The sequence below is a fragment of the Pongo pygmaeus genome, chromosome 20, assembly GCF_028885625.2.
Source record: "Pongo pygmaeus isolate AG05252 chromosome 20, NHGRI_mPonPyg2-v2.0_pri, whole genome shotgun sequence".
NCBI classification, from domain to species: Eukaryota; Metazoa; Chordata; class Mammalia; order Primates; family Hominidae; genus Pongo; species Pongo pygmaeus.
This window is the reverse complement of record NC_072393.2, coordinates 18,730,401-18,844,123: the sequence shown is the minus strand read 5'-3', so window position 1 is coordinate 18,844,123 and position 113,723 is coordinate 18,730,401. Positions and strand designations below refer to the sequence as shown.

Below are 113,723 nucleotides of genomic sequence, written 5' to 3'. Positions count from 1 at the left end.
AAAAACAAAAAAAAAAAGAATGGCCACTCCATAGGCAGATCAGCACCACAGCACTATTACTGCCTAATCTCCTTTATAATTTGCTGATTTAGGCCAGGCATGTTGGCTCATGCCTGTAATCCCAGCACTTTGGGAGGGCAAGACGGGAGGATCGTTTGAGGCCAGGAGTTTGAGACCAGCCTGTGCAACATAGCAAGACCCTCATCTCTACAAAAAATAAAAAAATTAGCGAAGTGTGGTGGCCCACACCTATGGTCCCCACTACATGGGAGGCTGAGCCAGGAGGATCGCTTGAGCCCAGGAGGTGGAGGTTGCAGTGAGTGAGATCACGCCACTGCACTCCAGCCTGGGTGACCGAGTGAGACCTTGTCTCAAAAAAACAAAACAAAAAGAACTGTCTTAATTTGGTGGCTTGGGCCGTGCGCGGTGGCTCACGACTGTAATCCCAGCACTTTGGGAGGCCAAGGCAGGCGGATCACCTGAGATCAGGTTTGAGACCAGCCTGGCCAACATGGCGAAACCCCGTCTCTACTAAAAATACAAAAATTAGCCGGGTGTGATGGCGGGCGCCTATAATCCCAGCTACTCAGGAGGCTGAGGCAGGAGAAGCACTTGAACTTGGGGGGGCGGAGGTTGCAGTGAGCTGTGATGGTGCCACTGCACACCAGCCTGGGAGATAGAGCGGTACTCTGTCTCAAAAAAAAAAAAAAAAAAAATTGGTGGCTTGGTGAAGGAGACTCTAAGACTCAATTCAGGGGCATAATTATCTGAGAGGTGATCCCAGAAGCCCTCCTTGGGGGTAAAGAGGCAGGAAGGGAAGGGGAGCCCTGCAGGGGGCGCCAGTGAGCAGGTTCAACGTGGGCAACCAGGAATGGGTCCTTTCTCAGGGAGACAGCACGGAAGAGGTGCTTCTGTTGTCCTACCTGAGGGTGGAGGGAGCGGAGGCATTTACAGCCAACTCTCCTTCCGTCTGTGGTTGAAGACTGCTCTCAAGAGAGCCATGTGGCCATGACGTGGCCTCCCGTGGTCAGCGTCACTGTCAGCCAAGAAATGCAAGCCTCGCAGGTGGGACATGCTTGGTGGACCATGGCTGCCTTCATGCCACGTTTTATTTCCGCACGAGTCTCCCAAAGGTATTCAGTGGCTTTTAAAATTTTACTAGAACCAGCGGGGCGGGCGCAGTGGCTCATGCCTGTAGTCCCAGCACTCTGGGAGGCCAAGGCAGGAGGGTTGCTTGAGCCCAGGAGTTTGAGACCAGTCTGGGCAACGTGGTGAAACCCTGTCTCTACCAGAAAAATAGAAAAATTAGGCAAATGTGGTGGCGTGCACCTGTAATCCCAGCTACTTGGGAGGCTGAGGTAGGAGGATCACTTGAGCCAAGGAGGTGCAGGCTACAGTGAGCCATGATTGTGCCACTGCACCCCAGGCTGGGTGACTGAGCCAGACTCTGTGTCAAAAATCAAAACAAAACAAAACAAAAAAAAGACATTACTAAGGCCGGGTACAGTGGCTTACGCCTCTAATCCCAGCTCTTTGGGAGGCCGAGGTGGGCGGATCATGAGGTCAGGAGATCGAGACCATCCTGGCTAACGGGGTGAAACCCCGTCTCTACTAAAAATACAAAAAATTAACCGGGCGTGGTGGCGGGTGCCTGTAGTCCCAGCTACTCCGGGAGGTTGAGGCAGGAGAATGGCGTGAACCCGGGAGGCGGAGCTTGCAGTGAGCCCAGGTCGCGCCACTGCACTCCAGCCTGGGGGACAGAGCGAGACTCCGTCTCAAAAACAAAAACAAAAACAAAAACATTACTATAACCAACAAGGCCATGTGACCTTAAACAAGGTCTTCTCATGTTATTAAAAAGTCATGCTGTGGGCTGGGTGCTGTGTCTTATGCCTGTAATCCCAGCACTTTGGGAGGCCGAGGTGGGAGGATCACCTGAGGTCAGGAGTTTGAGACCAGCCTGGCCAACAAGGTGAAACCCCGTCTCTACTAAAAATACAAAAATTAGCCAGGCGTGGTGGTGTGCGTCTGTAATCCCAGCTATTTGGGAAGTTGAGTCGAGAATCGCTTGAACCCGGGAGGCAGAGGTCGCAGTGAGCCAAGTTCATGCCACTACACTCCAGCCTAGGCGACAGAGCGGGACTCCATCTCAAAAATAATAATAAAATAAAATAAAAAATATAAAAATACAGAGGAGGCAGCTAAGGCACAGAGAGGTTGAGGTGCAGGTCCTAGGTGGCACAGCTTTGAAGCGTCTGAGCCAGCCTCAATCATCATTTGATGAATGAATGCATACAGGTCCATGATGTCCATGTCAGTCCACGTTCCAGCTGTGCCCTTAAGTCCTCCCTGGCCCAGACTCGTGGTCATTACACCTACTTCTGGTCCTGACCGCTGGCTCCAGAGCCCCTCAGACCCCTCCAGTCTCCCAAGCCTTGTTGAGGGTCTCTGGTGCTTGGCTCAGCCCTCCCCATCCCCCTGGGGGAGACTGGATTCCACCAGCAGGGGACCTGCGGGCAGACTTTGTATTTCTTTTTAATTTATATTTTTTAGACATAGGGTCTCACTCTGTGGCCCAGGCTGGAGTGCAGTGGCACGATCATGGCTCACTGCAGCCTTGACCTCCTGGGCCCAACGGATCCTCCCACCTCAGCCTCCCGAGTAGCTGGGACTACAGGCGCACACCACCAGGCCTGGCTAGTTTAAAAAAATTTTTTTAGGCAGCACGCGGTGGCTCACACCTGTAATCCCAGTACTTTGAGAGGCTGGGGTGGGAAGATCATTTGAGGCCAGGAGTTTGAGACCAGCCTGGCTAACATTGCAAAACCCCATCTCTACAAAATAATAATAATAGTAATAATAATAATAGCTGGGCATGGTGGCGCACACCTATAATCTCAGCTTCTCGGGAGGCTGAGGCATGAGAATCCCTTGAACCCGAGAAAGGAAGGTTGCAGTGAACCAAGATTTTGCCACTGCACTCCAGCCTGGGCGACAGAGCCAGATCCTGTCTCATAAAAATAAATAAATAAAGTTTTTGGCTTGGTACAGTGGCTCAAGCCTGTAATCCCGACACTTTGGGAGGCTGAGGCAGGAGGATCATTTGAGCCCAGGAGTTTGAGACCTGCCTGGGCAACATGGCAAAAACCCCATCTCTCTTCTCTATCTTTTTTTTTTTCTCTTTTTTAGATGGAGTCTTGCTCTGTCACACAGGCTGGAGTGCAGTGGCGCAATCTCAGCTCACTGCAAGCTCCGCCTCCCAGGTGCACACCATTCTCCTGCCTCAGCCTCCAGAGTAGCTGGGACTACAGGCGCCCGCCACCACGCCCAGCTAATTTTTTGTATTTTTAGTAGAGACAGGGTTTCACTGTGTTTGTTAGCCAGGATGGTCTCGATCTCCTGACCTCGTGATCTGCCTGCTCTCAGCCTCCCAAAGTGCTGGGATTACAAGCATGAGCCACTGCGCTTGGCCAACCCCATCTCTTAAAATAATACAAATAATTAGCCGGGCATGGTGACGTGTGCCTGCAGACCCAGCTACTCCGGAGGCTGAGGTAGGAGGATCACCCAAATCCCAGAGGCTGAGGATGCAGTGCAGTGAGCAATGATTTTGGCATCGCACTCCAGCCTGGGTGTCGGACAAGGACCTTGTCTCAAAAAGAATTTTATTTTTTTTTTTGTAGAGACGGAGTCTCACTATGTTGCCCAGGCTGGTCTTGAACTCCTGGGCTCAAGAGATCCTCCCAACTCGGCCTCCCAAGGTGCTGGGATTACAGGCATGAGCCATCACGCCTGGCATGGGGGCGGGTTTTTAAACTCCCCTGCTCTGCCTCATGGCTGTCACAGAGAGGATGGAGGTGGCAGAAAACCGGGAAGGAGGAGGCTGAGGTGGGAGATTTGGGGTCTGTGCAGGTGGCTGGGGAAGGGGGAGGGCAGCCCTTGACCCTGTTGCAGCCTGATCTGACCCCACAGGGCTGGGCATCCATGGCTGCCCCACTCCCTAGACTGAGGGTTCTTGGGGCAGCACCCAGGCTGAGGCCTGGAGGGACTCTGGCATCACCCACCTCAGGGTGGGCTCTGAGGACCTGAGGGTGTTGGGTGAATGTGGTGATGGGGTTGAATTGAGGCGGGGCCACCCCAGGGAGCTTCTTGCCTGGCTCTCCATGTCTGTTTCTTTCGGCGGGGCGGGGGGCTCTGGGCTTTCCAGGGCATCTCTAGGGTCTGTGAGGATCTCTGGGTGGTCTCGATGTCTCTGAATGTTTATCTTTTTTTTTTTTTTTTTTGAGATGGAGTCTCGCTTTGTCATCTGCGCTGGAGTGCAGTGGCATGGTCTTGGCTCATTGCAAGCTCTGCCTCCCGGGTTCATGCCATTCTCCTGCCTCAGCCTCCCCGGTAGCTGGGACTACAGGCACCCACTACTACGCCCGGCTAATTTTTTGTATTTTTAGTAGAGACGGGGTTTCACCGTGTTAGCCAGGATGGTCTCAATCTCCTGACCTTGTGATCCACCCACCTCGGCCTCCCTAAGTGCTGGGATTACAGGCATGAGCCATCCCGCCCAGCCTTTTTTTTTGAGACAGAGTCTCACTCTGTCACCCAGGCTGGAGTGCAGTGGCACAATCTCAGCTCATTACAACCTCTGCCTCTCGGGTTCAAGTGATTCTCCTGCCTCAGCCTCCCGAGTAGCTGGGATTACAGGCATGCACCATCATTCCTGGCTAATTTTTGTATTTTTAGTAGAGGCGGGGTTTCACCATGTTGGCCAGGCTGGTCGTGAACTCCTGACCTCAGGTGATCAACCCTCCTCAGCCTCCTAAAGTGCTAGGATTACAGGCGAGAGCCACCGTGCCCAGCCTGGATGTCTCTGAATGTCTCTGAAAGTCTCTGGGATTTCTGAGGGTCTCTGGGGATCTCTGAGGGTCTCTGAGGGTCTCTGGGAATCTCTGAGGGTCTCTGGGGATCTCTGGGGACCTCTGAGGGTCTCTAAGGGTCTCTGGGGATCTCTGAGGGTCTCTGGGGATCTCTGAGGGTCTCTGAGGATCTCTGGGGATCTCTGAGGGTCTCTCAGGGTCTCCAGGGATCTCTGAGCATCTCTGAGGGTCTCTGAGGGTCTCTGGGGATCTCTATGGATCTCTGAGGGTCTCTGAGGATCTCTGAGGGTCTCTGAGGGTCTCTGAGGGTCTCTGGGGATCTCTGAGGGTCTCTGAGGGTCTTTGGGAGTCTCTGAAGGTCTCTAAATGTCTCTGAGGGTCTTGGGGGTCTGTGGGGTTTTCTGAGCATCCCTGGGTGTTTCTGAGTGTCCCTAGGTGTCTCTGCATGCCTATGGTGGCCCCCAAGTGTTTCTGAGGGTCTCTTGGCATCTCTGAGTATCCCTGGGGGGCGGGCTGGTGTCTCTCTGTCTGGGGCCATCTCTGGCGGCCGCCTGGAGGTTTGTGCAGACTGGCTGGCCCTGCCTGGGAGTCAAGCCTGGGACGGCTTCAGGTACATCAGGGGGCAGCAGAGGGACCACAGGGAGGTGGCGTCTGAAAGTTCCAGGCTCCCTTCAGCCAGGGATGAGGCCAGTGGAGCCTTGAGTTGTCCCCTTTCCCAGAAACCTGGGAGTAGCCAGCTGGGGCTGTGTCAGGAAGGCCCAGACCCCAGCGGCCCCAGACCCCAAGACTCCCAGACCTCTGGATCCCTACACCCCAGCACCCCCAGACCCCAAGAATCCCAGACCTTAGGACCCCAAGACCCCAGGACCCCCAGACTTCTGGATCCCCAGACCCCAGGATCCCCAGACCCCAGGCCCCTCAGGCCCCAGGACCCCCAAACCGCAAGACTCCCAGACCTCTGGATCCCCATACCCCAGAACCCACAGACCTCAGAACCCTCACATCCTAAGACCTGCATGAAGGGGTGGCCTGCCCCTCCACACCTGTGGGATATCTCATCAGGTGGGATGAGAGACTGAGAAAAGACATAAGACACAGAGACAGACTATAGAGAAAGAACAGTGGGCCCAGGGGACCCGCGCTCAGCACACCAAGGACCTGCACCGGCACCCGTCTCTGAGTTCTCTCAGTATTTATTGATTACTATTTTCATTATCTCAGCAAGAGGAATGCATCAAGAGAGCAGGGTGATAGTGGGGAGGCGGTCAGCAAGAAAACATGTGAGCAAAGGAATCTGTGTCACAAGTTCAAGAGAAGGTACTGCACCTGGATGTGCACGTAGGCCAGATTTATACTTCTCTCCACCCAAACATCTCAGTGGAGTAAAGAGTAACAGAGCAGCATTGCTGCCAATACGTCTTGCCTCCCGCCATAGGGCGGTTTTTCTCCTATCTCAGAATTGAACAAATGTACAATCGGGTTTTATACCAAGACATTCAGTTCCCAGGGGCAGGCAGGAGACAGAGGCCTTCCTCTTAGCTCAACTGCAAGAGGCCTTCCTCTTTTACTAATCCTCCTCAGCACAGACCCTTCATAGGTGTCGGGCTGGGGGGACGATCAGATCTTTCCCATCCCATGAGGCCATGTTTCAGACTATCACATGGGGAGAAATCTTGGACAGTACCTGACTTTCCAGAGCAGAGGTCCCTGCGGCTTTCTGCAGTGGATTGTGTCCCCGGTTACTTGAGAATGGAGAATGGCGACGACTTTTATCAAGCATATTGCCTGTAAACATTTTATTAGCAAAGCACATCCTGCACAGCCCTAAATCCCTTAAACCTTGATTCAATACAACACATATTTCTGTGAGCTCAAGGTTGGGGCCAAAGTTACAGATTAACAGCATCTCAGGGCAAAGCAGTTGTTCAGGGTACGGGTCAAAATGAAGTTTCTTATGTCTTCCTTTTCTACATAGACACAGTAACAGTCTGATCTCTTTTTCTTTTCCCTACACCCCAGACCCCAGGACTACCAAACTCCAGGGCCCCCAGACTGCAGGACCCCCAGATCCCAAGACTCCCAGACCTCTGGATCCCCAGACTTCAGAACCACCAGACCCCTGGACCCCCAGACCCCAAGACTCTCAGACCTCTGGATCCCCAGACCCCTAGACCTCCCCCCACCAAACCCCCATATCCCAAGACCCCTAGATCCTAGGACTCCCAAACCTCTGGATCCTCAGACTTTAGGACCCCCAGACCCCAGGATCCTTAGATTCCAGGACTCTCCGACCCCTGGATCCCCAGACCTCAGAGTCCCCAGATCTCAGGACCCCACAGACCTCAGACTCCAAGGCCCCCAGCTCCCCCAGACCCACCTCCAAAACTCACTATCCCAGATCCCAGGCCTGCCTGTCCCCCACCACCTGCAGCCTCGGGTCTGGCACTTCCTCATTTCTTTATTTCCTTTTTTTCTAAGAGGCCTCAGAACTGGGCGTGGAGGACGTGCAGCTGCATGAGGCTCACTGCTGGCTGGGCTCCTCCATCCCTCTGCTGCTTATAAAAGAGGCCCCAAGAGCTCCCCTGCTCCCTCTGCTGTCTACTGAGGACACAGTGAGAAGACAGTCATCTGCAAACTAGGAAGTGAATCTGCTGGTGCCTTGATCTTGGACTTCCCAGCTTCCAGAACTGTTGTTCATAAGCTACCCCAGTTTACGGCGTATTTGTTAGAGCAGCCTGAACAAACATTTGGAGACATCTGCTCTCCACCCAGGTCTGCTCCCACCATGGGGCCTTTGCACATGCTGTTCCCACTCCTGGATGCTGTTCCCCACATCCCTTCCTCCTTACTCCCTAAGGGGTTCCTTGATCATCCCATTGAAGAGTTGCTTCTGCAGCCAGGCTTAGTGGCTCACGCCCGTAATCCCAACACTCTGGGAGGCCGAGGAGGGTGGATCACCTGAGGTCAGGAGTTCACGACCAGCCTGGCCAACATGGTGAAACCCCGTCTCTACTAAAAATACAAAAAGTTAGCTGGGCGTGGTCCCATGCGCCTGTAATCCCAGCTACTTGGGAGGCTGAGGCAGGAGAATCGCTTGAACCCGGGAGGTGGAGGTTGCAGTGAGCCGAGATCACGCCACTGCACTCCAGCCTGGGCAACAAGAGCAAAACTCCTTCTCAAATAAATAAATAAATAAATAAATAAATAAATAAATAAAAGTTTCCCCATCTCATTTCCTGCCCCTATTTTTCTTTGCAGCATTCCCACCACCTGCACTTGATATATTTTCCTGATGGATTCTGCCTGTTGTCTGTTTCCCCAACTACAGTGAGAGGTGGGGGGAGCGGGGGCTGGGATTTTTGTCTGTTTTATTCACTGCTGTGTCTGTGGTTTGTAGTACCTGGTATACAACAGGAACTTCATAAAGGCTTGCAGAGGAAATGAATGAGTCTTTCCTTATAGGTTCATAGATATTTATAATTTCATTTTCAGAACTCTGTGGCATGCTAGGATGGATGAATTGAACTGTTACTGATGTAACCAATCCTTTAAGTTATTTCCGTTTTGTTTTTTTTTTCCTTCTTCTTGAGGCAGAGTATCACTCTGCACTCTGTCACCCCAGGCTGGAGTGCAGTGGCACGATTTCGGCTCACTTCAGCCTCTGCCTCCCAGACCCAAGCGATCCTCCTGCCTTAGCTTCCCGAGTAGCTGGAAGTACGAGGATGTGCCACCACTCCCAGCTAATTCTTTTTTTTTTTTTTTTTTTTTTTTTTTTTTTTTTTGTAGACATGGGGTTTCACCATGTTGCCCAGGCTAGTCTTGAACTCCTGGGCTCAAGCGATCCTCCTATCTTGGCCTCCCAAAGTGCTGGGATTACAGGCATGACTCACTGTGCCTGGCCCATTTTATTTTTTTCATGTAACAAACAATGCTGCAATGAATCACTTTGAGCCTGGAGCATCTTTTTGCCTTCTCTCTCTCTCTTTTTTTTTTTTTAGATGAAGTCTCACTCTGTCACTAGGCTGGAATGCTGTGGCGCGATCTGGGCTTACTGCAACCTCCAACTCCCTGGTTCAAGTGATTCTCCTGCCTCAGCCTCCCGAGTAGCTGGGATTACAGGTACATGCCACCACGCCCAGCTAATTTTTCGTATTTTTGGTAGAGACAGGGTTTCACAATGTTGGCCAGGTTGGTCTCAATCTCCTGACCTTGTGATCCACCCACCTTAGCCTCCCAAAGTGCTGCGATTACAGGTGTGAGCCACCACGCCCGACTTTGCCTTCTCAAACAAACAAACAAACAAACCTGCAACATACACATAACATAAAACTGAACATTTTAGCCGATTGATTGATTGATTGATTGATTGATTGATTTATTATTATTATTTTGAGATGGAGTTTTGCTCTTGTTGCCCAGGCTGGAGTGCAGTGCCGTGATCTTGGCTCAAGTGCAACCTCTACCTCCCGGGCTCAAGCGATTCTCCTGCCTCAGCCTCCCAAGTAGCTGGGATTACAGGCATGCACCACCACGCCCGGCTAATTTTGTGTATTTGGTCTAATAGAGACGGGGTTTATCCACGTTGGTCAGGCTGGTCTCAAACTCTGGACCTCAGATGATCCGCCCGCCTCAGCCTCCCAAAGTGCTGGGATTACAGGCATGAGCCACCGCGCCCGGCCCCGCCATTTATTTTATATTATTTTTTAGAGATAGGGTCTTGCTCTGCTGCATAGGCTGGAGTGGAGTGGCACAATCACGGCTCACTGCAGTCACAACCTTCTGGGCTCAAGGGATCCTCCCACCTCAGCCTCTGAAGTAGCTGGAACTACAGGCTGAAGCCACCATGCCTGGCTAATTTTTAAATTATTATTATTATTGAGATGGAGTCTCGCTCTAACACCCAAACTGGAGTGCAGTGGCATGATCTCAGCTCACCTCAACCTCCGCCTCCTGGGTTCAAGCGATTCTCCTGCCTCAGCCTCCCTAGTAGCTGGGATTATAGGCACGTGCCACCATGCCCAGCTAATTTTTGTATTTTTAGTGGAGACGGGGTTTCACCATGTCCGCCAGGCTGGTCTCGTACTCCTGACCTCGTGATCCGCCCACCTTGGTCCCCCAAAGTGCTGGGATTACAGGCATGAGCCACCACACCCAGGCTGAGCCACATTTTTTTATTCGTTAGTCAGTTCACACTGTAAACATGCAAATATTCAGGCAGAGATTCCCAGAAGTGGACTTGCTGTGTCAGCAGGCACATGAGTTTATCATTCCGGTGGCCTGTGCCAGGGTGCCCTCCACCAACGCTACACCATGGACACACCCCACAGCCTGGCTGGCACGGAATGTCATTGCACTGTTGGATTTTTGCCAATTTGATTGGTGAAGACAGTTTGTGATTTGCAGTTTTCTTATTAAGTGTGAACTTTTTTTTTTTTTTTGAGACAGGTCTCACTCTGTTGCCCAGGCTGGAATGCAGTGGAGTGATCTTGGCTCACTGCAGCCTCTGCCTCCTGGGTTCAAACAATTCTCCTGCCTCAGCCTCCCGAGTAGCTGGGACTATAGGCACATACCACCACACCTGGCTAATTTTTGTATTTTTTGAAGTAGAGACGGGGTTTCACCATGATGGCCAGGCTGGTCTCGAACTCCTGGGCTCAAGCGATCTGCTCACTTCAGCCTCCCAAAGTGTTGGGATTACAGGCGTGAGCCACTGCACCTGGCAAGAATGAGCATCTCTGGACATGTTGAAGAGCAGTTTCCTGCTTTTTCTTCAAGGTCTCCGTTCAAAGCCTTTGACCATTTCTCGGAGTTTGGCGATGCGAAGGACAGAGGCTGAGGAGAGGGGAAAACGTGGGGGAGTGGACTCCCAGACTCCCAGATCCCGGAGAAGCCTCTGTGCATTTGACAGCTGTGGACATGGTGGCACACACAGTTAAGGTGGCACAGTGAGTCAGGGGCTGGCATAGGTTGGAACCTGGTTCACCTGACACCAGGTTCAGGTGAGGCCTTCTCCCAGCCCACCCCTCCTCAGTATCACTTTTGTCGCTACTACCCCTCCAGTCTGCCTCAGGCCCCCATCTGCTTCTGGGACCTCAGCCTCCTCCCCACGTTGCCCACCCCAGACACCAGGCTCACTCCAGAGGGACTTCTTGAGCCAGTGCCCCTCTGCCCATGCACCTGCCTTGGCTCCACATGGACCTCTTCCCCCACCACCAATTCCTTCTATCCTCTCCACTCCTAACCATGCTATCCCAGCCAGCTACATTTTCTCAAGCTGCTGGGAGCCCTCCTCACTGTCCCCTCCAGCATAGAGGTGCCATTGTGCAAGAACTCAGTGGGAGAGGTTTGAAGGAGCTTGGAGAGCCAATGATAGGTTTGGGGAATCTTGGTGAACTCCTACTCATGCGTTGAAGCCCCAACTGTAATGCCTCCTCCTCCAGGAAGCCTTCCAGGACCCTGTCTTTTCCTCTGGACCTTCCTTGACTGCATGGGACTAGGAGTGTCTATGTCCAGCTCTGTCCTCTCTTAAGATAGCTCCTTGAGGACCTGGTCAGGGCTGAGGCCTCTTGGGGGCCCAGCGTGGGTGATGCTTGTTGAATGAATAAATGACTGCATGAGCTGGGAACCAACCAAGCTGAGATCGAGAAGCGAGTTGATGAGGTGGCAGTCAGTTGGGGTGCTAATAGAGGACATGAAGTCACTGGGTTCTAGCAAGAGGGAAGCGGGACCCTGGGCCACCCCTCCCCCTTGCTTTCCATCCACCTCTGGTGAGAACCTTGAGGCCCTGCAAGGGGGCGGATCTCTGTCTTCATTCTTCCCCTCTGCACTCCACCCAGACACCAGTTCCTCTTCCCCCTGAGTCGCTGGGTGCAGAGCCAGAGGAACGCCAGCGACCCCAGCAGCGCTGCGGAGGGTGCTGGCCGTGGCCGCTGCGGCCCCCGTGTCCAGGTGGGCCAGGACGCAGCCTCTGGGCGCCGTAGCTTTTCCAGCATCGCAGAGGCAAAAGCGTGGCAGTGGGACCCAAAAGGTAGGATTGAGGCTCTAGAACTTGAACCTGTGCAGGGACTGCAAACCAGACCTGGGAAGACCCTTTCAGCAGCCCCCACTCCACCCTATCCCAGGACTTCCCAGCGACCCGCGGTTCTGGGAGATACCGGGAGCGGGATCAGGGGGCGGGGCCGTTTCCAAGGCAACCGCTTATTTGCACAGGGCCCCATCCTGGCCAACGAGGGCGCCACAAATGTTCAGGACATAGAAGAAGGGGTTAACTGGGCCGGGTCTCCTCCTCGGCTTCCAAGCCCGCTAGGCACTGGGGTTACCTACCCATTCCCCAGAAGGGGAGACTGAGGCAACCCACCAGCCAAAGGAGGCGACCAGACTGGGGCTGCGTTTTACCATTTCAGAAGTGGCTTGAGCTGGTCTGAGCTATAATAATAAACACTAGCGGTGGAGGCGAGGGCTACCACAGGGCTGAGCTCAGGGCTAGGATTCCGGTGTCTCTACATAGGTTGCTTGAATGGGGGGCACCCTGGCATGGACGCTGCTGTTGCCGCTGCTGCTGCCGGAGTCAGACAGCCTGGAACTGTCGTGCACCGTGTCCTCCGCGGATGTGGACTGGAACGCGGAGTTCAGTGCCTCGTGCCTGAATTTCAGTGGCCTCAGCCTGAGCCTGCCCCACAACCAGTCTCTGCGGGCCAGCAACGTGATTCTCCTTGACCTGTCTGGGAACGGCCTGCGAGAGCTTCCAGTGACCTTCTTTGCCCACCTGCAGAAGCTTGAGGTCCTGAACGTGCTACGCAACCCGCTGTCCCGTGTGGATGGGGCGCTGGCCGCCCGCTGTGACCTTGACTTGCAGGCTGACTGCAGCTGTGCCCTGGAGTCCTGGCACGACGTCCGCCGAGACAACTGCTCTGGCCAGAAGCCTCTGCTCTGCTGGGACACAACCAGCTCCCAGCACAACCTCTCTGCCTTCCTGGAGGTCAGCTGCGCCCCTGGCCTGGCCCCTGCAACTATCGGGGCAGTGGTGGTCAGCGGGTGCCTGCTTCTTGGACTTGCCATCGCTGGTCCCGTGCTGGCCTGGAGACTCTGGCGATGCCGAGTGGTCAGAAGCCGGGAGCTGGACAAGCCCTGGGCTGCTCAGGATGGGCCCAAGCCCGGTTTAGGCTTGCAGCCACGGTACGGCAGCCGGAGTGCCCCCAAGCCCCAAGTGGCCATGCCATCCTGCCCCTCCACTCCCGACTACGAGAACATGTTTGTGGGCCAGCCAGCAACCGAGCACCAGTGGGCTGAACAAGGGTAAGTAAGCCACTGAGACACCTGCCAAAGTGGTAAATACTAAGCCTCCACACCCAGATGGCCGGGGTTCAAATCCCAGCTCTGCCACTTGAAGGCTGTGGGATCTTAGGTGAATAGCTTTACTTCTCTGAGCCTCAGTCTCCTCATCTATAAAATGGGGAGAGGACTGGACGTGGTGGCTCACACCTGTAATCCTAGCACTTTGGGAGGCCAAGGCAGGCAGATCACTTGAAGTCAGGAGTTCGAGACCAGCCTGGCCAACACGGTGAAACCCAGTCAGTACTAAAAATACAAAAATTAGCCAGGTGTGGTGGCGGGCGCCTGTGGTCCCAGCTACTCGGGAGGCTGAGGCAAGAGAATTGCTTGAACCTGGGAGTCAGAGGTTGCAGTGAGCCAAGTTTATGCCATTGCACTCCAGCCTGGGTGACAGAGTGAGACTCCATCTCAAAAATAAAATCAATAAAATAAAGTAAAATGAGGGAGAATTACAGCCCCCATCATAGTGTGTTGGGGTAAGAATTAAGTGAGTTCCCATATATGGGACAAACTTCCCCCTTATGACCTGTAAACCCAGTTTCTGGCGGCCAAGGATGGGGAGACAGGAGGCAACTGCTTGAGCGGAGTTGGGGCTCTGCGGTGGCGGTCAGCAGCATAGGCCCAGGTCCCATGTGACCCAAGGCTGTCTCTGAACCTCCATTTTTGTCTCCATAGAATGGGGACAGCCCCCCATTTCCCCATGACACACATGAGATGCTAAAGAGGTGCCCTACAAAGTCCCATCACCACTAGATGACCTTTTTTTTTTTTTTTTTGAGACAGATTCTGGCTCTGTCACCCAGGCTAGAGTGCAGTGACGTGATCTTGGCTCATTGCCAGCTCCGCCTCTCCGGTTCACGCCATTCTCCTGCCTCAGCCTCCCGAGTAGCTGGGACTACAGGCGCCCGCCACCATGCCAGGCTAATTTTTTGTATTTTTAGTAGAGGCAGGGTTTCACTGTGTTAGCCAGGATGGTCTCGATCTCCTGACCTCATGAGCCGCCCACCTGGGCCTCCTTAAGTGCTGGGATTACAGGTGTGAGCCACCGCGCCCAGCCGACATTTTTTTTTTTTTTTTTTTTTTTTGAGAAAGTCTCATTCTGTCGCCCAGGCTGGAGTGCAGTGGCGCCATCACAGATCACTGCAGCCTCAAGCTCCTGGCCTCAAGTGATCCTCCTGCCTCAGTCTCCAGAGTAGTTGGGACCACAGGCACATGCCGCCGCACCCAACTAATTTCTGTATTTTTCATAGAGATGGGGATCTTGCTATGTTTCTCAGGCTGGTCTCAAACTCTCGGCCTCAAGTGACCCTCATGTCTTAGCCTCCCAAAGTGCTGGGATTATGGGTGTGAGCCACTGCCACTGGCTTCTAGATGATTTTGCTGGGCTTAGACAAATGAGGTGAACTTTTCTAGATTGGTGTGGGGTGCGGTAGCTCATGCCTATAATCCCAGCACTTTTCGAGGCCAAGGCGGTCAGATCACCTGTGGTCAGGACCTCAAGACCAGCCTGACCAACATGGTGAAACCCTGTCTCTACTAAAAAATACAAAAATTAGGCCGGGCACGGTGGCTCATGCCTGTAATCCCAACACTTTGGGAGGCCGAGGCAGGAGGATCACGAGGTCAGGAGTTCGAGACCAGCCTGGCCAATATGGTGAAACCCTGTCTCTACTAAAAATACAAAAATTAGCCGGGCATGGTGGTGGGTGCATGTAATCCCAGCTACTTGGGAGGCTGAGGCAGGAAGAATCACTTGAACCCAGGAGGTGGAGGTTGCAGTGGGCCCAGATCGCACCACTGCACCCCAGCCTGGGTGACAGAGCGAGACTCCGTCTCAAAAAAAAAAAAAAAAAAAAGAAAGAAAAAAAAAAAGAAAAGAAAAGCTTTTCTAGGTTGGAAAAGGGAATGGAGGGAATTTCAAGGGGTGGGACCCTCAGGGGCAGAGACCCAGAGGTGGGAAAGAACAGAGAATTTGCTGTGAATGGTTTTTGAGAAGGGATGACTTGAAAGCTGAGGCCTGAGAGGAACAGGGAGGACCAAGCAGGAAGGGGCCACGGCCATGGCTGTGTTTGGGCAGCAGAGTCCGTGCCAGGAGGTGGGGAGGCTATCGGAAGGCTGTTGGTGAGAAAGGAGAAAATATGCAAAGCAGATGTAAACATGGCTCAAAAGCAGAAATGGTCTGAGGCAGGGTGTTGAAGACACTGGACTCACAAAAGCAGCCTGTGCTCTGATGTCCATCTTGGCCTCCCTGTCCCCGAGGCTTCCGGATCAGCCTCCTTTATGTACTGGCCTCCAGAAACACTGTGTTTAGAATTGACTGTGTCATTTCCACCCTGCATCTTACAGTTACAGACATGGAGGCTCTGGGAGGCAGGAAAATGACTTGTCCAAGGTCACATAACCAGTCAAAAAAGACAGGACACAAACCCTGCGTCCCAGTCCTGTTCGTCCCCCTACAACCACTTAGGGGTTGGTGGGCAATTCATACTAGAGTATAACCCAAAGTAGCCCTTTTGTCTTTTTTTTTTCCTGCTCTGTCACCCAGGCTAGAGTGCAATGGCATGATCTCGGCTCACTACAACCTTCACCTCCCAGGTTCAAGTGATTCTCCTGCCTCCTGCCTCAGCCTCCCGAGTAGCTGGGATTACAGGTGCCCACCATCACACCCGGCTAATTTTAGTAGAGACGGGGTGTTGCCATGTTGGCCAGGCTGGTCTTGAACTCCTGACCTCAGGTGATCTGCCCACCTTGGCCTCCCAAAGTGCTTGGATTATAGGCATGAGCCACCGCACCTGGCCCGGTGGCCCTTTTTACAAGAGGAGCTGGGTCGGAATTAGAATGTTCAGGAGGCAGGAAAGTTCTCTGGAGGTCTTGCTGACCATAACAAATATTCCTAAGTAGCTCCCTGCTCCTTGACCAATTCTATAGATGCAGAAACTGAGGCTCAGAGACTTGCTTTTATATATGAGGGCCACAAAGTCAGTTGCTTCTGTGGTGAAAGCATTTCCCATCGGAAGGAGCACAGAGTGTGGGTGCAGCCACTTGTGTGCACATGACTGACGTGGCCAGAGCTTCCGATTTTTCAAGAGGAAACAAAAATTTAGATTTTAATGTAATAATGAACAGCTACCTCAATTTCTGTTTTTTTTGAGACGGGGTCTCCCTCTGTCATCCAGGCTGCAGTGCAGGGGTGTGATAACGGCTCACTGTAGGCTCGACCTCCTGGGCTCAAGCGATCCTCCCACCTCAGCCTCCCGAGTAGATGGGACTCCAGGCACACGTCACCACGCCTGAATAATTTTTTAATTTTTCATAGAGATGGGGTCTCACCATGTTGCCCAGGATGGTCTCAAACTCCTGGCCTCAGGCAGACCTTCTGCCTTGGCCTCCCAAAGTGCTGGGATTACAGGCGTGAGTCACCACGCCTGGCCACTATCTCATTTTTAAGGAAGGAAAAAGGGTTCAGGGTCCTCAAACCGCAGCGTTACACCCACAGAACCTTCCCTAAATCACTGCCCTCCCCCAGCCTCCTCAGAGAGAGGTGGGGCTGGCTGGGAGTCAGAACACTAGCCCGTGCCACAGTTTCCCCATATGTAAATATTCGCAGTGGACTGAGCCACTCTGAAGCTTTCTTTTTTTTTTTCCTTCTGAGATGGTCTTGCTGTCTCCCAGGCTGGAGTGCAATGGCACGATCTCGGCTCACTACAACCTCTACCTCCTGGGTTCAAGTGATTCTCCTGCCTCAGCCTCCCGAGTAGCTGGGACTACAGGCATGTGCCACCATGCCTGGCTAATTTTTGTATTTTTAATAGAGACGAGGTTTCATCATGTTGTCCAGGCTGGTCTTGAACTCCTGATCTCAGGTGATCCACCCACCTCAGCCTCCCAAAGTGCTGGATTACAGGCGTGAACCAGAGCACCTGGCCCACTCTGAACTTTCTCAAAGCTCATGCGCCTGTCCCCTGAGTCCTCCCCCTCCCACACTTACCCTGGTCTGTCTGTTCCCCCAGGGCTCACCCTTCAGAGGACAATGACTTTTACATGAACTACAAGGACATCGACCTGGCTTCCCAGCCTGTCTACTGTAACCTGCAGTCACTGGGCCAGGCCCCGATGGATGAAGAGGAGTACGTGATCCCCGGGCACTGAGCCTAAGATGTCGCAACCTCCACCCAGAACCCCTTCAGTCCCTGCTGGGTCACTCAGGGCACCCTAACTCCTGCCTGGCCTCAGTTTCCCCATCTGAAGAATGGGGACAGGAAAGTATTGTCCTTGAGGCCCCAGGAAGCTCTGCTGCTCCCTCCCTATCCCCCGTGCCGCTCCTCAGCCCCCTCAGCTCCTAGAGGGGGAAGAGGAGAGACCCCCAACAAGGGGACAGGAGGGTCACTGTGTCAATCCTGTCGTCACCCTCCTGTGGATGTACAGGCAGTGCTCAATAAATGCTTTGAGGCTGATGAGGCTTCTGGCTCAGGGTGAGTGGGTTCCTCAAGGTGGGGATTTCTGAGTTCTAAGACCAAGTCTCCATCTGAGACTCCCAAATTGCTCCCCACCTCCAATCCCTGTTTTTTTTTTTTTTTTGTCGTTTTTTTGTTTGTTTTTGAAACCAAGTCTCACTCTGTCACCCAGGCTGGAGTGCAGTGGTGCAATCTCAGCTCACTGCAACACCTGCCTCCCGGGTTCAAGCGATTCTCCTGCCTCAGCCTCCCGAGTAGCTGGGATTACAGCACCTGCCACCACGCCCAGCTAATTTTTGTATTTGTAATAGAGACAGGGTTTCACCATGTTGGCCAGGCTGGTCTTGAACTAATGACCTCAAGCGATCTGCCTGCCTCGGCCTCCTGAAGTGCTGGGATTACAGGCTTGGCCACCGTGCCCGGCCACATTCCTCCCTTCTGCCCCTCTCAGGGCCCCTTCCCAGGTCCCTGATCTCCAGGCTCGGCCTCCAGAGCAGCCCACACCACCCCCAAAATAAAAATATATATATTGCTTTAGCTCTAATATTCTGAGAAAATCCTTCAAGACCCTTGTGCAATGCCACCTCCTCTGAGAAGCTGTCCCTGGTTTCTCTCAGGCAGAGTTCATGACTCACAGATGTCTGTATTTCAAGAGTTTTTTCAGGCTCATGCCTCAGCTGGGTTTCCTATCAGCTGGTCCCAGCCCAGTCCTCCAATCTGGGGGAGATAGAACTAGAGACAAGTACCCTCAGTCCTGGGAGATCAAGCCTGGGCCAAAGGGAAGAATGGGAGCACAGTCCCCACATGGAGACAATTGAATGAGTTTGAATAAGGCTGCATGTAAGAGGGGTATCTGCAGTGGGTTTTGAAGGATGCGTAGGAGTTTGAGAATTGGAGAGGAAAGGGCATGCTGGCTGGGTGGACCAACTTGTGCAAGAGCTTGGAGAAGCACAGAGAAGGCACAGGCCCAGCCCTATACCTTGCAAAGGCAACAGCTGTTGTTTGGGGAAAGACTCAGTGACGCCATCTGCTGCCTTTTGGTATTGAGTTTAATTTTGAAGCCTCCTAGGTGCCCATTTTCAACAGCTTTGCTGTGACTGAAGTAAGCCTGCTCCCGTCTCAGGGCCTTTGCACTTGCTGTTTGTATTTACTTGCAATGTCCACCCTCAACTACCCGCTCCCTGACTCCTTTTCTTCCTCCAGGTCTCAGCTCAAATGTGACCTCCCCAGGGAGGCCTCCCCATCCAGCTATCTAGATCGCCTCTGCCTCTGTTCACTAATGAACTGATGGGTTGAATCCCCAGCACAAATCTTACTGCAATCAACTACTTTCTTAGGATTTACTCATTTGTCCCCTTCACTCAACCAAGCTCTGCAAAGTGGGGTGGTTCTTGTGTGTCTTCTTACAGCTGTGTCTGGGGCCTGGCATAAAGTGGGCACTCACTGAATACATTAAGGGGAACCTGCAGTCATTCAGGTTGGCCTGTGGGCGGTGGCATTCCCAGCAGATACACCTCACTGCTGGAAGTGGGTACTCTGTCCCCCAAGACACCCATCGCCATTCCTCTCAGAGATTCAGGGTGGGCAGGCAGTTTGGTGTGGGGAGGGGGCTGGACTCAGCACACCTGGGAATTCCAAGATCCTAAACAGGAAGTATATACAACCTGGGAGACATGGTGTGCATGAAAATATTCTTCACAACTTATTTGTTTCTCCCTGCTCTTTACATATGAAAGAATGAGGTGTCACTAACGTGGAAGTGCCACAAACAGGAGGGATGATGGGACTCACCCCTCAGGTTGGGGACAGTGCCACAAAACAAGGCACTTGGTTGCAGATAGACTTGGCTCTGAGCTGCCTGTGTTCGGAAAGGTGACTCCCAAGTGGGGAGAGACAACAGGATGGTGATAGAGACAAAGATAGAGACAGATCCTCTGCCTCAGCCCCCAAAGAGAGAAGTTCTGAGGAATGAGGAAAGATGGAGAGAAGCTGAGACTTAACAGGGTGTGAGGTCTCAGCTGTTTCCAAAACAGAAATACCAGCCTGGACAACATGGCGAAACTGATTCTCTAAAAAAAATACAAAAATTAGCTGGGCATGATGGCATGCGCTTGTAGTCCCAGCTACTCAGGTGGCTGAGGTGGAAGGATCAATTGAGCCCGGGTGGTTGAGGCTGCAGTGAGCTGTGAGTGTGCCACTGCACTCCGGCCTGGGCAACAGAGTGAGACTCCGTCTAAAAAAAAGAAAAAGAAAAAAGAAACAGAAATAGGGAGATAGAGAAATAGAGACAGAGAGTCAGGAATGGCCAAGGCTGCCTTTGGAGCTCACAGGTGTCATAAGCACCTTCCAATGGCTTGGCATCTCCGAGAACACCTTGCCACTCATTCCTTGAGCCTTTCCACTTACCCTCTCCCAGGTCTCCTAGAGAAACTGAGGTCAGGGAGAGGAGGATCTTCTCAAGGTCACCTTCCCTTATCCTGGACACCACAGGGGGCACTTCAGACAGCTTTATTTTTATCACCAGAGTTTTAAATAAATACATAGTTCCATCAGACAAGCCCCCCAGTTCCCAAGAAGGTCACCCCAATAAATTAATAATAAATAACAGACATATAAATACAGCTGTTTGGGCAGGAATCGGGTGTCTCAGGACCCTTGAGCCCATTCCACAGGCCAGGACAACTGAGGTCGCGTCCCCCGCGCAGGTGCACAGTGGAAGGACCAGGGCTGCTCATATGCAGTGACAGTCTTTGGCTAACAAGTCGTCATAGGTCTGGAGCGACACCCCGGTGTCGGTCTTTTGAATGAGCACCATGGGATTGTAGCTGGCGGGCACGCAGCAGGGCGCTGGCACCGTGTCGGGCTTCAGGCGGTGCAGGCTCGTCTTGATCTGCGCGTGCATGTTTGCCGCCCGGAACTGGCTCGGGCACGCGCCGATGCACATGGTCACTTGCACCTCCCGTGGCGAAAGCACCCAATCGGCCCAGCCCAGGTCTTCCAGCGACGCGCGGACCGTGTGCAGACGGCAGCAGCGCCCGGGCCCGAGCGGACAGTGGTCCCCGTTGCGCGCACGCGCTCTGCGGCGCCCCCTGGCGGCTCGCGGCCGCAAGTGCAACTCCAGCTGGGGCCGTGCTGACGAAGATTCTGCCAGCAGTTGGTCCGACTGCGACGGCGGCGGCGACAGTCGCAGGTGCAGCGCGGGCGCCTGGGGTCTTGCAAGGCTGAGCTGACGCCGCAGCAGTCGTGTCACGTCCCACGACCTTGAGGCCGTCGGAGACAGCCGGAACAGAGCCCGGTGAAGGCGGGAGGCCTCGGGGAGCCCCTCGGGAAGGGCGGCCCGAGAGATACGCAGGTGCAGGTGGCCGCCAGATCCCAGCCGCACTGTGGGAAGACAGATAGGGAAGCTGGTCACCCACAGGCCTACCGTTTTCCAGGAACGGGGGTGCCCATTTCCCCTAACACGCCAAGCTGGATCTCAGCACGGCGCCGGCGCCTTTGCACAAGTTATTTCCCCTACCAAGAGCATTTCTCCGTGCGGGCGCGGTGGCTCACGCCTGTAATCCCAGCACTTTGGGAGGCCGATGCAGGCGGATCACTTGAGGTCTGGAGTTCAAGACCAGCCAGGCCAATATGTGGCCAATATGGTGAAACGCCCGCTTCTACTAAAAATACCAAAAAATTAGCTGGGCGTGGTGGCTGGCGCCTGTGATCCCAGCTACTCGGGAGGCTGAGGCAGAAGAAAGGCTTGAATCGGGGCGGTGGAGGTTGCAGTGAGCCAAGATCGTGCCACTGCACTCCAGCCTGGGCAACAGAGGAAGACTCCCTCTCATGGCTGGCTCCTCCTCTTCCTTCCAGCCTGCCTAAAATAGGAAGCACCCTATTTTATTTCCTTGTGTATCATTCATATTCCCTACTTAGAATCTTAGCTTGGTTGACACTGTGCCTGACACACAATAGGTGCTTAGTAAATACTTGAAGGAATTAATGTATATCTGATATTCAGACAGCCTGAGATTCCAACCATGACTCTGCTTTTCTTCTGGCAGTCAAAAACTTACTTGCTTCACTTATTTATTTATTATAGTCTTGCTGTTACCCAGGCTGGAGCGCAGTGGGGCACTCACGGCTCAGTGCAGCCTCAATCTCCTGGATTCAAGTGATCCTCCCGCCTCAGCCTCCTGAATAACTGAGACTACAGGCACACACTATCATGGCTGGCTATTTTTTTTTTTAAACATTTTTGGTAGAGATGGGTTCTCGCTATATTGCCCAGGCTGCAATGTTCTGGCCTCAAGCGATGCTCCCATCTTAGCCTCCCAAAGTGCTGGGATTACAGGTGTAATCCCGAGAAATGAAGAGTGCCAAACCCATCACATTCCAGACTACTGAGCCTCTAGGAATCACAGCCCCTCAGGCTGGTACAAGTGTTAGGGAGACTGGGGAGACTGGGGTTTGAGGGTGCCTTAACCTAGTTGCTAGGCTCAGCAAGGGTGAGAGGTTTGCCTGGAGTCACACGGCACAGATGGGTTTAGGGCGGGCTAAGAGTGTGCCCCTCTGCCTGCCCCCTCCTGGGTCCCACCGCAGCCCAGACCTCATCCGGTGCCCTGCACCCTTGGAGCCTCCATGGAGGGCACAGAGATGGAGAAAATACTCTCCTCCTCCCCTAACAAGTCGCTTGTTGCATGTGACTTTAGCAGTGCCTTGACAAGCGATTTCATCAGATTCAGAACCAGCTCCAGCTGGCTCTGCCCATCACAAACCTCTATCCATGCACCACACCCCCACTGTTTCTCTTGAATCCTGGCCCCAGCCCAGGTCAGGGACCATGCCCACACCGCATGCCCGACCCCGTCCCTGGTTTTCCCAGGTGCTGTGCACATTCAGGAGGGTTCCTGGCAGCCCTGTACCTCAGTTTCCCCATTTGCAATTTGGGGACGGGTTATAACCTCCCACGTTGTGGGTGCAAATCAGGCATCAGCTACCCCATCAGACCCAAGGGGATCCAGGATGTTCCTACCCAGGATGTTCCTACCCAGGGCACAGATGGGGCAACTGAGGCTCAAAGGTAGGTCTGGGCTTTTCAAGACAAGAGGAATCCCTGGTTAGATATGGGGGCTGCTTGGCGGGTGGGAGGGGATCTCTAAGATTCACTTACCTTCTGGAGTGAGTATCCGGACTGCAGGGGCCGGGACGAGGTTGGTGTTCGAATCTTCCCAGCTCTGGTTGGCCCGCAGCCTGGTCAGCAGGTCCTCGTAGCGTTTCCGCAACTCTCGGAATCTGGAGTCTTCGGAGTGCAAATCTGAGGGTCCCGGGAAACTTGCGCGGCTCGCCTCGGCCAGAGACAGGGCGCCCCCATGCGGCGGCCACGAGAGCACCAGCAACACCAGGAGCATCTGAAAGCCATTCAGCGTCCTGAGTTCTTGCCTGGGCATGGCTGTGCTCGTTGCGGCTCTGAGCTGGGACTGACCAGATGCTGCCGGACCGGCCTTTATAGTCCCCGGACTTTGTCCGTCTCCGCCTGCTCAGTCCCGCCCTCCTCCCCCTGCCTGCAGAGTAAACACTCCAATGACCACAGCTGGGCGAGGTCTGGGGGTGTATTTAGGGGGAGGATCTTTAGGTGGGGGCGCTCTTAGTAAAGCTGGGGCACGTTTCTGGGCCTCAGTATCCTCTTCCTCGATATGAGGACACCATTCCAGCCTGGGAGTCTTTTTGGAGGAAAAAAAGACATTGTTACTATGTGAAAAATTCCAGACAGGAGTTTAAGAGGTGGCTGTCTATGCCCATGGGATTTCCTCTCTTCTCTTTTTGGTTGGGGTCAAAGGCTAAAGATGGTGAAAAACAAAGGAAGGAGAGGAGAACGGGCTAGATGGAGCCAGGAAGGGCAAACTTGATGTGTCATTCCTCTCTGCCATGCCTGTTTCCTCACTGGGAAAAAAGGGACTGAGACTCTCACCGGAGAGGTGGTCAAACGAGGGGTAAAGCACAGGGCCAGACACATAGGAGGCGCTTGATAAACTGGGTGTTATTGCAGTTACTCATCCTCCTCTGGAGAACTCCTACTCATTCTTCAAAACTCTACCCAAAAAGCCCCTCTTCCAGGAAGTCTTCTCCAACATTATCTTTCCAGTCTAAGCAGGGTGCTCCCAAACCCCATCCTTTTGTCTGGCTCAGCGCTCACCTTGAAGCCATCCTCACAGGATTCATAATTCTGGGGGCCAGGCATGGTGGCTTATGTCAATAATCTCAGCACTTTGGGAGGCTGAGGTGGGTGGATTGCTTGAGCCCAGGAGTTCGAGACAAGTCTGGGCAAGATGGCAATACCTTGTCTCTAAAAAAAAGCATTCTGCACCGGGCCCGGTGGCTCACGCCTGTAATCCCAGCACTTTGGGAGGCCGAGGCACGTGGATCACCTGACGTCAGGAGTTCTAGACTAGCCTGACCAACATGGAGAAACCCTGTCTTTACTAAATATACAAAATTAGCCGGGCTTGGTGGTGGGATTACATGCCTGTAATCCCAGCTACTCGGGAGGCTGAGGCAAGAGAATCGCTTGAACCCAGGGGGCGGAGGTTGCAGTGAGCCGAGTTTTCACCATTGCACTTCAGCCTGGGCAACAAGAGCAAAACTCTGTCTCAAAAAAAAAGAATTCTGGACAGAAATTTAGTTATAATTAAGCATTAATCAGGCTGCATTTTGACCCACTTCCTTGTGACCGCAAGTTGCTTGTAGCACCTGATACCGACCATTTGCTATAAATGTGATTTCTGACCTTAGAATCATAAGACTTTTTTAAAGAATTTCTTAAGATGTTTTTGAAATCCTTAACCAACGACACCCACCAGTGTGAAGACCCCACAGAGGAACGGAATTCGCATGAGAATACAGTTTCTTACTGTCCGTGACTTCACCTACTGCACTCTTTCACCAAGCAATGACCTCCACACTTCAGCCTACTCCAAAACCCTTAAAAACTAAAACTCTAGCCCCTGGCCAGGTGCAGTGGCTCACACCTGTAATCCCAGCACTTTGGGAGGCCAAGTCAGGTGGATCGCCTAAGGTCAGGAGTTCGAGACCAGCCTGACCAACACGATGAAACCCTGTCTCTACTAAAAAATTTCAGAAATTAACCGGTCGTGGTGGCACATGCCTGTAATCCTAGCTGCTTGGGAGCCTGAGGCAGGAGAATCGCTTGAACCCAGGAGGCGGAGGTTGCAGTGAGCTGAGATCATGCCATTGCACTCCAACCTGCAAGCTCCAGCTCCCAGGTTCATGCCATTCTCCTGCCTCAGCCTCCCGAGTAGCTGGGACTACAAGCACCCGCCACCACACCTGGCTAATTTTTTTTTTGTATTTTTAGTAGAGATGGGGTTTCACCATGTTAGCTAGGATGGTCTTGATCTCCTGACCTTGTGATCCGCCTGCCTCGGCCTCCCAAAGTGCTGGGATTACAGGTGTGAGCCACTGCGGCCGGCCGACTCCATCTTAAAAAATATATATATATGTATATATACATTTATATGGCCCCAAACTCCTCCTCCTGGAAATGGATTTGAGGTTCCCTCCTATCTCCTCATTGGGTGGCCCTAGGATTAAACCTCTTTTTTTTTTTTTTTGAGACGGCGTTTCCCTCTGTCCCCCAGGTTGGAGTGCAGTGGCACAATCTCGTCTCACTGCAACCTCCGCCTCCTGCCTCAGCCACCTGAGTAGCTGGGATTACAATCGTGCGCCACCACACCTGGCTAATTTTTGTGTTTTTAGTAGAGACGGTGATTCACCATGTTGGCCAGGCAGGTCTCGAACTCTTGACCTCAAGTCATCCATCGGCCTCTGCCTCCAAAGTGTGGGGATTACAGGCATGAGCCACTGCACCCAGCCTTTTTTTTTTTTTTTTTTCCGAGACAGTCTCTCGCTCTATCGCCCAGGCTGGAGTGCTGTGGCATGATCTTGGCTCACTGCAACCTCCGCCTCCCGGGTTCAATTGATTCTCCTGCCTCAGCCTCCTAAGTAGCTGGGATTACAGGTGTGCACCATCACGCCGGGCTAATTTTTGTATTTTTAGTAGAGATGAGGTTTCACCTGGTTGGCCAGGCTGATCTTGAACTGCTGGCCTCAGATGATCCACCCGCCTCAGCCTCCCAAAGTGCTGGGATTACAGGTGTGAGCCACCACACCGGTCGGATTAAAACTCTTTCCATGTTGCAACCTGGTTTCTCAGCTGTTGACTTGCCGAGTGCATGGAGCAACAGACCTGTAATCACAGTTACAGCCCCATGGCACTGGAAGTGTCTGCCCAGCTCTGCTGACCCAAGACTGGTGGTTCCTTTGGGGCAGGGATGAATCTGCTCTTGTCTGGGCCCAGAGAGGAGGTGGCACAGAACTGAGGAGCTGGGGTTTTAGAGCAGGGCAGGCTGGTGTGGAGTCCAGCCACCAGATGGTAGAGGGGCAGGGGATGCCCCAGGAACACCCTTCCCCCTGGGGTTCCCAGACCTTCTCCTAATGCTCAGGATTCCTGGCCTCAGGCGTCAGCCCTTGTGCCTATGTCCAACTTCCTGGCTGCGGAGAGGAAGGGCTGCTCTGTCTAGCAGATAGTGGGTGTGTGTGGGTGTCTGCATGTGACAAGCATGCGTGGGCAAGAGACACAAGGACTCACTGTGGGGGTCACACAGCAAGGCCCCCAGTGGAGTCACAGGGTCTCCAGGCCTCTCCCCACCCCAGCATGTACCCGCTGCTGTGCAAGGCCAGCCAAGCCTCCAGCCCTCAGGGTCTCAGCCACAGCCCTGTCCTAGGGGAATTTTTTTTTTTTTTTGGATTGGAGTCTCGCTCTGTTGCCCAGGCTGGAGTGCAGTTGTGCGATCTCAACTCACTACAATCTCCGCCTCCCGGGTTCAAGCAATTCTCCTGCTTCAGCCTCCCTAGTAGCTGGGATTACAGGCGTGTGCCACCATGCCCGGGTAATTTTTGTATTTGTTGTAGAGATGGGGTATCACCCTGTCATGTTGGCCAGTCTGGTCTCGAACTCCTGATCTCAGGTGATCTGCCTGCCTCGGCCTCCCAAAGTGCTGGGATTACAGGCACGAGCCACCAAGCCTGGCCCCCAAATAAGAACATCTTTAAAGAAAAAGAAAATAGACATGGGGGCTGTCCTGGGGGTGGAGGTCTCAGAGCTCACCTGTGCTTTTGGACGAGGTTGGGGCCCAGCTCCTCCTGGCTCTCCTTGTCTAACTGGTGCTCTGAAGGTCCTGGTGGCGTTTCTGCAACTCCTGGAAACTGGAGTCATCCGGATCAGAGTGCTTGTCCGAGGGTCCCAGGAACCCCAGAAGGTTCTCACTGTGCAGAGTCAGGGTGCCCCCCCAGGGTGCCCCCAACATCATCTGTAACATCAGCAGCATCTGAGAGCATCGCTGTGTCATGGGTCCTGGCCAGGGCATGGCTGTGCTAGTTGCTTTCTGAACTGCACTGACACCTGGGGTCTGGCTTTATAGCCTGCATGTTCCTTCCCAGCCGTCCCCCACTACATCAGACCCTGCAAGCAGAGTAAACACTCCAGTGACCATGGCCAGGCCAGGTCTCAGGAATGTGTTCCTGCAGAAGCTGGGGCGCCTCTCTGACCCTCTGTATCCTTTCCCAAGAAATAAGGACACCAGGCCGGGCGCGGTGGCTCGTGCCTGTAATCTCAGTACTTTGGGAGGCCGAGGCGGACAGATCACGAGGTCAGGAGATCAAGACCATCCTGGCTAACACGGTGAAACTCCCCTCTACTAAAAATACAAAAAAATTAGCCGGGCATGGTGGTGGGCGCCTGTAGTCTCAGCTACTCGGGAGGCTGAGGCAGGAGAATGGCGTGAACCCGGGAGGCGGAGCTTACAGTGAGCCGAGATTTCGCCACTGCACTCCAGCCTGGGTGACAGAGCGAGACTCCATCTCAAAAATAAAAAAACAAAACAAAACAAAACAAAAAAACTTGGTAGTCCTTTTTTTTTCTTTTTCTTTTCTTTCTTTCTTTTTTTTTTTTTTTTTTTTTTTTTGAGACAGGATCTCGCTCAGTTGCCCAGGCTGGAGTGCAGTGGCGCAATCTCAGCTCACTACAGCCTTGATCTCCTGGGCTCAAGCAATCCTCCTACCTCAGCCTCCTAGATAGCTGGGACTATAGGCATGTGCCACCACACTCAGCTATTTAAAAAAATTTTTTTTTTAGCCTGGGCACGGTGGCCCATGCCTGTAATTCCAGCACTTTGGGAGGCCAAGGCAGGCAGATCACCTGAGGTTGGAAGTTTGAGACCAGCCTGACCAACATGGAGAAACCCTGTCTCTTCTAAAAATACAAAATTAGCCGGGCATGGTGGCGCATGCCTGTAATTCCAGCTACTCGGGAGGCTGAGGCAGGAGAATTTTGCTTGAACCCGGGAGGTGGAGACTGTGGTGAGCTGAGATTGCACCATTGCACTCTAGCCTGGGCAACAAGAGCTAAACTCCATCTCAAAAAAAAAATTTTTTTAGAGATAGGGTCTCACTGTGTTGTCCAGGCTGGTCTCGAACTCCTTGGCTCAAGGAATCTTCTTGCCTCTGCCTCCCAAAGTGCTGGGATTATAGGCATGAGTCCCCACACCCAGCCAAGCTGGTAGTCTTTTTGGAGATCAAGGCTGCAGTGAGCTGTGATTACGCCTCTGCACTCCAGCCTGAGCAACTGAGCGAGACCCTGTCTCAAAAAAAAAAAAAAAAAAAAAAAAAAGGACTACCAGGCTGGAATGGTGAGAAGCAGGACAGTAAGTAGTGTACTTTTTGTTTCTGTTTTTGTTTGTTTTAGAGACACGGTTTGGCTCTGTTACCTACTTACTGCAGCCTCGACCTCCTGGGCTCAAGGGATCCTCTCACCTCAGCCTCCCGAGTAGCTGGGACTAGAGGCGCGTGCCACCACAACTGGCTAATTTTATATTTTGTAGAGATGGGGGTCTTGCTATGTTGTACAGGCTGGTCTCAAACTCCTGAGCTCAAGCATCCTCCTCCCTTGTCCTCTCACAGTGCTGGGATCCTGTGATGGCATGAGTCACCACATCCGGCCACTCGCCTGGCTCTGCTTCCCCAAATATTTAACCAATGACCTCATAGCCAGCCTCATGGCCAAGCTGAGAGGAGAGATGGGGCGGATGCAGGCAGGTGGCCAGAGTTGAACTCAGCAGGTCGGATCCTGTGTTCCTCGCCGACAGCTTCCATGGGTCCCCAGAGGTGGAGCTGGGATGGAAGTAAACAGAGCGCAGGGGCCGGAGGTCAGGCCAGTCCCTCCACCTGGCAGGGCCCCAATCTCCCAAAATCTCCCCCCTCCACTACCAGCTCTCAGCTATCAACACCTTTGTGAAACACACGGCACGCAAGAACACAAACCACTTTTATTGATTGTTTCTTGTGATATAAGGTAAACAGGGTCATAGGAGGAGATTTGGAAGAGGCACAAAAGCGGATTATTTAAAAACTTCCTGCAGGCCCCAAGGACAAGAAGAAATGCTGTCTCATGCTCGTGACTGTCCTCGAAAGCCAGGATGTGCCTGTGCCATCTAGGGGGTTCCGCAGCCAGCCCGGGTTCTTTTTGTTTTCTGTTTGTGTTTGTATTTAGACACGGGGGTCTCACTATGTTGCCCAGGCTGGTCTCAAATGACTGCGTTCAAACGATCCTTCTATCTTGGCCTCCCAAAGTGTTGGGATTATAGGCATGAGCCACTGTGCCCGGCCATGGGTCCACTCTTTTTATTTTTTTATTTTTGAGACAGAGTTTCACTCTTGTTGCCCAGGCTGGAATGCAGTGGCGCAATCTCGGCTCACCGCAGCCTCCCAGGTTCAAGTGATTCTCCTGCCTTAGCCTCCCGAGTAGCTGGGATTACAGGTGTGAACCACAATGCCTGGCTAATTTTTTTTGTATTTTTAGTAGAGACAGGGTTTCGCCATGTTGGCCAGGCTGGTTTTGAACTCCTGACCTCAGGTGATCTGCCCACCTCAGCCTCCCAGAGCGCTGGGATTACAGGTGTGAGCCACTGTGCCCAGCCACGGGTCCATTCTTAATTCAGAATGATCTCAGTACAAGATCTTTAGTTTAATTACATTTGCAAAGACCTTCTTTCCAAATAAGGTCACAGATACTGAGCGTTAGGACTTGGACATATCTTTTTTTTTTTTTTTTCCTGAGACGGAGTCTCGCTCTGTCACTCAGGCTGGAGTGCAGTGGTGCAATCTCGGCTCACTGCAGCCTCTGCCTCCCGGGTTCCAGCGATTCCCCTGCCTCAGCCTCCTGGGTAGCTGGGATTACAGGTACATGCCACCATGCCCAGCTAATTTTTGTATGTTTATTAGAGACAGGTTATCACCATTTTGGCCAGGTTGGTCTCGAACTCCTGACCTCAGGTGATCTGCCTGCCTTGGCCTCCCAAAGCGCTGGATTACAGGTGTGAGGCACCACGCCTGGCCTAATCTTTATACAGCCTGATGTGGTGGATAGATTATGTCCATTTCACAGATGACAAACTAAGGCCAGAGAGGTGGGCTTGTCATGGCCACACAGCCAGAAGACAGCAGGGCTGGGGTTAGAGCCCCAAGCAGCCAGCCACTGAGCCTGTTCCATCTCCCTCAGAGCCTCTGAAATGCTAACAGGCCAGCATGAGATGAGATTTTTGCCAGCACAGCATGGGGCCTGTGGTTCTCCTGCAATACCTGGGCAAAGTGGGAAGAATGCAGTCTCAGAAAAGGGACACCCTGGCTGAACACAGTGACTCAGGCATGTAATCCCAGCACGTTGGGAGGCCAAAGCAGGAGGATCGCTTGAGGCCAGGAGTTGGAGACCAGCCTGGGCAACACAGTGAGACCCCAAGACCCCATCTCTTTTTTTTTCTTTTGAGACAGAGTCTCGCTCTGTTGCCCAGGCTGGAGTGCACCGGCGCAATCTTGGCTCACTGCAACTTCCACCTCCTGGGTTAAAGCGATTCTCCTGCCTCAGCTTCCCGAGTAGCTGGGATTACAGGCGTGTGTCACCATGCCCAACTAATTTTTGTATTTTTAGTAGAGACAGGATTTCACCATGTTGGCCAGACTGGTTTTGAACTCCTGACCTCAAGTGATCCACCCACCTCGGCCTCCCAAAGTGCTCGGATTACAGTCGTGAGCCACCATGCCGGGCCCTCTAACAATTTTTTTTAAAAAGGCATTTCCCTCACCTGGAGACGTTTATCTGCACCTCTTCAGAGACGAGGTGAGGTTAAAAAAACCTGTGAGCATGTCAACGCACCCCCAAAAAGTGCTCCATCAATGAACACTCCATCAATGGGAGTTTCTTTCTCTTTCTTTCTTTTTTTTTTTTGAGATGGAGTCTTGCTCTGTCATCTAGGCTGTAGTGCAGTGGTGCGATCTCGGCTCATTGCAACCTCCATCTCCCAGGTTCAAGCAATTTTCCTGCCTCAGCCTCCCGAGTAGGTAGGATTACAGGCACCCACTACCATGCCTGGCTAATGTTTGTATTTTAGTAGAGACGGGGATTTCATGATGTTGGACAGGCTGGTCTCGAACTCCTGATGTCAGGTGACCTGCCCACCTCGGCCTCCCAAAGTGCTGGGATTATAGGTGTGAGGCACCGTGTCCTGCCTGTTTTGTTTCTTTTTAGACAGGGTCTGGCTGTGTAGCCCAGGCTGGAGTGCAGTGGCACAATCATAGGTCACTGCAGCCTCGACCTCCTGGGCTCAAGCAATCCTCCCCCATCACTCTCCCGAGTAGCTGGGACTATAGGCATGTGCCACCGTGCCCTGATAATTTTTTACTATTTTATAGAATGGGGTCTTCCTGTGTTGCACAGGTTGGTCTCGAATGGCTGGGCTCAAGTGATCTTCCCACCCCAGCCTGATGCCACTGTGCCTTGCTTTTTTTTTTTTTTTTGGTGAGAGGGAGATTTACTCTTGTTCTCTTGTTGCCCAGGCTGGAGTGCAATGACGCCATCTCGACTCACTGCAATCTCCACCTCCCAGGTTCAAATGATTCTCCTGCTTTAGCCTCCCAAGTAGCTGGGATTACAGGCATGCACCACCATGTCCAGCTAATTTTTGAATTTTTAGTAGAGACGGGGTTTCACCGTGTTGCCCAGGCTGATCTCGAACTCCTGACCTCAGGTGATCCACCCACCTTGGCCTCCCAAAGTGCTGGGATTACAGGCGTGAGCCACTTAGCCCAGCCATTGCCTTGCTAATTTTTAAAAAATTTTGTAAAGATGGAATCTCACTATGTTGCCCAGGCTGGTCTTCAAATCCTAACCTCCAGCAATCCTGTCACCTCGGCTTCCCAAAGTGCTGAGATTACAGGCATGAGCCTCTGCACCTGGCCTAATTTCTGCCTTTATAGATTTACCTATTCGGAACATTTCACAGAAATGGAATCTTACAATATTTGTACTGTAGTTTCGCCTTGATGGAGAATGCTGCTGTAAAAGCGGGTGTACACGTTTTTGTTTGAACACCTGTTCTCATTTCACTTTGCTCTCTACTGAGGAGTGGAATTACTGGGTCACAGAGTAAGCCTGTATTGAACTTAATGGGGAACTGCCAAACCTTTTCCTCTCAGTTTTATTTGTCATTGTGAAATCTTTCAGGCACGCACAAAAGTATTAATAATAAAATCACAAACACCCCTATCCAGCACCCACCTAAAGAAAAATCATTCCCAAGAGAGTTGAAGTGGTCCCCGCAGCCCAAGGCAGGTTCTCCCCAATCTCAAGGAAGCCTTTGTCTGTAATTAGGATTTGCTCATGACCACGTATGTTTTAATTTTATATATATATTTATTTTATTTAATTTTATTTTTTTGAGATGGAGTCTCGCTCTGTCGCCCAGGCTGGAGTGCAGTGGCGCGATGTCAGCTCACTGCAAGCTCCGCCTCCCGGGTTCATGCCATTCTCCTGCCTCAGCCTCCTGAGTAGCTGGGACTACAGGCACCCGCCACCACGCCCACTTAGTTTTTTGTATTTTTAGTATAGACGGGGTTTCACCGTTTTAGCCAGGGTGGTCTCGATCTCCTGACCTCGTGATCCAGCTGCCTCGGCCTCCCAAAGTGCTGGGATTACAGGCGTGAGCCACCAGGCCCGGCTGGAATACAGTCTTTGCAAAAAAAAAAAAAAAAAAAAAAGGGTTTGGAAAAGTATCTAAACAAAGAGATGGCTGCTGCCTTCCATAATTAAAAACAGAAACAAAAATCAGAAAACTCTCAGGAAGGTGGAGAATCTGATTTCTGGAGTTACCATAATTTAGAATATTCAAATGCTCACTTTTCAACAACAAAAACATCACAAGGCATACAGAGAAACAGCAAAGTGTGGCTCATTTTAAGGAACAAAATTAACAGACAGAAACCATCCCTAAGGAAGCACAGACATCAGACTCACTAGACGAATACTTTAAAATAACCGTCTTCGCTGGGTGCGGTGGCTCACGCCTGTAATCCTAGCACTTTGAGAGGCTGAGGCAGGTGGATCCCCTGAGGTCAGGAGCTCAAGACCGGCCTGACCAACATGGAGAAACCCTGTCTCTACTAAAAACACAAAATTAGCCAGGCATGGTGGTGCATGCCTGTAATCCCAGCTACTCGGGAGGCTGAGGCAGGAGAATCGCTTGAACCTGGAAGGCGGAAGTTGCTGTGAGCCAAGATCACACCATTGCACTCCAGCCTGGGCAACAGAGCGAGACTCCATCTCAAAAAAAAGAAGAAGAAGAAGAAGTTCGAGACCAGCCTGGGCAACACAGCGAGACCTCATCTCTACAAAAATCAAAGTAATTAGCCAGGTGTGGTGGCGCACGCCTGTAGTCCCAGCTACTTGGGAGGTTGAGGTGGGAGGATTGCTTGAGCTCAGGAGGTAGAGGCTGCAGTGAGCTATCGTTGTACCACTGCACCCCAGCCTGGGTGACAGAGCAAGACCCTGCCTCTAAAAACAAAAACCACAAAGTTTTTGCCAAGGAGCCATACTTTGGAGTATCATGTTCTGAGTCCCGACAGCCTCCAGAAGGAACCAGTCCTGCTGTGACACCTTGATTTCGGACTTCTGGCTGCCAGAACTCTGAGAGAAGTCCTGTTCTTTTAGGACACCAAGTTTGTGGTCAGTATTATGTAAACAATGTCATCTGCTGCCCATTTTTATCTCTGGTGGTTTTTTTTTCTTTTTTGAGACAGAGTTTCTGTCTGTCACCTAGGCTGGAGTGCAATGGCACGATCTCGGCTCACTGCAACCTCTGCCTCCTGGGTTCAAGCGATTCTCCTGCCTCAGCCTCCCAAGTAGCTGGGACGACAGGCACACGCCACCACACCTGACTAATTTTTGTATTTTTAGTAGAGACCGGGTTTCACCATGTTGGCCAGGCTGGTTTCGAACTCCTGACCTCAGGTGTTCCATCTCCCTTGGCCTCTCAAAGTGTTGGGATTACAGGTGTGAGCCACCGCACCTGTCCTTTTTTTTAAGACAGAGTCTCTCACTGTCATCCAGGCTGGAGTGCAATGGCATGATCTCGGCTCACTGCAACCTCTGCCTCCCAGATTCAAGTGATTCTCCTGCCTCAGCCTCCCCAGTAGCTGGGATTACAGGCGTGCACCATCACACCTGGCTAATTTTGTATTTTTAGTAGAGACGGGGTTTCACCATATTGGCCAGGCTGGTCTCAAACTCCTGACCTGAAGTGATCCACCCACCTCAGCCTCCCAAAGTGCTGGGATTACAGGCGTGAGCCACCGCGCCCGGCCCCTGTCCAGCTAATTTTTAAATTTTTTTGTAGAGACCGGGTCTCATCATGTTGCCCAGGCTGGTCTGGAACTCCTGACCTCAAGCGATCCTCCCACGTTGGTCTCCCAAAGTGCTGGGATGACAGGCATCAGCCACCATGCCAGGCCTCTTTTCAATTTCTTGATGGATATATTGACATCCAAAAATTTGAAATTGCGATTGAGTCTAATTTGTTGTACCCTCCAAATCCCCAAGTTTTCATCTTGTCCTTGTGGAGGGCAGGTTTTACGTTGCCAGCCAGTTAAGGCCAAGACCCGGTCATGGCCTGCTTCTCCCCAGCCATGACCTTCTGTCCTTTCTGAGCCTCTGGCCTCAGTCAGGTGCCCTTCCCTCCCCCTCTTCCCCCTGCCCCCCACCCCTGTGCTCAGCAGGGCAAGAAGACCGTGGCAGCTGAGTGTGAGTCAGCAGGGCTGGGACCGTGGGGGACGGAAGTGGTGGGCTCAGCCTTGGGGACCGGCTGTGCGAGTTCCTGCATAAACTAGCCAGGAAGTGGGTCAGCTGAGGCTTCCCCCACGTGCTTGCTGCCCGGAACCCATTGGCCGGGTAACCCTGGGCCTCCCCCTTCACGTTCCACATTAGCAACCCAGTTCACACGCTCGCTCCCATCATAATTTTGCTGTTCACAGTGTGTATTTATGAAGCACCTACTGCATGCCAAGCTCTAGCTGAGCTCGGATACGCAGCCCTGTGATAGGGCTATGGAGATCTGCTCCGAGTCACAGGGGTAAACTGAGGCTCGGAACAGGGCAGCTCTGTGCCTGAGTTACACAGCACAGCACCTGGGTGACCTAACATCCCAAATCGTCATCCTCGGCTGGCTAAGTCCCTCTCTGTGTCTCCGTGTCCTCACCTTACACAAAATATCTGGAGAATTTCCACCTTTTCTCTTTGTGTCTATGTCTCCCTGACTCTCCCTCCATTTCTGCCTGTCTCTCATCGTGTCTATCTCTGTCTGTCTCTGCCTCCCCACGCCCTTATCAGCACCGTACAGGGAAGGGAGAGGTGACAGCCTGACCCAACCCTCCCTGCTTCTGGGGGACTTGGACATGTCCGGGCAGGTCTGAGGCACTCCGCGTAAAAACTGGTGATTGCTTGGAGGCAGGGAGCCAAAAGCCGAAAGAGAGGGTGGGAAGGTGGAAGACGTGTGGGGGAAGGAGTCAGTTGGGATTTCTGGTGCTGGACTTTGCCCCCTCACCCCCACCCCAGGCTGTCATCACTTTGAGGATGTCTCGAGACCACTGCAGCATCTTTCCCAAACCTTGGATTTTGAGGGATGCATAGGAATCCTCCAAGCATCAATAAGGGCTTTGGGGAGGGTGGTTCTGGGAAGAGGAAGTAGGGGATATTGAGACAGCCGGGGGTCAGCAGAAACAAGGGAATGGGGCTCAAATGCCCGGTACAGAAATCCTATTTCTTGTAGGCGAAAGGGAGCCGCAGAGGGTGTGAGAGGCCCAGCAGTTGGAATGGAGTGGAAGGGCGAGAATGGAGGCCGAGATCCTCATCTTTTCATTTTTATTTTATTTTTTTAGATACAGGGTTTCACTCTGTCACCCAGGCTGGAGTGCAGTGGCGGGATCTCAGCTCACTGCAACTTCTGCTTCCCAGGTTCAAGCAATTATTCTGCCTCAGCCTCCTGAGTAGCTGGGATTACAGATGTGTACCACCACGCCTGGCTAATTTTTGTATTTTTAGTAGAGATAGGGTTTCACCATGTTGGCCAGGCTGGTCTCAACCTCCTGACCTCAGGTGATCTGCCCACCTTGGACTCCCAAAGTGCTGGGATTACAGGTGTGAGCCACTGTGCCCAGTCCACAGCTACTTTATAAGATTTATTTTTACTTTTGTAGAGATAGAATCTTGCTATGTTGCCCAGGCTGGTCTGGAACTCCTGTGCTCAAGTGATCCGCCTGCCTCGGCCTCGCAAAGCACTGGGATTGCAGGTGTGAGACAACGCACCGGGCCGACCTGCTCCTTTGAGTAAGGCTGGGAGCACCCAGGCGAGGGCGGAGGGGGCCTCTAGGGGATGGAGCCTCGTGCAGCCTCTCAGCCACATCCTGGGATGATCTTTGGACCCTTTAGCTGCCTGTGCAGCCCTCATCCCAAGGGGGGACCTCCATGCTGTACTCCCAGCTGCCTGATCCTTGCTGTGTCCCCAGTCCAGGGCCCAGCCCACAGTGGACACTTCCTGAATGACTGGGACAGCCACAGGGTGAGGGGCCTCCTTAGGTGGGGACCCCAGACTGCAGGAGGAGCCTGGTGATTCCAGCGTCTTTCACTCCTGGGAGGAGGCACTGGTGCCTTGCCGAGCCCCTGGCTGGCCTCAGGAGTGGACCCACAGCACTCACCTCTCCTCCCAGCAGTTTATTGCATCCCTACTGTGCCCCTGGCACTGTGCTGGGCACAGGAGACACAGATGGGGCCCCACACATACCCATCCACCCTCTCACAGAGGCTGTCAGTTACCACCCAGAGTGCTATAATGGGGACACCCAGGGCAGCTGTAGGAGTCAGAGGAGATGCCTAGGTAGCCAGGAAGGGTCCTGGAAAAGAAGGTGATGGTAACTGTATTTATTTTGTGGGGTTATTTTTTTGAGACGGAGTCTCATTTTATCACCCAGACTGGAGTGCAGTGGTGTGATCTCAGTTCACTGCAACCTCAGCCTCCCTGGTTCAAGCGATTCTCCTGCCTCAGCCTCCCGAGTAGCTGGGATTACAGGCATTTACCACCATGGCTGGCTAATTTTTGGATTTTTAGTAGAGACGGGGTTTCTCCATGTTGGCCAGGCTGGTCTCGAACTCCTGACCTCAAATGATCCATCTGCCTTTGCCTCCCAAAGTGCTGGGATTACAGGCATGAGCCACCGCACCCGACCGGGTTTTTGTTTTTGAGATGGGGTCTCACTCTGTCACTCAGGCTGGAGTGCAGTGGCACGATCACCACTCACTGCAGCCTTGACCTCCCCAGGCTCAGGTGATCCTCCCACCTCAACCTCCTGAGTAGCTGGGACTACAGGTGTGCGCCACTGCACCTGTCTAATTTTTGTATTTTTTGTAGAGATGGGGGGGTGGTCTTACCATGTTGCCCAGGCTGATCTCGAACTCCTGACCTCAAGTGATCCATCCGCCTCAGCCTCCCAAAGTGCTGGGATTATAAGCGAGAGCCCACACCCTGATCATTGTATTTACTGAGCAATGACAGGGCACCAGGCTCCAAGTTAAGGGCGGTAAAAGCAGAATCTCATTGAATTGCCACAAAAGCCCCATGAGGAATGGGTAAACTAAGGCTCAAGACAGCAAAGGGCCAGGTGTGGTGGCTCATGCCTGGAATCCCAGAGCTTTGGGAGGCCGAGGCAGGTAGAGAGCTTAAGCCCAGGAGTTCGAGACCAGCCTGGGCAATATGGCAAGACCCTGTCTCCACATTAAATAATAATAATAAGAGTCGATCCTACGGGAAAGACCACCCAGATATGAATACCTCCACTGGGGGTGCAAGAACCCTCAGTCCTCTGTGACTCCAAGGAAGTTCCCCCAACCCATGGGGTCCACTTGCTCCAGGACATCTTCCTTGTTGTCCAAGTCCCTTTGGTGTCAAAAGTTTAGTCTCAGAGAGCCAGAGACAAGGGTGTCTTCATTCCTGCTAAGGACAGGCATAGGGAATGAACACGTCCATTTGTGTTCTTCAAGGCCCTCCGCTCCAGAGAAGCCAGCCTGAGTTTACATTCCCACCCCTACTCTCCCTGGCCGTGACACAGGGGACAAGGGGCTTCAACTGGTGGAAACTCAGTTTCCCTGTCTGTAAAGATGGCAATGGCATGGCATCCCCTGTCAGAGTGATGGGGATTTTTTGGTTTTTTTTGAAATGGAGTCTTGCTCTGTCGCCCAGGCTGGAGTGCAGTGGCGCGATCTCAGCTCACGGAAACCTCCACCCACCGGGTTCAAGTGATTCTGCTGCCTCAGCCTCCCAAGTAGCTGGGATTACAGGTGCCCGCCACCACACCCGGCTAATTTTTGAATTTTTTTTTTTTTTTTTGAGACAGAGTCTCACTCTTTTGCCCAGGCTGGAGTGCAGTGGTGCGATCTCGGCTCACTGCAAACTCTGCCTCCTGGGTTCACCCCATTCTCCTGCCTCAGCCTCCCGAGTAGCTGGGACTACAGGCGCCCGCCACCGCACCCGGCTAATTTTTTGTATTTTTTAGTAGAGACGGGATTTCACCGTGTTAGCCAGGATGGTCTCGATCTCCTGACCTCGTGATCCGCCCGCCTCGGCCTCCCAAAGTGCTGGGATTACAGGCGTGAGCCACCGCGCCCGGCCTAATTTTTGTATTTTTAGTAGAGACAGGGTTTCACCATGTTGGTCAGGCTGGTCTTGAACTCCTGACCTCAGGTGATCCGCCCGCCTCAGCCTCCCAAAGTGCTGGGATCACAGGCATGAGCCTCCACGCCCAGCCATGGCGTGGATTTTGTATGCCCTGGAGGTTGATGCAGATCATAGCTCAAATCCCAGCGCCTGTGTTACCACAGGCAAGTTCCTCAACCTCCCTGTGTGTTGGAACAAAGGTCCGCGGTTTTTTGCTGTTGTTTTTTGAGACTGAGTCTCACACTGTTGCCCAGTGCAGTGGTGCGATCTTGGCTCACTGCGACCTCCGCCTCCCGGATTCAAGCAATTCTCCTGCCTCAGCCTCCTGAGTAGCTGGGATTACAGGCACGTGCCACCACACCTGGCTAATTTTTGTATTTTTAGTAGAGACGGGGTTTCGCCATGTTGGCCAGGCTGGTCTGGAACTCCTGACCTCAGGTGATTCATCCACCTCGGCCTCCCAAAGTGCTGGGATTCCAGGTGTGAGCCACTGCGCTCGGCCAGGCCTCTGATTTTGAGGAAGGAGACCACTCGGGGCAGAATTCCCCCGCTCTCATTCACTCAGCACACGGTCACCAGCTGCCCTGGGCCCAGCACCACCGAGAATAGAAACCCAGCGACACGGGGTCCCCTCTATCCCCGGGCACCCAGGTGAACTCCAGCCCCACACAAGGACACACGGGAAATGTATGTGTATTTCATGTGTTTTATTTGCTTTCTGTGGTGTCAACTTTGGGGTCTCCTAGAGCCCAGCCCCAGGCAGAATCCGGCATATCCTCCGCCTGGGGGGTCCGGGACACAGGAGTTTCAGAAAAGGCACTGGCAAAAGTTCTAGGTGGCGGGGGTCAGGGAGAAGCCACGCTGAGCCTGGAAGGACCGGGCCCTTCTTTGGCGGCAGAAAACACAGTCACCTTTGGCAGGGAAGGGTTTTTTCCTAGAGAGAAATTTAAGACAAGATAAAAACCTGAGATGTTAGAGGAGCCCCCCCAGAACCAAGCCGGTGCTCCCCTGGGCAGGCAGAGAGTGAACTCGGCTTCCAAAGGCTCAGGGGAGGCTTGCCCAGCCCTCAGCCAGGCTCAGATGCCACAGGCCTTGGCAAGCAGAAAGCCTAATTCAAATCCCTATGTGGGATCTCCTTGAGACAAAGTGTCAGGACACAAAAGCCCCCAGGCCCCAGACCCCACCTCTGAATGGCTTGGGCCAGACCCTGGTCTGACTCGTCAGGAGCCATGGCCACCCCCCAGTGACCAATTCCTGTCCCTTTTTGTGTGTTCTGTGAGCGCTGGAGAGGCAGGCACTTCTGTGGGTAACTGCGGGGAGGAATGGTGGGGAAAAAGAGCAGGAGGAGAAAGGGAATTTGGGGGAGGGGGAGCAGTTTGGGGTGAGACTGGGTCCCTCAAGGCCTGGGAGTCCCCCGCCACGCAGCTTGTGACAACTATCCTGGAAACCAGGGGACAGAGTCTCTCAGCAGGTATGTTCAGCATCCACCCAGGAATTAGCTTTCCAGATGTGGGCACTGGGCAGCGCCTGCCTCTCCAACAGCCATTCTACTGAGGGTCTAAGTGGAACCCCAGCCCTCAGCCTGCCTCCTCACTGCAAAAACGGGGACGCTTTCCCTCCCAACCAGCAGCCCCAGGCCCTCATGAGGCACTTGTGCCCAGGGAAGGGAAATTTAATCCGGATTATAAAAACAAAGGCCTCTCCTGCCCCCTCAAGTTAGGATGCTGAGGATGGGTGGCTGCATGGGGCAACCTGGCAAAGACCTGCCTCCTCGACCATGATCAGCACCCCACGGTGGCCGTCACGCAGCTCCCAGAGGCCTCAGGATAGAGGCTGGGGCTGCGGAGAATAGGGCTTTGTCCAGTTCGCTCCAAAAGAGATGTCTAGGTTCAGACGCCACAAGAGGCAGAGAGGTCAAAGGCCAACAGTCTAGACAGTGGCAGCCAAAAGGGGGCCGGCTGTGCGGGGCAGATTTCCATGAGCCATCCCCCTCCACCTGGTCACCTCCCCAGGGCACTGGAGTGCAGGTGTAAACATACCAGCTGGTCTTGCTTCCTGGAAGAAACTTCCAAGACTAAAAGGCATCTTGAATCTACTTTTCCAGCTCTCCCATCTGCCCCAGAGTGGATACTTTCTGTTCTAGATGTTTCTATGCCAGCAACGAGCAGAAAAGCAAAGCAGGGAATTCTTTTTTTTTTTTTTGAGACAGAGTCTTGCTATGTCACCCAGTCTGGAATGCAGTGGCGCGATCTCACACCACTGCAACCTCCGCCTCCCAGGTTCAAGGAATTCTCCTGTCTCAGCCTCCCAGGTAGCTGGGATTACAGGCACGCACCACCCACTCTTGACTAATTTGTGTATTTTTAGTAGAGATAGGGTTTTGCTATGTTGGCCACGCTGGTTCCAAACTCCTGGCCTCAAGCGATCAGCCAGCCTTGGCCTCCCAAAGTGCTGGGATAACAGGCGTAAGCCACTGTGCCTGGCCCTTTTTTTTTTTTTTTTTTCTTAATTTTGAGACAGGGTCTTGCTCTGTTGCCCAGGCTGGGGTACAGTAGAGTAATCATGGCTCATTGCAGCCTTCACCTCCCGGGATCAGATAAGCCTCCCAGCCTCCCAAGTAGCTGGGACTACAGGTGCTTGACACCACAACTGACTAATTTTTTAATTTCTGTAGAGATGGGGTCTCGCCATGTTGCCCAGGGCTGGTCTCGAACTCCCGGACTCAAGCAATCCTCCCACCTCAGCCTCCCAAAGCACTGGGATCACAGACATGAACCATCTCCAGGATTCCCCTCCTTGCCGAGAAACTAGTGCCATCTGGGACATTTCCTCCACACATCTGGCTCTGATGGGGAAGCTGTGATTTTGGCCCCCACCCCCTGTCCCTGCCCAGCCCTGCCTCTCCAAGTGGGCTCAGGCTTGTGCCAGCCCTTGATTGGAGCAGGTGGGCTAGGTGGCCCCAAGCTCAGCCCACCCACCTTGAATTCCTGCATCTTCCTTTCTTTCCTTTCCACTCCATCTTATTTCTTTTTTGAGCTACATCCCCACACACATGCCACTGACCTTCTTTGGGGTGGGGAGGGGGTGCTAGGGGCCGAATAAAGGAATAAAAGTGCACAGACTTGGACATCTTAAAAGAGATGCCATCATCAAGTTGGTCAGGCACCAGGTGCCCTGATCACTGTCCCTGCACCCCTGTTCCCTGCCTCAGCACCCTCCATGAGGACTCATCAGGGAAGCCCCCCCAATCACTTCTCACCTTTCTCCCCCAGCCTTCCCACCATACCCCTCAGCCTGTCTTTCTACCATTGAACTTGCCACCCCTATTCCTCTTCCCAACACCTGCCAAGTCCCACTCACTTTGCAGACCCTTCCTATGCCACCTGTAGCCCCTACCCCAGGCTCTGAAAATGAGGCAAGAGGGAATGGACTTGGTCCTTACCTTCTTGCATGAGGATTTTTTTTTTTTTTTTTTTTTGAGACAGAGTCTTGCTGTGTCACCGAGGCTGGACTACAGTGTTGTGATCATGGCTCACTGGGGCTTCAACCTCCCAGGCACAGGTGATCCTCCTGCCTCAGCCTCCTGAGTATCTGGGACCACAGGCATGCACCACCACGTCTGGCTAATTTTTGTATGTTTTGGTAGATATGGGGTCTCTTGCTATGTTGCCCAGGCTGGTATTGAACTCCTGGCTCAAGGGATTCTCCTGCCTCAACCTCCCAAAGTGCTAGGATTACAGGTGTGAATAACCACACCTAGCCCACATGAGGATATTTTAAGCCGAGACCCAACAAAGGTGGAAAAACACACTAGAGAGTGCATAGATGAGTTCCACCAAAAGAAAAATATTTGTAAAAAACTCGGCCAGGCGCAGTAGCTCACACCTGTAATCCCAGCACTTTGGGAGTCCAAGGCAGGTGGATCACCTGAGGTCAAGATTTCAAGACCAGCCTGGCCAACATGGTGAAACTGCATCTCTACTAAAAATACAAAAATTAGCCAGGTGTGGTGACGGGCGCCTGTAATCCCAGCTACTCGGGAGGCTGAGGCAGGAGAATTGTGTAAACCCAGGAGGTGGAGGTTGCAGTGAGCCGAGATCACGCCATTGCACTCTAGCCCGGGTGACGGTGTGAGAATCCATCTCAAAAAATAAAAATAAAAAATAACAATGAGAAAAATAAAATGAGCCAAATGTTGTGCATTATGAGGAAGGATGGGATACTGGCTTGACTGGGTAAGGAAATGTGAAACCACTGCAAGAACACAAAGATGACACACACACACTAGACAATGAGCAGACAATAGGTTATATCTCTGAGGAGCTATGTCACACAGTGCTTTAAACACAGAGGCGAAATGAAGCCAAAGAAAGAAGTGTGGAGCCCAGGGCAGGTGCTTAGCTCAGTTCAGGCCTGGCACACCCCCTTCCCCATTTTGCCCTTGTCTTGGCTAGACCTGTTTTCTTCTCAGAGGCCCACAGACCAGACCTCTGAGGAATAGAGCAAGATGAAGCCTGAAGTTGTTTTCCACCAGACCTCTGGGTGATCCCTGAGTCTTCAGTTGTTCCCCACATTCAAAAGAGGCCGCAGCTTCCCTTCACAGGAGCTGGGGGGACAGATGCAGTGATGTCTCCCACACTCTGGATTTCTCAGGACACAGAGAGCTACCAGGGGTGTGGAGGGGGCATTTCCAGCAAAAAGAAGGCTGGCATGGAGGGAACAATAGTGTCCCTACTCATTTCCACCTACCAGTCACAGTCCACACCCACTGCCAGGCGCCCACTGCAAGTCACCCACCAGCATCCACCTTCCCCTCCAGAGAAAGCCCAAAACTTGGAAAATGTGTTTCACAGAAACCCATCAACCCCGTTCCCAAACGATCTAGAAACCTAATAGAGGTAGGAACCACTGCCAGCATCGGAACTGGAGACAAGGAAGGTGAACGCTGAAGAAAACAAAACTCTCAGCTGCTTTAAGAAAGAACTGGGCTGGGTACAGTGGCTCATGCCTGTAATCCCAGCACTTTGGGAGGCCAAGAAAGGAGGATCAGTTTGAGTCCAGGAGTCCGAGACCAGCCTGGGCAACATGGCGAAACCCTGTCTGTATAAAAAATTTAAAAATTAGCCAGGTGTGGTGGTGCATGCCTGTAGTCCCAGCTACTCAGGAGGCTGAGATGGGAGGATCACTTGAGCCCAGGAGGGGGAGGCTGCAGTGACCCATGATCACACTACTGTACTCCAGCCTGGTCAACAGAACAAGATCCTATCACAAAAAAAAAAAAAAAAAACCTAGATGTTGGGAAACCAACAAGATTAGATTCCAACTGTGTCACACTCAGGGAAGCAGTATAGCCACATTCCCCCAGGCCAAAATAGAAACTGATTTCCAGAACGTGCATTTCACTCAATTAGTTTCACTGTGGGGGTCGTCCTCTCTCCCTAATGGGCAGCAAGATCTGGCTGAACTTATATCATCTGAGGAAGGTTACATCATCTTATCCCTGCCTGGTAAGTTCAAGGTTACCAGGAAGTGAGATAAAAATCGACTCCTGACTCCTGGGCGAGTGTCCAAAAGCAATCTACATAAAACCCTTTGGCCGCCCGGAATTCCTCCTGCTCAGACATGCCGGGACATGCAAAGCTCTGCCAACTCCAGCTCCCGCGCCCCCGTTTTGAGCCCCCCGCGCCACCCTGCTAAGGAGAACAACAAACTCGTCCCAGCACCAAAACCTTGAAGCTCCAGGCCAGAAGTGGGGGGTTTTTCCGCTGCTGTGGAGTTTTACATATTAAAAAAGAAAAGTCAAAAGCAGACAAAATCCGCCTTTCCACAGGTGGCCCTGGTCTCCATGGCAACAGCTCATAGCTTGGTGTTGAAAGGACCACCACCCCCATGGCCACATCTGGAGCGGCAGTCCCACCCCGTCGCCTGGCCACAGACCCCATGCCTTAAGCAAGGGGGCCTCATTTTTGGCCCTAAAACAAAGACATGCCATCTTAAGTCCAATTGTTTTGAGACAGAGTCTCACTCTGTCACCCAGGCTGGAGTGCAGCCGTGCAATCTTAGCTCACTGCAACCTCTGCTTCCCAGGTTCAAGCGATTCTCCAGCCTCAGCCTCCCGAGTAGCTAGGACTACAGGCATGCATCACCGTGCCCGGCTAATTTTTGTATTTTTAGTAGAGGTGGGGTTTCACCATGTTGGTCAGGCTGATCTTGAACTCCTGATCTCAAGTGATCCGCCCACCCTGGCCTTCCAAAGTGCTGGGATTACAGGCATGAGCCACTGCGCCCGGCCAAGACATGGCATCTTAAGTCCAATTTTCAGGGCAGGAGGTAAAAGTGGCCTCACCCCGGTGGGTGAGTGGAGGGGGGGAGACACTTTTGTAGTTGGCTAAAAAGCCTGCATTTTAACCAAAGGGAATATAAATTACTCTGTGCCCAAACTAGCACTATTGTATTTAAAAAAAAAAAAAAAGAAGAAGAAGAAGAAAGAAAGAAAAAAAGAAAAAATGCCATATCCCAGGGTGGCCCCAGAAAGGGCCAGGCTATTGAGCACAGTTCAAGGTCGAGGACTCATCGAGAGGCTTTTAAATTTGGTAAAAGCCAGTCTTGCATATAAAGTGAATTCTGAAATTCCTTCACCAATGGACAGGAAAGCAGGTGAACACGTGGCCCCAGCCATGGTATCACAGCTCATGGATCCACCAGACCAAGATTCTCCCTGGGCATCTGGACCTCCCAGGCTGGCCTCCCTGGTCACGGCAGTTGTGTCCCCAGATGCAGGGAGGAAAATGGGAGAAAAAAAAATTTACCCACTTCCCTCAAATCAACTGGAGCTTTTGTAGAGAAGGAGGAAGAGGAGGTGGGCAGATCAGAATCTTCCACATCGGATCCCCAAGCTGAAGAGCTTGTCTTTTCCTGGCCACACCCAGAGGGTGGATGTCCCCTCGTGGGGTCCCCAGCAGGATGAGGTCTTAGGAGACCTGAGCATCCCTCAGTGTTTGTGACAATAGTTGATTTTGCCCTCTGACTGCTCCAGAAGGTCCAGCATCTCCTCAATGATGGCCCTCAGTGCCCTGCCCAGCTGGTCCGCGTTGTATGGCTTCCCCAGTGGGGGCACATGGACGAAGGCTGATCGACCGTGACTCTGGTACAGAGAGGTGTAGTAGGTAAAGTCGCAGAGATATCTAAGCCGCAGGGCGTGGCGGGTAAGAGAGAGACCAAAACAGGGTCAGAGGGGCAATCCGTAGACCAAGGTGACAGCACCCATCCAAACCCAAGGGAAGACCCCAGCCTCACCAGCAACCCACAAGATGGAATAACACTCTCCTCCCTCCCCAGGTTGGCAAAGATGAAAAAAAATCACCAGGGGTGGTGGCACGTGCCTGTAGTCCCAGCTACTCAGGAGGTTGAGGCCGGAGGATCGCTTGAGCCCAGGAGGCCAAGGCTGCAGTGAGCCATGATTGCACCACTGCACTCAGCCTGGGTGAGAGAGTGAGATCCTGTCTCTTAAAAAAAAAACAAAAAAACCCAAAAAAACAAAAAAAACTTGATAACTCCCAGTGCTGTGGCACATGTGGGGATATGGGCAGAGTGAGCTGTTGCTGGTGGGAATGCACGCTGGTTGTCCCCGTGTGGAAGGCAATTTGTCAGGCTAGTAAAATTATAATCACCCAGACTTTACAACCTGGTATTTCCATTTTTTGTTTGTTTATTGAGACAGGGTCTCACTCTGTCTCCCAGTTTGGAGTGCAGTGGCGCAGTCACAGCTCCCTGTAGCCTCAAACTCCTGGCCTCCAGCGATCCTCCTACCCCACCCTCCTGAGTAGCTGGGACTACAGGTGTGCACCACCACCACCGGCTTTTTTTTTTTTTGAGACAGAGTCTGCTCTGTTGCTCAGGCTGGAGTGCAGTGGCACAATCTCAGCTCAGTGCAAATTCTGCCTCCTTGGCTCGAGGGATTCTCCTGCTTCAGCCTCCCGAGTAGCTGGGATTACAGGCGTGGGCCACACCATGTCTGGCTAATTTTTGTATTTTTAGTAGACACAGGGTTTCACCATGCTGGCCAGGCTGGTCTGAAACTCCTGACCTCTAGTGATCTGCCTGCCTCAGCCTCCCAAAGTGCTGGGATTACAGGTGTGAGCCACCGTGCCTGGCCCTATTTCCAGTTTTCATTTTTATTTATTTATTTGTTTGAGACGGAGTCATACTCTGTCACCCAGGTTGGAGTAGAGTGTTGCAATCTTGGTTCACTCCAACATCCGCCTCCCGGGTTCAAGCGATTCTCCTGCCTCAGCCTCCCGAGTAGCTGGGATTACAGGCGCCTGTCAGCACGTCTGGCTAATTTTTGTATTTTTAGTAGAGACGGGGTTTGACCATGTTGGCCAGGCTGGTCTGGAACTCCTGACCTTGAGTGATTCGCCTGCCTTGGCCTTCCAAAGTGCTGGGATTACAGGTGTGAGCCACCACGCCCGGCCTATTTCCAGTTTTTAGATCTACCCTCAGGAACCATCTGCACAAGAGTACAAGAAAGTACAAACAGGGATGCTCCCTACCATATTATGTATGAAAGCAGGAAAACAGAAAGCAACCTAAAGCCCACTGACAGGGAGTGGCTTAGTAAACTGGTTTATCCACACCATGGAACCCTATGACGCCGTTTACAAGGAATGTGGTACAGCCAGAAAAATATGGAGAACTCGCCAGATGCATGTTGAACGCTCACAAATGAAAACTGAGGAAGAGAATTCTCAGTAAAGTGTGACTTTCGCTGTGTGACTCCATCCACGTAAAAGCAAAGCAAAACAAGACAAAATTGTAAAGCAGCAGGCCAAGTGATGTATATATGTATGGAAACGTGTCAGTCAGTAGGAGCTTCATGGTTTCCGTGTCTGACTTATCAGAGGGACTGCTATGGAAAAAAAGAGGGAATGAGAATTTTTCCCAATTAGACATATGAGGATATGTTCTAGAGTTACCTATGATTAAAAATTAATTTTATAAAGAGACTGATGGAAGCTGGGTATGGTGGCTCACACCTGTAGTCCCAGCACTTTGGGAGGCTGAAGTGGGATGATCCCTTGACTCCAGGAGTTCGAGACCAGCCTGGGCAACATTGCAACATCCTGTCTCTACCAAAAATACAAAAAAATTGGGCTGGGCGGCCGGGCGCGGTGGCTCACGCCTGTAATCCCAGCACTTTGTAAGGGCAAGGTGGGTGGATCACCTGAGGAAAGGAGTTCAAGACCAGCCTGGCCAACATGGTGAAACCTCGTCTCAACTAAAAATACAAAAATTTTCTGGGCGTGGTGGCAGGCGCCTGTAGTCCGAGCTACTTGGGAGGCTGAGGCAGGAGAATCACTTGAACCTGGGAGGCAGAGGTTGCGGTGAGCTGAGATTCTGCCATTGCACTCCAGCCTGGGCAACAAGAGCAAAACTCTTGTCTTTAAAAGAAAAAAGAAAAAAAATTGAGCTGGGTGCGGAGGCTCACACCTGTAATTCTAGCACCTTGGGAGGCCAAGGTGGGCATATTGCTTGAGCTCAGAAGTTCAACACCAGCCTGGGCAACATGGTGAAACCCCATCTCTACTAAAAATACAAAAATTAGCTGGGTGTGGTGGTGGGTGCCTGCAATCCCAGCTACTCCGGAGGCTGAGGCAGGAGAATCGCTTGACCCGGGAGGTGGAGGTTGCAGTGCAACAAGATCGAGCCACTGCACTCCAGCCTGGGTGACAAAGCTAGATGCAGTCTCAAAAAATCCAAAATAAAATAAAATTAGGCCAGGCGCGGTGGCTCATGCCTGTAATCCCAGCACTTTGGGAGGCCGAGGCAGGCGAATCACCTGAGGTCAGGAGTTCGAGACCAGCCTGGCCAACATGATAAAACCCTATCTCTACTAAAAATACAAAAATTAGCTGGGTGTGGTGGCAGGCACCTGTAATCCCAGCTACTCAGGAGGCTGAGGCAGAAGAATTGCTTGAACCCGGGAGGTGGAGGTTGCAGCAAGCCAAGACTGTGCCACAATACTGCAGCCTGGCTCCAGCCTGGGTGACAGAGCAAGACTCTGTCTCAAAAAAAAATAAAAATAAAAAATAAATTAGCTGGGTTTGGTTGTGCTACCTGGGAGGCTGAGGTGGGAGGATCACCTAAGCCCAAAAAGTCACGGCTGCAGTGAGCTGTGATTTTGCCACTGCACTCTAGCCTGGGCTACAGAACAAGATCCTGTCAAAATAAATAAACAACTAAATAACAATTAGTTTTCAATTAAAAAAGAGAAAAAAAGTTAGCTTTAAAAAGAACTCAGCGGTGTGCGGTGGCTTTTGCCTGTAATCCCGGCACTTTGGGAGGCCAAGGCACAAGGATCACTTGAGCCCAGGAATTCAAGACCTGCCTGGGCAATGTAGCAAGATTCTGTCTCTACAAAAAATATAAAAATTAGCTGGATGTGGTGGTGTGCATCTGTAGTCCCAGCTACTCGGGAGGCTGAGGCGGGGGATCACTTAATCCCAGGAGGTGGAGGCTGTAGTGAGCTGTGATTATACCACTGGACTCCAGCCTAGGCAACAGAGCGAGACCCTGTCTCTAAAAACAAAAATCCTGATGGTAAATCCAGGCATTCCTTCCTTCAGCTACTCAACTGCATCGACCAATAGCCGCCTTTGAGTTGGACAAGCGCACAGATTAGGGAAAAGTGAGGAAGCTGGTGCTGGGAGGGTATAACTTGGTCTGGGGAGTTGGAGAGGCCTACAAGTTGCAAGGAGGTGACTCGTGTTGGAATTACAACTGAAAAGAGGGCCAGGCGCGGTGGCTCAGGCCTATAATCCCAGCACTTTGGGAGGCTGAGGTGGGTGGATCACTTGAGGTCGGGAGTTCAAGACCACCCTGGTGTGGCCAATATGGCAAAACCCCGCCTCTACTAAAAATACAAAAGTTAGCTGGGAATGATGGTGCACGCCTGTAATCCCAGCTACTTGGGAAGCTGAGGCAGGAGAATCACTTGAACGTCAGAGGCAGAGGTTGCAGTGAGCCAAGATCGCGCCAATGCACTCCAGCCTATGCTACAGAGCGAGACTCCATCTTAAAAAAAAAAAAGACTGGAAAGAGGTGTTCCCAGAGGAAGGTGTTTTGGGCAGAGGTCATAGGGCGTGCAAAGGCCCTGAGGCTGGAGTGAGCTTGGTGTGTTTGAGGAGCAGGAGGAAGCTGGTTTATGTGTCTGGAGTGCAATGGATGCGGGGTGAGTAGAGGCAGAGCGGGGTGGAGAGGCGGGCCAAGGGCCAGGGTTGGAATTTTATTCTATGTGCAATGGGAGCCGTAGGGAAGGCCTAGGAAAGGAACACATGCATTTATTTATTTAGAGCCAACAGGGTCTTGCTCTGTTGCCCAGACTGGAGTGCAGTGGTGCTATCACAGCTCACTGCAGCCTCGAACTCCAAGCTCAAGGAATCCTCCTGTCTCGGCCTGCTATTTTTTTATTTGTTCAGATGGGGTCTCCTTATGTTGCCCAGGCTGGTCTTGAACTCCTGGGCTCAAGCAATCCTCCTGCCTTGGCCTCCCAAAGTGCTAGGATTATAGGCGTGAGCCACTGCGCCTGGCCCTGATTTAAATTTATAAAAGACCTTTTGCAATAGGTTGAATCATCTCCCTCAACATTCGTGTTCACCTGGGACCTCAGAATGTGACCTTATTTGGGCCAGGTTTGGTGGCTCAAGCCTATAATCCCAGCACTTTGAGAGGCTGAGGAGGGTGGATCACCTGAGAGCGGGAGTTCGAGACCAACCTGACCAACACAGTGAAACCCCATCTCTACTAAAAATACAAAAAATTAGCTGGGTCTGGTGATGCATGCCTGTAATCCCAGAAGAATTGTTTGAACCCAGGAGGCGGGGGTTGCAGTGAGCCGAGATTGTGCCATTGCACTCCAGCCTGGGCAACAAGAGCAAAACTCCATCTCCAAAAAAAAAGAATGTCACCTTATTTGGAAAGAAGATCTTTGCAGATGTAATTAGTTAAATTAAGATGAGGTCGGCTGGGCGCAGTGGCTCACGCCTGTAATCCCAGCACTTTGGGAGGCAGAGGTGGGTGGATCACCTGAGGTCGGGAGTTCGAGACCAGCCTGACCAACGTGGAGAAACCCTGTCTCTAATAAAAATATAAAATTATCTGGGCGTGGTGGTGCATGCCTGTAATCCCAGCTACTTGGGAGGCTGGGGCAGGAGAACCGCTTGAACCCAAGAGGTGGAGGTTGCAGTGAGCTGAGATCACGCCATTGCACTCCAGGCTGGGCAACAAGAGCAAAATTCCGTCTCAAAAAAAAAAAAAGATGAAGTCATACTGGATTAGGATGAGTCCTAAATATAATGACTGGTGTCCTAATAAGAAGACCACACGGCCACACACAAAGGGAAGAAGGTGATGTAAGGATAGGGGCGGGGACTGGAGTGATGTGTCTACAAGCCAAGGATGGCTGGCAGCCACCAGCTGCAGGAGAGAGGCCTGGGACAGATTCACCCTCAGCACCTCCAGAAGGAACCAGCCCTGCTACCACCTTGACCTTGGACTTCTGACTTCCAAGGCTGTTAGACAATACATTTCTGTTATATGAAACCACCCAGTTTGTGGGTATTTGTTATAGCAGCTCCAGGAAATTAACACAGAAACTGACTACTTGGGTTGGGGTGGAGGCAGCAGGGAGGAAGACTGAGGTGGAGGCTGGGGCAGTGTCCAGGTGGGAGATGCTGGGGGCCTTGGTGGGGACCATGACGGTGGAGAGAAGTGGGCAGATCCATGAGTCCCAGGAGCAGAACCAACGGCACCTGCTATGTACAAATACTTGGCTCTGTGCCTAGTATACACTGAGTGCTTGGTCTTAAAAGGCCAAGGTCAACACGCTTGGCTTGTTCTACACCAGGCTCAGTGGGTGGAGGAGGGAAATCCCCACTCACCCCCACCCCACAGGGCCCTACCTGCCGGCATCCTGCGAGATGGTCACCGACACATCCAGGCCCAACGTGGTGACTCGCTTGCACACAGCATCCATGTCGATGATGGAGTCAATGCTTTCAGGCCCGTCCTCCACGCAGCACTGGGAGCCGGGGCAGAAGCGGCAGTTGTCCAGCCCCTTGTAGCCCTTGTTGTGTCCACATTTCTCCAGTGTGACTGTGGTCGCCATGCCTGACACCCCCACGTGCACCACCAGCTGCACACAGACAGGGGCAGGACTTAACATGGCCTGCCCATGGGACTCGGAGGGGTCCCCCTGAGGCCAGGGAAAAGGCAGCATCCTTAATGGGCTCTGCCTGGGGTTGTGTTGTTTCTGACCTCTTGCTGCTAGAATAGACCCTGCAGTCACTCTTGGAAAAAGGTATGCCATGTAAGACAGGCAAGAATTTGAAACATGAAAGGCTGTTCACTGCAGCTGTTCTTGTTATCGAAATCAAATACTGCAAACAAGCTAACTAGCCATCCGGCGGAGTTAGTTCAATAAATAATGAGCTACTATGCAGGTGTTAAAATGCCAATGCAGTGTTTTTGTTTCTTTGTTGAGATGGAGTCTTGCTCTGTCGCCCAGGCTGGAGTGCGGTGGCGCGATCTCAGCTCACTGCAACCTCCCCTTCCTGGGTTCAAGGGATTCTCTGGCCTCCGCCTCCCAAGTAGCTGGGATTACAGGCATGCGCCACCACACCTGGCTAATTTTGTATTTTCAGTAGAGACAGGGTTTCACCATGTTGGCCAGGCTGGTCTCAAACTCCTGACCTCCAGTGATCCGCCCGCCTCAGCATCCCAAAGTGCTCGGATTACAGGCGTGAGCCACCATGCCCAGTCTTGTTTGTTTTTTTAAGAGACAGGATCTTGTTCTGTTGCCCAGGCTGGAGTGCAGTGGCATAAAAATCTTGGCTCACTGCAGTCTTAAATTCCTGGGCTCAAGCAATCCTCCTGCCTCAGCCTTCTGAGTAGCTGGGACTATAAGCATGTACCATCATGCCTAATTTTTAAATTTTTTTGTAGAGATGGGATCTCACTATGCTGCCCAGGCTGGTCTCAAACTCCTAGACTCAAGCAATCCTCCTGCCTCAGCCTTCCAAAGTGCTGGGATTACAGGCATGAGACACTACCCTTGGCCTGGATAGCCCTTCAGGTTTTTTTTGTTTTTTTGAGACAAGAGTCTTGCACTGCTGCCCAGGCTGGAGTACACTGGCGCAATCTTGACTCACCGCAACCTCCGCCTCCCGGGTTCAAGTGATTCTCCTGCCTCAGCCTCCCAAGTAGCTGGGACTACAGGCGCCCACCATCACACCCGGCTAATTTTTTGTATTTTTAGTAGAGATAGGGTTTCGCCATGTTGCCCAGGCTGGTCGCAAACTCCTGAGTTCAGGTTATCCACCTGCCTTGGCCTCCCAACGTGCTGGGATTACAGGCATGAGCCACCGTGCCCGGCCTGAAAAGCGCTTTTGAAGACAAGGCTGTATGGCATTGGTCACGTGATCCGATCAGGAACAAGCCACCTAAGTCCTCCACATGAAGGGTGCCAACCTGTACGTCCTGATGAGGAAGTGCTGCCCCTTGGCACCACTCACCTGTGGACTGTGCTTCTCCCACAGGGCGGGGATGAGTCTCTGGACTGTTTGGTACTCAACCGGAATCTCGTACACGTGCAGGTCCACACTGTCACCAAGGCCTAGCTTTTCCAGCTCCTGGAAGAGAGGAGAGTGGGAGTGTCATGGCCCCAGATGACAGCTATGGGGATAATGCGCTCCCTGGGGGTGAAACAAATAGGCCGTTCTCCAGACTCATTCTGCAGGATGGGAAGGGCGTGTGTTGATTTAGTTCAAAGCCCCTCATTTTCTTCCCCACCCTCTTGCCTCAAAGTCTCTCTGTATCTCTATGGAAGGTGACATGATTCTATGGTCCCTGGGGTTAAATCCCAGGCTCCTTGGACTCAATCCTGCCTGTGTGACCTTGGGCAATCCACTTAACCTGAGTCTCAGTTTCCTCGTCCGTAAAATGGGAATAACAGAGTATCAGGCCAGGCATGACGGCTCAGACCTGTAATCCCAGCACTTTGGGAGGCCAAGGTGGGCAGATCACCTGAGGTCAGGAGTTCGAGACCAGTCTAGCCAACATGGTGTAACCCCATCTCTACTAAAAATACAAGAATTAGCTGGGTGTGGTGGCACACACCTGTAATTCCAGCTACTTGGGAGGCTGAGGCAGGAGAATCACTTGAACCCGGGAGGCAGAGGTTGTAGTGAGCCAAGATCACGTAACTGTACTCCAGCCTGGGCAACAAGAGCGAAACTCCATCTCAAAAAAAAAGACCAGGCGCAGTGGCTCATGCCTGTAATCCCAGCACTTTTGGAGGCCCAGGCAAGCGAATCACAAGGTCAGGAGATCGAGACCATCCTGGCTAACACAGTGAAACCCCATCTCTACTAAAAATACAAAAAAATTGGCCGGGCGTGGTGGCGTGTGCCTGTAGTCCCAGCTACTGGGGAGGCTGAAGCAGGAGAATGGCATGAATCTGGAAGGCAGAGCTTTCAATGAGCCAAGATTGTGCCACTGCACTCCAGCCTGGGTGACAGAGCAAGACTCCATCTCAAAAAAAAAAAAAGAGTATCGACTTACCTCACAGGATAGCTTTCAAAATTAAATGCGCTCACTCACGCTAACAGTTCTAAGCAGAATGTCTGGCATATTTTAAGTATTCAAATGACATCGGCTGCCATTATCCTATTACTGTTATTATTTTAGAAATGGGGCTGGGTGCAGTGGCTCATGCCTGTAATCCCAGCACTTTGAGAGGCTGAGGCTGGAGGATCGCTTGAGCCCAGGAGTTTGAGACCAGCCTGGGCAACATAGTGAGACCTGGCCTCTACAAAAACTTTAAAAATTAGCTGGGCATGATGGTGCACACCTGTGGTCCCAGCTATTCAGGAGGCTGAGATGGGAGGATTACCTAAGCCCAGGTGGTTGAGGTTGCAGTGAGCTATGATCGTGCCACTGCGCTCCAGCCTGGGCAGCAGGGTCAGACCCTGTGCCCTGCAACAGAGTCTTTTATTTATTTTATTTTATTTTATTTTATTTTATTTTGAGACAGAGTCTCGCTCTGTCACCCAGGCTGGAGTGCAGCGGCACCACCTTGGCTCACTGCAAGCTCCGCCTCCCGGGTTCACGCCATTCTCCTGCCTCAGCCTCCCGAGTAGCTGGGACTACAGGCACCCACCATCATGCCTGGCTAACTTTTTCTATCTTTAGCAGAGACGGGGTTTCACCGTGTTAGCCAGGATGGTCTCGATCTCCTGACCTCGTGATCCACCTGCCTCTGCCTCCCAAGAGTCTTTTATATTTTTGGGACAGAGTCTCATTCTGTCACCCAGGCTGGAGCACAGTGCTATGATCTCGGTTCACTGCAACCTCTGCCTCCTGGGTTCAAGTGACTCTCAAGCCTCAGCCTCCCCAGTAGCTGGGATTACAGGCATGCGGGATCACGCCCAGCTAACTTTTGTATTTTTAGTACAGATGGGGTTTCACCATGTTGGCCAGGCTGGTCTCAAACTCCTGACCTCAAGTGATTCACCTGCCTTGGCCTCCCAAAGTGCTGGGATTACAGGGGTGAGCCACCGCGTCCAATTTGTAAAAAGAAGCCTCTCCAGTATTCACAAAAGCCAAAAGGTAGAAATAGCACAAATGCCCATCAACAGATAGATAAATGAAATATGGTCCATCCATCCAATGGAATACGATTCAGTCATGAAAAGGAAAGAAGCACTGATCCCTGCTACAATGTGGATGAACTTTGAAAACATGATGCTGAGTGAGAGAAGCCAGACACAAAAGGCCACATATTGTATGATTCCATCGATATGAAATGCCCAGAGCAGGCAAATCCATAGAGACAGGAAGCAGACGAGTGGCTCCCAGGGGCTGGGGGAGGGGAATGGAGAATGGCTACTGATGGGGACGGGGTCTTCTTTTCGGGTGATGGAATGTTCTGGAACTAGATAGAGATGATGGTTGCGCAACACAGTGAGTGTACTTAATGCCGTGCAATTATATACTTTAAAATGATTAATTTGGCCAGGTACAGTGACCAAATATATACTTAAAATGATTAATTTGGCCAGTCCCAGTGCTTTAGGAGGCCAAGGCAGGAGGATTGCTTTAGCCCAGGAGTTGAAGACCAGCCTGGCCAATATGGCAAAACTCGAAAATACAAATTAGCTGGATGTGGCGGCACATGCCTGCAGTCTCAGCTAATTGGGAGGCTAAGGTGGGAGGATTGCTTGAGCCAGGGAGGTGGAGGCTGCATGCAGTGAGCAAAGATTGCACCACTGCGCTATGGCCTGGGCAACAGGGCAAGGCCTTGTCTCAAAAAAAAAAAAAGAACCAGGCCCGGTGACTCCTGCCTGTAATTCCAGTACTTTGGGAGGCTGAGGTGGGTGGATCACCTGAGGCCGGGAGTTTAAGATCAACCTGGCCAACGTGGTGAAACCCCATCTCTACTAAAAAATACAAAAATTAGCCGGACATGGTGGCAGGTGCCTGTAATCCCAGCTACTCAGGAGGCTGAGGCAGGAGTATGGCTTGAACCTGGGAGGCAGAGATTGTAGTGAGCCGAGATTGCGCCACTGCACCCCAGCCTGGGTGACAAGAGTAAAACTGTCTCAAGGAAAAAAAAAAAAAAGATTCAACCTGTTTCCAAGTAACTCAGCAGTATCCCAGAAGAAAGTTCAATAATACTGAGAGGTGGCTGAGTACGGTGGCTCACGCCTGTAATCTCAGCACTTTGGGAGGCCGAGGCGGGCGGATCACCTGAGGTCAGGAGTTCGAGACTACCCTGGTCAACATGGAAAAACCCTGTCTTTATGAAAAATACAAAAATTATCTGGGTGTGATGGTGCGCACCTGTACTCCCAGCTACTCGGGAGGCTGAGGCATGAGAATGGCTTGAATCTGGGAGGTGGAGGTTGCAGTGTGAGCCCAGATTGTGCCACTGCACTCCAGCCTGGGCAACAGAGCAAGAATCTGTCTCAAAAAAAAAAGACAATTATATTTTTCAAAGGCCCCACCATCCGTTCCATCAACAAACCTGCACTAATTCCCATCTTCACACCACAGAGGTGACAGGGCACACATCATGTAGACCTGTTTCTTTCTTTTCTTTTTTTTTTTGAGATGGATTATCAAAAATCATTCAGTGGTATGATCTTGTCTTACTGCAACCTCTGCTTCCCAGGCTCAAGAGTTCCTTCTGCCTCAGCCTCCCGAGTACTGGGATTACAGTACTCCCGAGTACTGGGAAAACACCCAACTAATTTTTGTATTTTTAGTAGAGAAGGGGTTTCGTCATGTTGGCCAGGATGGTCTTCAATTCCTGAGATCAAGTGATCAGCCCCCCTTGGCCTCCCAAAGTGCTGGGATTACAGGCATGAGCCACTGCATTCAGCCCCATGCAGACCTGTTTCTAATCTCTTATTCACACACCTGAGAAATCCCATAGTATTTTTTCTTTTAGAGATGGGGTCTTGCTACATTGCCCAGGCTGGTCTTGAACTCCTAGACTCAAGTGATCCTCCCACCTTAGCCTTAGTTGAGACTACAGGCATGTACCACCACATCTGGCTTGGTTTTACATCGATTTTATCCTCTTTTTTTTTTTTTTGAGACGGAGTTTTGCTCTTGTTGCCCAGGCTGGAGTGCAATGGTGGGTTCTCAGCTCATCGCAACCACCGCCTCCTGGGTTCAAGTGATTCTCCGGCCTCAGCCTCCCAAGTAGCTGGGATTACAGGCATGCGCCACCACGCCTGGCTAATTTTGTACTTTTAGTAGAGACAGGGTTTCTCCATGTTGGTCAGGCTGGTCTCGAACTTCCGACCTCAGGTGATCTGCCCACCTCAGCCTCCCAAAGTGCTGGGATTACAGGCATGAGCCACCATGCCTGGCCTGATTTTATCCTTTCTTAAAAATTGTATTGAGACAAAGTCCAACAGCACTTAAAAGTAAAGTTTTGTTTGGTTTTTTTGAGATGGAGTCTCGTTCTGTCGCCCAGGCTGGAGTGCAGTGGCGCAATCTGAGCTCACTGCAACCTCTACCTTCTGGGTTCAAGTGATTCTCCTGCCTCAGCCTCCCAAGTAGCTGGGATTACAGGCACATACCACCATGCCTGGCTTATTTTTGTATTTTTAGTAGAGACGGGGTTTCACCATGTTGGCCAGGATGGTCTCCATCTCCTGACCTCATGATCCACCCGCCTTGGCCTCCCAAAGTGCTGGGATTACAGACGTGAGCCACTGCGCCCGGCCAAAAGTAAAGTTTTTAAAAAGATTTACTGCTGCTTTTCCATTCATAGGCAGTAAAAAAGCAATTCTGAGACAGGGTCCAGCTCTGGTCACTGAGGCTGGAGTGCAGTGGCACCATCAGTGCTCGCTGCAGCCTTGACCTCCAGGGCTCAAGTGATCTTCCTACCTCAGCCTCCCAAAGTGCTGGGATGACAGACATGAGCCACTGTGCCCAGCCATTGATTTATCCTGCAACTCTGTTTGCTCCACTCAGCAGTCTATTTCAGAGATCTATCTACATTACTATACGGAGATCTCAGCGCACCCTTTTCTCTGCTGCATAATACTCCACCTCAGAAACTGGTCACTATGGATTTAAACATTCCCCTGCATTGGAACATCTAAGTGGCTTCTAATTTTCCTTACTGTAAAGCCATGCCGCAGTGAACATCCTCATGCAAACTTCTCATGCTGATGGGTGGGGCATAAATGCCAATTAGGGGCATTGCTGCACTGCAGATCAGTCAATACATACTTGCTATTGAGAGAGATCGTTACACTGAGGCCTGGTTTTCCCACCTCATATTCAATATGTCCCAGAGGAGAAAACTTTACCGTTTATAAATGCGTCTTCCCCTAATCTCCAAGAGGAGACCCACAGAGCTCTTTTCTCTTTTAAAAACAAATCAGCAGGCCGGGTGCAGTGGCTCATGCCTGTAATCCCAGCACTTTGGAAGGTCGAGGTGGATAGATCATTTGAGGTCAGGAGTTTGAGACCAGCCTGGCCAACATGGTGAAACCCCGTCTCTACTAAAAACACACAAAAAATTAGCCAGGCGTGGTGTCGCATGCCTGTAGTCCCAGCTACTCAGGAGGCCGAGGCAGGAGAATCGCTTGAACTTGGGAGGTGGAGGTTGCAGTGAGCCAAGATCACACCACTGCACTCCAGCCAGAGTCTCACTGTGTCTCAAAACAAACCAACAAACAAAAAACAAATCAGCAGCCAGGCACAGTGGCTCATGCCTGTAATCCCAGCTACTGGGGCGGACCACTTGAGGCCAGGAGTCTGAGGTCAGCCTGGGCAACACAGTGAGACCCCATCTCAAAAAAAGACCAAAAAGCCCCCACACACCAAATGACACGAAAAGCACAGACAATAAAAGAAAAATAATCAATAAACTGGATTTCATCAAAATTAAAAACAAAATTAAAATATTTAAAAAAATGAGTAATCTCTGTTTGGACCAACCTGGAGGGATTTCCCGGCATGACCCATGGCGAGACTGTGCCACCTTCTGGGCAAGGGAGGAATGGGAGCGGGGATGGGGACGGGAGGGAGACTTCTCTGCAAAAAACTCATCGCATGATTTTGACTTTTAAACCATGTCAGTGTTTTACAAAATAAAAAATAAAATAAAATAAAACAACCCATAGTCCCATATCAACAGACCTGCCTCTTTTCTGTCTTTTCCCTAATAGGCACAAGGTGATGTCTTCAGTCTCATGGGATGTGTTACTTTAAAAATCAACAGGGAAAGCTGTATTCAGAAAAATAGGGTCAGGGGTGGGTGGCTCACACCTGTAATCCCAGCGATTTGGGAGGCTGAGGCAGGAGGATGGCTTGAGGCCAGGAGTTCAAGATCAGCCTGGCCAACATGGCGAAACCCTGTCTCTACTAAAAATACAAAAATTAGCTGAGTGCCAGCTACCCAGGAGGCTGAGGCATGAGAATCACTTGAACCCGGGAGGTGGAGGTTGCAGTGAGCTGAGATTGCGCCACTGCACTCCAGCCTGGATGACAGAGTGAGATTCTGTCTCAAAAACAAAAACAAAAAACAACAAACAAACAAACAAAAAAACAAGAAAGAAAGAAAACCACTGTCAACATATACACATACCCCAAGGCCTGCAGTCACAAGAGAGGTGTTCACATGCATGTTTGCCAAGACCCACCTGATGGCAGGGCTCGGTGGCTCACACCTGTAATCCCAGCTTCTTTGGGAGGCCGAGATGGAAGGATCATTTGAGCCCGGGAGTTCAAGACCAGCCAGGGCAATATAGTGAGATCCCATCTCTACAAAAAATAAAATTTAAAAAATTAGCCAGGCATGGTGGTGCATGCCTGTAGTCCCAGCTACTTGGGAGGCTGAGGCAAGAGGATCACTGGAGCCCAGGAGGTCGAGGCTGCAGTGAGCTATGATTGTGCCACTGCACTCCAGCCTAGGCAACAGAGCAAGACCCCATCTCAAAACAAAAAAAAAAGTTTCTCACCAAAGTGATAGGGAAACTTAAGGTCTGTTCACATTGCCTGATGTAAATTATCATTCAATTTTAAATAGGGTAACGGCGGGAAGCCGCCTGCCGGAACAGTGTATCTGGCACTAGAAGGAAGTGCGTGGCTGGTAATCTGGCTGAAGTCTTAGCCTCTGAACATGCTCTGCTTCAACAGGGCTGGATGGTTCTCCTCCGGGAGAAGGGGGGCAGGGCACCCCAAGTCCCACATCACTTTGCCGGGAGCACACCCGGCTTCACGCACCATCAGAGCATACACCGTGAAAGGATGGGACTCGGGCAGATGCCCCATTGTCTACACCCCATCTACCTGACAGGACCCCGCCGCGCAGCCTCGTCTGACCGATTCCCCTGACCTCACGACAAAGACCCTCTTTGTTCCCTGGTAATATCCTTAGCAGGTCTGTCTAGACTCACTGTAGCAGCAATTGTCCCGTGATGTTACCAAGTTCTGTGACCCGGGTCCTCCTCACCCAGCTTTGGCAAGAGACGCCCCAGATGGCCCCGAGCCCCAGAGCTCCCCAGCCCTTAACACCCACCTGCTCCTCCTCAGAAGAGAAACACAGCCAGTGCCCCAGTCCACTCTGAGAGGTAGGGGAGATGGGACACAGGAGACACATGGTGCCTCCTGCTTGGGGTGCTGGGGGCAGCTGCCATCCCAGGAAAGACAAGGGAGGTCCCCTCTGTACCCCCGCAACTCCCACCTCCTGAACATTGCGGGTGGAAAACAGTTCCATCTATGCTGTGGGCATGACTTCACCCAGGGGATAAAGAGAAAGGATCAGAAGAGATGGAGATAGGCCGGGCGCAGTGGCTCACGCCTGTAATCCCAGCACTTTGGGAGGCCAAGGCAGGTGGATCACGAGGTCAGGAGTTCGAGACCAGCCTGACCAATATGGTGAAACTCCGTCTCTACTAAAAATACAAAAATTAGCTGGGTGTGGTGGCACGCACCTGTAGTCCCAGCTACTTGGGAGGCTGAGACGGGAGAATCACTTGAACTCGGGAGGCAGAGGTTGCAGTGAGCCAAGATGGCACCACTCACTGCACTCCAGCCTGGGTGACAGAGTGAGACCCTGTCTCAAAAAAAAAAAAAAAAAAAAAAAAAGGAGAGACAGAGACAGAGAGATGGAGTCAGAGAGAAACAGTCATGGGGAGAGAGAGAAGGGGAAAGAGACAGATTCAGAGAGAAAGAGACAAGGAGACAGAGACACACACAGGGAGAGAAACTGAGACACATAGAGATTAACAAAGAGAAAGAGAAAGGGGAAGAGATAGTAAGACCCAGAGAGAGAGAGAGACAGGGAGACAGAAAGAAACAGAGAAGGCTGGGCATGGAGGTTTACGCCTGTAATCCCAGCACTTTGGGGGGCTAAGACAGGAGGATGGCTGGAGCCCAGGAGTTTGAGACCAGCCTGGGCAACATGGCCAAATCCCATCTCTACAAAAAAAAAAGAAAAAAAGAAAAAAAAATTAGCTGGGTGTGGTGGTGCATGCCTGTGGTCCCAGCTAATTGGGAGGCTGGGGCGGGAGGATCACCTGAGCCTGGGAGGTCAAGGATGAGGTGAGCTGAGATCGCTCACCTCACTCGTTCAATCAACCACTGAACTCCACTCCAGCCTGGACGACAGAGTGAGACCCTGTCTCAAAAAAAAAAAAAGAGAGCGAGAAAGAGAGAAACAGAGAGAGAAAGAAGGGACGAGGTGGGAAGGAACAGAGAAACCCAGAGAGAGAGAGGCAGAAAGAGACGAGAGAGAGAGGCAGAAAGACACAAGAGAGAGAAACAGCCGGGCGCGGTGGCTCACACCTGTAATCCCAGCACTTTGGGAGGCCGAGGTGAGCGGATCACCTGAGGTCGGGAGTTTGAGACCAGCCTGACCAACATGGAGAAACCCTGTCTCTACTAAAAATACAAAATTAGCTGGGGGTGGTGGTGCATGCCTGTAATCCCAGCTACTCGGGAGGCTGAGGCAGGAGAATTGCTTGAACCCGGGAGGCAGAGGTTGCGGTGAGCTGAGATTGTGCCATTGCACTACAGCCTGGGCAACAAGAGCGAAACTCTGTCTCAAAAAAAAAAAAAAAAAAAAAAAAGAGAGAGAGAGAGAAAGAGAGAAACAGACACACACAGATAGAGAAGTTGAAAGTGACAGAGAGAGAGACAGAAGAGACAGAGAGATGAAGAGAGACACAGATATGAACAGAGATAGAAGAAGGGAAAGGGACAGAGAGAGACCCAGAGGGAGCAAGAGGGGAGAGACACAGAGAAGTAGGTACTTAGGAGGTCCCTGAAGGATGAGGAGCTTCTGAAAAATCGGTCACGGCAGGAAGCAATTGCCACCCACAGTGCAGAACAAAACACCCATCTTTGGGTGGAGGTGACGCCTGGCAACAGTTGCCTGCATTACACCAACAACACTCCAGGGCACATTTTTTGGAGGAATGGATTCAACTCATCCAGCAGTGACACCTTTCTAACAGGCAAATCCAGGACAGGAAGGAACCAAGGAGCAACTTCAGGGGCGGTTCTTGCAGAGGTGTGGCACCTGGAAGCCACTTGTTCCTGCCAACTTCTGGAACAGGGAAAATTCACCTAGTGGTGCAAAAAAGTCTGCAGAGGTTAACATCTGGAGGGCTTGGGAGTACTTGGGAAGAGGCTATGTGGGGCTTCTGTGAAGAATGCGAGGAAGAACCAGAGAATGTTCGAGATCTTGACCTGGCCTTGGGGGTGCACATATGTAAAATTTCTTTTTTTTTTTTTGAGACAGAGTTTCGCTTTGTCACCCAGGCTGGAGTGCAGTGGCACAATCTCGGCTTACTGCAACCTCTGACTCCTGGGTTCAAGTGATTTCTGGCTAATGTTTGTATTTTTAGTAGAGACGGGGTTTCACCATATTGGTCAGGTTGGTCTTGAACTCCTGACCTCAAGCGATCTGCCCACCTCAGCCTTCCAAAGCGCTAGGATTACAGGCGTGAGCCACTGTGCCTGGCCAAATTTCTTTTTTTTTTTTTTTTTTGAGACAGGGTCTAGCTCTGTCACCCGGGCTGGAGTGCAGTGACACTATGAGGGCTCACTGCAGCCTCTGCCTCCCCAGGCTTAGGTGATCCTCCCATATGAGCCTCCCGAGTAGCTGGGACTACAGGCGTGCGCCACCACACCCGGCTAATGTTTGTGGTTTTTTTTGTAGAGATGGGGTCTTGCTATGTTGGCCAGGCTAGTCTCGAACTCCTTGCCTCAGCCTCCCAAAGTGCTGGGATTACAGGCGTGAGCCATCATGCCAGGCCTAAAATTTCACTAATGAGTGTTCTGGGTGTATATATGTTAAACTTTGTTTTGTTTTGTTTAAGTGAAACAATCAGATCTGAGAAGGTTGGCATCTTTTTAGCAGGGGAATGGTGGGGAATCTTGTGTCCTAAACTTCGGGAAGAAAGCAAAAAGTGGGGCTGGACGCAGTGGCTCACGCCTGTAATCCCAGCACCTTGGGAGGCTGAGGCGGGCGGATCACCTGAGGTCAGGAGTTCAAGACCAGCCTGGTCAACATGGCGAAACCCCGTCTGTACTAAAAATACAAAAATTAGCCAGGCCCGGTGGTGCGCAGCTGTAATCCCAGCTACTAGGGAGGCTGAGGCAGGAGAATTGCTTGAACCCAGGAGGTGGAAGTTGAAGTGAGCTGACACGGTGACATTGCACTCCAGCCTGGACAACAAGAACGAAACTGTGTCTCCAGAAAAAAAAGAAAGCAAAAAGTGGAAACTGCAGGTCTGGAGAGAGGAGAACCAAGGAGAAGGGCTATTTCCTCTCTGGCCACAAGATAAAAACCTGCCATCCTTCACCATCCGAGAAGCTCCAAAGCTCGGAGGGATTTCCAAAGATTGTTTAATTGATTTTTCTTCTATTTAGATGCAGATCACAGTGTCTGGGGCCCAGGAATTCAGACACCCGGCTTTGTGTCCACTCAGCCCCGTGAAGGCTCCTGTCTGAAATGCGCACAAAGCCTGACACACAAGTCTTCAGAAACACGCTGTTTCTTTTTGTCTGGCTCTCCGGGGAGTGGGTGAGCAGGCAGGGCCTCGGGCACGCTCCCATCTGCAGGGTCCCGGGACCCCGTCCCTCCGTTCCATTCACCAAGTGGGCAGGAAAGAAACAGCCAAAACTTTGAGGTCTGAAGTTGGGGAGTGAGGGGGTGATTAAAAAATGGGGGGTACAGCTCGGGACTGCCACGCTGAGGTTTCAACTTAGATTTTTCTCCAAATCTAGGATTCTGGAATGGGAACAGAGGTTACTTTAAATCAGGCAGCTCATAGGCTAGGATAAACAGGGGTTTGGCTCTGGTCTCTGCCAATCTGATTTATATAACGAGAAAACACTTCTGTCTTTCTCTCTGTGCATTGCTCCCCAGCCTGTCCCTACAAAATACTCCATCTGGAAAAGAAACTAGAAAGTTTTTGCAGACTGGCATCTTGTTCAGGGCACCAGGAATGACAGCCCCCCTCGGCCCCTAATATGCCATCTTTTCCTCCCCCAGCTGCCAGGAGATGACAGCGAGGCTCACTGTACCCCCTCCTACAAGGTCAAGATATGTTCCCCTGCCACCCCACCCCACATATTCCTGCCTGGTCCTTCCTAAACCATGAATTACCTGCCTAAAACATACCAGAGAATTCTCACTTTGGCTGTTCAGAAACCAACCTGAGTCACAATTTGTCTGAGCCAATGGAAAAGATTTTTGTTAAAAAGGAGGGAGATCCTGGCCGGGGTTGGTGCCTCAGACCTGTAATCCCAGCACTTTGGGAGGCCGAGGTGGGTGGGTCACCTGAGGTCAGGAGTTTGAGACCAGTCTGGCCATCATGGTGAAACCCCATCTCTACTAAAAATACAAAAAAGTAGCCAGGCATGGTAGCGGGCGCCTGTAATCCCAGCTACTCTGGAGGCTGAGGCAGGAGAATCGCTTGAACCTGGGAGGCAAGGTTGCAGTGAGCCAAGATCGCGCCACTGCACTCCAGCCTGGGCAACAGAGTGAGATTTCGTCTCAAAAAAAAAAAAAGAGGGAGATCCTAGAGTTGGATAATTCCTAGGTAAAGTAGACGCCAGCACCACATGAACAGCTGTGTCCTGGAAACCAGCTATGTTTATATCCACACCTGGCCCTCCAGACCCAGATCTGTAGCCGCTGGCCAGGGCCTGGGGCACTTCTGAAGCAATGCCACTCCCACTTCTTGGCTGTGTGACCTCAGAGAACTCCCTTCATCTCTCCTCTGGGCCTCAGTTTCCTATTCTGTTAAGTGGGCACAAGAATAACTGCACGTACTATGCATGGGTTGTTGGGAGGATTCAGAGCGCTGGGCTACAAACAAATACTCAACAGATGTGTGCTCCGGTGGTTACTATCCAGGAAGAGATGTGGATCCTACATCGTTTTGTAAGAGCTGGCTAAGCGTAATGGCTCACGCCTGTAATTCCAGCACTTTAGGAGGCTGAGGCAGGAGGATTACTTGAGGTCAGGAGTTCGAGACCAGCCTGGCCAACATGGTGAAACCCCGTCTCTACTAAAAATACAAAAATTAGCCGGGCGTAGTGGCAGCCACCTATAATCTCTGCCACTCTGGAGGCTGAGGTGGGAGAATCGCTTAAACCCAGGAGGCGAAGGTTGCAGTGGGCTAAGATTGTGCCACTGCATTCCAGCCTGGGTGACAGAGTAAGATTTCGTCTCAAAAAAAAAAAAAAAAAAAAAAAGTTTTTGTTAAAAGGAGACTTTCTTGGATGCCATAACTTTCTGGGGGGTGCCCAGCTCCAAGCCTGACTCCCACCCTCCGGATCTAAGTTACCTGAACTGCAATCCAACTGGCGTTCACGGTGTGTTCCCCAAAAGGGCCAAATCCTGAAAAAACAGGAAAAGCAATATATTACCCAAGAGTGGCCCTTCCCAGTCTGCCCCTGGCCTGGCCGCCACTCCCACCTGGAGAAGCAAGAAAGGAGCTTCAGGGCGCAGCTGCCAGGGACAACATTGGGGGCCTGGTCCTGAGTTCTGGAAGCACTTGGAAGCCCATCAGAGCTGCCGTCCTGCACCTATCCGCTCTGAAGTCAATGAGTCCCTTCTTCCTGTCTTCACCTCCGCCTGCCCCTCATGCTCAGCCAGGGGCCAGAGGCCTCTTCTGCCTCCGAAAAGGTTGTCCTGATCCTGTCTTCATTTCCTCTGTTCCCCTTGACCCAACCTACAATTATTGTGTCACTGTCCCAAAATGCCCTGAATCGGCACCAAATGAGGAATGAGCCCTCCAGGCTGTCTAGATTTCACCTTGTCACCCTCCTCCCTGCTAGCTCAAACTCCAGGCCGCCTGTCCAAAACACGACAGTCGCCCAGGGCTGTGCTAAGTGATCTTCCTGGCATTCAGCCTGGCCACATCCCCTTTCAGGCAAGGATGTTTCCTAGGCCCAGTTTCCAGGAGCAGGGACTGAGGCACAGAGAGGTGAAGCTAGCTGCCCAAGGTCACACAGCAAGAAGGTGAAAGGGCTGGGATTCAAATCCACACCTGGGGCTGGGTGCGGTGGCTCATGCCTGTAATCCCAGCACTTTGGGAGGCCAAGGCGGGCAGATCACCTGAGGTCAGAAGTTTGAGACCAGCCTGGCCAACACGGTGAAATCTCGTTTCTACTAAAAATACAAAAAATTAGCCAGGTGGGGTGATGCGTGCCCATAATTCCAGCTACTCAGGAGGCTGAGGCAGGAGAATCGCTTGAACCCGGGAGGCAGAGGTTGCAGTGAGCCGAGATCACGCCATTGTGCTCCAGCTTGGGCAAGAAGAGCAAAACTCCGTCTCAAAAAAAAAAAAAAAAATACCATCCATCTGGGCCAGTGATCCCACAGGATATGAATGCTCTGCAGAGATGCTGTAGCCTGGGATAGCAAGTAGAGGCTGTGGCTCAGGAGGGGACCTCCTAACTCTATCCTTCTGTACAGCCGAAGTTTGAGTCTCAGCTCAGCCCCTTACAAACTGGATGACCTCTGTAAGCCTCAGTTTCCCTTTCTGCAAAATGGAGCCAGTAAAGATGTAATCAGCTCATGCAAAAAGTGCTGGAATAAATAACCAGATAAAGGAAGGCTGGAAGGGGTGGGGGCAGTGACCCTCCTCCCAATTATACACACCTGTTAAGCAGGTGCCTTGTTTCTTCCTTCTTCCCGGAATCTCCCGGATCAGCCTCAACCTCCCTTCAACAGCCACAAAACACCTGTGTGCACCTTTGCTGGATTTCCCACTCTGACCCCTCCAGACAGCAGGTCAAAATGACACCCCCACTCCCTGACTCTTAGGCCCCAGCGGAAGTTGGCGCCCCACGTGGCCCCGAGGCGGAGTCTCAGGGAGGAGAAACAGTTGGTTTGGGGGTTGGGGGGAGTCGGTGACAGCGGGGGCCCTGACTCACCAACAAACAGCCCGGGCACAAAACACAAAAAGGTTTCCGCTGAAGACAGTCCCTGGGACAGCTGGCAGAGCCCGAGGTCCCCGGACCCCCACCTGCCCCTGCCTTGGGAGAGCAGCCCCCCAGGAGCGCAGGGGGCGGCGAGCAGTGACTGGGAGGTTCATTTGTCACTGGGACACTTCCTGCCCGCAAATCGGCCTTTGTGCCCTGGGGCCGGGGGTTGGGGGAGCGGTGTGGGGACAGGCTGGACCTCGGAAGGGGCAGGGAGGAAGGGTCCAGTCCAGCCTGCAGGCCAGACAGAGCAGGCAGGTGCCAGGAGGGTCACCATCCCCACCTTAGGAGGAAAGGACGCCAGGGGGGCCTGCGCAGCGCCGGGCTTTTGCCCGGCCCTCCAACCCCCGCGCCTGACTGCCCTGACTTCCGACCCTGGGACCCCCAAGGCTCCTCATCCTCCACTTTCCAGGAAGCCTGGGCTGCGCGGGGCTCCCGCGGGCGATGACACCTTCCAAATCTGGGAGGACTTCCAGCACCTGCCCCTCCCGGCCCCACAGTCCCGGAGCCGCCCCCGCCTCTGCCCCCGGCCGCTGCCGCTACAGTCCCCATCAGCCAGCGTACCCGTCACTACCACCGCCTTCCTCGGCTGTTCCATGGCGGGATCGGGCTGTGCCTCGGACCCGCTTCTGTTCCGACTGGCGCTACAGCTGCTGCCTCTGCCGCTGAAGCCTCCCCGCCGCGCGAGGCCACGCCCCCGACCACGCCCCCGGTCAGCCGCTCGGCGTGCACGCCCCCGGGCCCGAGACGCAGCGTGCGCGCCCTGCGCCCCGCCCCCGACGGCTAGGCCCAGTCCTCCCCAGCCTCCGTGTCTCCATCTGCAAAATGGGAACATCTTATGCCGTAGGGTGTAGACGCTTACACGCACTGAGCCAGGTGCTGGGGATGAGCCGGTCCTTTATTCTGCAAGGGTTCATTGAGGGCCTGCCCTATGCATGCATACTGCCCAGAATTAGGGAGGGGAGTCCCCGCTAGCAAGGCCCGTTTTCCAGATAAGGAAACTGAGGCACAGATTGCCAGTTCCCCGAGGTCACTCGCCTCGAGGGGTCACAGGAGCGGCATTCAGGCCAGGAAGTTGGCGGGGGTGGGGGAGGACAGAGTAAAAAAGGAAAAACACGGCAACCACATTTGTGTGGTGCCAGAAGTTTCTCTGCAGGCCCCCATGGTCCTAGGAGGCTAATGGGGGAGGGCGATTGTACCTGCTGTTCCCTCTGCCGGAACACACCCCGCCTTCAGGCCTCAGCTCCAGTGTTCCAATGTCGCCTCCTCGCAGGGGCCCTCCTGTCCCTGGCTGTCACCTCCAAGGGGTGAACTGTCACTTTCTCCTTGGGGCCTTCTCTGGCTGTCACCTCCCTGCTATCCTATTACCTCCTCTGAGGGTTCCTTCTGGCCCTCCTTGGCTGAAATGACCTCACTGCTACCCCCCAAGTGGTTCCATCTCATTCCCTGGTTCCATCCTCTTCATAGCAATAAAGCTCAGAAATAATTTCCTTTCTCTCTCTTTTTTTTGGAGACAGGGTCTCACTCTGTTACCCAGGCTGGAGTGCAGTGGCAAAATCATAGTTCACTGTAACCTTGACCTCCAGGGCTCAACTGATCCTCACACCTCAGCCTCCTGAGTAGCTGGGACTACAGGTGTGTGGCACCACACCCAGCTAATTTTTGTATTTTTGTAGAGACGAGGGTTTCATAGTGTTGCACAGGCTGGTCTCAAACTCCCGAGCTCAAGCAATCCGCCCACGTTGGCCTCCCAAAAGTGCTGGGATTACAGGTGTAAACCAGCACGCCTGGCCAGAAATCATTTGCAATTTTTTTTAGCTTTTAAGTTACGGGATACATGTGCAGGTTTGTTATATAGATAAACTCGTGTCATGGGGTTTGTTGTACAGATTATTTAGTCCCCCAGGTATTATTAAGCAGAAATTATATATGTATTTATTTATTTGAGACATAGTTTCACTCTTGTTGCCCAGGCTGGAGTGCAGTGGTGTGATCTTGGCTCACTGCAACCTCTGCCTCCCGGGTTCAAGCAATTCTCCCACCTCAGCCTCCCAAGTAGCTGGGATTACAGGCGAGTGCCACCATACCCAGCTAATTTTGTATTTTTAGTAGAGAGAGAGGTTCACCATGTTGGCCAGGCTGGTCTCGAACTCCTGACTTCAGGTGATCCACCCTTCTCAGCTTCCCAAAGTGCTGGGATTACAGGCATGAACCACCGCCTCCGCCCCCCGCCCCCCCCGCCAGGTATTATTAAGCAGAAATCATCTAGTATAGTCACAGCCTCTCTGGTTGGCTTCCCATTTCCTCTGACATAGAGATGAGAACTTCCAGAGGAGGAAGTGTTGTTCTGTTAGAGCTGCGTCTCAACACCCAGCACATCCCCAGGCACATTCCGCCAACATTCATCAGAGACCAGAATTCCTCTAAAAACAGGCAGAATATGAAAGCTGAGTTTCTGGCCACATCTTCAGAAACAGGGCTGGACCTTGGACTTGGGTCACAGATTTTTTTTTTTTTTTTTTTTTTTTTTTTAGACAGGATCTTGTTATTTTGCCCAGGCTGGAGAGCAATGGAGTGATCACAGCTCACTGCAGCCTCAATCTCCAGGGCTAAAGCAATTCTTCCACCTCAGCCTCCTGAGTAGCTGGGACTACAGGCGCGTGCCGTCATGCCGGGCTAATTTTTATATTTTTTGTAGGGACGAGGTCTTGCTATGTTGCCTGTTTGGGTTGGTCTCGAAATCCTGGGCTCAAGCAATCCTCCTGCCTTAGCCTCCCAAAGTGCTGGGATAACAGGCATGAGCCAGAACTCCTGACTGTGTGGTTCACTGATAGCCCATTCCACTTTGACTTTGCCACCATTCGCCAAGACACTATGGTTTTTTGTTTGTTTGTTTGAGACAGAGTCTCACTCTGTTGCCCAGGCTGGAGTGCAATGGCACGATCTCGGCTCACTACAACCTCCGGCCCCCAGGTTCAAGTGATTCTCCTGCCTCAGGCTCCTGAATAGCTGGGACTACCAGCGCCTGCCACCATGCCCGGCTAATTTTTGCATTTTTAGTAGGGATGGGGTTTCACCATGTTGGCCAGGCTGGTCTTGAACTCCTGACCTCAGGTGATCTGCCTGCCTTGGCCTCCCAAAGTGCTGAGATTACAGACGTGAGCCACTGTGCCTGGCCGGTACTATGGTGTTTACTGGCTCCACCCCCGAATTCCTCCAACACCAAGGGCAGTTCTCTAGACTGCCCCTGAGCCTTGTTTAGAAGCCCACACCCCAGGTCACACGCTCAGTGGCTATTTTGGTCTTTAGCAGCTTCAGGTAGAATGCAGAACATCAGAGAGCTGTCTGAGCTGGCCAGGGAATGAGGTCCAAGCCAAGTGGGAGAAAAGAGCAGATCAAAACACTAACCTGGCCGGGCGCAATGGCTCACGCCTGTAATCCCAGCACTTTGGGAGGCTGAGGCAGGCAAATCACTTGAGGTCAGGAATTCGAGACCAGCCTGGCCAACATGGTGAAACCCTGTCTCTACTAAAAATGCAAAAAACTAGCAGGGAGTGGTGGTGCGTGCCTGTAGTCCCAGCTACTCGGGAGGCTGAGCCAGGAGAATCACTTGAACCCAGGAGGCGGAAGTTGCAGTGAGCTGAGATTGTGCCACCGCACTCCAGCCTAAGCGACAGAGCGAGACTCCATCTCAGAAAAAACAAAACAAAACCAAAAAAACCACTCACCCAAAGGCAGGTTTTATAACCTGAATATCATACGTGCCTGGTGTGGAGTACGTGCGTTGCTAGAAGAGGGAAGGCGACAGGGAAGTGACAGTGAATTTTAGTTTCCTCAATTGCAATGGGAGGAACGAAAACACGTAGAATCAGCAGTGATGGGGAGAAACTGAGTTATGCCCCACTGCCCTAGTGATTAGCTAAAGGCTAATGTTCACTGGTAGCCCTAATCATGTTTGGGCCATGTTTTTGTTTTTTGAGATATGATCTTGCTTTGTCTCACAGACTGGAGCGCAGTGGCACAGTCACAGCTCACTGCAGCCTCCACCCCCTGGGGTCAAGCCATCCTCCCACCCCAGCCTCCCAAGTAACTGGGACTACAGGCATGTGCCACCATGCCCAGCTTGGAGGAACTTTTTTTTTGAGACTGTCACCCAGGCCGGAGTGCAGTGGCACAATCTTGGCTCACTGCAGCCTCTGTCTCCCAGGTTCAAGTCATTCTCCTGCCTCAGCCTCCCAAATAGCTGGGACTACAGGTGCATGCCACCATGCTCAGCTAATTTTTGTATTTTTAGTAGAGATGGGGTTTTGCCATGTTGGCTAGGCTGGTCTCAAACTCCTGACCTCAAGTGATCTGCCTGCCTCGGCCGGGGGTGGGGTGGTTTGTAGTAACATGTACATAACATGAAATTTTCCATCTTAAGCATTTATAAGCATACCCTTGGGTAGCATTAAGTACATTCACACTGTTGTGGAACCATTACCACCATCCATCTCCAGAACTTGTTCTTCCCAAACAAGCTCTATACCTATTAAACGCTCCCTCCCTATTCCCCTCCCTCAGCCCCTAGCACCAGCATTCTACTTTCTGTCTCTATGAATTGGATGACTCTGGCTGGGTGTGGTGGCTCATACCTATAATCCCAGCACTTTGGGAGGCTGAGGCAGGTGGATTGCTTGAGGCCAGGAGTTCGAGACCAGCCTGGCCAACATGGGAAAACCCCGTCTGTTAAAAATACAAAAAATATTAGCCAGGCATGGTGGTGAAACGGGAAAGGTTCCCTTGTTCCCCTCGCAGGGTGGGCGACGGGGGTGTGGCTTGCTTCTGAAGTGCTCCTCTGCTCAAACCTCTAGGGGAGCATACAGATGAGCAGGCTGTGGGACTCTGACCCCACAGCAGTGTCGGGGTGAATGTTTACAGCTCCTGAAGCCCCAGGGGTTGTGTGTTACAGGGCGCTTTTTTTAGTTTGCCATCTATAGGCAGCTTACCAGCTCAATTAGATCCTCTACCTTGTCACAAGGACAGAGGGATTTCTTTTATTTTTTCTTTTATTTATTTTTATTTTTTTTTTTTTGAGACAAGAGTCTCGCTCTGTCCCCTAGGCTGGAGTGCAGTGGCACGATCTTGGTTCACTGCAACCTCCGCCTCCCAGGTTCAAGTGATTCTCCTGTCTCAGCCTCCCAGGTAGCTAGGACTACAGGTGACTGCACCCTCACCTGGCTAATTTTTTTTATTTTTAGTAGATATGGGGTTTCACCATGTTGGCCAGGCTGGTCTCAAACTCCTGACCTCGAGTGATCCACCCACCTCGGCCTCCCAAAGTCCTGGGATTACAGGCATGAGCCACTGCGCCCAGCCCAGACAGAGGGATTTTAATATCCTGGGGTTTCTTGCCTTGGTGTACCAGAAGAATCAGATCACACCTGGGCTTGGAGAATGAGTATGAAGTTTTATTGAGTGGAAGTATCCCTCAGTAGATGGGGGAGCCAGAAGGGAGATGGTCTTTCTCTGGAGTTGGGTCGCTAGGCGGCCCCAGCTCTCCTCTGACTGCCCAGGCCAAACTCTGCCTAGTTTCACTGGTCAACGACCCGCCCGCATGCCAGTGTGCTCTTCCGCGAGCGTGCTCCCTCGACGTCCTCTCGCTGTCCAGCCACTTGTTATCTTCTTCCACGGATGTGTACGTCAAGACGTCCAGCAGCTTGTGTGTCTGCCCGCTAGGGCCTCGGGTTTTTAAAGGCACAGGATGGGGGAGTGGCGGGCCAGTGTGGTCCTGGAAAATGCAATATTTGGGCACGAAGGCAGCAGTGCGGGTCTTCACCTAGGTCTCTGGGGGTGGAGCCCTAGCCAGGGACCCCGCCCTCCTTTACCCCGCAGTTCCCTTCCCTATCATTTAAAGGGACCACTCTCTTCCTCTCCCAGCACTCGCCTATCAGTGGCACATGCCTGTGATTCCCGCTACTTTGGAGGCTGAGGCAGGAGAATCGCTTGAATTCAGGCGGCAAAGATTGCAGTGAGCCAAGATCGCACCACTCCGCTCCAGCCTGGGCGACGAAGCGAGACTCTGGCTCAATAAATAAATAAATAGGCCAGGCGCGGTGGCTCACGCCTGTAATCCCAGCACTTTGGGAGGCCGAGGCGGGCGGATCACGAAATCAGGAGATGAACACCATCCTGGCTAACACGGTGAAACCCTGTCTCTACTAAAAATACAAAAAATTAGCAGGGCATGGTGGCGGGCACCTGTAGTCCCAGCTACTCAGGAGACTGAGGAAGGAGAATGGCGTGAACCCGAGAGGCGGAGCTTGCAGTGAGCCGAGATCACGCCACTGCACTCCAGCCTGGGCGACAGAGCGAGACTCCATCTCAATAACATAACATAACATAACATAACATAACATAACATAAAAATAAAATAAATGGCCGGGCACGGTGGCTCACACCTGTAATCCCACCACTTTGGGAGGCCAAGGCAGGTGGATCATTTGAAGTCAGGAGTTCGAGACCAGCCTGGCAAACATGGTGAAACCCTATCTCTACTAAAAATACAAAAATCAGCCAGACATGGTGGTGCATGCCTGTAATCCCAGCTACTCAGGAGGCTGAGGCAGGAGAATCGCTTGAATCTGGGAGGTGGAGGTTGCAGTGAGCCGAGATCGCACCACTGAACTCCAGCGTGGGCAACGCAGCGAGACTCTGTCTCAAAAACACAAACAAACAAAAAAAAACGCTGTGAAGCCTGACGCAGAGGCTCATGCCTGTAATCCAGCAGTCCCCAATCTTTTTGGCACCAAGGGCTGGTTTTGTGGAAGACAATTTTTCCATGCACTGGGGGTTGGGGGGGATGAAGATGTTTTCAGGATGAAACTGTTCCACCTCAGATCATCAGGCATTAGATTATCATAAGGAGTGCACAATCTAGATCCCTCACATGTGCAGTTCACAATAGGGTTCACACTCCTATGAGAATCTAATGCTGCCGCTGCTGGTCTGGCAGAAGGTGGAGCTCAGGAGATACTGGGGAGTGATGGGTACTGGCTGTAAATACAGATGAAGCTTCACTCGTTTGCCCGCTGCTCACCTGCTGCTGTGCGACCTGGTTCTTAACAGGCCACAGACTGGTACCAGTCCTTAGCCCAGGGGTTGGGGACCCCTGCTGTAACCCCAGTGCTTTGGGAAGGTGAGGTGGGAGGATTGCTTGAGGCCAGGAGTTTGAGACCAGCCAGAGCAACAGAGCAATACCCATCTAAAAAAAAAAACAAACAAAAAAACGTTAAGTAGAGCAAAACCTGCCCAGCTGGATGTTGGTTTGCAAAAGAAGCTGCATTTTTTAAATGTATCTCTTTTTTTTTTTCTAGACAGAATCTTGCTCAGTCACCCAGGCTGGAGTGCAGTGGCGCAATCTTGGCTCACCCCACCTCCTAGGTACAAGCAATTCTTGTGTCTCAGCCTCCGGAGTAGCTGGGGCCACAGGCGCAGGTCACCATGCCTGGCTAATTTTTTTTTTTTTTTTTTTTTGTCCTGTAGAGAGAGTTTCACCGCCTGGCTAATTATTTTTTTTTGTATTTTTGTAGAGACAGAGTTTCACCGTACTGGTCTGGAATTCCTGACCTCAAGTGATCCGCCTGCCTCAGCCTCCCAAAGTGCTGGGATTACAGGCATAAGCCACTGTGCCCAGCCTAAAATTTATCTTTTTTAGAGAGAGGGTCTCACTCTGTCGCCCAGGCTGGAGTGCAGTGGCTAGTCACAGGCATGATCCCGCTACGGATCAGCACTGGAGTTTTGACCATCTCCATTTCCAACCTAGGCTGGTTCACCCCTCCTTGGGCAACCTGGTGGTTCCCTGCTCCGGGAGGTCACCATATTGATGCCAGACTTAATGTGGACACCCAATCAGCACAGTGTGCTACAGCCCAGAACTCCTGGGCTTATGTGATCTCCCCGCCCCAGCCTCCCGAGTAGTTGGGACCATGGATGTGTATCGCTGCGCTGGGCAGAAGCTACATTTTTCTCTAGCCTTCCACCTCCACAACCCAGGGAAGTTTGGGGAGCTTCTGAGGACTAAGGCCACCCTGAACCCAAGCCCTAGGGAGCCAGGTGGGGGAAGGCAGGACTCATGGACTCTGCACCGGCGCTCAGATCCTGCCCCTGGGGGCTCCAAGCCTCTCCGGGCTTTGCCAGTTGCTAATAGGAGTGGCCTTGGAAGGGAGGGAGATTTGGAGCTCATGGGGACCACACGGCTCTGCGTTAGGGCTCTGTCCTTTTAGCTCTGTCAGAGTAAACCAAGCCCAGTTTGAGGACTGCAGGGGGCCTCATGGCCATGGTAGGGAGAGAGATGTCTGGGCAGACATGCATTCTTTGTTGTTGTTGTTGTTTTTTAAACACAGTCTCGCTCTTGTCACCCAGGCTGGAGTGCAATGGCACAATCTCGGCTCATTGCAACCTCTGCCTCCCAGGTTGAAGCAATTGTCCTGCCTCAGCCTCCCGAGTAGTTGAGATTACAGTTGTCTGCCACTACGCCTGGTTACTTTTTTGTATTTTCAGTAGAGACAGGGTTTTGCCATGTTGGCCAGGCTGGTTTCAAACTCCTGACCTCAGGTGATCCACCTGCCTTGGCCTCCCAAAGTGCTGGGATTACAGGCATGAGCCACCGTGGCGGGCCCAGACATGCATTCTTAAAGGATGAATGTGTCCTTTTTCTCCAGGTGGTGTCTGGAGATAGTGAGGCCTTTGGGGAGCTCAGGCTAGAAGACAAGGCTCATACTTGGGAGGCGGAGGCAGGAGGATCAGTTGAGTCCAGGAATTCAAGACCAGGCTGGGCAACTCTATCTCTACAAAAAATTTTAAAATCACCTGAAGGTGGTAGTGAGCTCATCAGGTCCCAGGTTCTCAGGAGGCTGAAACAGGAGGATCACTTGAGTCCAGGAGTTCAATGCTGCAGTGAGCTATGATCCTTTTATTTATTTATTTTTTTTTTGAGACAGAGTCTCACCCTGTTGCCCAGGCTGGAGTGCAGTTGTGTGATCTTGGCTCTCTACAACCTCCACCTCCCAGGTTCAAGCGATTCTCCTGCCTCAGCCTCCCGAGTAGCAGGGATTACGTGCATGCACCACCACACTTAGCTAATTTTTGTATTTTTAGCAGAGATGGGGTTTCACCATGTTGGCTAGGCTAGTCTCGAACTCCTGGCCTCAAGTGATCCATCCACCTTGGCCTCCCAAAGTGCTGGGATTACAGGCGTGAGCCACCGCACCTGGCCTGAGCTACCATCTTGCCACTGCAAGATGTTGCCTGGGCAACAGAGAGAGACCCTGTCTCAAACAACAACAAAAAGACTAGGCCCACAGATGTGCTTTTGGTGGTCAGCCACTGCCCATGGCCCCTGCTCCCACGTCCAGCCCTCGCCCGCCCCTTGGAGGGTATATTTACTGCTCCACTCCCCACCCCTGCCTCTCCCTCTTTTCGCCTGGAGTAGTTTGAACGTTGAGGCTGGGTCTTCTTTCCCTTTAGTCTGTGCCAGCACACAGTAGGTGCACAATTAATGCATGGGGGCAGAGATGTGTGCAGGACGAAGGGGGGCTGGATCCAACAGTCTCCGTGCCCATCTAAGGAACTTCTACCAGGCCACTGGGCGCAGGTGGACAGTGGAGGAATTTTCAAGACCCCACTTGAGGGGGTCTTTTTGAGACTCTGTCTTAAAAAAAAAAAAAGAAAGACCCCATGAGTGGGTGCAGTGGCTCACGCCTGTAATCCCAGCACTTTGGGAGGCTGAGGTAGGTGGATCACCTGAGGTCGGGAGTTCAAGACCAGCCTGACCAACATGAAGAAACCCCATCTCTACTAAAAATACAAAATTACCCAGACGTGGTGACACATGCCTGTAATCTCAGCTACTCGGGAGGCTGAGGCAGGAGAATCGCTTGAACCCAGGAGGCAGAAGTTGCAGTGAGCTGAGATCGTGCCACTGCACTCCAGCCTGGGCAACAAGAGCGAAACTCCGTCTCAAAAAAACAAAAATAAAACAAACAAAAAAAACCCATTTGAGGAATCTCTGCTTCTTCTGACTCTGGGATATGAAGGCGGCCAAGGACAGGGGCAAATGAACCTCTGTTCTTTGGTTGCCTGCACCCAGGAATGCACTGGGCAAGGTACAAATGATATTTTGTTTCAGCTCAGGTGGCCATGGATCAGGAAGGGCCTGATACATGTGAGGCTCCTGGTTCCCTGGATGGGAGAGGGTCACTGCCTTGACCAGCGAAGCGCAACCCAGGAGGGTGTCTGCGTTTCTGTCTTTTTTTTTTTTTTTTTGGAAACGGAGTTTCACTCTTGTTGCCCAGGCTGGAGTGTAGTGGCGCGATCTCAGCTCTTTACAACCTCCGCCTCCCGGGTTCAAACGATTCTTCTGCCTCAGCCTCCCAAACAGCTGGGATTGCAGGTGATCACTGCCATGCCCAGCTAATTTTTGTATTTTTAGTAGAGATGGAGTTTCACCATGTGGACCAGGATGGTCTTGATCTCTTGATCTCGTAATCCTCCTGCCTTGGCCTCCCAAAGTGCTGGGATTACAGGCATGAGCCACCTCGCCTGGCCCAGCTAATTTTTTTTTTTTTAAACTGCTATTTATTTATTTACTTTTAAGATGGAGTCTTAATCTGTTGCCCTGGCTGGAGTGCAGTGGCGTGATCTCGTCTCACTGCAACCTCTACCTCCCAGGTTCAAGCGATTTTCATGCCTCAGCCCCCCAAGTAGCTGGGATTACAGGCACACGCCACCATGGCTGGCTAATTTTTGTACCTTTAGTAGAGATGGATGTGGTCTTGCCATGTTGGGCTGGGCTGGTTTTGAACTCCTGACCTTAGGTGATCCACCGCCTGGGCCTCCCAAAGTGTTGGGATTACAGGCATGAGGCACTGCGCCCAGCAAAATATTGCTCTTTTAGAATTAGAGATATTGCTGTGAGGCCCTGGCATGGTGGTTCCCTTCACCCGAAAGACTTCCTTAGTAGAAATGTTCAGAAATGGATTGCTGAGCTGAAGGGTGTGATACTTTTATAGCTTTTGAGATATAATACCAACTTTTTTCCCATTTAAAAGGAAACATATGTTTGCCAGTTTCATCACAACCTTGCCAGTACTGGCTTTTATGTTTTTCTTTTTTTTTTAGTAGTGGGTAGGGTATTTTTGTTAGTTGGAGAGGTACATTGGTCTAGACTTCTTAGGTTTCTGCTGGAAGAAATACAATTTTTTTTTTTTTTGAGACAGAGTTTTGCTCTTGTTGCCCAGGCTGGAGTGCAGTGGCGTGATCTTGGCTGACTGCAACCTCTGCCTCCTGGGTTCAAGTGATTCTCCTGACTCAGCCTCCCGAGTAGCTGGGATTACGGGCACCCACCACCACGCCTGGCTAATTTTTGTATTTTTAGTAGAGACAGGGTTTTGCCATATTGGCCAGGCTGGTCTCGAACTCCTGACCTCAGGTGTATCTACCCGCCTCGGCCTCCCAAATTGCTGGGATTACAGGCATGAGCCACTGTGCCCAATCAGAAATATGATTTAAGCTGGATCCAGAATAGGATTTTGGTTAGTGGAATAGGGAAGAATGAAGATTTATGAAGCATCAGATACAGTTGGGCTCAGGCTTAGACACGGCCATGACTTTGCAGTGAAGAAATGGCCATGGCTATACCTGACTGTGATCGCTGATCACTCCAGCTCTGCAATCCCAAAACCATCCCAAGGAAGCCTTTTTTTTTTTTTTTTTTTTTTTTAAGATAGGATCTCGCTCTGTAACCCAGGGTAGAGTGCAGTAACATGATCACGGCTCACTGCAGCCTCGAAATCCCAAGCTCAAGCCATCTTCCCATCTCAGCCTCCCAAGTAGTTGGAATTACAGGCACGTGCCACCACGCCCAGCTAATTCTTCTTAAGTTTTTTTTGGAGAGATGAGGTCTCGCTATGTTCCCCAGGCTGGTCTCGAACTCCTGGGCTCAGGTGATCCACCGGCCGGCCTCCCAAAGTGCTGGGATTACAGGCATGAGCCACCATGCTCACCCAGCCAGGGAAGCCTTCTGATTGCCCCAGCCTGGGTCATGCATTCATGATGATAGGGGAGGGTAAACTGTCCTGAACAGCCCCAAACAGAGCCCCAGGAAACCTCTTAGGTCCTTGCTCCTACAAGTCAAAGTTAAGAGGGCTGAAACAAGCAATTACAACATGGCATAAACCAGGCAATGATAGAAATCAGTGAAGAGTACTAAAGTTCAAAGTATAAGAGAAGGAATGATTAGCTTTTGAGCAGGGCAGCTAGGGAAGAGTTCCCAGAGCAGATATGCGTTAGTACTGGCTCTTTTGCCAAGGACAGACTGCAAATTCCAAGTGGATGAAGCAATTAAAAAAAACTTCTTGGGCTCATTTAAGTGCAACATCATAGCTGTGGCTTCAACTATAGCTGGATCCAAGGGCTCAAACCATACTTCCCTTTCCACCGAGTACCTCCGTTGTCTTGTGTCTGCTGGATTATTTCTGCAGAAAGCTTCTTCCAGAGGACAGAGCCTAAGGGGTGCTGGACTTTCCCTTTAACTCCCCAGGAAAGAGCTCTTCTCCTTCCCAGCCCTCGGTATCCTTCCCAGGGGAGAATCTCATTGGCCTTGGTAAATTCCGTGCTCTTCCTTTAACCAATCCCTGTAGCCAGGGGGATGGGGAACTCTGATTGGCCACCCTTACTGTTGAAAGGGCAAACAAAAAAACTGCAGTAACCACAGTAACCACTGGCTGCCACAAGGGGACACCCAAGCAGAGGTTTCAACGATGAATAGGAGTTTGGAAGTTGTGCAAAAAAAGAAAGACTGCATGTAGAAAAGTCTAGAAAAGTCAGAAAGGATGACCCAGCATGCAGTTTGCTGCTACTTTCATCGCCATGTTGATGCTAGGACATAGACCTGTTTCTTTCCGGTTTTTTTTTGTTTTTTTTTTTTTGAGATGGAGTCTCACTTTGTCACCCAGGCTGGAGTGCAGTGGCACCATCTCGGTTCACTACAAACTGCGCCTTCTGGCCTTAAGTGATTCTCGTGCCTCAGCCTCCCAAGTAGCTGGGACTACAGCCGCCGCAGGCCACTGCACCCGGCTAATCTTTTTTTTTTTTGAGACAGAGTCTCGCTCTGTCACCCAGGCTGGAGTACTGTGGCGTGATCTCAGCTCATTGCAACCTCTGCCTCCCGGGTTCAAGCGATTCTCCTGCCTCAGCCTCCTGAGTAGCTGGGATTACAGGCGCCTGCCACCATGCCTGGCTAATTTTTGTATTTTTAGTACAGACGGGGTTTCACCATTTTGGCCAGGCTGGTCTTGAACTCCTGACCTCAGGTGATCCACCCGCCTCGGCCTCCCAAAGTGCTGGGATTACAGGCGTAAGCCACCGCGCCAGCCTAATTTTTGTATTTTTAGTAGAGACGGGGTTTCACCATATTTTCTTTTCTTTCTCTTTCTTTTTCTTTTTTTTTTTTTTTGAGATGCGGTCTCGCTCTGTTGCCTAGGCTGGAGTGCAGTGGCGCAATCTGGGCTCACTGCAGCCTCCGCCTCCCAAGTTCAAGCAATTCTCCCACCTCAGCCTCCCGAGTAGCTGGGATTACAGGCACACCACCACACCCAGCTAATTTTTGTATTTTTTTTTTTTTTTTTTTTTTTTTAGTAGAGACAAGGTTTCCACCATGTTGGCCAGGCTGGTCCCGAACTCCTGACCTCAGGTGATCCACCCTCCTCGGCCTCCCAAAGTGCTGGGATTACAGGTGTGAGCCACCGCGCCTGGCCTATTTTAAAATTTTTAGTAGAGCCGTAGGTCTTACTATGTTGCCCAGTCTGGTCTGGAACTTCTGGCTCAAGTGATCCCCTCCCAACTCGGCCTCCCAAAGTGCTGGGATTATACGTGTGAGCCACTGCGCCTGGCCTGGCTTCCTCTTGTAAGGCCCCCTGGGCTTTCTCAGACTTCCAGAGTCCACTCTACCTGGATGCGGTGCCAGTCAGAAGGATCAGGGAATTGGGATTTCGAACTGCCGGGCTCAAACGATCATCCTGCCTCGGCCTCCTGAGTAGCTGGGACTACAGGTGTGCTCCGCCATGCCCAGCAGGAAAATCTTTGAGAAGTTGAACAAGGGTTCCCCAGTTCAGCTCTGAGAGGCATAGGGTCCTTTCAGCCAGAAGTTCCTCACCCTGGACTTGCTAAGAAAAGGCTCTCAGGGCAGTGCTGAGACTCAGGAGGCTGGGATACAAGGAGTCACTTTAAGAGGTCCCCTATTGCTCCTTTGTAGGCCTGAAAGTCAAGGCATGTGGCCAGGGGATGGAACCTTTGATGGGCACCTAGATAAGCCTCTTCTAGGAATTCAGGCTTTAGTCCTGCTTGCAAGTGTGTGTAACTATAGGCATGTCATTGGCCGGGCACAGTGGCTCACGCCTGTCATCCCAGCACTTTGGGAGGCTGAGGCAGGTGGATCACCTGAGGTCAGGAGTTTGAGACCAGCCTGGCCAACATGGTGAAACCCCGTCTCTACTAAATATACAAAAATTAGCTCGGTGCAGTGGTGCACACCTGTCATCCCACCTACTTGGGAGACTGAGGCAGGAGAATCGCTGGAACCCAGGAGGCGGAGGTTGCAGTGAGCCGAGATCGCACCACTGTACTCCAGCCTGAGTGACAGAATGAGACTGTTTCAAAAAAAAAAAAAAAAAAAAAAAAACTATAGGCATGTCACCGTGGAGAAGTAAACTACTCAAATAAATGCCTATGTTTAAAGCTACCACAGCTGATACCTGATGTAATGGGTTCAGTAGTAGCCCCTAAAAACATATATCCCAGCTGGGCATGGTGGTGCATGCCTATAATCCTGGCACTTTGGGAGGCCAAGGTGGGAGGATCTCTTGAGCCCAGGAGTTGGAGGCTAGCACGGTGAGGGCAGGGCAACAAGCAAGACCCCCATCTCTACAAAATGAATAAATAAATAAATTAAATTAATTAATAAGCTGGGCGTGGCAGTGACACCTGTGTGCAGTCTCAGCTACTCAGAGGATGTAGCTGAGTATGTAGAGGATGTAACTGGGGTCTCAACTCCTGAGACCCCAGGAAGTTGAGGATGCAATAAGCCATATGGTACCACTACACTCCAACCTGGGCAAGAGGGACCCAGTCGTAAAAAAATTTACACACACATACACACACACACACGTATATCCAAATCCTAACCTGCTGGTAGCTGTGAATGTGACTGTAATTGAAATAGGGTCTTTGCAACTTGATATACAGTGAGGTTCATTTGTTTGTTTCCATTTTTAGGGATTTCTTTTGATTTTTCCTTTTGACTTTTATTTTTAATTATGCTCCAAAGTTGAAACCAGACAACAAGGTACATTGAAAGAAGTCTGGTTTTCATTCTTATGATTTCATCTTGTTCCCTTATTCCCCCAGGTTACTTTTTTTTTTTTTTTTTTTGAGATGGAGTCTCGCTCTGTCACCCAGGCTGGAGTGCAATGGCATGCACTGTAACCTCCTCCTCCTGGGTTCAAGTGATTCTCCTGCCTCAGCCTTCTGAGTAGCTGGGGACTACAGGCATGCGCCACCACGCCCAGCTAATTTTTGTATTTTTGTAGAGATGGGGTTTTACCATGTTGGCCAGGCTGGTCTCGAACTCGTGACCTCAGGTGATCCACCTGCCTCAGCCTCCCAAAATGCTGGGATTACAGGTGTGAGACACCGTGCCTGGCCTAGATTTTGGTTCATGCTTCTTTTGTTTGTTTGTTTGTTTTGAGACGGGGTCTTGCTCTGTCACCCAGGCTGGAGTGCAGAGGCAGGATCACAGCTCACTGCAACCTCTGCCTCCTAGGCTCAAGCAGTTCTCCTTGCTCAGCCACCTGAGTAGCTGAGACTTCATGCACAGTCACCACACTTGGCTACTTGTTTGCATTTTTTGTAGATTCAGGGTTTTGCTGCTGTATTTCCCAAGCTGGTCTCGAACTCCTGGGCTCAAGTGGTCCAGCCACCTCAGCCTCTCAGAGTGCTGGGATTACAGGCATGGGCCACCGCGCCTGGCCTGGTTCGTACTTTTTATGTTTCTTTTTTTTTTTTTTTGAGACAGAGTCTCGCTCTGTCACCCAGGCTGCAGTGCAGTGGCACGATCTCGGCTCACTGCAACCTCTACCTCCCGGGGTCAAGCAATTCTCCTGCCTCAGCCTCTGGAGTAGCTGGGATTACAGGTGCCCGCCACCATGCCCAGATAATTTTTTTGTATTTTTAGTAGAGATGGGGTTTCACCATATTGGCCAGGCTGGTCTCAAACTCCTGACCTCAGGTGATCCACCCACCTCGGCCTCCCAAAGTGCTGTAATTACAGGCATGAGCCACTGAGCCTGGCCTTTATGTTTCTTATTTAAAAATATAAGCAAATTTGGTTCACGTGCTTGGTGTGGTAAAAAATATATATATATGTATATATATATACACACACATGCAAATATATATACACATACACATGCATGTATTTCTCTTTTTGCACACAAAAGATGACATATTGTAAAAACTGTTCTCTACCTTGGTTTTTTTTCACTTAATATATCCAGACACCATTCAATGTCAGTATATGAAGATTGTCTTCATTCCTTTTTATAGCTGTATTACTCCATTATTTGGTCACGTTGGGTTTCTTTCAGTCTCTCGACATTATGAATAATGTCAATAAATAGCATCAGTCATTAAAAAACGAGGCTGGGCGTGGTGAGTCATGCCTGGAATCCCAGCACTTTGGGAGGCCAAGGGGGAAGGATCACTTGAGGTCAGGAGTTCGAGTCCAGCTCCTGGCCAACATGGTGAAACCCCGTCTCTACTAAATATACAAAAATTAGCTGGGCATTGTGGCATGTGCCTGTAATCCTAGCCACTCGGGTGGCTGAGGCAGAAGAATCCCTTGAACCCAGGAGGGAGGGGCTGCAGTGAGCTGAGATCGCACCACTGCACTGCAGCCTGGGTGACAGAATGAGACTCCATCTCAAAAAAAAAAAAGAATAGGGTCTTCGCAGATGTAATTAAAGATCTTGAGATGACATTATCCTGAAATTTATGGTGGACTTAATAAGAGAAAGGAGTGTCCTTATAAGAAAAAGGAGCGGCTGGGCTTGATGGCTCATGCCGGTAATCCCAGCATTTGGGAGGCAGAGGAGGGAGGATTGCTTGACCCCAGGAGTTCGAGACCAGCCTGGACAACATAGGGAGACCCTGTCTCTACTACAAAAAAAAAAAAAAAAAAAGAGAAATACATTTGAGACTCAGAGACACACAGAGAAGGCCAAGTGACGACAAAGGCAGAACGCGGAAGGCTGCATCAACAAGCCAAGAACTCCAAGGATTCCCAGCAGCCACCGGAACCCAGGAGAAGGCAGAGGACACACAGATTGTCCTCAGAGCCTCCAGAGGGAGCCAACCCTGCTGATAACCTCATTTCATTATTCTGGTCTCCTGAATTGTGAGAAAATCACGTTCTGTTGTTTTAAAACTCGCAGTGTGTGGGCATTTGTTACAGCAGGCCCCAGGAAATTAATAGCATTCGCCTATTTACTTTGTTTACTGTCTGCCTCCCTGAGGGCCACGAATTTTGTGTTTTGTTCATTTCTGTGAGCAGAAGCAGGCACAGAGTAGGTAATAAGTACTTAATGTGTGCTAGACGCTGTTTTAAGTGCTTTTACATAGTTTCATTCATTTCATCCTTATAGTAAGCAACGTTTTGGAGTAGACACTACTATTTACAGGGAGCAAACTGAGGCCCCGAGGGTCGTGGTCAGGATTCCAACCTACTAAATGATGTTCCCTGGATAATTACAGAATCAGAAAACTAGGAGTCCGAAGGGCAACATCAGGCACGTCCCAATCACCACGAAGCCTCGATTTCTCTCTCGACTGCGAACGAAAGGCATTAACTGGCTTTGCCCACAGCGTGGAGCCCAGGAGACCGACAAAGGTTTCACCTGCGCACGCGTTTCCCCACAATGCACCCCGCGCCGGCGCGCGTTGCTCCGCCCCCTTTTGTATTACAAGCCGCGGCACTTTACGGCTCTCTTCCTCTTGCCTCCGGCGGTAACACGGCCCGCCCCGCCCCTTTCGCCCAGCGGGCCCCGCCCTGCTCCGCGTGGATTGGTTGACAGCCCTTCGAGCCCGGTGCTGACTGGCTTGCGTCTCTGCCACTTTCTTTCAGCTTAGTGGCGCGCGGCGCGGCGACGACCGCCGGGAGCGTGTGCAGCGGCGGCGGCGGAAGTGGCCGGCGAGCCCGGTCCCCGCCGGCACCATGGTGAGGGCAGGGCAACGGCGGGGTCTCACCGGGAGGCGGGAACAGCAGTCGGGGGAGCCCTGCGGGCGGGCGCTGTGGGCTGGGTTGGCGCGGGGCGAATGTAAGGTCCGAGCCTCGAGTCCCGCCCCCCGGCACGAGGCTGGGAAACTGAGGCTGGAGACTGCAGGTGGCTCAACCACGTTCGTGTCTGGGCTTTAGGGTTGCACGGACTTGTATCCACAGTACAGTGGCCTCCCCTTAGTTAGTTTTCCCAGTTTGCAGGGGGGGAAACTGAAGTAAAAAAAGGGTGGGGATCCGCCAGATGCAGCAGAGAGTTTTTGGGCTGGGAAGGGGTCCCTTACGCTTCGGGCCCAGTCTGACTTCCCTGATTGAAAACTAGAGTGCTGGGAAGTAGGGGGCCAGTCTGAGTTGTGAAACTTAGTTTTAGGAATTTCAGAGTTTGCAAGATGCTAGCAGCACAGCCTCCTAGGCCTCTTGTTTTCTGGCTGAAAAGCAGGCCTGGTGCTGGGGTGTGGTGTTTCTCCTTGGGTCACATAGCATGTCATTCCAGCGGAAGGGGGCGTCTTGAGCCAGGGGTGGACAAAGTACATTCTCCCATTACAAAGAAGGAAAAATTGCGGCCCAGGTCTCTGCAGGGCCACATTGTTTATGATTCTGGAAGTTCTGGATCTAGGCTAGAAAGTGCCCGTGTCCCCCAGTGTGCAGATCGGAAGAGGAATTCAGAGCTGGGGGTTTCCTGGCGCATCAGCATCTGGCCCTTCTTTTTTCAATGAGAAACCAAGGCCCTTGTTGGGGATGTGACTTCCAAACTCTGTGAGACAGTGGGAGATTCAGTAACCAGGAGGGTCCGTCCCCCAGGGGTGGCTGCATCAGAACTGTGGATTAGTAAGAACTCCCTAAATCCGGCTGGTCGGTGTGTAACCACCCAACGGGTTCACCTTGCCTGGTTCCTAGACAAAGCCGATTTATCAAGACAGGAGAATTGCAATGGAGAAAGAGTATTTCACACAGAGCCAGCTGTGCAGGAGACCGGAGTTTCATTATTGCTCAAATCAGTCTCCCCTGAGCATTAGGGGATCTGAGTTTTTAAAGATAATTTGGCGGGTGGGGGCTCAGGAAGTGGGGAGTGCTGATTGGTTGGAGCTTCCTGAGGTTGGAGATGGAGTCATTGACAGGGGTGTTGAAGTGAGGTTTTCTTGCTGTCTTCTGTTGCTGGGTGGGATCGCAGGACTGGTTGAGCCAGATTACTGGTCTGGGTAGTGTCAGCTGATCCGTCAAGTACAGGGTCTGCAAAATATCTCAAGCACTGATCTTAGATTTTATAATAGTGATGTTATCCCAAGGAGCAATTTGGGGAGGTTCAGACTCTTGCAGCCAGAGGCTGTATGACCCCTAAATGGTAATTTCTAATGTTGTAGCTTATTTGTTAGTCCTACAAAGACAGACTGGTCCCCAGGCAAGAAGAGGGTCTTTTCGGGAAAGGGCTATTACCAGTTTTGTTCCAGAGTCAAACTATAAACTAAATCCCTTCCCAACGTTAGTTCGGCCTAGGCCCAGGAATAAGCAAGAACGGCGTAAGGGTTAGAAGCACGATGGAGTCGGTTAGGTCTGATCTCTTTTCACTGTCATAATTTCCTCAGTTAACGATTTTTGCAAAGGCGATTTCAAGTGCAAGGATTCAGAGAGCCTGTCCCTCTCTGCCGTGTACTTAGAGGGCAGAGTTGGCATGTAAGACTGGGCAGAGCTGGAAGGATCCATCCCTGTGTTAAGTTTTGTGGAAGCAGGATCTTCGTTTTTCTTCTGACCAGATTCCCAGTGTGTAGAACGGTGTGTGGGCAAAGTATGAACTCATTCATTCAGCCCCTTCCCACCTTCTGAACATCCAGGGTCCTGGCTGTCCAGCTGTTTCCTGGAGGAGTGGCCGGGAATGGACAAGGCATCACAGGATACACACTTCCAGTTCCCTGTCGTCAGGGCAGGGCCAGAAGGAGTGGCCTAGGTTAGCAGCCGGGATGGGCAGTCCTGGACAGCTTCCTGAATTAGGAGGCACTGGGTTTAGGTCCTTGTGGATCTAGACCTGAGAACCAGATTCCAGATGCTCCAAGAAAGCCCAGAGAAACGAATTCTCTTTTCTGAATTTTCTTGTGACCTTCCCTAAACCAGGGTGGGGCCTCTCCCATCACACTTGGCACTTTTTTCTTTTTCTATTTCATTTTATTTATTTTTTTGAGACAGAGTCTTGTTTTGTCGCCCAGGCTGAAGTGCAGTGGTGCAGTCTCAGTTCACTGCAACCTCCACCTCTCAGAGAGAGCGATTCTCCTACCTCAACCTCCCAAGTAGCTGGGATTACAGGCACGCACCACCACACCTGGATAATTTTTGTATTTTCAGTAGAGATTGGGTTTCACCATGTTGGCCAGGCTAGTCTTGAACCCCTGACCTCAGGTGATCCACCCACCTTGGCCTCTCAAAGTGGCTGTGATTACAGGCGTGAGCCACTGCACTCTGCACTTTTTTTGTTTTTTGGAGCTGAGCTCTCACTCTGTCATCCAGGCTGGAGTGCAGTGGCACAATCACTGCAGCCTCAACCTCACCGGCCCAAGTGATCCTCGCACCTCACCTCAGCCTCCCAAGTAGCTGGAACCACAGGCATGCGTCACTAAACCTGGCTAATTTTTACATTTTTTGTAGAGACAAAATCTTGCTGTGTTGCCCAAGCTGGTCTCATACTCCTGGGCTCAAGCGATCCTCCCACCTCAGCCTCCCAAAGTGCTGTGATTACAGGCGCTAGCCACTGTGCCCGGCCTCACCTGGCACTTTGATGTATCTTAAGATTTTGAGGATCCACCCCTTCCTCTGACCTCTTTCTCCAACAGACTTTGGAGATGAGAATGTAGGAGAAATCAAGATATATGGTCACAGCCCCAGGCCATTGCAGCCTTGGAGGGCCTGGGAGTCAGGCAGCTCCCTGTCCTGCAGCCACTCCTTCCCTACCTGTGGGGTGGGGCGAGTGTTCTGCCTTCCCTGCATGCCGCCCTGGGTGGTGTGTGCATTTTTCTCGTGTATTTATTCAGCAAATATTTACCGAGTCCCTCTCATGTGCCTGGCCTTGTGCTTGGCCGTGGACAAAGTCCACACCCACTTTGAGTGTTCCAGTCTAGCGAGGGACACAGGTAATAAACAAGGTAATTAAAGACTGGCTGCATCCTATGATGGAAACAAACACCCATGAGGCAGAGGGTGGCCATTAAGAGGGCCTGGCCAAAGGAGGTGACGTTTCAGCAGCCACGGGAAGGTCTGGGGAAGGTCACCCCAGGCAGAGGCAATAGCAGAAGCAAAGGTCAGGTGGCAGGAATGGGTGTGGCGGCCAGTGTGGCAGAGCCTCTCTGCCTTGACTCTATAGCCGGCCTGGGGAGCGTTGTGAGTGGGTCTGCACCAACCCTATTTGGGTTTTTTTTTTTTTTTTTTTTTTTTTTTTGAGACAAAGTGTCACTGTCACCCAGGCCGGAGTGCAGTGGCACGATCTCAGCTCACTGCAGCCTCTGCCTCCTGGGTTCAAGCGATTCTTCTGCCTCAGCCTCCCAAGTAGCTGGGACTACAGGTGTGCACCACCATGCTTGGCTAATTTTTGTATTTTTAGTAGAGATGGGGTTTCGCCATATTGGCCAGGCTGGTCTCGAACTCCTGACCTCGTGATCCACCCACCTCGGCCTCCCAAAGTGCTGGGATTACAGGCATGAGCCACAGCTCCTAGCCAGTCTTTCTTTTGTTTTTGTTTTTTTTTTTTTGAGACAGTCTCGCTCTGTTGCCCAGGCTGGAGTGCAGTGGCGTAATCTTGGCTCACTGCAACCTCTGCCTCCGGTTTCAAGCCATTCTCCTGCCTCAGCCTCCTGAGTAGCTGGGATTACAGGCGCCTGCCACCACGCCCAGCTAATTTTTGTATTTTAGTAGAGATGGGGTTTTGCCATGTTGGCCAGGCTGGTCTGGAACTCCTGACCTCAGGTGATCTGCCCGCCTCAGCCTCCCAAAGTGCCGAGATTATAGGTGAGAGCCGCCGTGGCTATCCCACCAGCTCTCTTTGTTTCTCAGATGTTCTTTCTGCTGATTTTTGGATGGGACTGCAGGTGACAGGCTAGGAGGCCGTGGGTCCTCCCAGGCTGTGCTATTGGTCGCTGAGACCAGGTGGTGGCCGGAGAGGGTCTGCCACTGGCATGGAAGGTGTGACTACAGGCCACCTGCTGACAGTAGGGCATCTGCCTCTGGGCAGCTTTGCCAGGGCCTTGCTGGATGTCCCTGGGCAGGTCACTTCTGCTGTGGGCGCTAGCGCGTCTTCTGCAGAATGAGAGGTGGGCCTTTAAGGGCTAGCCTGACCTTTGCCCCTTCCCTGGTGATCCAGGAGGAGGTCCGAGGTCCCGTTCCTGTTACGGACTAGAGAAAGAAAACAGGCTTGCTGAGGAAAACCCACGGCTTCTTCACAGTAAAGGGCGACCTGGGCATGGGACCCGTGTGCCAGTCTGTGGCTCATGTGTTTTCTCTGTGGCTGGTGGCACCCAGTCAGACGCACACCCAGCCGCCCGCAGCCCTCCTCCCCTGCCTCTCCAAGCAGCTGCCCCAGGGCCACATGGCCCCTTCTTCCCCCTTATCTGGCTCTTCCAGGAAGCCGGTGCAGGAAGTGGGCTTGGGCCTGGCTTCCTGCTGGCACCGACCTCCCCTGGGCAGCTCTTCTCAGGAAGGGGCTGTGGGATGTAGGATTCCCTCCCCAACCCCTTCCTTTCATGGAGGAGCCACCCCGCCAGGGTCGAGGGCCATTTCCGGCCTCCACGGGAAGAGGCCTTCAAGTTCACACCCCCTGGAAAAGCAGCCACCCTGTGGATTAGGGTGGTGGCCAGGGCAGGACTCCCAGCAAAGGCATCTGGGGTCAGGGCCACCTGGAATTCCAGTCACCAGGACAGGGCTAGGTGAAGCCTCTGTCCCGTGAGGCACTGTCTCGTTATCAGGGCCCCTTGGTGCTCGGGCCTTCCTCATGGCAGTACTAGAACGGGCATGTTATAGGACCCCGCACCCAGGCACAGCCCTGCGTCACCCGAGGCAGCTCCCAGTGTACGGGTTGAGTTTTCTGTTTCCAAAATGAAAGTTGATTTTCCCCCCAGTAATAGAAATACTACGTACTTGACATAATAAAGAAATTCAGTAATGATGGAAAAAAACATCTTGAAACCAGGCGTGGTGGTGCATACCTATAATTCCAGCTACTTGAGAGCTTGAGCTGGGAGGATTCCCTGAGGCCAAGAGTTCAAAACCAGCTTGGGTAATATAGTAAAACCCTGTCGCCACCAAAAAAAAAAACCTTGAAAGTTCACCTTACCTGGTGACTTCCTGTCTTTGAAAACCCAGTTCAGGGCCAGGCGCGGTGGCTCACGCCTGTAATCCCAGCACTTTGAGAGGCCAAGGCAGGCGGATCACGAGGTCAGGAGATTGAGACCATCCTGGCTAACATGGTGAAACCCTGTCTCTACTAAAAATACAAAAAAAAAAAAAAAGCCGGGTGTGGTGGCGGGCGCCTGTAAGTCCCAGCTACTCGGGAGGCTGAGGCAGAAGAATGGCATGAACCCAGGAGGCAGAGCTTGCAGTGAGCCGAGATCGTGCCACTGCACTCCACCTGGGCAACAGAGCGAGACTCTGTCTCAAAAAAAAAAAAAAAAAAAACCCAGTTCAGGCGGGGGGTGATGGCTCATGCTGTTACTCCAGCCCTTTGGGAGGACCAGGCAAGCAGATCATTTGAGGTCAGGAGTTCAAGACCAGCTTGGCCAACATGGAGAAACCCCGTCTCTACTAAAAATACAAAAATTAGCTGGGCATGGTGGCGCACCCCTATAATCCCAGCTACTTGGGAGGCTGAGGCGGGAGGATCACTTGAACCCAGGAGGTGGAAGTTGCAGTGAGCCAAGATCACACCACTGCACTCCAGCCTGGGTGACAGGCTTGCTTCCCAGGCTCAAGCAATCCTCCTGCCTCAGCACCCAAGTAGCTGGGACTACAGATGCGCGCCACCATGCCCAGCAAAGTTTTGTATTTTTAGAGCAAGACTTCATCTAAAAAAGTAAAAATAAAACCAGCTCAGATGTGGCCTTCTCTGATGGGATTGACCCCTGCAGTGGGAGCTGGCGGTGTCAGTCTTGGGCCAGTTGGGGCTGCCCTGCAAGGCATGGGCTTGTGCTTGCTTCAGACAGACAGGACCAGGCCAGCTCTGTCTCCTCCTAGCTCCATAGTACTGGGCAAGTTCCTCGGTTTCCAAGCTGTAGTGTCCTCAGCTCCATACTCAGAGTAACCTCATCAACATGGATGCATCTCAGAGATACCAGTTTGAGCTTAAAATACAAGCATTAGGGTAGGCACGGTGGCTCATGCCTGTAATCCCAGCACTTTGGGAAGCCGAGGCGGGTGGATCACCTGAGGTCTGGAGTTTGAGACTAGCCTGGCCAACATGGTGAAACCCCGCCTCTACTAAAAATACAAAAATTTTCTGGGTGTGGTGATGCATGCCTGTTGTCCCCAGCTGCTTGGGAGGCTGAGAGGCTGAGGCAAGCTGCTTGTGAGGCTTGAACACGGGAGGTGGAGGTTGCAGTGAGCCGTGATCATGCCACTGCACTCCAGCCTGGGTGACAGAGTGAGACTCCGTCTCAAAAAAAAAAAAAAAAAAATTTGACCAGAGTGTTCAGCACCAAGAGCAGGTGGTGGCCACCTACGGGAGTAGGGAGGGTGTGTGAGGCTTTTCTTCCTAATCTGAGAGGCAGGTGTGTGTTCCGGGGCTGGGCAGAGTGAGGAAATGGCATTTCCGGCAGGGGGGTGATTGACACGCACTCCTGTGCCCCCTCAACCGCACCGCACCGTCTACGAGTCGTGGGTGAGACTCAAGACCAGAGCTCCCAGGCGCTGGTCAAACAGACAAATCATGTGGCTTTATTTGCCTTTCAGCTTCCCTTGTCACTGCTGAAGACGGCTCAGAATCACCCCATGGTGAGTACTCAGTGGTCTGGGACAGCCTGTTTGAGAGGGTGCCAGCCTCAGCACAGGGGCGGTGGCTGAGCAGACGGCTTCCTGGCCTGCCTGGCCACCAGAATGGCAGCTCGCTCTCTTCTCCCTCCCCAGGAGTGTCCACACTCCTGTCATTTTTGCTGCTTGTAAGAGTAATAAATACATACTTATTAAAAATTTAATGGGCCAGTTGCAGTGGCTCGCGCCTGTAATCCCAGCACTTTGGGAGGCCGAGACAGGAGGGTCGCTTGAGCTCAGAGTTCAAGATCAGCCTGGGCAAGAAGAAAAACTTAAAATTTAGCCAGATGAGGTGGTGTGTGCCTATAGTCACAGCTATTCAGGAGACTGAGGCAAGAGAATTGACTGATCCCAGGAGTTTGAGGCTGCAGTGAGCTATGATCATACCACTGCGTTCTAGTCTGAGCGACAGAGTGAGAACTTGTCTCTAAAAAAAGAAAAAGAAAATTAATGAGGTGGAAGGATCACTTGAGCCCTGGAGTTCAAACCCAACCTGGGCAATATAGCAAGACCCTGTCACTTAAAAAAATAAAAAGAACTTCAGGTTGGGCGTGGTGGCTCAGGCCTATAATTCCAGCACTTTGGGAGGCTGAGGCTAGAGGATGGCTTGAGCCCAGGAGTTCGGAGACCAGCCTGGGCAACATGGAGAAACCACGTCTCTCCATAAAATGTAAAAATTAGCTGGGTGTAGTGGCGTGCACCTGTGGTTCCAGTTAGCTGGGAGCCTAAGGCAGGAGGATCACCTGAGCCTGAGGCGTTTGAGGTTGCAGGTCGCTGGGTGACAATGAGACCCTGTCTCCAAAAATGATAATATTGGCTGGGTGTGGTGGCTCATGCCTGTAATCCCAGCACTTTGGGAGGCCAAGGCGGGCAGATCATGAGATCAGGAGATTGAGACCATCCTGGCTAACATGGTGAAACCCCGTCTCTACTAAAAATACAAAAAAATTAGCCGGGCGTGATGGCGGGCACCTGTAGTCCCAGCTACTTGGAAGGCAGAGGCAGGAGAATGGCATGAACCCGGGAGGTGGAGCTTCCCTTCTCTACTAAAAAATTAGCTGGGTGTGATGGCAGGCGCCTGTAATCCCAGCTACTTGGGAGGTTGAGGCAGGAGAATCACTTGAACCTGGGAGGCAGAAGTCGCGGTGAGCTGAGATCACACCATTGCACTCCAGTCTGAGCAACAACAGAGAGACTTCATCTCAAAAGAAAAACTCAGCCTTGGACTGAGTGCGGTGGCTAATGCCTATAATCCCAGCACTCCGGGAGGCCAAGACAGGAGGATCACTTGAGCCCAGGAGTTTGGGACCAGTCTGGGCAACAGTGAGACCCCACTTCTACAAAAGGAAAGGAAATTAACCACGTGTGGTAGTGTGCGCTTATAGTCTCAGCTACTAGGGAAACTGAGGTGGGAGGATGCCTTGAGCCCAGGAGGTTGAGGCTGCAGTGAGCCATGATCACGACACTGCACTCCAGCCTGGGCAACAGAGCAAGACCCTGTCTCATAAAAGACACCAAAAAATCTCAGTCTTTTCCTAACAGCAGCATATCTTCAGAATGATGTGCTACTTATCTTTGTTTTCAAAACATACCAAAATAGATGAGTAATTATTGCAGTAAAAAACAGCATTTGTGGAACACCGAAGCCCAAATATCTGGTGTTGTGGGGGTGCCTGCCAGGACCAGCCCAACTGTGCCCACCTGGCCCCCAGCCACCGTGGATCAGTGGCCACCATCACCATTGTCTCACTTATTCCTTTAAACATTTCTGTGTTTCTTAGTTTTTTCTTTTTTTAAGACCAAGTGGCACTCTGTTGCTTAGGCTGGAGTGCAGTGGTGCGATCTCAGCTCACTGCAACCTCCACCTATCTCAACTCACTGCAACCTCCGCCTCCTGGGTTCAAACAGTTCTCCTGCCTCAGGCTCCCAAGCAGCTGGGACTACAGGCGCACACCACCATGCCCAGCTAATTTTTACATTTTTAGTAGAGATGGGGTTTCACCATGTTGGTCAGGATGGTCTCAATCTTTTGACCTCATGATCTGCCTGCCTCGGCCTCCCAAAGTGCTGGGATTACAGGCGTGAGCCACCGTGCCCGGCCCAGTATCATTTTTTAATTGCACAAAGGTTGGCATCATGATAGACTGTCTAACCGCCAGCAAAGTGTATAGCGGAGGCAGAGCCTGTCGCCTGTAAGGAAGGCCATTTAGGGGTCTGGGAGCTGTGGGCTGAGGCCCGGAGGTGGTGGTCCGTCTCAGGGCAGAGCTACACCTCCCGGGGGGCCCATGGCGCAGGGCTCCAGGGCTACAGCCAACCTCTGGCCTGTCTCTCTTCTAGTTGGTGGAGCTGAAAAATGGGGAGACGTACAATGGACACCTGGTGAGCTGCGACAACTGGATGAACATTAACCTGCGAGAAGTCATCTGCACGTCCAGGGTGGGTGCTGTGCCCACCAACGGGGGTGGGATGCAGGGGGTGCACACTCAGCCTCCTCCCTCCCTCCCTCCCTGGGCCTCATGGGAGGAGTCAGTGAGGGAGGCCGCCTAGGACTGCTCGTCCTGCCAGGGGTCAGTCGGGAGGGACAAGGCAGGGTGGGCTATGCCACCAAGTCCCCCAGTGTGCCCTGGACTTTGACCCTGTGGGAGACTTTCCTGCTGTGTGTCTGTTGGTGCCACCCCTGACCTGGAAGGACCTAGGCCTGGGGACTCCCTGTGGCTCAGGTTGGGGCAGCCCCCTCCAGGGGAGGCCCGAGACTCCCGGACTCTGCTGCCTTTAGTCCAGCCTGGATGTTACCTGGACTCTGCGGGCCATGGTAATGTGGCCCTGGGATGTCCGGGATGCCCAGGTCACAGTGGGCAGGAGCAGCGCCAGGGCCTGGTGGGCCAGGAGCCACCAGCCAGAGCCCAAGACCGGGAAGTGCCTGGCTAGGAACGCTGCTGGGTCGGCCGGGGCTGGAAGATGGTTCCCCTGACGTCACGGGCCTTCCCTGCCCCTGGGATGACCCACAGAGCACTGAGGAGGAGGTCAGGGATGGTGCTGAAGGCAGGGGCTCCCTTGGACTCCTCCCACCAACCTTCCCTGACCCCATCTATCTTGTCTCCCTGTGGGTGACAGCCCCCCCATGGTATAGGGAGGAAACTGCTGGGGAGCTTGGAGTGCCTGCCTGGGGTCACCTTGACAGGACAACAGGGCTCAAGGGGGGAGGCGCTTCTTCCTGAAGTGGCCGTATCTTGCCCTGACCGCCACCCCCACCTGGGACTGGGCCTCTCATCAGCACAGGGCTGAGCGGGGTGGGGACAGGTGGTGAGGCTGCTGTGCAGCAGCGCTAGAAGCTCTAGGAGCTACTTGCTGGGTTTCGTGCCATAGCTTGTTGGAGGGCGTGTGGGTGGGTCCAGTCTGGCTCTGTCGGATGGTGCCTTGGTGCAGAACCGCGTGCTTCCCATCTGCGGCCAGCGGGGCTCTGTCCACTTCCGGCATTGGAATCACCAGGTGTGTTGCGTGCGTGAGCATGTGTGGTCTTGTGGACACCTCCAGGTCCTAGATATGAGAAGCCTGTTAATTCAGAGGCTGCGTGGTCTCCAGGGGTTGGTTTGGCCTCTGCCTCCAGCTTCGAGTGGACGGGTGGCTTTCCCTGAGCAACCTGCCTCTGTGGCCGGGCGGTGATGCTGCCGTTACATGTGGCTGGGAGGAGAGGCGATGGGAACTCACATCGTCCCCATCTAAGTGGGGCCCTCCCTCCCTCAGAGGCAGGCCGCAGGATACAGAGACCCCGGGCTGAGAGACCTCTGGAGCGCTGTGGGCAGGAGGCAGGGGCCTCACTGCAGTGAGCTCAGGCCCTGCCCAGGTTCTTGCACGAGGAAGCCTCTGGGCCCTGCCTGGGAGAGCTGGGCGCCAAGCCACCTGCCCAGGCCCTGATCCCCCACAGAACCATAGTGTGTCTGCCCCACGAGCCCTTGAGGGGTTCCTGGGAGAGTGAGCACCCAAAGGGGCTGTTCCTCCCCGCCCAGTGCTAGGCCAGGCCACACCCATCCAGGTGTGGAGGAGAGTATCTGACAGGAGGACTTGGGGATTCGGGCAGGTAAGGCCTTTTGGGGGCCAAAGTTAGCCAGATGAGAAGTGGGAAAACCGCGTGCAAAGTTCTGGGGGTAAGCCCATGGCATGTGTTCTGGAAACAGAAAGTTCCATCTGGAGGGAGTGTCGTTGGGCTGGGAGAGGACCGCCAGGGCGGGGCAGGATCTCAGGCCCTAGAGAGCCCTGCTGAGGTTCTTAGACCTTGCCCCCAGGCCAGAGGGGGCCCTGGGTGGGTTCCAAGCTGGAAGATACTGTGATCTGACTTTAAAGGGCATCGGGGGCAAAGGCCATCCAGGCGTCGTGCGTGGGTCTGTCCAGGAACCTGGGCGGTGGGGCGGGGCTGGGAAACTGATACGGTAGGAATGGCCCTGGCCCCTGCTAATCCCTCGATCTGTCCCAGTGGGGGCCTCGGAGGCATTGCAGCATGAGTCTGTGACTTTGCAAGACCCCCATTTCTCCAGTCTCGGTTAGCTCTCCTAAAACTGGCATTGCTGGGAGCCGCCCTTGAGCCACCCTGGCAGGACCCAAGTCCCCCCATTCCCCACCCCTCTTCACCCACCACACTAGGCCTGTAGCTTGCTCGCATGTCCCTGCACCCAGTTCAGGCCCAGTCAGGAGATACTTGGATGAATGAATGAGTCAGGGCACATAGAGAGGCTTCCAGAAGTGAGGTGGGGCTGGGGCAGGAGGAGGAGTAGCTGGGCTTCAGCTGTGTCTGGTGCACAGGGAGGCCCCCACCCGCTCTGGGCTTCGGGCTGCAGGTGAAGAACCCCAACCAGAGAGAGCCCCATCCCAGGCTGGAGGGAGCCCCAGTCAGCCACTCCTGAGCCAGGCCCACGGACAGAGGATAGGAGCCAATCTTCCTTGTGCGTGCACAGCGGGGGCTGCGCCTACCGCACCCACCCTTGCTCCTGGGTGAAGGATTGCCTGGGGTCAGGAGAGATCCTGCCTGCAGGGTGGACCCCTTGCCATGTATGTCCCGGGACTGAGACTGTGCAGCTTGCAGGGGTGGTACAGGGTGCAAGCTGGGTGGGATCTGCAGGGCCTCCCGCAGATCTGAGACCCCGCTCCCAGGGCTGGGCCAGACGGCCTGGTGATAAGTTAGTAACCTGCTCCCCTTCCCCGCAGGATGGGGACAAGTTCTGGCGGATGCCCGAGTGCTACATCCGCGGCAGCACCATCAAGTACCTGCGCATTCCCGACGAGATCATCGACATGGTCAAGGAGGAGGTGGTGGCCAAGGGCCGCGGCCGCGGGGGCCTGCAGCAGCAGAAGCAGCAGAAAGGCCGCGGCATGGGCGGCGCTGGCCGAGGTGGGTCTCCCCTCTCCAGTGGATGTACCTGGGGTGGGAAGATAGCCACATGCGGCATCCCTCCTTCTTGGGGTTGGCCTTCTTGGCTGGTGCCCTCGCAAGCGCTGCCTCGGAGCCTCCCGACTCTCCCGGGCCCCCCTCCTGGTCCTTGGCCATGAGCCGAGGCCCAGGCAGAGGAGCCCTGAGACCTGGGACTCAGCCCTCCTCTCACTGCACCTCCTGGCGGTCCTCAGGGCACATCAAGTCACCTCCCTAAGCCTCAGTTTCCCCTCTGAGAGGGTCTGGTGGTGCCCATCTGTCCAGGCCGCTGGCAACTCCACTTGGGACCTGGTGTGGGGCCCTTTCCCTGCCGTGGCTCCATCCAGAGCCAAGGTCGCCTGCCCCCACCAGAGATGATGAATTGGCATAAAATTCCATTTGTTAGGCCCAGGGGCCATCTGTAGCCCCTGCCCCTCCTCACCTCTCTGTCCCCAGCTCTGTGTTCTTGGGGGGACCTGGGCTTTGCTTCTTCCATCCGTGGGTACTGCGTGTGTGCTGGGCTCAGGTGCCAGCCTGGGGGCTTGCAGCACGGCATGGCTGCCCCCGGAAGGCCCCAGGCGCCAATTCTGAGTGCAGGCTCACGAGGTGGTCAGGAGTGAGCCCGAGGGAGGGGCAGGGATAGTACTCCAGGCAGGGAGCTTTGGGGATCTCAGGGTGGGTGGGGCCTCTGGGGTCCCAGGCCTGGCTCCTTCCCAGTACTTGGGGTCAAGGTTGTTGAGAGAGTGGTTCGGGTCCTACCTAGGGAAGGAGGGGGTTTTCTCTGGCTGCTCTGCAGGAAGCCACGGGGCCACGGGGTGCAGATAGCAGCCTCGCAGTAACCCCCACCAGGCCGTGCACCCTGGCACAGCTGGTCCTGCCTGGTGAGAGGGGAGGTTGGTGGCCCAGGCCAGCGTTGGCCTCTGGTCTCTGTCCCCACAGGGCCTGGTGGCCCCTGGCTGGTGAGAGCCCTGACCTCTTAGATCCTCTGAATCTGGACTCCTGACCCCACCTTCACGGGGTTCAGGTCTGCAGAGTACACGGTGATTCCGGTTCCTGTTGGGGTCAGTCCTCCTGTCCCCAGACCTCCCTGGCCCACGGCTGAGCCTCTGAGCGGGCTCTGTGGAGGGCCTGAGCTATGCTGCCTGCAGCGCTGGCCTCTGGCCCCTGGCACCCAGCACATGGGCCGCAGGGCCAGCTCCTCTTGCTGGCCTTGCCTCTCCTGCTGTTTGAAGCTCCAGCTTTGATTTCCTCAAGCGTTCGTCCAGCTAGAAAGTTCTCTGAAACGGCTCCCTAGACAGGACTCACAGAGCTGGGGTCCCCGAGGGAGACGGAGAGGGAGGGATCAATGTTGGGTCCCGGCCTGCCCAGCCTGCTGCGTCCAGGCCTGGCCTGTGGTGGGGGTGGCGTGAAGAGGTGCTGGGCACACAGAGGGTGTGGGGACAGGCGTGCCCTGCGTGCAGCCTGCTCAGGATTACTGTAGGCGCCGCTGTAGCATCCACTCAGTCCCTGGGGCCCTCATCTCCTGGGACCCCCCCATCACCTCCCCAGTGGCCACGTGCTCTCACCTTAGGGGCTTCATGGAAAATGTCATTTGTCCTCATGGTCTATCTCTGTGGCCTCAGGCCTGCTGGGGAGTCCCCTCCCCTTCCCCATCCCTGGGGCTGGATACACAGAAATCCCTCTTTCTGTTTTCCTCCTGGCAGGTAGATGAGGGGCTGTGGGTGGTCCTGGAGCATGGGAGGCCCCCCCCAGGAAGCCCCCAGCCTGGCCTACTGCCCTGGTCTCTGCTCCACACCTCTCCTACCTCCTCCTCCTCCAGGAAGCCCTTCTGGCTTTGTCCTTTAGGAAGCCTGCCCCAGTCCCCAATGTTACTTAGTGTCCTCTGTCGCCTAGTCCCCCCCTGCATCCCTGGGGGCTGGGTCTAGTCCCATAATGAGGATGCCCTGGAGTTCCTGCCTTCCTCAGATGCTCTGCCCCACGGAGGAGATCCAGAGCACCCTCAGTCCCTACTTCACACATGAGGAAGCTGAGGCTGGGGACTTAGGTGACCTGGCCTAGAGTTTCAGGGCGCTGGGATCCTGTCGAAGGTCCCACCCACCTGGCTCTGCTGCAGCCCCCTCTCTCTGTCTTCTAGGTGTGTTTGGTGGCCGGGGCCGAGGTGGGATCCCGGGCACAGGCAGAGGCCAGCCAGAGAAGAAGCCTGGCAGACAGGCGGGCAAACAGTGAGCGCCCACCCAGACCGGGTTGCTGCGCCCCCTCCTGCCAGGGTGGCGATACTGCTCCACAGTCTCAGACGGATCTGCTCAGAAAGGAAGAGGCGGGAGCCAGGGGAAACCCCCTTTGTGTTTTGCGACCCTCCCTTTTAGGTGAAGCCCCTTTTTCTTGCTAAAACCGGCAATTCTCCGGTTGGAAATGTTACTTGGTGTTTTTGGTTTTGTGAAACGGCCGTCCCAAAGCTGGCTGGATTCCTGGAAGAGTCTGTGTTGAAGGCATCTTTCAACTCTGGTTCTCAGGGCAGCATTTTCCAGGCGGGTTTGTTTTGCATTTCTTGGAGCCTCTCTGAGCAGCGACCAGACGGGAGATTTTTATTTTAAGCTGTTCACGCCAGGACTGACAGCCTGCAGAGTTTCCTTGGGCGCGGCCCCAAAATTGCCTTCAAAACAAACCCGGGACGGTTGAAAGCCTTCGAACCCATGCAGGGGATGCCTCCGGCCCTGGCCCTTCGCTTCCTCTCTTGTGTTATGGAAATAAAAACAAATAAAACTACACACTGCACATCCACTGTTCCTTTTGAGCCTCTGGGTGCACCTAGCGGGTCTCCTGCCCTCTGTCCATCGCTGGGCTCTCAGGAAATCCCTGTTCCCGTAAGGGAAGCTTCCTTTTGAGAGTTCTCACCAGGCGTCAGCGGCACAGTGGGGCACTGATGTCCTTTTACAAAAGGCAAGACCAGCATCTGGACAGTGGGGGCTCTTGAGAGTACCCGGCGCCCCCCACACCAAGTTGTGCTATAACCCTCTCCCCTCTGTGGAGATGTTAATGCTGAGGGGTGTGTGGGGAGGGAAGTCCCAGGCAGGGGCCACGCATGGTCCCCATCACCCCCTCCCGTGTGGCATGGGCTCCATCATCTATCCTCATCTGTCCACACTGGCGTTCACACAGAGAAGATGGGACAGGAATCCCCTCAGAAGATGCTCATGGAAGATTCTCACGAGGCTCCTGCCCCCTTTCTGAGCCAGGCCGGGCTTGTCACACCTCGGGCGCGCACCGAGACACTGAGTCAGTGCTTTCGGGAAAGGCTCCGGGTAGCGTCTGCAGACCGTGAAGGAACCACAGGGAAGCCCTGAGCCAGGTAGCGGCCCGTCCCCCCGCATAGCCTTCTCTTCAGGGTCCCCGTTTGGAGACCTATTTTGAGAGGTGATTGGAATAAAAGTTCCTGTCTGTGAGGAACTCTTTTTCTTGAGTCTTCAGAGTTACTTGCCATTGTATAGATTTTGCATTTACAATATCCTAGCCTGGGATGCTCCTTGTGCGTGGGGTGGGGGACAGGGATGGATATCTGCTGTCGCCTGAATCCTCTCTGCAACAGCGGCACTTGATTGATGGTTAGAGCTGGGGCATGTGGGGTCCAGGCTGTGACCTGCCCTGAACCTCACAAACCCACCCCTTCAACACAGGCAGGGGCAGCGGTTGGGGGCCCAGGCCTGGAAGCCTTGGGATGCACCGGCCCACAGCACCCACTTGCCTGTTGGACAAGAGGTTTTTTTTTTTTTTTTTTTTGAGACGGAGTCTTGCTCTGTTGCCCAGGCTGGAGTGCAGTGGCGCAGTCTTGGCTCACTGCAACCCCTGCCTCCTGGGTTCAAGCGATTCTCTTGCCTTAGCCTCCTGAGTAGCTGGGATTACAGGTGTGTACCAACACAGACGGCTAATTTTTGTAGTTTTAGTACAGACACAGTTTCACCATGTTGGCCAGGCTGGTCTTGAACTCCTGATCTCAAGTGATCTTCCCACCTTGGCCTCCCAAAGTGCTGGGATTACAGGCATGAGCCACCGCGCCTGGTCGACAGGAGCATCTCTTGGCACATCCCATGCCCCTACAGGGTGGGCCGTGCAGGGGGCTGGGCTCGCAGGGTGAGGTGGGTGGGGCAATCTTCAGAGAAGGAGGGAAGGAAGGGTGGGGAGCAGGGAGGCCCCATTTGCAGCTCCTGCCCTTCGTCCTAGACTCACTGGCCCTTAGAGGCCTCTGGGGCTCTCCGAGGGGCCTGGGCTCCTTCCTCCCAGGGGTCGTGTGTGTGTCGAGGCGTGGATGAAATCCGGGAGCCCTGGGGTCAGGCGTCCTGGGAAGTTGGGATGGGAAAGCCTTCAAAGGCCCCTTCCCTTTCCTGCTGATCTCCGTTTGGTTTTTTCTCCCTGACCAGGCTCTGAACTCAGAATGTGTTCCAACACCCCCTAGGTGCCTTCTCACCATTCAGGGTCCCAGGTGCTGGGGCTAATCCCCGGGCTCTTTTGCCTGTGTAATTGTGGCTTCTTGCCGGCGCAGCCAGACGCAGAGCCGGCTCTGACCTTTCCAGCCCGGCAGCTGTGGGCTCCAGGCCCAGTCCCTCCTGGCCCGTGACTTGAGCCAGAGTCCCCTTGCCTGCCTCTGCCAACTTGGCCTTGTGGGCTCGAGTGGCCCCTACTTAGGGGCAGCCGACTTCCAGAAGCTTCCAGCCCCCCTCCCTCGAGCTGGGTGTCGGACCAGCTCTGTGTTTCATTCTTCCTGGTTGGTTTCACAAAGCCTCATCCTCAGCCCCCTCAACAAGAAAAGAAACCAAAAGCACCAGTCTAGTTCCTAAATCCAAGGCTTCCAGGTCTTTCTGTCCCTCCGATGGTCTGTTGGGCTCAGGGTCCGTGCCTTCCTCACCCAACTGGGGCTGCCTTTATTGTAGATGGTCCCCACCCACCCCCAGACCTTCTCGCCTGGAGTTTGCTTTCTCTTAGGGAGGCCCACGCCTGGCGCTGTGCTGTGACTCAGCCCGGGGCTGAGCTCTGCAGGGCCAGCCCACAGTCCCCCGCCAGAGTGCGACAGGCCCAGGTCGGCTGCTGACGCCACCTCATCCTGGAGCCAAACACCCACTTCAGGGACAAAAGTGCAGAGGCTGGCCTTGGGCAGTGGCCCCTGAGAGGCAGCTGTGGGAAGGCATCCCTCTCTCCTCCTCCCCCTCCTCCTCCTCCCCCTTCTCCTCCCCCATCCCCCTCCTCTCACTCCCCATCTTCCTCCCCATCCTCCCCCATCACCCTCCTCCTCCCCCCATCCTCCTCCACTCATCTCTCTCTCCCATCCCCCATCCCCCTCCTCCCTCTCCTCCTCCTCTCCCTCCTCCTCTGGGCTTCACCTGCTATTCCCAGAGCTACTCTGACAGCCACCCCCAGATGGCCTGTGTCTCTGTCACCTCCCTCCCCACCTTCTTCTGTTGGAGCCCAGGGCCTGGCACAAGCCTGGCACTAGGGCCACTTGCCTTGACCCAGGTGCTGGTGACACAGCCCCGGCAGTCCTTCCCTTCCACAGGAGTGAGCCGGCCACAAGCATATGCATGTCAAATGCATAAATGCTGTAAAAAGAAGAAACCAGGCCAGGCGCAGTGGCTCATGCCTGTAATCCCAGCACTTTGGGAGGCCGAAGTGGGCGGATCACCCGAGATGAGGAGTTCAAAACCTGGCCATCATGGTGAAACCCCATCTCTACTAAAAATACAAAAATTAGCCGGATGTGATGGCATAAGCCTGTAATCCCAGCTACTCAGGAGGCTGAGGCAGGAGAATCGCTTGAACCTGGGAGGCGGAGGTTACAGTGAGCCAAGATCGCGCCACTGCACTCCAGCCTGGGCGACAGATCGAGACTCTCTCAAAAAAAGAAAAAGAAAAAGAAACCAGAAACAGGGCGGGCTCGTGAGGAGGTGAATGAAGAGGTGGTCAGGGAAGGTGAGAGAAGGACATTGAAGATTCAGGAAGGGCTTGAGAGACCAGGGAGCCAGCCACCTTGGGAAAGAACATTCTGGACCAGCAGGGGTCAGGAGGACAGTCCCGTGCAAAGGCCCTGTGCCCAGGGGACACAGGAGCAAAGAGAAGGGCAGGAAATGGGGAGGATGTGGGCCCTGAGCGACACGAGAAGCAGCCACAGAGCGTTCTGGAACAGTCAGAAGCAGGGGTGGAAGCTGGGAGGGCAGGAAGGGGGCAGTGCTGGGGGCTCACAGCAGGGAGGAGGAGGCTGCCAGGGCCTAGGCTGACCAGCTGGCCTTGCCCAGGAAGTGCAGGACCCCGAGGTGGCACCTCCTTTCCACAGAGCAAGAGGAGGCCGGCTGGGTGCCGCGGCTCATGCCTGTAATTCCAACACTTTGGGAGGTCGAGGCAGGCGGATCACTTGAGGCCAGGAGTATGAGACCAGCCTGGCCAACAAGGTGAAACCTTATCTCTACTAAGAATACAAAAATTAGCCAGGTGTGGTGGCATGTGTCTGTAATCCCAGCTACTCAGGAGGCTGAGGCAGGAGAATTGCTTAAACCCAGGAAGCAGAGGTTGCAGTGAGCCAAGATCGCGCCACTGCACTCCAGCCTGGGCGATAGAACGAGTGTCTGTCTCAAAAAAAATGATAATAATAATAATAAATTTAAAATTTTTTAAAAATTTAAGAGGAGGTGCAGTCAAACCAAGTCTCGAGTGGACAAGAAGCTGCTAGCCACGCAGAGAGAGCCTGGAACAGGTGGAGGAACTGCAAGCGCGGAGCCTCTGAACTTCTGTGGGGAAGGGGCAGAGGTGGGGTCAGGGCTCAGGTCAGAAGCCCCTACAGGGCCGGGCGCGGTGGCTCACGCCTGTAATCCTAGCACTTTGGGAGGCCGGGGAGGGCGGATCACGAGGTCAGGAGATCGAGACCATTCTGGCTAACATGGTGAAACACCGTCTCTACTAAAACACAAAAAATTAGCCGGGCGTGGTGGTGGGCGCCTGTGGTCCCCCCTACTTGGGAGGCTGAGGCAGGAGAATGCCGCGAACCCGGGAGGCGGAGTTTGCAGTGATCGGAGATCACACCACTGCACTCCAGCCTAGGCGACAGAGCAAGACCCCGTCTCAAAAAAAAAAAAAAAAAAAAAAGAAGCCCCTACAGGAGCTGGGGTGAGCACTTGCAGGGATCTGTACCTGACGCTTGGCATCAGCCACTTCTTCTTTTTTTTTTTTTTTTTGAGACAAAATCTCACTCTGTTGCCCAGGCCGGAGGGCAGTGGCACGATCTCCATTTACTGCAACCTCTGTCTCTCAGGTTCAAGTGATTCTTCTGCCTCAGCCTCCTGAATAGCTGGGATTACAGGCGTCCGCCACCATGCCCAGCTAATTTTTGCATTTTTTAGTAGAGATGGGATTTCGCCATGTTGGCTAGGCTGGTCTCGAACTCCTGACTTCAGGCAATCCGCCCGCCTCGGCCTCCCAAAGTGCTGGGATTACAGGCGTAAGCCACCTCACCCAGCCAAGCATCAGCCACTTCTCAAGGAGACTTCAAGTGAGGGCGAGGATTCCCCGAGCTCCCACTCAGCCTTGCTGCTCAGCCCCGTGGGTTTCCAAAGCCACTTCCAACCCATCACCTCCAAGGGTCCTCACAGATGGAGAAATGAAGGCTCAGGACAGGCACACGATCCAAGCAACAGCCGATCATTGTTTTTTATTTTTTTTTACAGGTAGGGGTCTCACCATGTTGTCCAGGCTGGTCTCAAACTCCTAGGCTCAAACGATCCTCCCACCTTAGCCTCCCAAAGTGCTGGGATTACAGGCCTGAGCCACAATGCTCAGCCAACCATTGTTTATCTATCATGAATGTGTGCCAGGCAGCTCCGCAACTCACCCATAGGGTGGCAGCGTCATTCACTGCTCAGGCACAGAGAGGGTGAGGAACCTGTCCCAGGTCACACAGCGATGGTGACCTCCTCTTTCCACTGCCTCCCTAAACTTGAAGGATCCATTGACCTTCTCCCAGCTCAGGCACAGTCAGGACCCCAAAATTGGTTGGGAATAGGGTGTGGGGGGTAAGCAAGATCGGCTGCTGCTTTAAAACTCACTCCCCTGATTGTAACATCAGCTGAGGGACAGGATTTGAGGCACATAAGTTAGGTGCCTGGAGGGCTTAACCCTACTGTGCCTCAGTTTCCTCCCTGGTCGGGGGGATAACAGCAGCTCTACCTCATGGGGGTTGTTGGGTAGATTGCATGAAGGAAGGATGCCAGTAATCATTTTAGGACCGGCCTGGTATACAGCAAGTGCTCAATAAATGCTTGAAATAACCTAAGAGTGGCATCTCGCCTAGCACCTGTGGGGTGTCCAGAACCTCATGGGGGACCCTCCATCTTTACAGCTATGGGGTTGGTGTGAGCAGCTCATTGTCCCAGGGGACCCAGCAGTGGCCCCTCTGGATTGGCCCGTGCCATGGGGAATAGAAAGGCCGCTGTCCTCTGTGCCCTGGAGGCTGGCTTAGGAAGCCTGGCCCCAGGCCAGTGACCGTTCACCTTGCAGGCCTGTGATCCTGCCCTTCGAGCTGCCTCCCAGCCTGGGCCTGGCCTCTGCGGCCACCGGGCGGTGACTCACCCCAGCCCCGCCTCCACTGGAACCAGGCACCGAAATAGTCACCCAGCTCGCTCTCGGGAGTGGCCGTGGAAATATTTCAGGGCTGCGTTCAGCACCTAAAAATACTCCTCACGTCTTCAAGCATCTTCCCCTCCCTCATCTCCCCTCCTCTGCACCACCAGGGCCAGACCCTCCATGCCCGACCCCTCCAGCATCAAGTAACTCAGACATCCTGGCCCCAGAGCCTTCTCGAAGGTCAGCCTCTTCTGAACCCCCTGAAATCTCAGTTACCAAGTTGGGGAGGCCAGGGCTCAGTGACATTGTCTGGGGAGACCTTCACTGCCCAGCAGTTTTCCTTAAACATTAAAAAAATGGCTGGGGGTGGTGGCTCACGCCTGTAATCCCAGAACTTTGGGAGGCCGAGGCGGGTGGATCACGAGGTCAGGAGTTCAAGACCAGCCTGGCTAACATGGTGAAACCCAGTCTCTACTAAAAATACAGAAATTAGGCAGGCGTGGTGGTGAGCGCCAGTAATCTCATCTACTCGGGAGGCTGAGGTAGGAGAATTGCTTTAACCTGGGAGGTGGGGGTTGCAGTGAGCCGAGATCACGCCACTGCACTCCAGCCTGGGTGACAGAGCAAGACTGTCTTGGGAAAAAAAATTAAAAATTAAAAAAATGGGCCAGGCGCAGTGGCTTATGCCTGTAATCCTAGCACTTTGGGAGGCTGAGGTGGGTGGAACACCTGAAGTCAGGAGTTTGAGACCAGCCTGGGCAACATGGCGAAACCCCGTCTCTACTAAAAAATATAAAAATTGGCCAGGCGTGGTGGCTCACACCTGTAATCCAAGCACTTTGGGAGGCTGAGGCGGGCGGATCATGAAGTCAAGAGATGGAGACCATCCTGGCTAACATGGTGAAACCCCGTCTCTACTAAAAATACAAAAATTAGCTGGGCCTGGTGGCATGCACCTATACTCCCAGCTACTCGGGAGGCTGAGGTAGGAGAATTGCTTGAACCTGGGAGGCAGAGGTTACAATGAGCCGAGATCACGCCACTGCACTCCAGCCTGGCAACAGAGTGAGACTCTGTCTCAAAAAAAACAAAACAAAACAAAAAAAACAAAAATTAGCCGGGTGTGGTGGCAGGCACCTGTAATCCCAGCTACTCAGAAGGCTGAGGCACGAGAATCGCTTTAACCCGGGAGGCAGAGGTTGCAGTGAGCTGAGATCTCGCCACTGCACTCCAGCCTGGGTAAGAAGAGCAAAACTTCATCTCAAAAAAAATAATAATAATAATTAAATTTAAAAATGGTTCTTGGCCGGGCACAGTAGCTCAGGCCTGTAATCCCAGCACTTTGGGACGCCAAGGCGGGCGGATGGCTTGAGCCCAGGATCCCAGTCTGGGCAACATAGCAAGACCCTATGAAAAACAAATGAAATTAGCCAAGCATGGCGGTACACACCTGTAGTCCCAGCTGCTGAGGAGGTTGAAGGGGGAGGATCACTTGAGTAGGGAGGTTGAGGCTACAGCGAGCCACGATTGCGCCACTGCACTCCAGCCTGGGTGACAAAGCAAGAACCCCCCACCAAAAAAAAAAAAAGGTTCTTGCTGTTTGCATTGTTGAGGCAGCCAGAAGCAGGCCCTTTTGACAGAGCCCCCAGCTGGTCTGAATTCCACCTCCTCACCCTCCCACTGGCTTCAAGACCCCACTTAGCTTATAGGGTCCTCTCCCTCCCAGGGTGGGAGAGGGGTGTGCACTGGGCCCTCCAAGATACCCTCACACTCTGCTGTCATCTCAGGCTCTCAGCCTCCCTGGTCATACTCAACGCCCTCTGTGGCCCCAAGGTGCGGTCAACTTTGTCCTAACCACCAAGCACCTTGACCTTTCTGGTGGCCTAAGGAAGGTAGGGGAAACAGAGCACACAGAACTGTACCTCGGTTCCGCCTGCTGGGGTGGAATCCAGCATTTCTCGATCACCTGAGGCTTCCAATTAGAGAGAATGGCAGGTGTCAAGGCACTGAAGAAGGAGCGTGCTGGGTGTGTTGAAAAGGCAGTCAGCTGGCTGGCGAGCAAAGTGAGGGCGAGGGAGCCGGGCACAGTGGCTCATGCCTGTAATCTCAGCACTTTGAGAGGCCAAGGCAGGCGGATCACCTGAGGTCAGGAGTTCGAGTCCAGCCTGGCCACAACATGGCGAAACCCCGTCTCTACTAAAAATACAAAAATTAGCCGGGTGTGGCTGTGCATGCCTGTAGTCCAAGCTACTTGGGAGGCTGAGGCAGTAGAATCGCTTGAACCCAGGAAGCAGAGGTTGCAGTCAGCCGAGATCATGCCACTGCACACTAGCCTGAGTGACAGGGTGAAACTCCATCTCGAAAAAAACAAAAAGCAAGGGTGAGGGTACCGGGCAAGGACTGGCACACTGTAGATGTGAAGTCCTCCCTGGCCCTCTGTTCTCCCTTAGAGAGGATGAGTCAACCTAGAGACACCTTCAGAGAGCCAACCTCCCTGAACCACTTAAGAAGCAGTTTTGTTTTTTTGTAATAACTAAATTCCCTACTTTATTCAGATTTCCTTTGTTTTTACCTAATGTACTTAACAAAAAAATTGAGGTGGTTGGGTGCAGTGGCTCACGCCTATAATCCCAGCACTTTGGGAGGCCGAGGCCGGCAGATCACCTGCAGTCAGGAGTTCGAGACCAGACCAGCCTGATCAACATGGAGAAACCCCGTCTCTATTAAAAATACAAAATTAGCCAGGTGTGGTGGCACATGCCTGTAATCCCAGCTACTCAGGAGTCTGAGGAAGAAGAATTACTTGAACCCGGGAGGCGGAGGTTGCAGTGAGCGGAGATCGCAACACTGCACTCCAGCCTGGGCAAAAGAGTGAAACTCTGTATCAAAAAATAAATAAATAAATAAATAAAAAATTTGAGGTGCCTGGTGTGGTGGTGGCTTACACCTGTAATCCCAGAACTTTGGGAGGCCGAGGCAGGAGGATCGCTTGAATCCAGGAGTTCGAGAGCAGCCTGGGCAACATAGTGAAACCTCATCTCTACAAAAAATAAACAAAATTGGCCTGGCATGGTGGCGTGGCCCCTGTAAGTCCCAGCTGCTCAGGAGGCTGAGGTAGGAGGATTGGTTGAGCCCTGGAGACCAGGCTGCAGTGAACCAAGATCGAACCACTGCACGGTTTGACCTCTGCCTGAATGACAGAGGAAGACCTTGTCTCTAAAAAATAAATTGAAGGCCAGGCATGGTGGCTCATGGGAGCCATGACTTTGGGAGGCCGAGGTGGGCGTATGGCTTGAGGCCAGGAGTTCAAGACCAGCCTGGCCAAGCATGGTGAAACCACGTCTCTACTAAAATACAAAAATTAGCTGGATATGGTGGTGCACGCCTGTAATCCCAGCTACTTGGGAGGCTGAGGCAGGAGAATTGCTTGATCCCAGGAGGCGGAGGTTGCAGTGAGCCAAGATCATGCCACTGCACTCCAGCCTGGGCAACAGAGTGAAACCCTGTCTCAAAAAATTAAAATAAATTGAGGCAGGAGTCACGTAACATAAAATGAGCCACTTTAAAGTGTATAATTCAGGGGCATTTAATACACCCACACTGTTGTGCAACCATCGCCTCTGTCTAATTCTAGAACATGTTCATCCCTTCCAAAGGAGACCTGGTCCCCATCAGCAGTTACTCCCCATTCCCTTCCCCCAGCCCCTGGCAACCAGGAAGCTGCTTCTCGTCTCAGTGGATTTGCCTGTCCTGGATATTTCATATCAATGGAATCTCACACTGTGTGGCCTTTCATGCCTGGCTTCTCTCACTCAGCATCATGTTTTCGAGTTTCGTGCACGTGGTAGCACAGATCACTGCTTCATGCCTTTTTTTTTTTTTTTTTTTTTTTGAGATGGAGTCTTAAGTCTTATCCTGTCACCCACGCTGGAGTGCAATGGCGTGATCTCAGCTCACTGCAACCTCTGCCTCCCGGGTCAAGCGATTCTCCTGCCTCAGCCTTCTGAGTAGCTGGGACTACAGATGTGCGCCACCATACCCAGCTAATTTTTGTATTTTTAGTAGAGACGGGGTTTCACTATGTTGGCCAGGCTGGTCTTGAACTCCTGACCTCATGATCTGCCCGCCTCGGCCTCCCAAAGTGCTGGGATTACAGGCATGAGCCACTGTGCCCGGCCTGCTTCATGCCTTTTTGTGGCTTCATCATATTCCATTGTGTGGGTGGACCACATTTTGTTGATCCTTCATCAGCTGATGGACATTTGGGCTGTTTCCAAGGAAGGGAGTTTACTGAGTGTTTAACCTGCAGTGGGCACAGGTCTAAGGGCTTCCTCCCAACCCCTGCCCCAGTTATGAGGTCATCCTGTTAGCACCATGCCCATTTACCCATTTCGTAGTTGGAGAAATGAAGGCACAAACAGGTCCCTGAAAGAACCACAGGTCAGCTCTTTGGCCTTTATACTCTGGGGATGGGGATAGAGGCAGACACTAAGGAAGGCAAGAATTAAATATGGTAATCCCAGAGCACTTTGGGAGGCCAAGGTGGGCAGATCACCTGAGGTCAGGAGTTCAAGATCAACCTGGCCAACATGGTGAAACCCCGTTTCTACTAAAAATACAAAAATTAGCAGGGTGTGGTGCTGTGTGCCTGTAATCCCAGCTACTCGGGATGCTGAGGCAGGTGAATCACTTGAACCCGGGAGATGGAGGGGGCAGTGAGCTGTGACTGCGTCACTGCACTCCATCCTGGGCAACAGAGTGAGACTCCATCTCAAAAAAAAAAAAAAGAGAGAGAAAAAGAAAGAAAGAAAGCCAGCCAAGAATTAAATATGATCAATTCCAGGTGAGTGAGTCTCCCAGACAGTGGGAACAGCATGTGCAAAGGCCCCGAGGTGGGAATACATAGCTGTACTCAAGGGAAAGCTGGCATGGAACAAGTGAGTGGGGAGAGGAAGAGGGGAATAGACGGCACCTGCTGGGGGGCCTGGGGGTATGGGGAAGGATCTAAGATGGACTCAGATGGGAAAACAGAGAGAGACTGAGAGATGCAGGAAGAGAGAGGGAGCAAGACTGGGAGAACAAGGAAGAGATAGGGCCTCAGCATCTCAAGGCCTGGCTCCAAGTAGCCAAGGAGGCCTTGTCCTCACCCAAGTCCCTGCACCCCAGACCTTCTCTGATACCCTGACTGCATCAACAGTGGCAACCACCATGTGCCCAGAAGGATGTCAGTACATGGTAAGTGCTCCAAAAATGTTGAGTGAATGGATGAACACAGGAATGGATGGATGGATGGGTGCATGGTAGGTGGATGGGTGGGTGGATGAATAGGTGGATTGGTGGATGGATGGGTGGGCGGGTGGATGGATGGAAGGGTGGATTGTGGACGGATGGGTGGATGAGTGGATGGGTGGATGGTGGGTAGGTGGATGGGTGGATGGATGGGTGGATAAGTGGATGGTGAATGGATGGGTGGGTGGGTAGATAGGTGGATAGATGGATGGTGGATGGGTAGATGGTAGATGGATGAGTGGATGGTGGATGGATGGTGGATGGGTAAATGGTAGGTGGATGGTGGATGGATGGTGGATGGGTAGATGGTAGATGGATGGGTGGATGGTGAATGGGTGGATGGTGGATGCATGGGTGGGTGGGTGGGTAGATAAGTGGATGGGTGGATGGATGGTGGATGGGTGGATGAGTGGATGGTGGATGGATGGGTTGGTGGGTGGACAGGTGGATGAATGGATGGTGGATGGGTAAGTGGTGGATGGGTGGATGGTGGATGGATGGTGGATGGGTGGATGGTGAATGGGTGGATGGTGGATGTATGGGTGGGTGGGTAGATGGATGGATGGTGGGTAGATGGATGGATGGTGGATGGGCAGATGGTGGATGGGTAGATGGTGCATGGATGGATGGCAGCTAGGTGGAGGAATGGATGGATGAATGGGTAGATGGTGGATGGATGGGTGGATGATGGACTGATTGGTGTATGATGGATGGATGGGGGATGAGTGGATGGTGGATGGGTGGATAGATGGGTGGGTGGGTGGATGGATGGTAGATGGGTAGATGGTAGATGGATGGGTGGATGGTGGATGGATGGGGGATGAGTGGATGGTGGATGAGTGGATGGATGGGTGAGTGGGTAGATGGGCGGATGGCTGACAGAGGGAGGAAGACCTGACACTGAGGTCCGCTCCATGAGAAGCAGCATCTCCTACCTTCCAGCAGATGACTGAGTGGTGTCTGCTGGAGGAACTTGTCTAGTCCTGCCCGAGGTCTCACCCACGCCTGGGCAGCCTCAGAAGACACCCCCAGGGTGGAGGCTGGAAAGTTGGGGCTGGACAGGGTGCTATGAGCGTAGGCCAAGCAGGGGCGTGCCGGCTGGGTACCAGATGCCGCTACCTGCCTCTGCCGCTGAGTCAGCATCACCATGGCAACTGGCCCTGCCGGATGCTTCTCTGGGCACATCCTCGTCACTGCAGCCACCACCGTCACAGCCGCCTCCTCACAGGGGGCAGGGGCAGG

At 52.7% G+C, this 113,723-nt stretch overlaps 4 protein-coding genes and 1 long non-coding RNA gene across 14 annotated transcripts; 2 read left to right on the top strand and 3 right to left on the bottom strand.

Moving 5' to 3' along the window:
- The first annotated feature begins 1,045 nt into the window (after positions 1 to 1,045).
- LRRC25 (leucine rich repeat containing 25) lies at positions 1,046 to 18,200 on the top strand. Of its 2 annotated transcripts, XM_063657457.1 has the most exons (7): positions 1,046 to 1,133; positions 7,350 to 7,643; positions 8,870 to 8,990; positions 10,647 to 10,870; positions 11,708 to 11,898; positions 12,379 to 13,166; positions 17,213 to 18,200. In XM_063657457.1, exons 6-7 carry the CDS (start codon positions 12,388 to 12,390, stop codon positions 17,349 to 17,351), a joined length of 918 nt encoding a protein of 305 aa, XP_063513527.1. In that variant the 5' UTR covers positions 1,046 to 1,133; positions 7,350 to 7,643; positions 8,870 to 8,990; positions 10,647 to 10,870; positions 11,708 to 11,898; positions 12,379 to 12,387; the 3' UTR covers positions 17,352 to 18,200. The 2 variants fall into 2 exon arrangements, with proteins under 2 accessions (XP_063513527.1, XP_054322023.1); XM_054466048.2 differs by lacking the exon at positions 1,046 to 1,133 and having other exon boundaries at positions 7,284 to 7,643.
- A 1,948-nt stretch (positions 18,201 to 20,148) lies between these two features.
- GDF15 (growth differentiation factor 15) lies at positions 20,149 to 23,149 on the bottom strand. Its single transcript, XM_054466044.2, has 2 exons — positions 22,812 to 23,149; positions 20,149 to 21,037 (listed from the first exon to the last, which is right to left on the bottom strand). The coding sequence occupies exons 1-2, from the start codon at positions 23,086 to 23,088 to the stop codon at positions 20,388 to 20,390; spliced, it is 927 nt and encodes a 308-aa protein (XP_054322019.2). The 5' UTR covers positions 23,089 to 23,149; the 3' UTR covers positions 20,149 to 20,387.
- A 16,345-nt stretch (positions 23,150 to 39,494) lies between these two features.
- On the bottom strand, positions 39,495 to 68,552 carry PGPEP1 (pyroglutamyl-peptidase I). Of its 8 annotated transcripts, XM_063658637.1 has the most exons (6): positions 68,395 to 68,479; positions 66,189 to 66,241; positions 60,027 to 60,147; positions 53,373 to 53,489; positions 51,762 to 51,994; positions 39,495 to 45,986 (listed from the first exon to the last, which is right to left on the bottom strand). In XM_063658637.1, the coding sequence occupies exons 5-6, from the start codon at positions 51,965 to 51,967 to the stop codon at positions 45,794 to 45,796; spliced, it is 399 nt and encodes a 132-aa protein (XP_063514707.1). In that variant the 5' UTR covers positions 51,968 to 51,994; positions 53,373 to 53,489; positions 60,027 to 60,147; positions 66,189 to 66,241; positions 68,395 to 68,479; the 3' UTR covers positions 39,495 to 45,793. The 8 variants fall into 8 exon arrangements, with proteins under 8 accessions (XP_063514707.1, XP_054320742.2, XP_054320741.1 ...); XM_054464767.2 differs by lacking the exon at positions 60,027 to 60,147 and having other exon boundaries at positions 39,495 to 39,736; positions 68,395 to 68,552; XM_054464766.2 differs by lacking the exon at positions 60,027 to 60,147 and having other exon boundaries at positions 68,395 to 68,523.
- Positions 68,553 to 73,259: 4,707 nt separating this feature from the next.
- On the bottom strand, positions 73,260 to 80,427 carry LOC129020997 (uncharacterized). The gene is made up of 3 exons (XR_008495935.2): positions 80,316 to 80,427; positions 74,909 to 75,073; positions 73,260 to 73,600 (listed from the first exon to the last, which is right to left on the bottom strand). It is a non-coding gene; the product is annotated as an uncharacterized LOC129020997 (long non-coding RNA).
- Positions 80,428 to 85,214: 4,787 nt separating this feature from the next.
- Positions 85,215 to 101,362, top strand: LSM4 (LSM4 homolog, U6 small nuclear RNA and mRNA degradation associated). Of its 2 annotated transcripts, XM_063658474.1 has the most exons (6): positions 85,215 to 85,321; positions 85,678 to 86,140; positions 93,116 to 93,157; positions 95,531 to 95,629; positions 98,393 to 98,576; positions 100,729 to 101,362. In XM_063658474.1, exons 2-6 carry the CDS (start codon positions 86,138 to 86,140, stop codon positions 100,818 to 100,820), a joined length of 420 nt encoding a protein of 139 aa, XP_063514544.1. In that variant the 5' UTR covers positions 85,215 to 85,321; positions 85,678 to 86,137; the 3' UTR covers positions 100,821 to 101,362. The 2 variants fall into 2 exon arrangements, with proteins under 2 accessions (XP_063514544.1, XP_063514543.1); XM_063658473.1 differs by lacking the exon at positions 85,215 to 85,321 and having other exon boundaries at positions 85,947 to 86,140; positions 98,393 to 101,362.
- Positions 101,363 to 113,723: the final 12,361 nt, after the last annotated feature.

Bases quoted from the DNA above. Each gene is read 5' to 3' on its own strand.
- GDF15 (XM_054466044.2), bottom strand. From the start codon at position 23,088: ATGCCCAGGCAAGAACTCAGGACGCTGAATGGCTTTCAGATGCTCCTG. The intron at 21,038-22,811 runs GTAAGTGAATCT...GTCTTCCCACAG, and splicing joins CCGGATACTCACTCCAGAAG to TGCGGCTGGGATCTGGCGGC.
- LSM4 (XM_063658473.1), top strand. The intron at 93,158-95,530 runs GTGAGTACTCAG...TCTCTCTTCTAG, and splicing joins CGGCTCAGAATCACCCCATG to TTGGTGGAGCTGAAAAATGG. The intron at 95,630-98,392 runs GTGGGTGCTGTG...CCTTCCCCGCAG, and splicing joins AAGTCATCTGCACGTCCAGG to GATGGGGACAAGTTCTGGCG.
- LRRC25 (XM_063657457.1), top strand. From the start codon at position 12,388: ATGGGGGGCACCCTGGCATGGACGCTGCTGTTGCCGCTGCTGCTGCCG. The intron at 13,167-17,212 runs GTAAGTAAGCCA...CTGTTCCCCCAG, and splicing joins CACCAGTGGGCTGAACAAGG to GGCTCACCCTTCAGAGGACA.
- PGPEP1 (XM_054464766.2), bottom strand. From the start codon at position 68,428: ATGGAACAGCCGAGGAAGGCGGTGGTAGTGACGG. The intron at 66,242-68,394 runs GTACGCTGGCTG...CTGTTTTTTCAG, and splicing joins GAAGGCGGTGGTAGTGACGG to GATTTGGCCCTTTTGGGGAA. The intron at 51,995-53,372 runs GTGAGTGGTGCC...GTCTGTGTGCAG, and splicing joins GGGAGAAGCACAGTCCACAG to CTGGTGGTGCACGTGGGGGT.